At 38.9% G+C, this 144,179-nt stretch overlaps 2 protein-coding genes across 5 annotated transcripts; both read right to left on the bottom strand.

Moving 5' to 3' along the window:
* Positions 1-62,566: 62,566 nt before the first annotated feature.
* klhl4 (kelch-like family member 4) lies at positions 62,567-101,561 on the bottom strand. Of its 2 annotated transcripts, none has more exons than XM_072662889.1 (11): positions 101,346-101,561; positions 77,793-77,960; positions 77,112-77,248; positions 74,559-74,755; positions 72,647-72,859; positions 72,197-72,383; positions 71,668-71,892; positions 69,004-69,166; positions 66,647-66,859; positions 65,656-65,827; positions 62,567-63,856 (listed from the first exon to the last, which is right to left on the bottom strand). In XM_072662889.1, exons 2-11 carry the CDS (start codon positions 77,933-77,935, stop codon positions 63,797-63,799), a joined length of 1,710 nt encoding a protein of 569 aa, XP_072518990.1. In that variant the 5' UTR covers positions 77,936-77,960; positions 101,346-101,561; the 3' UTR covers positions 62,567-63,796. The 2 variants fall into 2 exon arrangements, with proteins under 2 accessions (XP_072518990.1, XP_072518989.1); XM_072662888.1 differs by lacking the exon at positions 101,346-101,561 and adding an exon at positions 95,351-95,939.
* A 220-nt stretch (positions 101,562-101,781) lies between these two features.
* On the bottom strand, positions 101,782-136,774 carry ahnak (AHNAK nucleoprotein). Of its 3 annotated transcripts, none has more exons than XM_072662887.1 (7): positions 136,460-136,774; positions 128,017-128,067; positions 123,724-123,787; positions 123,193-123,349; positions 122,859-123,064; positions 110,269-122,620; positions 101,782-109,554 (listed from the first exon to the last, which is right to left on the bottom strand). In XM_072662887.1, the coding sequence occupies exons 4-7, from the start codon at positions 123,347-123,349 to the stop codon at positions 102,857-102,859; spliced, it is 19,413 nt and encodes a 6,470-aa protein (XP_072518988.1). In that variant the 5' UTR covers positions 123,724-123,787; positions 128,017-128,067; positions 136,460-136,774; the 3' UTR covers positions 101,782-102,856. The 3 variants fall into 3 exon arrangements, with proteins under 3 accessions (XP_072518988.1, XP_072518987.1, XP_072518986.1); XM_072662886.1 differs by having other exon boundaries at positions 101,782-116,857; positions 116,900-122,620; XM_072662885.1 differs by having other exon boundaries at positions 101,782-122,620.
* Between the last annotated feature and the right edge of the window lie 7,405 nt (positions 136,775-144,179).

Raw genomic sequence — 144,179 nt, 5'->3', positions numbered from 1 at the left:
GGCAATGGTATCTATTTAGGAGAAAGAAAAGAAATGTCTTAAATTTCAATAGATATATGTATGTCAAAATGTAAAAAAAATATAATAAATAAATATACATACATACTTTTTTAAAGCCACTCGTCATGAAATTCACATACAATGTAATAAACAACTGGCAGATTCACATTATGTCAAAAAGTAACAGCAATGAACATTTAAGGGTTTTTTTGCATGACAGTAGCCACATCAAAGACTTCTAAAAGTAAAGGTTTCTAAATGATTCTTAGACACACTGTGTCCAAAACGTAATTAGTAAAGAACCATTACATCTTGTAGACCATCTTTAAACTTTATAAAGGTTCACAAATCTCTGTTACAACATGCATTCTCTAGAGAACCATCGATTGAAAGATTCAGGAAGGAACCACAAGCGGTTCTTTGATAGCTTTGCTTCGAAGAGTGCATAGAAAGGTTGTAAGTATAGACCAAATTATGAACACCTGATTCTTTTGTAATATGGGCCACTCTAAATGCTGCACTGTGCTGGTTACCATTTGTATACAAATAAAATCATAAGAACCTTAAAACTGTTCGGAACTAGCTGTGAAAATGTAGGCCTAAAAAGCATTTGATTGCCCATCATTCAATATGCCTATTTGGAGCTCCCTCTACGTGAAAGAGTGCTTTAATGCTAATGCACAAGAGCTCTCTCCAAAATCACTGCAAGAGCTGACATGCATTGCTAGTTCAACTCCCTTACCGGGACCTGTCACTACTCCTGCCTCTGCAGACAGGAGAGGAGCTCTGCAAGATATTGGAAAGCTTGGTGTTTTAGACAATCATGCATGTCTCTGTCCGCTTCTCTAAGGGAGTAACAGTGGCCGTCCATATGGGAATGGAGCGTTTTGGTTCTCTGTAAAGTAAAGAACATTTATTATGTGTGGGCTTTTGTTGCACTATAGGAGAGCAATAAGAGCAATAAATGGAGACCCTGCAAAACACAAAAGCTATTAATCTTGAGGAGAGGATGCTAAAATTATGGGCTAACTTCATAGCCATATGGTATATAAATTATGTATATATTCTGAAATTCAGAAATGTGTCTCTGTAAAAGAAAAAATCTAGAGGGCTAAATGAGCACATGTAGTGAGCCAAAGGCAAAATGCCTTTGAAAAGCTTTTATGAACTACGTACCCTACATTTACTGTTTCTTAAGACGAATATTCAGAGGTTAGGCTATTTAAATGAAGTACATATACCACAAACTTACCTCAGATGTTTATTCTGAGAACATAGCAATGTCACTATGACTTTATGATTTAGAAAAGCCAAAGATTAAGTTAAGAAAATTTGCATAGACTCCGGTGCACCACACCAATGCTGTAGTTATTTACTGGATTGCAGACTGCCCATATGCCTGTTCATTTTCCGATGTTGCTACATTGCCACCTAGTGATAACCACATGCTCATCTCTCAGCTCTGTCCTCCAGCAAACGTGTGAAGAAAATGTCCTATCTGTGAAACATGGCTTAAAGGATTTGCCATCTTGCATTACTAGCATTTCCATGGAAAGTGTAAGACGTAGAAAGGTAAAGGAGATCTATGCAGGCAGTTTATTTCAGAATTTCAGAAAATAGGAGGCTGTGAAAGGCATTACTTGTAGTAATTAAAATTAAAATACTCAATACCCAGTTCTGTTGAATTTTACATTAGGCTCACTCCTGTAATAAACAGCTCTGATATTTTTTTTTCAGTGCACAGCACATCTAACAGAGAGTCTATAGTTGGATTGTGATAAATATTTAATCTGCAGATAGTATATTGCTTGACAAAGAGGATTATTACTTGACAAAGTGTATTAATCTTGAAAAATGATTATTGATACAACAATAACAGAAGACTGTTATTAATAATGCATTAAATACGGGGCTCTGCGTGAGAGATGAAATTGTTCATGGCACTCTCTTTTTTCTCACAACCTCCTCGAGAGACTGAGGAAAACTTGGATAGAGCTCATTTGAATCTGATTTTCTGTTATTTCAGAAAAGCTGTCATATTTATTTCACCAGTTAACTGGCGAAATATCAAATGAGCCTCATGGAGTTGTGAGATTCAGTTGAGAAAGAATTTTCTTCAACTGTAGGTACATTGCACAAGTTATTCTTTATTATACAGAAGAAATAAAAAATAAACACATTGTTGTTTACTTGTCAGTTATAGCCATTGCTTTGAGTGGGCATGCCTTCCCATTATTTATTTATTTATTTATTTTCAAATTCAACCTATAATATAATAAAACAAAAAAATAATAATAGTATAAGATTTATAGTATGCTACATAGTTTAACTATACATTTTCCAAATCAAGATCCATCCAAATTTTCCATTGCATGTTGCCATATCTGCCATTGCATGTTACCATTACATCTTGTAGACCATCTTTAAACTTTATAAAGGTTCACAAATCTCTGTTACAACATGCATTCTCTAGAGAACCATCGATTGAAAGATTCAGGAAGGAACCACAAGCGGTTCTTTGATAGCTTTGCTTCGAAGAGTGCATAGAAAGGTTGTAAGTATAGACCAAATTATGAACACCTGATTCTTTTGTAATATGGGCCACTCTAAATGCTGCACTGTGCTGGTTACCATTTGTATACAAATAAAATCATAAGAACCTTAAAACTGTTCGGAACTAGCTGTGAAAATGTAGGCCTAAAAAGCATTTGATTGCCCATCATTCAATATGCCTATTTGGAGCTCCCTCTACGTGAAAGAGTGCTTTAATGCTAATGCACAAGAGCTCTCTCCAAAATCACTGCAAGAGCTGACATGCATTGCTAGTTCAACTCCCTTACCGGGACCTGTCACTACTCCTGCCTCTGCAGACAGGAGAGGAGCTCTGCAAGATATTGGAAAGCTTGGTGTTTTAGACAATCATGCATGTCTCTGTCCGCTTCTCTAAGGGAGTAACAGTGGCCGTCCATATGGGAATGGAGCGTTTTGGTTCTCTGTAAAGTAAAGAACATTTATTATGTGTGGGCTTTTGTTGCACTATAGGAGAGCAATAAGAGCAATAAATGGAGACCCTGCAAAACACAAAAGCTATTAATCTTGAGGAGAGGATGCTAAAATTATGGGCTAACTTCATAGCCATATGGTATATAAATTATGTATATATTCTGAAATTCAGAAATGTGTCTCTGTAAAAGAAAAAATCTAGAGGGCTAAATGAGCACATGTAGTGAGCCAAAGGCAAAATGCCTTTGAAAAGCTTTTATGAACTACGTACCCTACATTTACTGTTTCTTAAGACGAATATTCAGAGGTTAGGCTATTTAAATGAAGTACATATACCACAAACTTACCTCAGATGTTTATTCTGAGAACATAGCAATGTCACTATGACTTTATGATTTAGAAAAGCCAAAGATTAAGTTAAGAAAATTTGCATAGACTCCGGTGCACCACACCAATGCTGTAGTTATTTACTGGATTGCAGACTGCCCATATGCCTGTTCATTTTCCGATGTTGCTACATTGCCACCTAGTGATAACCACATGCTCATCTCTCAGCTCTGTCCTCCAGCAAACGTGTGAAGAAAATGTCCTATCTGTGAAACATGGCTTAAAGGATTTGCCATCTTGCATTACTAGCATTTCCATGGAAAGTGTAAGACGTAGAAAGGTAAAGGAGATCTATGCAGGCAGTTTATTTCAGAATTTCAGAAAATAGGAGGCTGTGAAAGGCATTACTTGTAGTAATTAAAATTAAAATACTCAATACCCAGTTCTGTTGAATTTTACATTAGGCTCACTCCTGTAATAAACAGCTCTGATATTTTTTTTTCAGTGCACAGCACATCTAACAGAGAGTCTATAGTTGGATTGTGATAAATATTTAATCTGCAGATAGTATATTGCTTGACAAAGAGGATTATTACTTGACAAAGTGTATTAATCTTGAAAAATGATTATTGATACAACAATAACAGAAGACTGTTATTAATAATGCATTAAATACGGGGCTCTGCGTGAGAGATGAAATTGTTCATGGCACTCTCTTTTTTCTCACAACCTCCTCGAGAGACTGAGGAAAACTTGGATAGAGCTCATTTGAATCTGATTTTCTGTTATTTCAGAAAAGCTGTCATATTTATTTCACCAGTTAACTGGCGAAATATCAAATGAGCCTCATGGAGTTGTGAGATTCAGTTGAGAAAGAATTTTCTTCAACTGTAGGTACATTGCACAAGTTATTCTTTATTATACAGAAGAAATAAAAAATAAACACATTGTTGTTTACTTGTCAGTTATAGCCATTGCTTTGAGTGGGCATGCCTTCCCATTATTTATTTATTTATTTATTTTCAAATTCAACCTATAATATAATAAAACAAAAAAATAATAATAGTATAAGATTTATAGTATGCTACATAGTTTAACTATACATTTTCCAAATCAAGATCCATCCAAATTTTCCATTGCATGTTGCCATATCTTGCCAAGAAATTCATGCATTTCACAGTTTTTCAGTGTTACTCTAAGCAACACTAGTGATTACTAGCAGGACCATTTAAATGAGTGAGCATGTGGCATACTGCTGTTATTGATGTTTGTCATGACTTTTTTCACCCCTTGGTGGAGAATCTTAAGGTTGCCTTTCCTGGCATGCTTTAAGAATGATTTCACTAATGGAAAATTCTAAATAGGTATATTTTTAAAGCAAAAATGAAAATAATTTCACTCTCCAATTTAAATTAGACTTTCAGCTTCAAAAGACTCCACTTGAATTTCAAGAAACATTTGAAGGTAAGAAAATTACTTTTGAATAGAACTAGATGACTGCTGACTTCTGAACACTACTGTTGTCTAAATCTAAGAATCTAAGAATAATCTTATATATCGTAATCTAAAAAAACTGCAGCCTTTTACATTGTCCTGCTAGAATACCCAGCATATACCAGCAAACCTGCACCAGACCAGCATAAACAAGTTTAGATCATTTTTATATAAACATTGAATTCATGCTGGTCTAAGCTGTTTGTTTCAACTGGATGTTTTCAGATGAATACACCAATATAAATAACCCAAACTACTTTAAAATTATTAAACTTTTTACAGTAACTTTGAATTAGTTTCCATTCCCCGACAACTTCCCATTTTGGAGATAAGGTTTTGTTTAAGCAGCAATGGTATGTATAATGTCGTAGACAGGGTATTTGCTTCAGGAGGACACAAGATTGTTTGATGTGCACATGAGACTGTTTAGTATTTGAATACACACAGAACAGTTTCATATATGTATTTTAGTCTTTAATTAAATATATGGTAATCCAAAAGTAATGGTAAAATAATCAAATTGCACTACTTTATGCAGAAATCCACTGGATCCTGTTACATTTTTTAACAACTAACCAGTAATCTGTAATGGAATATATTTTTTTTAAATGTCCCTTCCAATCCTGTTGAGATATACAAGGTATGCCTTACAATGAAGAACCAATGGGTTTCTCTTGGCACTTTGTCAAAAGCTCAGTGGAATATGTAGACCAAAAGGGTCTATTAAAGTGATGTAGTTAGGGCAAACTTTCTCTGAAAAAGAAATAGCATGAAGATTCTATATAAGTCCATATTGCTAAGCAGAGTGCAGTAGGCACACATTAAGTTTTGTCTGGATATCTATGAGGAAAAATCTGAAACATCTAAACAATCCGAGGCTCCACTAGGTACATATTTTTATAAAAATAAATGAATACATAAATAAATCATACTATAACTCAGCATATTGGATTTGACACAAAACAGTGACTGAGGCTGACCTGCAAAATTTTGGCTTTAATTAAAACGTATTTACATCTAGTTTGTCTGAAACACAGGAACACAGGACATTTTTATACAGTTTAAGTTTGGCTTGTGAATTTATCAAGAATGATCTGATTCCTGCATGAATGGCTCGTAAGTCATGATTCGATCTTCATCTAAGACAATAACAACGTGTTTCAACCCACAATACATGAGGTGACTCATTGTATATCAGCTTTAAGATGTAAAATGATGTCTTTAGTTTTTGAGGTATCGTACATTTGATGAAGGCCTAACACACGTTTAACTGTGTTGTATAGATTTATTGTTATAGCTTTCTCTAAACTGATCTCAACACTAAACACATACAAAATTGCTATCCCTATCAAGGCCATCTGTCAAGTGGTGAAAATATTAAATGGTTTTGGTGAAAAAGAATGCGCACCCTTATATTTAGATATTAGTGTAACCTCTTGCATTGGTAATAACATCTGCTAAAGTCTTTCTGCAGCTACTGGCCAATCCTGCCGTAGTTAGGATGTGTTTTATTCCATTCCTCCATATAAAACTCTTTCAATTCCTGTACATACCAGAGATGTTTTGCTTGAATGGCTCACCTCGTATCACAGCTTTGCATTTTAATGGGATTGAGGTCAAGACTTGATGGGCGATTCTACAGTACAGTATTTTTCCTGTTAGAGCCACTATGGCTTTCTGGCCAACCTCTTCTGACTTTTGAATCACAGAGAGACACCCTGACATTCTGCTGTAAAATGCTTTGATACAATCTGAAAGTCATTGATCACTGAGATGGAAAGCAGCACCACATCATCATAGCTGGCATTCTGGTGATGTGTGCAATGTTTTGTTCTCTCCTGAAAAGTTATGGACATTTACCAAACCCAAAACTTTGTTCTCAGATGCCAACAAAATATTTTTCCGGTAGTCCTGAGGAATATTCAGATCTTTATTAAACTTGAGAGGGACAGTAAAGTTGTTTAATTCATTTTCTTTTGGGAGAGCAGTGGTTTCCAGTGTGGTGACCTCTCTTAAGTTGTATGCTTGTTGTGTGTTTTTCTTATGGTAGATTTGTAAACACAGATGTTATTAAGAGTCGATGCCTGAAGGTTTTTTGGTCACCCTAGGGTTATTTAACATGTGTTTGGAGGGTTGCATGATATGCTCTTGAACTGATCTTCATAGGCCGCCCACTCTTAGGCAGAGTAGCAATGGTGCCAAATTTCTCCCATGTTCTTCTATTTCCACCAGCTTTCTGACTATTTACTGATGATGGTTCATGTCATTACAAATCCCTTTGTAACCTTTTGTCTTGAGAGCTTCTCTTCAATTTTTCTTCAAAGAACTGTAAACTATCTACTACAACTGATAGTGTCATGTTTAGTCCTTTAAAATAACCTGCAGTTCCTCCTGGTACACTCACAAAAAGGAAAGGTTTCTACATTTTTAATTTTTTTTGAGAACCTAAAAAAGTTCTTTGCACTTGAACCTCTCATGTCCACAAATGGTTATTAGTCAGTTCTGTTCTGTTTGGCAGCTGTCTGAGAACTCAACAAAGTACAGAATGATTCCTTAACTCAATTTTAAGAAACACAGTTTTAAGAAATAAAAGTATTTTTGTTCAGTTTTATTTGTAAAGTATGTGGACATATATGGTCTCAAATTACAGCTGACAGCTCACATGTTAACTTCATGTTAACATCATTACTATTCCATTTAAAATTTCACATCCTAGAATACAGAGCATGGACTGGAATTTGATATTCCCTGGGAAAAAACATTACACTATTCCAAGGCTAGTTAGATAACACTAATAATACTGTATTTTCCTACCTCTGTAACACAGTTAAATGGTAAGCTACTCAAAATAAGAGTGTTTGCCAAAATGGCACAACATTTACTGCTCTTTTATCTTGCACTATACAAACTGAATTATCCTTTTAATCATTTATTTTCTCTATTGTGTATTCCCCACTGTTTCTACACTGAAATTGTTATTGCTTACTTTCCAGCATAGGAAAATAAGCAACCATTGATGATGTAACATGCCAGTTGTGAAACATGAGTTGTCTTAAGTGCTTGGACCCCTTGAACACTACACTCTTAAATTAAAAGTTGTAGTTTAGAATTTTAACCTTGTACACAGTAGGGGCATGGTAAATGACATGCATGCTACAGGCTACAAGCATACAATGTATAATTCCACAGTGTAACAATTGGTTTCCTAGAAGTGGCTTCAAGAATGTATTTATACCCTGATATATTCACCTTTAAAGGCTTTTCAGTGAATATGCTTCAGTGTACTGCTTTACAGCCTAGGGAATGTGTCTGTGCAGTCAATAATCCAATCACCGATCCTACTAAATTCAACCACATTGTGCTTGCTCAGTGGTGTACATGCACTTGAGACCCTCAACTCAGGCAGCAACTATATGCTGCACTTCTCTGTAGGAAATGGAAACACAGCCATCACGCCGCTCTTAAAGCAATTGTTATGTATACAGAAGTCCCTTTTTCATATGGAAGCCAAAAAATGGTGGTGGATACTGAAAGGGGCTATTGTTAGGCCTTAACCTTAAGGCAGAAAAATTGAAATTACTCACTATGGCTTTTAGAAGAGGAAAGAAGCAGTGTGAGTCGGACTCCCTGTGTGTTCGACAGAGAATAATAACACAGTTGTCAATGAAGAGCACCAAAGCACCAAGTCAGAGGCAGGAATGGGAGGAAAGAAGGGAGGGAGGGAGGGAGGGAAAGAGAGAGAAAGAGAGTGAGTAGAGTGTCCTACAGAAATAGAATGCTTCCAAGATCTGTGCTGCATGCAAATGAATCAATAATGAATCTTTAGCGCCACAGTGAAGCAGCCCATCTTATCTAGTCAAAAAAGGCAGTTTTTATTAATAACCACAGGACAGTTGGCAGACTATAGTAGTGCTGCTTTCCCTGGAGAGATGTCTATATTGCATAATGTGAGTATACAGGTAGAGCAGTGGGATGGCTCCAAATATGATTACTGAGTATCATGTTAAAGGTGAGTATTGAATACAATATGTTTTTAAGATCTTATTAGTCAGACACACATAAATGCAGTCATACCATGGAGTCATATGTCGAAGTTGGTTGGCTCTGCTTCTAACAGTGAAATGTACAAATGTTGAACAGCAATCGCTGCATAAAGTAAAACATCCATTACGTGGGGGAGGTGCAAATGGCCTTATGATGAATGATATATAAACTCTGACAGGCCAGAGCGAGATACTGTGCATTTTACCTGTGCTGAAATAATGCATGATATAGTGAATCCCATGTATAATGAATATCCTAACATAACTGGATCAATTCCCTGAAGTCCAGCAAAAAGTCTAGCAGGTACCTACCTACAAGCAAGTCCTTGAAATCTCTTTGAAGTTCCAGTTTAAAATGTCCTATAAACAATTACCTGACAAGAAAGGCTCAGCTACAGAAATTAATGGTAGTGGGGCTCCCAGAGGATTGCAACAGTCTAAGTATTGGCCCTATCATTGAGAGATTGCGGGTTTGATGGCACAGGCCAGGGGTCTTGCATAATTGACTTCTCTCTCTGTGGGTGAATAAGATGACCCTCCCTGTCCCCCATCACTCAACATGTCGTAACAGAATTGGCAGAATTGGTTAACATTCTTGTCCAAACGTGCTGAGCTGGCCAATGGTGCTATGTTAGCTGCAATTTGGAAAAATAAGTTGGTTGGCTAGCTTTACGTGTCTTGGTGGCACTGTGTGATCAGAAGAGTCCAAACTGGTGGGAGGGAATTGGCAATAATAATAAAAAAGTGTGAGAAGAAACTAGAAGAATGAAAAAAAAGGTTTAGCAGACAAGACAAGGATATAAATCAAATCACAATTAGACATATTAAAAAGAGGATTAAAAGAACTACCAAAATGGTGTCAATGTTGAAGTTTTCACCTTATTGTCACATCTCAATGATGTGCATCCAAGAGACTTTGTAGTATATTTTCAAAAGTATCCAGACCTTCTACCCCTTCTAATTAATAAATTTAGCTGCTTTAAGGTGAACACAATGCTGACAATGGCATTCAATTGTGCACACACAGCTTGTTTAATCTCCACAGAAAAGCCTTTGCCTATAGAATGGGATTCTCTGGGGGTATAAAGCCCCCCAGCATTGGGCTCCGGAGCAGAGAAATTGCATTCTCTGGAGTAAAGAAGCACCACTGAAAACCTTTGGAATGAGTTGGAGTGGATGCAGGAGTGGACCTCAGGAATGCTGAATGGCTTGAATCTGGATATCTGGTGGGTTAGGGTTAGATTTTGGGTTAGGAGTAGTATTAGGATTAGAGTTATGATTAAGTTTGTATAACAGTAAATCTTTAAGATACTTTAGATACTTCTAGTGCATTAAGATGCTTCACTGCTGATTCTTTACTTTGTTTCATGTTGTTGAAATATTACTGAAACCCTGTTAAAAATGTATTAATCATCTACTCAAAATAAAGTGTTACTGCATCTAAGAAACCTCAGCTTCTATGCTGTTAGATGCCGGATGTACTAAGAAATTCTCTTAAAGTTCCAGAACGTTCTCAGTCTTGAAGGACTACTTTTGAGCCTCTACTTCTGTACTGCTGTTCAACTTTTACTTTTACAATATGTGAAGATTGTTCTAGTTTGCTATATAGCCCACCGCTAGTCAGAATTTTATGAATCATCAAATGGAGTAGGTCATGACCTATAAGAAACATACTGAGCATACTGAGTCACATCAACACCTACAGAGGTGTGTTTATTGGTCAGGGTTCACACTAATTTGGCTTTTTAATGCATCATTATAAATTGAACAGCAGGTGCTAAATGAGGAAGGGAAATCTTACCCTTAATTATTAGCTTCCTGCAGTGGCTCAAATGTCTTAGGACAGACCATAAGGATGCTGTCACTCTAATAAATAGGACACAATTCAAATTGGATGGACTGCCCTTGTATGATGCTAGCTTCACAAATAGAACAAATAGTGATGTCACATTCACAAAAAGTGAATCAAATAGGCAACATAACTGTTGATAATAGACACTGAGGAGAACATGAAGCTGGGGTAGCTGACACTGTAATTTATGTGCTAACATGGCTTTAGCTGCCTTAAGTTGATTGCACATTGTGGAACCAAACAGTCCTATGAATGTACACATACACTGGTCTATGTATGCTATCTATTGTGCTACGCTGTCCATGTAAAGTGATTTAACGAACATCTGGCTTTCAAAGTATGCCTAATGATTCCACATTCATCTTACTCTAAATGGCTTAAGTGCATGTAATTACATTTTTAATTAACTGTGAATCTGTTTCTGACAATTTCGGCAATTTGTCATTCCGCCACGCAGCATAAAGTGCCATTCCAGACAGGATACATTCATTCAAATTAGATATCATGTCTATTTCCTTTGGCATTAATGTTGGGTTAAAATATTCTTTTTTTTATCCATGACAGTGAAATATGTAATTTCTCATCTGTCTAAGGTGCTTCAACTTTTCAGGTTGGCAAATTTGTGGCAATTTGATTACTACAAAGTAATTCGCCCCTATTCTTTGCAATCATATTCAAAATGCAAAACCAACTGGAATACATTAGGCGAAATATGGAGATCCACTTAATTCACATGACCTTTTTCATCCCATCTTTTATTCTATTGTGGTACGCTATCTTTTACTTAAATGACTGCCATGTGACACTTATCTGTCTCAGAGTCAGCAGCTCTCTTCACTGCACTACTTCTTTCTTTTTTTTAACCACATGGATCTCTAATTCCTCATTAAGAATGATGAGCTTCTTCATCACCTTGCCTTTGAAAAGGTTAGTCCTCGGCCCTAAGGAGCTGCTCAGAGTCCTCTGCCTGGACCTGACAGATTTCTCCCAGGTCTGCTTATATTGATTAGGGACTTCAGGTTGCCTTTCCTCCATTTGAACCCAATGCGGAGACTGCAGTGCGGCATACTAAAGTGATGTATAATCAATGATTCATAGCACAATCCCGGCTTGTACAAGCAATCAAAATTACTCGGCACTGCAACTGAATTTTTGACTTTTTTTGCTATAAAAATTCCTTTCCACCTCAGAATATTGTCTAAAATGTGTTTCAAACTGTTAACTTTAAGGATTACATTCAGGAATATTACATACTGTAAAAGGCTTGAGTTTTATACCTCCAACTATAAAGAAAAATGATGTCACACTGTTAAGCAGAAAGCATTTTAAGTGAAATGTACCATTTTCAACCAGTCTCAGATTGAGTCTTTCAATAATTTAATACCAGGGTTGGGTAACACTGTTCAGCTGAAACACGCAGAAAATGCTTTTCTTTGTAGACGCCTTTTCTTTACATCCTTCAGTTTACAGTTCAGCTTGTGCAACATATGAAGACTTTATCAGTTCCTCTGAAGGAAGCTGAGACAACCTATCCACTGTGTTAAATTGATTTAGAGTCAACCATGCCCAGATAAACTAGGTTTATTACAGAAAGTTTGGGCTCAGAAGAGATACAAATATCATATTAAAAATAGGAATGTCCTTGAAAGTGAAAAACAAAGCTACCTGAGTGTAATAGCTGCAATTTGTAATTTGGGGTGGGTTGAACTAGTTGTATATATATAAAGAATGAGAGAGAAAGAAAGCATTTAGTCTTTTTAATTGAATCAGGTTAAAGATACCATTACAGTCACATCACACAAAGCAGTGCAGTAGCTCAATGATAAAGAGAAGACTGGTGTAAAGGAGTGCACCAGCAAAAAAAAAAAAAATAGGTATGTTGAACGCGATTCCAAACATGAGAGGAAATAGCACGCTACAAATAGATATAATTCCTCCCTTACCTCTTTAATCATTTCGCCTCATTTTCGCAAGAAAAAATCCATTAATAATGTCATGAGTATTTAGTGTGTGCTTTGATAAATGAGATCCTGCCCCCTCTGTCTGCTGGGATTCCCCCCTCTTCCACACCAACCCTGAATTAATAGAATATTTGAGGCCGCTCAGAAAATGACTTCACATCCTCTAGTATTAATTACAAATGGGAGAAGACTTTGTTCATCAATCAAACAATTTCTCTAGACTTGTCAGAAGCAATGCAGTCGCACAATGCATGAAGCCCCCTCTCCTTTGTTAAAAGCCTTATTGTTATGACAGACAGAGAATGGAAAGCAGCTGCTGTGTTTTTGCTCCGTCATCACGAAGCCCTGCGCAGCCACCCTGCCGAGGCAAGGTCCGCAAAAAAAAGAACGAAAAAAACTCCCACAAATTATCATGTCAAGGTAGATTAATAGCATGTATTACAGAGAGATCATTAGTACTTTAAACACATAAGACATCAGGGACAAATGCCTGCACAGATCATGCCACTGCTGCATTGAAACAGGGAAAGTCTTGGTGTGAAGACATTAAAAAAGGAATGACTATTAATGAAGATGAAAATTATGATCCTCATCAAAAGTATTATACTTTGTAGTAAGATCAGACAGCATGCCACTGCATGAGCTCTGATGGTATAGGAGCAGATTTTACACATCCGGACTATGGTGAAATATTAATTGTGATGTGTGCCTGCTGCTCCACATACGTTTTTTTAATGAGAAGGGTAAATGAGAGTAGTTAAGGCAGTTGTACTTTCATCCTTAGAGTACGAATGAATATTTTGTCCATCATACATCTGGAGGAGTTTGCCAAGCCCATCCCAACACTTCCTATCCAGAGATTAGCTTGGGGTTGGCCTCTTCACCTGAGCTTCATTTGTGGGTATTAGTGAAACTTGAACATTGTAAACCTTTTTGTGGCAAAACTGCTGGCAGAGGTGTTCTGCTTGCTCCCATCAATTGAATTCTCTCAATTAACATGAAACATTATTGGCTAGTAGCTCATCTGTGTGCTACAGAACAATAGAAGAACCACTGTTGGTTCCATAAAGAACCTTTCAATGGATGGTGAAGGTTCTGTACTACAGGCCTTTTTTAAATCTATGTTTCAAAGTCAAGAATCATATAGGAACATTTATTGTCAAGAGAGGATGCAGTATGTTACATTAAAACCTCATGAGAAAACTTAGAATGAAAAAAAAAGAAAAACAGACAAAGGTCTTATTCAGACAGGACTAGTTTTGCACTGGTAGATGAGGTGTCTAAAATATTAATGGCTGATTCATACAGGATAGGAATTCTCAGTATGAATGACTGAGAATGAAATGGCTCCTCGATTTACGCATCACTGTCACACCAAAAAAAATCCATTTGACAGTTTGGTACCTTTTTTCTCAGTATCTAAACTCAGTGACTAAACTCTCACAACAGCTGTCAGAAGTGATGCTTTCTCAGAAGTCCTTTGGAAAATCTTCAATTCAATTTAAATGCTGTGCGATACAATATCCAAGGTATAAAAAAGGTTACAGGTTTCAATAACTTTCACTTTGTCACACATACATAACACAACTAAACACCTGCTTGAGCTCATCGATACTGAAGAAAACAAGCGTAATACTCCTTTTCCATAGGTTGTGATGGAATATTTAACAGCAAAGCCAGTTCATATGGGATTAATATAACCTGGGATTTTTACTGCTTTTTATAGAAGGCACTGGAATCATTGCTGACAAAAGACAGACGTGGTAGATTCAGATGGTAATAATAGTTACATTACACTGCCTCCTCACGTTAAATGAATCCCCCCCAGAACAATTCTAAAGAAAGGTAGGAAAAAGGAAGGAAGGAAAGAAAGAAATTAAGTGGAACGAAAGAAAGTATCAAACGACAAACAAAACAGTACCGGGCAAAACAGTAAAAATAGATAATACATTCAAGTAAGAAATAAAGAATAAAACCAACAAACAGAGAAAGAGAGTACAAACTACACAAAAGAATAAAAAACAGAAAGAAAGAAAAATCTAACTAAAAAAAATAAAAAGGAAGAAAGGAAGAAACAAACTAACAAAAAAATTCAACAAAGAAAGAACTACATAAAAGAAGAAAAAAGAAAAAAAGAATCAAACAAGACAGAAAGAAAAAAAGAAAGGAAGAAAGAAAGAAAGAAGACAGAAAGAATCAAAGAAGACAGAAAGAAAAAAAAAGTAAAAAGTAAGAAAAAAAGAGAAAGTAAGAAAAAAGAAAGAAAGAAAGAAAGGACAAATCAAAGAAAACAAAGAAAAAAGAAAGAAATAAAGGAATAAATCAAGAATCAAACAAGAAAGAAAGAAAGAAAGAAAGAAACAAGAAAGATAGAAAACAATAATCAAACAAAAAAAAGAAAGAAAGAAAGAAAGAAAGAAAGCAATACTACAAGAAAGAAAGAAATAACAATACATGAACAAAGGTAGGAGAGAAAGGCAATGAGCCTGCACTGGCTGGAAAAGGCAGAGTAAGACACACTCCTGTGGATTTGATCAAATTGACACAGATTATTGATTTCGCCTGCCTGAAAATGTACAGTGTTGAGTCTCAAATGTCAGTTTGGGAGGAAAAGAGATTCACTATGAACTCATGGATTACAGAGTCTTGTTCTCTCAGGAAGAGCAGAGCCTGCACACCTTTTCAGAATGCAACCACTGTTTCCTTACTTTTGCCGGGAGCAAAGACTGATATTGGCGCATTTGCATACACATGCATTTGTAAAGATCCAATCAGACATCAAGGCACAAACACAATTCCAGAATTCAAAGGATGGAGACAGCACGGTGAAACAAATGCATACAGCCTGGGGAGGGAGCAGATAAAGCAGCTGACTGTATCTAGATGATAGGGCTGAGTGAATATTACCCTCTTTTTAGGAAAGGAGACGGGAAAGATTTTAGGTAAACACTGGCCACATCTTCCTCACTGCGCCATGCCCCTTATCACTTGTTTCCATCTATCCTTTCACAGAACATGTGGCATCACAGAGATTAGCAGATTGATTTGGACTTCTAATGATGGACGTTTGCTGAGTTATTTGTTGGTAGATCTTCATATCTCACCATCCTGGAATCTCAGCCTCTGTAGAGCTACAATTCTGTTTATACAGCATTGCAACATCATTTTGTCATACTTGCTTGCTGTAGAGCTGTGAAGTCAGCTTTGTTCTCCCTACACAAGCGTGACAAAAATTGAATTGCTTTCTCAAGATTTATTCCAACACTGTGAAAAAGAAAAAAGCCACCGATGTAGAAACTTTCAAGGTTGAAGTAAAGCGTGATGTTTCCAAAGGCTTCTTTGAATGTAAGCCTTAGGTGTAATTACCTCAAGCAAACCTGTTTTAGAATAGCAGCGGCTTATAAAGTTAGCTTGAATCTTTAGGTTCCATTAAATCCAATGAAAGTCTGCTTTCTGGAGACCCCGCTGATAGACCCCTCCTTGTTACTGTACAATTAAAGTAGAAACCTTTAGGAGAACAAGTTCTAATATCCAGTCCTGCATGCATACACCCCTCGTGTAAGCTTCAGAAGGGATTTTGTGTTCGAATCCCTCTCTGTAGTTATGCTTTGCCATGATAAGAGAGGAGAAGAAGAAAGACAAGAACCTTGGAATATATTAAACTCAGTAATTGAAGATAGAGAAATATTCATCATCCTAAGACTTCAGAATGCATTATGAGGGAACAATTTCAACAAGCTCTTAGTACCTCTCATTAGACAGTGTATCAAACCAGAACAAAACTCTCTTCTCCTAACTATGTGGAGGAAGTGGCTTGGAAAATTAAATGGAAGAGACAGCACAGCCTTTGCCATGGTTGTGTCACCAGGCCTTGCTCACACTAACAAGTCCGCTCGGCTTAGAGTGCCGATAATTCACATGCTCTTTAATTTCACATCATTGGCTGCCGTTTAATGCCTCGAATGTACCAGAAAACACATAAAGATAATCTCTTTAAGACCAAATGTCTGAAGTTCCCATTAAGATGGCCAAGCAGTTCAAGTGCGGCATATTTTCATTATGAATTTCAAGCATTTAAATCAAATTCCTTTTTCTATGACCTGGTAAGAACTGCTGTCTAATGTTAATTATTTATTTATCTTTTTGAATTCATAAATGCATATATAGAAGATGCCATCTTGACATGCATGTATAGATCATGATAAACGTGTTGCATTTTTATTTTTTTATTTATATATTTATTTCAGCATGTTGCTCATTTGCAATTTTCACCAATCATTACAAACATTAGCACTTCCCACCCAAGTAAGTAGGTCACAACAGATCTGACTATTCGAGGCAAGGGCTCCACAAGACCTCTGAAGGTGTCCTGTGGGATCTGGCACCAAGACTAATGTTAGCAGCAGATGCTATAAGTTCTGTAAGTTGTGAGGTGGGGCCTCCATGGATTTCATCAACAAGCCTCAGGTGTCCATTACCCTGTCGTCCTTTCTCAGGTTGCACCACTTTTGGTAGGTACTGACCACAGCATACCAGAAGAAAAACTCCACAAGACCTGCCTGCTGTTTTGGAGATGCTCTGACCCAGTCCTCAGGACACTACAATTTGGTCCTTGTCATTGTGGCTCAGATCCTTATGCTTGCCCATTTTACCTCATCTTCAAGAACTGATTGTTCACTTTCTGCCTAATATATCCCACCCTTTGACAGATGCCACTGTAGATGAGGAGAGTGAACATTTTCACTTCACCTGTCAGTGGCGATAATGTTATGGCTGATCAGTACTGTTTTAAATTTCAACAGCCCCAACTTAAAACCTTAATACCTTCCCAACACCCCTGGAAAATAATGGCTCTTAATATTAGGTGTGCATGAAAAAGGAGACAATATTCCCTTTCTCATGTAATACATGTCAAGCTTTTCCCTCTACTGCGGTGACTAACGCTCTGGTTCGTGGTGAATACCTCTTGAGAAATGTTTAGTTGGACTGGCATCCAGCTGCACCCGCTGCCCCTCCTCCATGCTTTCTTATGCACTGCTGGCAATTCTCAAATGAGTCTGGTCTCTCCTCTCCGTCTGCTACAGGGAAGCATATAAAAGCCTCTTCAGAGGGACCTGTTCCTTTCCATAAGCACTACAGCCAAATCAAACAGCCACTTCTTTCGCTGTCTCCTTACACAATCTGACAAGGTTGCACACTGGTTCTGTTCCACTGGGGCAATGGTGGCATGATTCACATCAAGGGAACTTCAACATTTTCAAGAGCCAGGAGAAATGTTCTGCATGCAAATTCCCCAACATGGTGTTTATTTCTGTAGTATAATCTGCATGCATTACATTTCACATTGTATAACGATGTCATGGCCTACACAGTCCAATATGACTATTCACATGCTACGGGTTTACCAGCACTAGTGGAAACATTATTGGAAATTCAGTTGCTGAACAAAACCTTCTCCATTTTAATTTATTTTTATTGTTTAAACATTTTTTTTTCACTTGGAATTGTTGTATATTTGCCTACAGTAAATGTTTATCTTTCTAATATATATGTATATTTCCTTATAATACTATTTTGTAAAAGGTTTATATATAGTACAGTTTTCATTTTTTGTTAGATTTTTGTGACCTGTGACAATATTAACATCTCACAATGTGTGCTTTCCAAGAACATGAAGGAAGTTTTGCTCTGACACTGTTGAGGCATATTAATTATATAATACAAACATTGTAATGAAATCCAGACCCCTGATTTCAAGTTAAAAATAAACAATAGAAAGGGAAATAAAAAACTTTAATATTACTTTATAATTTTATGTGTACTTGCTGCTTCTACTTGTGCATTTATAAACCTGTTGTCACACATATCTTCACCTTGTGTTTGTCTATTTGTTAATGTACAAAAATAACTTTCTTTTAGAAAGTAATTGCAATTTTGTTTTAGCAATATTTAGAAGGTCCCCCTTGTGATTCTTGGCTCCTCCCAAGGTTTCTTCCTCCAGCTTTAGGACAATGTACTCAAACCAAGAGCCTTTTATTAACATTTAAGTGAGTGTATCTAGTGTACATGATGTGCTTATAGTGAGAGCTTGCCTTTATTTAAGCACCAGCAAATCCTGATAGGCCTATAATCAAACAATGCTGGAGTTCCACTCTGACCCCTCTGAGGCATATTAATTATATGATATGGAGGTTGTGATTAACTTCAAGCAGCTGCTGTTTGCTTCAAAATTAAAAATAACCAGAAAAAAAGAAAAATAATTAACTTTCATTTATTGTCTTAGTTTGGTTTTGTTTGTTTATTTAATGATGTTACACAAAAATAAATGTATTTTAGAAAGTAATTGAAACATTGTTTTTTGTAGGAAATCCCTTCCATTTGTACTATAATCATGAACTCAAGAAGAGATTTTGAGATGGCTATATGACAAAATATCTCTAAAGAGTAGTATATTAATGCCAGCAATGAATGCATGCTCCTAACCAACACAAGTTTACAAAAAGGATTATTTGGAGCAATGCCTTCAGAATCACATTTGGTTCCCTAAAGGTTTCAAAAGGTTCTTTAAAAACATGTTGCTGTAACGTAAATATGTGAGGGCGAGGGTCTGTTTTATAAAGTCTCTATATAAACAGAAACTAAACACTCAACCACAAGCCCAATGGTTAGCATCACTGTGATATTGTAAAAATGTATAATCCATTCAATTTTGATAGTTTAAATGTATTACATATGCATTTCTCATTTCTAAGGTTTTACATGGGCTTGCTCCCCTCCATTGGATCAATTCATAATACAGACGGATAGTTGTAGTAGTAGTAGGTAGGTAGTAGAGCAACTAGCAGAAAGGATTGTGTAATAAGTTTTCTCAGGCAGATCCACCTATTACTGGAATAACTGATTTGAATTGAATTGAAATCCATCTTTTTATTCGCTTCTTCCTGGTCAGGAATCTACCTGGAATAATTGGGCAGGAATACCCCCTGGACAGGGCGCTTGTCCATCACAGGGTAGCACCATTCATAACCATTCACTCACACACTCGCACCTAGGAGCAATTTAGCATAGCCAGTTCACCTACCATATGTTTTTGAGAGGTGAGAAGAAACCAGAGCACATGAAGAAAATCCATGTGGACTCACCAAACTCCACACAGACAAGGACTGGAGAAAGGTTTGAACTCGTAATCCCAAGCTACTGAAGCTGTGAGGCACACTGCTCCTCTGTGCCACCCTGAAAAGAAATGTGTGGAATTAATTGAATTAAGTTCCTGGAACATGTTTTGAGTGATCTCCACGTTTTGTCCTACGACCATATGAGTACCTTACAATTTAGGTTCCAATTACATTAGTGTATCAACTTAGTACTTACGTGTTTAAAAATATACCACTTATCATGATAAATATATATATTTAAATGTTGGTAGTTTTAAGTGATTACAAACCCATGTGTGTATACTGCATATATGTTCCTATGTATACAAAGCGACCCTAACTGTATTCTGAATTTTCCACTAAACACTTTTAAGACCAAAAACAGACCTGTGGAATAGTAAATGACTGTAAATAGATAGAAAAGCAATATGAACATGTGGTATACATGTTAACTTGCAAGTGTCCCTTTGAAAGGTATTACTTACTCAACATGCAGATTTAATTGTTTAATTTGCTTTTTATATTTAAATAGTTTCAAAAAATAAAAGTACAAAAAAATAAACTCACTGTGTTCATATGAGGTGATCTTTTTTTACAAATTACTGCCTGATCAAGGATGTTGTTCATTTGACATAGTTAGCAGGTGCTACTCATTCCAAACAGCAGGCAGAAATTAAGAATGCATCAAGCAATGAGGCAGGGATCTCAGGAGGGTATGGTAAAGACTGCATGCTAATTAAAGGTTCTTCCAAACCAGGAACCATTTCTGTAAATGAGACTTTTAGGTTCGGTAAATGAGATTTTTAAGTCCTGTAAATGAGATTTTTTTAAGTTCAGTAAACACTTGGGACTTTTTCTTTTAATGGAGAGAACCTTCACATAATGTAAGAGTTCAACACTTCCAGGCCAAGAAGCTTTTTGGAAACCTTTATTTTGAAAAGCATGCCTAGTGTATTTTATCTGTTTTTAGAGAGAGCCTGTCGTTATTCAACCATCAAAAAACTCAGGTATAGGCGAAGATTGTTGCAGTGTTCTGTTGAAGACTAAGAGTTGGAAAACTTTATTCTGTGACAATCTGTTGTAAATAAGACAGCTACAACAGTGAAGAGAAGAAATAACCATCCAATTCCCTCAACAGTCTTTGCAATCACATATTGAAATGGAAATTACACCCTCTCGGAAGTGCGTAGCTGTTTCATGAATTACTTTTGCATTGATTGTGTACTTTGCATGTGCTCTAACAACTTTTCACTCTTTGCAATTGCTTTTAACAGTTAGAGTATTGTAATTTAAAGCCAATTGTGTGTTTCTTGTGCTTGAAAGAGACACAAATTATTTTTGATCCTTTTTGCCAGATTTATTTTACTACTGCAAACCAGTGTGCCTATTTCGCACCAAGAGGTTGAAAATGCATTAGAAATTATAGGACTGCAGTGCTGCAAGAGCATTATGCTGAAGAACAAATCAGACCTCCTTTTCAAGAAAGCTTCCTGACATGTTTAAAAACATTGTCACTGTAGTCTCCCATGGAGTAGCATTACATGGTATGTGTTTTCCTTTTTTCATTTCATGCCATTTGTTTTTAGCTCTGCCATTTATTTATTTATAGATGGTGTTTGGACTTGTAAATGTGGACTAGATTTATATTGCAATATTGTTACCACAGAAAATAAAGCAGGAGCTGTTGTACATGTTAAGTATGTCCTTTTCTTCTCTTATACAATCCATTAGATGAAAATAGCTGTAGCTTTTCCAGCCATTTAACTAGCCCGTCAGCAAGCCCAGATTTTAAAGTAGGCACCTTTCATTTGACCTCATTTCTGTTCCAATATTGGTCCTCTTATGTACACTGGGTGACATGGCTGTTTCTAGCAGATAGTGCATCTCGCCCCAAGTCATTGTGATTTTTAGATATTGTGTTTGGCTTTGCCAGCTGATCAATATTCTATGAATTTTTGAAGCTCATTAAGTCTCAGAAAGAGATCATTCAAACATGTGTTGGGGCACCTTCGAACCTTGCACAGGGGGGGAAAAATGTTAATAGTGAAAAATTGTTCAACCCCACTGGTCTTTAGTTTTAATGCATGGTCCTTCATATCTGCTCACATTACATCCATTCCTGTCGATATTATGAACACCTTGGTGAACTGACAGAAAAGTTAACAGTGGCTTTTATTTTTATTCATTCACCAACACTGCTGTTCAGTATGCAAGACATTATGGTTATTTTTACTGTAAACTTATGTAGTGTTTTCATCATTTCCATTTACAGCTAGCTTCTTTTTCTTCTTTCTCCTGGATGATTGGGAAACCATTGCATAATTTGTTGCTCTATAAATTTTCTTCTGTTTATTTTGCAGCTTGTAGATAAATATTGAACGATACACAATTAGAGATGTGGATTCTTGAGTGCACCAACAATGAAGTGGCTTTAATGTGTTATCTTTTTGATAGGCTGAAAGGCAACACCGGTAGTTTGCAGAATGAGAAGGGTTGGTGTCTGTATTTTATTATAAGCATGATTTTAGCTTCAAAACTGCAGGGGCAAAACTTAACAAGTTAAAATCTAAAATCTGCTTTGTAACTTTCTCTGTTCAAATTATTAAATTTCTGTATGTCTGGGTTGCGTCAGTAATTCGTGCATATGTAAGTGACTCAATCTATATTTAGTACACATTGTACAAATCCTGAAATGGTCTTTTAGTCATATATTGTCGCTGTCCAATGAAAAACATGTATTTCCAAAATGGTGACTTGGTGGAGAAGGCAAAAATGTCCAGAAAGTAATCTAGAGCATTTCTATTGGTCTATTCATCCAAAATTATTTACAGTAGCTACTGGATTCAAACAACAAAGGAAACAGAAAACAGCCAAAAATGGATATACATGTTTTTCATCAACAGCAGCGATATGTACATTTTAAGCACATGAGCACATGGACATGACAATGCACTGCAACATTCTTTTAATAGATGTATATCTTCCATAACCAAAAAATAATAATAATAATATTGACTTGCTTGTTTGCTGCGGAGACAAAAATCAAAGGCCCAGTGTCCTGAATCTGTTTTAGTTTTATTCAGTGTAATGCTTGCTCTACCATTTAAGAATATTTTTGTAAAGATGGTTTTAACCCAGACTGATCTCTTCTTGTTGTGTATATTATACACATTTTCCATTAAGCCATATTTCATTTAACGTGCATAATCCAAATAAACCACTGGCCCTTATGGCTACTGTGCAAAAGGACTAACCTGGAATAATTAAGGTTGGTCGATTTGCACCAAATTGCAAACCTAGTTTAAATAAAATCACAAATAAACCAAGGTAAAAACAAAGTAAATAATTTTTATCTGGGGCAACATGTAATAGTATGTGATTAGAATTTTTAAAAATGTAGAACTGGTAAGCATTTAATTTGCCTGATTAAATGACTATTTTCAGTAATTTAATTATTTTCAGTCTATCAATTCTTAATAGCTGTGCCACTATGACTGATAACAACAGTTGCATGTACTTTTGGTAAAAAGGAAGAAAAAAAGAAAGAAGTAGGGGATATGTAAGTGGTTTAAGCTTTATAGAAGTAATTCACCTATTATGAAAGCTAATTAGTTTGATCACAAGTAGCACTAAATTAGTTCTAAACTATGCTTAATTTGATGGGTTTAAGACCATGGCTGCAATGGAATTCATAAGCTCTTGCACATCCTTTCATCAGAATGAATTTTAGTACACCGGTTTGTGGTCTTGTGTATCATCTGAAATGCTTGTCAGAATCACAGGTTGCACATGCTAAGCGTAAATTGGGCCGTCATTAAAATGTATCTTGCTTGCACACGTTTTCGCACTGTCCTGCACCGCATGATTATGGCAGTACTGCTCTGAAAGGGGGTGAGTTCGCATTTTGATAGGATCTCTGTGTACTGTATTCTGTTCCAGGGATACAGTCTGGACACAGTGTCCATATCCAGCGGAGACATCATCCATCAAAAGCAATTTACTCATTTAAATATTCCGCTAGGGGAAAGACATTTGAATGCAGAGGCACTGGCTGGGTTGAAATGGACTGATGAACTGTGTTTTGAGCAGCGAGTGAATCAGTCACTGTGACTGGCATACATTGCTCATACATTAATGTCTGAGCACATGGACATGGTGTAGACTGAGACTTAGCAGCTCATGCTTCAGCTATTCTGCTGATGTTATATGGACCTATTAGTATTTTTTAGCAGTTAAAATTTTAAGGGACAACAGTAGTTCTTGACTTGGATGTACTAGGAAAAACTGCAAATTTGGGAAAAAAAAGCCTTTATATTTAAATGGTTCGGTCTAAAGATTCTTTTTACTCATTTGGATTTCTTCATTACAACATTTCTTTACAATGTCAATAAGTGCTTTACTTTACACCTAAGAAGTCTAGTATTTATTAAATCTACTGATTCCTCACAGAATGTTTATATTATGTGTAAATTCATATATGTATATACACAGTGTAAAAAGTGTACAGTAAAATGACAATAAAACACTGGCAGCAGGGTTTCCACTTGTTTACTGTTATTTGACAGAGGCTATACTGTATTCTCATTTACAGCAACATACATATTTTACAACATCAAATTAACTGTCAAGTTAACTGTATTCTAGTGTTGTTAAAACATCATTAAATACTGTGTTATAAATACAGAATTGCTGCAAATTAGTGCTGAAGTAAAGAAATCACTGCTACAACATCCTGGCTGTTAGAGCTAAACCTATCCTCCATGTAGCCTGGGGTCATTACTCCCACCACATGTCTTATTAATAGTGATTGTGGGGAAAAAAAAGTTTGTAAACTCTGTGCCCAGTGGCACCTACAGATATGAAAAAATACAGCACACTTTACAGCAACTTACAGCATACAGTAACTTGCGTAATACAGGATTCCTTTGCTGTTGTTGACCTTTTAAACATGCCCATCCAGGACTACACAACATGTGAAGGGTGGAGCTAATCACATAACACTCTGGAATTGGATCAGGATTTTTGCATTTGCATGTTTTCTAACCTCTACATTTACACTTAATAATGCAATGCAGTACTTTAGTATGGTCGTATTTCTTCATTCACAGATAAAGAACACAATGGAGGAATGTTCCAAACAGAGCACTTTCAGTAAAGAACTGAAGAAGTCAATAACTCCTACAACAACCTGACTCTTAGAGTTAAGGCCAGCCTATATGTAGCCTGAGTTCATTACTCACACCACGTCTCTTATAAATGGTGATTGTGGAGAAAAAAAGTATCAATACACTCTGTGCCCAGTGGCACCTACAGATATCAAAACACAACCCATTACAGCAACGTACAACTTATAATAACTAACATAACACAGGATTTACAGTAGAGTCCTTTGTTGCTGCACACCACACCCCCATTTCACAGTAAAGATCTGTATAATAAGGGAACAATACTTTTTAAACTGTCTATTAATTTACAGCCAAAGTGAATTTTAAAATAGCAAGCTGCTTTTGAACACTGCTATTAAAATGGTTGCTATTTTACAGCATTTGTACAGTGTAAAAGTACAGTGTAAGTGGTACAGTGGTAGAGTGATTCTTTGCTTGCAATGGTTCTTAGGAAATCATTTATTTAAACTTTACAATATGTTAAGGTTATTTACACTCTCACATCCTGTTTAGTTATTTAAAGAACTGTCCACTAAAATTCACAAATTCACACAAAATTCTGGAAGAACCAAATGTAATTCTTTAATTGCGTCACTCTTAAGAAAGCTTTTTGTCACCTTTCTAAGTGTGTTGGTTTGACGTGTGTTTTTTGTGTTCTGTTTAACATGCTTACCCCCACTTTCTGTTTTTTGATTTGTGGATCATTAGAGTAATGGCTTTGGAGAGTAAAACTGTCAAATATGCTCAGCTAATCAATAAATCTAAAACATAATATCTCACTAGGAGGTTGATTTGTACCTTATCTGAGACCACAACGATTGTGCTGTCAAGAGATAATTTGTGCCATAGTCCAAAACACTGTCCCTGGAGGAAACTCACAGCACCTGATTTATCACTTTTTCTGATATGCCTTCCCAGGTACTGCAGTGCTTAACATGACCTAACTACTGATCACCAGCTTCTCTATTGAACTTTGCTGTCCATGTTCTGAGCCATGGAGCAAGCATTTGCATGTCTGTTTTGGTTTTGACTTCAGATTGACTTTGACTGCTCAGTCCAGCACTTCCTCTGCTTGGGTTTTTGACTTTGGACCAAGTGTTTCAATAAATTGTTTATGACTGAACATCATCCAGAAAGATTGTGCCACAAATAGATGCAGCAGACGCCTCAGGATAATTAGGAGGGGCTTGTCTTACAGATGACACTGCAACTGCAAGGGAGACCCCTGGGTGATCACTACTGAAAGCTTGGGGAGCTCAGCAATGGCATGGCAGACGTGGGTTGTATTCTCTACCAGCTGACTGGTGGCCCGCCTCTCAAGAGCGCTCTCCTGACTGCTCCGCCTCCAGCAGCTCCTCCACTCCCACTGGTGATGGGAGACTTCCACTGAAAAGTTTGATGGTATGGCATCTAAATGCTAAGGTTTTCTCCTGCAATGCCTCTTGAATTCCACCCACCATCTTTCAGCGCCTGTTGCAGATTTCACCCACATAGCTACAATCATCTCCCTTCTCACAGACTGTGCTCTAGAATAGGCCATGGCCATTTGGGAGCACCAAGACAAAGACATTTCATCATATGAGAGCTTTATTGCCCTATTCAAAGCCTTCTTTGATCACCCTAACAACAGCAAAGTGGGAGGTGAAAAGCCTTTAATGATCAAACAGGGCTCCAGAACTGCCTCTAGAATTTTAGAGTGTGGCTGCTGAGAACAGGTGGAATGAACCTGCTCTTCACACCTTATTATGCAAGGTCTTAAGAGAAGAAATCCAGACTGAATAACCTGCTGCAACAACAAGTTTGGACTGGATGTCTGCCTTGACAACTTGCTGTCCCAACAACATAAATCCCCCATCTGTCTGTCATTTGTGTCGTGAAACCCTGACAAAGGCCATGCAATTTTTCCTAATCACAAAAAGAATGCTTTGCTATCAGACGGGTCTCTACATGTACTGCAGCAGCAAATACATGTCTTGCTAAACTGTAAAAGGTTGAAAATAAAGCACCGCAGGAACAATCGGTAGCTAAAACCAAGGTAAGTCTACCTCTTTCCTCCCTGTCCTCCAAACCCTTCATTGTCCCTGTTACTCTCCACTGCCCAGAGTCTCTCGTTTTCACAGTCCTTATTGACTTGGGAGCCTTGGGAATCTTTAGAGGCAAGGAATTTGTCAACTCTTTGAAAGATCCTATCGTCATTCACGCTGTGGACAGGCAAGTGGTGTGCAAGGGTGCTATTACCCATGTTCCCACCCCTGTCACTCTTACTGTAGGTGCTGCCCACCAAAAAAAATCCACCTGTTCGTTACTAACCCTCCTGTTCACAAGATCATTTTAGGACTGGTAAGAAAAACAACCCCTTAAAATCATGACCCCCTCATGTTATCACAGCCTGGTCCCTTAAGTATTTTTTATGCATTAGGTTGACATATTCCTTCACCTGCATAGAAAGTCTCCCAGTTTCTGCCCCAGCCATAATACCCCCTGCATATCAAGAATTCACTGAAGTCTCTGACAATGCCAAGGCTACAACTCTGTCTCCTCATCAACCAATGAATGTGCCATCGACCTCCTGGCTGGAGCCATGCCCCCCAGAGCCAAAATCTATCCCCTTTCAGCAGCAGAAACTAAGGCCATGGAGGAATATATTGACGAGGCACTCAAGCTGGGCTTAATCAGACCATCCATGTCCCCCATATCCTCTAGTATTTCTTTGATACAAAAAAAGATGGCAGTGGTTTAAGTCCGTAACTTAAACAACTTGACTTGACACTCTCATGCCACAGACAAGTGTAAAATGGCATTTAGTACCACAACGTCAAATATTTGGTTATTTCGGATTGAGGTCAAGACTTGATGGGCGATTCTACAGTACAGTATTTTTCCTATTAGAGCCACTGTGGCTTACTGGCCCAACCTCTTCTGACTTTTGAATCACAGAAAGACACCCTGACATTCTGCTGTAAAATGCTTTGATACAATCTGAAAGTCATTGATCACTGAGATGGAAAGCAGCACCACATCATCATAGCTGGCATTCTGATGATGGTGTGCAATGTTTTGTTCTCTCCTGAAAAGTTATGGACATTTACCAAACCCAAAACTTTGTTCTCAGCTGCCAGCAAAATATTTTTCCTCTAGTCCTGAGAAATATTCAGATCTTTATTAAACTTGAGATTTTCTTGAAAATCCATGTTATCCATGTGAAGGTGCTTGAGAAGCTGTTAGTAGACTGGCCATACTTCATCAGGTATCAGTATCAGTCTGATTCCTGGTGATCAGTCTGGAGGGGGTTCATATAGATGCTGCCAAGGTAAAGACAGTCCAATCCTGACCCATGCCTCATTCCATTAAAGGCCAACAGAGATTCCTTGGCTTTGCTAACTTCTATCACAGGTTCTTCTGCAACATCAGCACCACCTCACCTCAATCCTAAAGGGACAAGCCAGTAAACAACAATGAAAAAAAAGTGTTTCAGTTAGTAAAGAACTGTGTCCCACTCCTGAAACACACTTAAGGCCAATTTAGCCTACATCATCGTCTTCACCGTAGCCTGATGGACACCAGAAATGTAACTATGTGTTGCATTGATGCAGACTACAACAACTGTGATTGGTCTGATTGGTAGCATTGACTCTTTTAAATTCAGTTGAACAAACAGGGATCAGCGATTGTGAGTATGCTGATGTAGGAAAAGTGGTCGCACATGATGAACCAGGCATCTTCTTTAACTTTTGTTGCTGAAAGTTTTGTAAAAGTAAACAACAGCTATTTTGCTCCAGCTTCAATTGATGTAGATGCATCTACACACAAGTGTAAATGCTCACAATGGCATAGGCCACTTGCAAAGGCTACGTCGTAGATTTTGTAACCCACCAAAAGTTTGTAGGGGAGACAAATGTATCTGGCATTGAAGTAGCAGTTGTGCTCTCCCAGAGACATGGAGAACCCCCTATTGTATTTCCATGTACATACTGTACCTACTACAAAGAACTGAGGGCTACTACGATAATCTACAATAAGCTAACCATTATTGTCAGTTAACCTTGAGAAGTGGAGGCATGGATTGGAGGGTGCCCATAAGCCAATTCGGTTTCCTCAATAACTGTAAAGATCTTGAAAACAATAGCAGAGCCTCCCCACATTGCATGACATTATCAGATGTTTGGTCACCTGTCCAAGCAATGAATTAAATATGTCTGGAGATAAACTTAATGATTAGATATGCACCCTGCTCCAAAAAAAAAAGAACAATAATCACATCATCTAGTGTCATTAGCAGTCTTTCTCCCAGAGGGGCGAAGCTTGTGACACCGCGTGGAACTGAAATTAATTCCCAGACCTAATCACAACTGCTATCCAAGATTTGGGTTTGATTTTCTATTGCCCTGCAACAGAAGTTATCAGAGAACCCCTCTTCAATTTGGACTCCGTAATTATGACTACAGCCAAGCAATTAGGCTACAGCCAGTAGACATTCTGCACTGTGCTGAAAAATACAAATTCATTCTGTGACTAAATACAGTAAGTACAGTTCTAATCAAGCATTCTGATTTATGGTAATGCTGTTCCTATCACATTCCTGCAAGTACAAGTAATTACACACTTCGAAAGGTTCATTATGGATAATCATGATTAGATCTTATGGAAATATGTAGGCAGAGTATTTTTTAACATTGCAGACTAGAACTCACTTTCTGTAAAGAGAAGAAAATTTGGTAAAATAAATATTGATTCATATAAATAAATATTTGTATTCTTCAAATGATCTTCATGTAACTGGAACAAACTTTCCCTGGGTGTCCGAATGGCAGAGTCACACGCTGTCTTCAAACGCAGACTGAAGACCCACCTCTTTCAAGAGTGCTTGGGCAAAGTGTAGTGCTGAGTATTGTGGTTTCCATACTGACTTTTGTTTTTAGTAGTATCTAAGCTTAGAGGTATCTTTTGGATCCTAGTCTATACAAGCTAGCTAAGGATATTTTCTGAGTAAACAGCGAAGCGAAGTCTCTCTGGATGAGAGTAATTAGATGTAAATGTAAATCTTCAAAATTATATATTATAAAATTATAAAATATATATAATTATTATATATTTAAATTGTGTGGATTTGTATGTCTTATTACTCAATTGCTTGTTAAAGTAAGTGACTGAGTACCCAACTATTCTTCAACAATGAATCAAGTAATCTCTGTGTGCCCATCAATCGGTATAGCTCTGGAGCAATGCCTCTTTAACACTGCACTTATGCTAATGCTGCTAACAAGTAGTGAAAGCTAATTTCCAGCAATTAACATGATGCATATCACATGCTGAATATGCAGTTATGTCAACTGATGCAGCATGGCTGTTCCTGGCACCCAATGAAACTGTGAATGCATGCCAAAAATACAAGTGCATATAACTTCCAAATCACTGAACACATTTCGCTCCTCAAATTTAGCAAAGTAATTTTAATACAGTCAGCTGGGTGATGGCAGTTTCTTGTGTAGGTGATCAATCCAAATCCTAACCCTCACCCTCTACTCTAAAATTAAAAGTAAAATTGAAACCTGACTTTCTGCTGCCTCATATATAAGGACGTTTTAATGTCATTTGGACATGATTTCAGACTTGGTATGAATATATATCTTTGATATTTTGTAGTTTAAAGAAGAATACACTAATCAGCCATAGTATTAAAACCACCCAATATCGTGTCGTTTTCAACAATTTTAGCTCCTGTAGTTTTTCACAACAGTGAGCCTTGAGCGTTCAGGACCCTGTCACTGGTTTACCCGCCGTCTTTTCTTGAAGCACTTTTGGTAGGTAGTGACCGCTGCATCCTGGAAACACTCCACAATTCCTGTCATTTTCACAATTCCTCTGACTCAGTCGTCTAGCCACCACAATTTGGCCATTGTCACACTGTCAGATTCTCATGCCCACCCATTTTTCCTGCTTTCAACACAGCAACTTCAGGAACTGACTGTTTATTTGCTGCCCAAAATATATCCAACTCTTTGAGAGGTGGCATTTTAACAGGATCATTATAGTTATTAACTGAACATCGGTGGTTGTAATGTTATGGCTGATCAGTGTATATATGTATATGTATGTGCAAAGGTCTTATGCCATCTAAGGAAAAAATACAACTTTTTGACAGGGCGGTAAGCATTTATTTGACCTGTATAATATTAATCTAATCAATCTTAGATAAATCAGGTGAGCTGCTGGTGAAAACGAACAAACCCATACAGTAACTGGAGTTCACAATAAAGGCTACAACCAAACCTGTGCTCTTCTCAATGACCAGTATATCATACACATCAATACATGAACAAAAAAAACATTTTATGTGTTATGTAATGCATTACTCCTTTCAGTGAAAAAAATAATAACCTTTAGAAGATAACAAAAATCATAAAAGAAGCAATACCACAAGACTCCACTAGCACACATGATTCTAACCCAAGAGGCAAACTTCATTCTCCTGATTGGTTCATATCGTAATTTGGCCACAAGGCAGCAGCTGTCACATACATGAACTTACTTGCTTGAATGCCACTTTAGAAGTGACAGGACACTGTGAAATATGCTTTTAGACATGACCCTATGTGGATTCCAGAGCCTTAGTTTTGCCACCACGTGTCACAATTCATTTGAATCATGTCTTGTGAAGAATGTGCTTTTGTGGCAGTTTTTGCGAACGGTTTTGGAGATGTGGAGTATCTTTGTAACACAGTTATGCGTTTTTTTGTGACAGCCTTTCATGATCTGTAGAATTTACTGGACAGCCTTTATGTCCAAGATATATTTCGCTATCTTGAAAGCAAACAACTGAAATGCTGGTTACCTGATTACAGTTGCAATCTAAATTCTACACACATCACATGCTCCAGTTGTCATGAATTATTCTTTTGGATTTATCTATTTTTTGCTCTGTTTCAGTAGTGTAGCCGATGTGGGGGATAAGTGTAACTAAAAAGCTCATTGGAATGCCTCGAGTAACTTCATGTGGGAGCTGAACTGAAGCACACAATAATTAATTGAGGAGTAATGACCACATCCTGACACGCAAGTCTCAATTTTACATCAACTGGAGTGTTTCGAAACAGGACTGTAGTCTTACTGAGAGTGCAAGGTACACAGTCTGGCTGTTAAACACACCAAGTTGTAAGTTATTTATTATTTGTTTTCCTTCTCCAGAAGCACTTATGAGAAGTGGATGTAATGAAGTTTCTTATAATACAGTGTAGGCATTTTCCTACAGGTAATTTATTGCAAGTTATTTATAACTGCAGAGTTTTTTTTTGTTCTGTTGTTTCTCAAGCAACTGTACTGTACAACTGTAACCATAGTTTTCAGAGCATCTAAACAGGCATCTACTGTGTATATAAACTGTCCTTAATGGTTCTTGCCTTGAACTTTATTTAGTAAATAACATTTAATTGGTATAGAACCTCTACATTATTTGCAGGTTGTTTTAAGTGTGTTTGTCAAACTGGATTTACCTTGGAAGAGTTAAATAATGATACGCTGAACTGACAAATCATGAACCTCAAACACTATTGTTCTCTTTACAGGCCAATTCCCAAAATGCCAAAACTGTTTTGTGACAATCCCCAAGTGACCCCAAAATTGACATGAACCCAGTCCACTAGCGAAAGCTCTGGTCAAAGCTGGCTCACCTTTGGGAGAATATGTTTTTTTTATACTGGTGAGCAGCACATCACCACCAGACTTTGCTAGTTGTGGGAATACTGGTTGCTATTTGAATTTCTGTGGCTTTTCCTGTGCCCGTGTCTTTAGAAGGGAAGCTCAAACTCAGCACACAATGAAGTGAAATCCAGGGAAGCAAACAGGGATCCACAGTAGGCTAAAAGCCAGCACCAGCCGACACTAGATTGTATCATCCCTTCTCTATCTGCTCCATCAGGAATACCTCAGCTGGTTACCAAACTGGAGCTAAATACACATAAGAAGTGATAGACTTGAGAAAGCTTAACCCAGGAAAGCGAGAGTTGGGCACTGCTGAAAGCTGAACGGCTACAATCTCTTCAGCTTGCTAACAACCCATTACGCAGAGAAGACACAACAAGAAGACAGCAACACTATCCAGTAGGACTTGAGAATAATTATAGTGTTTTTGTTACTACCCTAGTGCCAAAAACCAGCCAATAAAAGCAGAGCTTATCATTTTTCTCTCACAAGCCCTCCCCCCAAAAAAAGCAGAACTGCATGATTCATTTTGAGACATTTGAGACTTTTTTATCTCAACTAAAGTCGCATACTCTATGACATATCTATGCATATCTTAAAAGTCTCAACGCATGCATTCTTTGGCACCCATAATTTGATACATTTCAAGGCCATCATGTAGCTGTAACATTCATATGGGGTGTCTTTAAAAAGTATTTAAGTCAGCGCAACGGCAGTGACGTAAAACTGCTTTCGGGGACTTTCCGCATAATCTAAAGTAGATTTGGCACCTGTGTCGCCTTGAACCTGAGCGGATGTATTATCGACCACACAGGGATGAGGATGTCTCTGTTAGTTTTAAGCAGGATTTAAGTAAACTCTGAAACAGTGCTTATTTCTCAGTTATCCACTTTTGCTGTAATGAAAAGCATGCCCTGAATCTGTCATGGGAGATTAGATGAATGTGATTACTGTTGTCCTTTTGCCAAAGGAGATTTTTATCCAGCAGGATTTCAGTCAAACCGCTTGGATTTGTTTTGTTTTGTTTTTTTCTGCCAGTGAACATTAAAAAGGTTGGATGGGTGAAAAAGAGTTGTAATAAACAGGTGTTGTGAAATAACACTCGAGAAGGGGGGAAAAAGAAATCCAGCGAAAGAAGTCAATGATGCTTATCATAGTCACCACGCTGTTTAGGGCTATTTGCAGTGATTTAATCACTGAGTTCATTTGCTTGATATGCTTCAGTAGAACTGCAATCTTGTAACTTGTTGTGTGTTTAGAAATGGCAGCCAATGCAGGACTGTAGTGACCATTACTGTTTTTCCATCAGCTATACTAAACACGTTTGCTGTATCTACACCACAACTGTATCTACACCTCTAAAAAGGGGTTCTTCAGGGGTGCTTTCAAGGCATGGATTCTATATAGCAGTACGGCAACCACAAAACCATTGGTTAAATAGTTCCATAATAGAAAACCTCATTTGTCTGCTGTATATGCTTCTCCAATGGACATTTAAAAAATACAGCATATGGCCAAAGGTATTGGGACGCCTGTTCATTCACAGTTTCTTCTGAAATCAAGTGTAGAGTTTATCCTGCTTTTGGTGCTTTTGGTGGAGTAACTGTCTCCAGAGAAGACACAGAAGGCTTTCTACATTTCTGTGAAAATGGAGCACCATCAGTCTATAAAACACAGGCTCCATGTTTATCTGCTAGAGGGTCTATAGAGGGTCTAGGCAAGCTGTAGGTGTGCATTTGCACACCTGTCAGCAATGGGCTTCAACTAAAAGTAGCTAGATACATTCAAAAGGGGTGTCCACAAACATTTAGACATATCAAATACACATCTGTGGAAAATAAATCACCTAAATGGGCTTAAATGGTTCTTGGCTTGGACATCTGGTTCTAGGAAAGCCTCTACTTGTTTTTGAACATTTTATAGAGGTTCTCTAAACTTCATGCTATATAACCTTTTTACAAAATGGTTCTTAAAGAGGAACCATCTATATGAAGATTATTTTAGTAAATCAAAAAATCCTGTTTCCTGTTACCTGCTGTGTGTTTAGCATGCCAGCCCAAGCAGGAAGGCAGTGACCATCACCTGAGCCCTTATGAGACAAGTAGACCCTCCCTGTTCTGTTTACTTTCTGTCCTAGAGATGACCACACAAGCCCGTCATATATTTTATGTAACACCATGCCTCTGTGGCAGCTATAAAAAAAAAATGCTTTATTTGATACCAGGGGAAAGTGCAAATGTGCTGTCTTGACATACTTGAATTTTAGTGTTAAATGAAATGACTCTAAAGATACATGAATGCTAAAGGCTGTTTGGATTAGTTTACATACTCCTTCACAATGACAAGGACTACTTGACTCTAAGTGGTTCTTAGCTTGGGCATACAATTTGACACTATTGGATCTGTATTACTGAAGATTTTAAAAATGTAAAATGAAGTATTCTTCCAAAGAATTATTTTGTGTGCTAGTCAACTCATTGGTCAACTGGAGTATTTGACGATGACAATAGAATTAATAACAAATAAATGGATAACGATGTTAAAATGTGCAAAGACAACAAATTATATGACTGTTTGATGATGCATTTCTTAAAACTGCTTCCTACCTGTACATTGGATCACAAGGCCCTTTTATTTAGAAATTTTGATTTTCTCTTCTGTCTTATAAAACTTATTTTTAATTGATTTCCTTCTGAGTGTAGGTTTATTTAGCATCATACTATACCTGCTGAATCCTTGTAGACCCATACTGTAGTTTAGAATTAGAATACATGGACATTGTGGGATCATTTGGGTTTCAGAGATTTCAATGTGAGGTTTTGTTTTTTTATTTTGGATTCTTCTGACCATCTAACATGGCTCCCTTCCATCTGATTTGTTTTTGCTTCATTTTATAAATCAAATTGGGATTTTCTTTGGATTTAATGATGCAAACAGTATGTCTGAAATCTGTAACAGGTGATAGTGAGCCTGAGGCATCGAGACATGGAATGAGATGAAATCTCATTTTCATTCACTTTTAATAAACATTTTTTCACATTTAAAATCAAATTACACAAATTACATTTTCACTGTAAGTGTTTTGTTGTAATGGTAAAAGCCAATAGCATTAACAAAGATCTTTTCTGTCTCATCTGTTATCAACACTACGTAAGCAACAGTAAAAAAAAATTTTAGACTGTTCTCTGAAGGTGTCCACTGAGATGAATGACTCAGTTTAAGAACTGAAGCCAGTTCGATGTGCTTGATGAATAGCCTGATGAAATTTTAATGCAACATCCTCATTAGAGCCATATCTGGTGCATAAAGAGGCTGAGGTAGTGTCAAAATGTTCGTTTCTTTCACCATTTCAAGACAACGGCAGTTGAAAACTCATCGTGGGAGTGGCCTCAGCATCAGCCATGTTTGGTGATTGAAAGGGGGAAAGAGAGGCAGCTTAATTAGCTTCATTTGAGGAATTATTAAGCGCTAATATAATGGCGTGATTCATCTCTCCCACCATCTGGTCCAGGAGAAGTGCTTCTCCGGTGCTGATTGCTTTGCCTGGTGCAGTGTGGAGGTAATAGGCTGTTCAAAGGCTGTTCTGCCATGGACAGCTGAACAGAGGTGGGGCTGGAGCAGCTGGGGCTCAGGCTCACACCAGCTGCCTGTCATGCTAGCACCCTCACTAGCAAGCCCATCTTGGATTATGTGCTTATGTTGAGGGGGATCTAATTATTAAGTCTTTAAAGATCTGTCAAGTGGAAAGCTTGAATGAATGTTGACAATGTTTTTTGTTTTATTTAACACATTGTTTAACATACTGTTCTGCAAATGTTACTTTTCCGATATTGTTTCTTAATAATGTTACTTACATATGTGCTCGATTTAAATGCTTACCATTTGCAGAGACTTCTATCCAGACTGACTTAAAGACAGAATAGCAAGTGGCAGAAAGTCCTGCTCAACCTAAAGACAAGAGTAATAAAATGCAAGATGTATAAGAGCAGTACCTCTAAACAAATGCAAACACATAAACAATGAAAGCAGACCCCTCTTAAAATGTGCTTAGTGCTACAAAAAAAGAAAACCTTTAGCTCCCCAAAAATCTTAATGGATGGTTCTATAAAGCAGGTGTTCTCAAATATCCTGCAGCCAGGAACCTATTCATGTGTAAAGGAAAAAAAAAAAAAAACACATACTGTTGTTAAATACTTCAACTTTTCAAATCTGTACATATTATTTGACAGGAGCACAAGTTCTGCTGCTTTACAGGTTTATAATTAAGACTTAGTGATGATATACAAGTAGGCTTCAAACCAAAACTGCTCTACTGTTCACCTGTAGCGGCGTATATCATTTATAATCCCATTATGTATTCCCTCATTACCCAGCCCTTGAAAAATGTGTATGCCTCAGGCATAGAGAATCACAAGCACACAGATACACCAAGTGAAACTTGTATGAAACAGATCAACGTTTTGTCCACTTTTGACAGGACTGCATTATTCATCAAATCACTGCCCATGCCCTCGCCCCCCAAAGCCCTCAGTGTGTGACATGGGAATCTGGAGGGGTCTAATTCGTTGCAGTGAGTAATTACAGACACTGGATGTCATTGCACAGATGATGCGTGGCTGAGGCCAGTTCTCCTTTTTTGATATTAGCTGGCTCCCCTCACAATTAAATGGCTGGTGGCGCACGAGGGAGGCCTCTTTTCACACAAACAAATTATCTAGAACTATTCTTGCTCCTTAGACTCGTGATGCATGAAGCGCATTACCTATGGTTTCAATCCAAAGGCCCAATTAAAACTGCACAGAGCTTGCACTTCATTACCTGGGCTCTAGGCGATTTTTGGGCCATTAAGCTCCTACTTGTATCACTGGAAATGTTTTAGAGGTGAACATCTGGAGGTTATGAGACAGAGCATGAAATGAAATGTCTCTGCCTTATCTCGCTGCCTCTTGTCCTGAGAGGCCAAGGATAATGAAATGTAATGCCATAAACAGAGTGCCACGCGATAAAGATCTTGGCAGCACCTCCTGAAATCTAACCTTTGCCATGTATTTGTGTACGACAGTACATGACTGTGCCATGACATAGAAACTCTGAAAAGAGCAGGTTGCTCAGTGCTTTGTACTTTCCAGACTGTGGATAGTCGGGTTTAGCATTAGAAGGTTATGGTTTAGCTAATGAAGACTATGTTTTAATTATTTAAGTCATTAAAGTCAAGTGTTTTGTTAAACATCATTCATTCTATTTTAAAGCATTCAGTTTCTTCATATCAGACCTTGAGAAAACATGCCATGTTACCTTTTTCAACTGAACCAACCTTTTGTTCTAAAAATATTGAGTCCGATTGCACCTAAACAGACACTGCAGTCTTTGTACGTTATATATGGTAACCGCATAGCACAATGCAGTGTGCTGATGAGGCACCACACGATTCCTTTAGACCTCTAGGGCAGGAACATTTTTCATTGCTTCACTCACTGTCTTCTTTATCTGTGGACTTACTGCCGAGTCGATGGCAGTGCGTCTGACACATCATACAGGGAGTGAAACACCTGAATAACCTCTCTGACTCATTCTCTCACAGCCCCAAAAGTTATGTGCTGGTAAGACAGGTCTTCACTACAAAAAACGGAGGAAGAACCCTTAGCTGATGGCCTCTCTCTATATTCCATCAAAATAACATGCCGTTGTCTCTTCACATTCTCTTCTTCAGGCTGCTGATCATTGCTCCAAGACTGTATAAATGCATTTCTTTAATTCATGTTTGCTTTAATAATTTAGCTGTTCATCTATGTTAAATGTCCCTTTCCTCAAGTAGATTCACACCCTGTTAAAGTTAGCCTTGGGCTGATTTCGAGAAGTCCTGTTTAATCAATATTTTTTAAAGCAGAAATCCAAACTAAATCTTTCATCAACCATTAACTCAGCACTTTTGAAAAATAAAAAAGAGGCAGGTTGTGAAATGTATATAAATGAATGTCCTCACATTTGATTTGACTGTGGAAAACATGTCAATAAGACAAGCATTTCATGTTCCAGGATTTTCAAATGAATCCTCTGCAAAGCACCCACTTAAATGCACACTTTGGCCTTCAAATTATATTTTTCTTTCTTTTTCCAAAATATAAAAAGCAAAAAGAAGAAGAAGAACCTGCTCTTTTTAAAAATGTAACTCAAGGCCAAAATTAAAGACTAAACTACCAATACATCGGTCTCTAAAGCTGCACTGGTATTATTATGCTAGACATCACAGCAAATCTATGCTGGCTCAGCTGAATAAGATGCTGACGCTATGACCTGAGGATCACAAGTTTGATTCCGGGGTCATGCTGCTTCGTCATCAGCAGCTGGAGCACTATTGGCCATGCTCTCTCTTGGTGGGTAGATGGTGCTCTCTCGCCTCATTACTCCCATTGTAATGCTGTCCAGTACAGCCGTCTGTTGGCTGATGCTTCAGAGCCGTATACCATGTGCTTTCCTCCGAGATTGTTGGCTGCCTAGTGATGTTCCAAAAGAGTAACATTAAAAAACACACATAACAGCAAATCAGATATTCCATGTTTTTCGATGACCCTGCAAAGTGTAAAACCCAACTTTGATGGTCTGTTGATCATTCTGTCAAGAATTGTTCACAGTGGTGGTGAGAGGCGTCAAAGATTGGAATGTCTTGCAGAGTGTATTATGTGAAATTGTGACAAATACATGTCCTAATACCTGAGACCATCATCAACCATCAACATTGCATTAAACATTTTGAGTTATAGACATCATGACCTCTTGTTTCTACCAAAACTACCGTGTACTTTTCGTTTAAAATCCATGTGTTCTACTGTTGAAAAACTTTTTAGAATAAAAGGTTGGTTAGCACAATTGTCCTGCACGCCAAAGCTATTCCAGTTTTTATAATATGGCTATTGTCATGGAAACGTTTAAGTAGGTTCAAGCTGCTATCGGTCATGTACTGCTCTAAGGCAGAGACAATGTTTGGTTTTTTTTTCAGCTGTGGCATGTATATACATCCTAACTGTGCTGACACTCTCTCTAGAGCAAGATTTCTAGGTTTGAAAAATGGGAAAATCAGCTTCTGATGATGTCTCTCAAAGATGGCAGTAAATTTTGGAGAAATATAAGCGCTTTGGGCCAGACACTTGGCAGGGAAGTTTTTGTGCTGTATCACTAGCTAATATCATTATATACTGACTACCTAAAGCTGTGGCCACACTGGAGTTTTGCTGTGCTATTTTCTTTCTGTGGGAGCAGAGTCCGTATAATAGACTGTGTTCCTTTAAATGATTTTGTTGTATAGACAGGGTGGTGTCTATACAAAGTTGTTGTTTTTTTCCCAGACAGAAGCAAACGTAAGAAAACAGAAAAAAACAACAGAAGGTTACTGACATAAAATGCAAGCTAAGGTTTGGATCCTAGCTTCTGGATCTGGCTGGTCTGAATAGCGGCATGACATATTTGCCAAGTGTGTGCTGAGTATGCTGGGCCAAGTATATGCAATGAGGGAACGCTGATGGGTGAAAACATGACAAGGATACATAATTGTAAATTCTGTAAAAACTATGAGACAAAGTGAGATGTGAGATAAAATGCTGGGCTACAGAAAATGATAAATAACACATTAGATGCTAGGTTTATGACAGAACTCATTAGAGCTGAGATCAGATCCCGCAACATAGCCCATATTTTTAAGAAAAAAAGTAATGGAAATGAAGAGAAAGTTGCAATCCTTCAGATCTAGACTGAATTATTCAAATTAGCAGTAGAGATGATTCAGATCAACCTAGTTAATTTCAAGAAATATGAAATCCACAATAATGTAATAGCTAACAAATGCAAGTAGTGTGTGAAAGATAGAAGAATGGGCATTAGTAATGGCTGGTAATGAAAACTAACCAAAATGTTATCCAAATATGTATAGCAGTATATATATATATATATATATATATATATATGTGTGTGTGTGTGTGTCTGTGTGTGTGTGTGTGTGTGTGTGTGTATGTGACATCACAGTTGGCAAGAGTCACTGTGGCCACGTCCACTGAGTGGCAAAAAAGACAGAGTGGCAGTGTTAGCGTTCAGTGTGAATGCCGCTAAAACACAAAAATGGGAAAGAGCTGTTGTGCGATTGACTGTACGAACATTCAGAGCATTCAGAGTTCTCCTTTTACAGACTGTCAAAAGCTCAAAAAAAGAGAAACAAATAGATTGCTGCAATTTGCAGAAATGACTGGAATAGCTGTGGGACGTGTGGGAGCTCACTGATTGCTGATGTCACATTCTAAAACAGGTGGGGAAAAAACAAGCCTATCATAGTTGGGTTTAGTGACATGCTAAGCTCAATTAAAAGGCAGAACGTGCCTTGGATCAAGCAGTCTACTAAATGTACCTGAAAACTTTGTGCTCCTGACTTTGTGCTCTCAAATGTGAGGCTTTAACCTCCAAACATGTGTATTTTGAGCCTCACTTAGTTTAAAGTTCTTGGCTACACTGTCCATGGACCATTGGTTCTTTAGTAATTTGGATGAATCAATGTCAAGTCCAACTGCCTTTCACTTGAGTAGATAATCACATTTCCGGTTTGTCTGTTTTCTCTAATAAACACAGCCAAGTTGCAAAATGTTAGTCCGACTACAGGGGGCGTGTTCTAGCGGTCTCATTTACATCTACTTTTAAGGCATTTAACAGACGCTCTTATCCAGAGCAAGTTACAGAAGTGCTTTACTATTTACTCAGTAAAAACCCTTAGCTAGTTTGTATAAGCTAGGATGCAAAAGATACCTCTAAATTTATAATAAATATAAAAGTCAGTATGGATACCACAATATATACGCTACACTTTGCCTAATGTGACATCAATGCATACCCTCTATTGGCCTAGACACCATGTTCAGCATATGGTCAAGTGTCTTAGTGAATGTTTTCATTGATAGACCTCATGTTTGAGTCATTTGATTGGAGTGTTACATTTGTATCTGTGGGTAGTCTAATAGGCTTTCCAGTCTAAATGAATAAGCATACTAATAATCTCACTAATGCTTCATTCATTACATCCTAAAAATCTGTTTAAAGCTTTTTGAACTTGGCTACCGAGAACACAAACATAATCTCCCTCTTGATCTTTGCTGAATGCTGCGTAATTATGTTCTTTCACAGACTTGCATCTAGTCCATCTTTTACATATTTTGAATTTGCTAAGATATTTTCACCACCTTCATATTTCTTTCCAAATATCTGGAGTCTTAAAATATCATAAGTTCAAAGGATGCTGTGAAGGTGTTAACAATGAAGAGTTCATTCACAGAGACCATATTCATTTGTTTAAAAAAGATTTTTGCTTCTATTTGCTGCGGTGACAGTGTGTGACACTCCCAATAGGAGAATGTTAAAAGATTTCTACTGAAATAACGTTGCGTTATGTGTTGTTACATCATAATTCAAAGTGGTCTTCTATCTCAGCAGGGGTTGTAATCCCACTAAGGACATGGAGATGATTCTTTTGTCAACTAGAAGTCTAGATCAAATCTTCTTCTTTTTTTCTTTTTTGAGTTCCTTATCAGAAGTATGAACTGATGACGGCTTAATCAAAATTTTGTCAGTTCATCTCAGTGGAATTACTGTCCTAAATTGTTAATTTTGAGAATTACATTAATTGTTATAAGACCTGTGTAGTTGTTAATAATGCTGCTATAGTGTAGTATAGCACTGTCCTCCATGTGTCAGGCTCCCATCCCAGGCTTTGTCCTACTACAGCAATAAGCATACTTGGTCAAGACCACCTCTGTAACACAGTTTGACTGTAGTTTACTCTGGAGAAGTGCATCTGTCAAATATAACATATTTATATAAGCATAGTTTGGAGAATATTTTAAGGCCGGGATCTTTCTGTATAACAACAGCCAACCTTCACAACCCAAACAGCACTGAATATGATTTTACATCTATGTATATCCGAATACCCAGATTCACATTATTTGTATAATGGCAAAAATGTAGATACAAGACTGTATGAGTGTGTATGTACAGTTGCAATCAAAATTATTCAACCCTAATTGCAAATTATGTATATTTTATTTATTTAAACTAAAATAAACTAAAATAAATTTTGTTTATTTACAAAATTTACAAACCATTTTTATCTGTCAAACCACTTTAAATAACTACTGCAGTCTCAACCCCTTTATGAGTTTAGTTTCTTTAGTGTGTAGTAGAGCCCCTTTTGCTGTTATGACCTGCTGCAAACATGATGCATAGCCAGACACCAGCTAGAGGACAGCAATCTTGAGGTATCTCAGCTCATTCTTTTTGGGCAGTGGCTTCTGGGCCACTTATATGTTTTTTTTTATTTGCATGCTGCAAATGCCTTTTTCAAATCCCACCAAAGATTTTTATGGGGTTCAAGTCAAGCTACTGTGACGCCCACTCCAGAATCTTCCAAGACTTCCACTGAAACCAAGCATTTGTGGGTATTGCTTGAGATCATACTATTGTCCTATTGGAAACTCCAATGATGCCCAAGCTTCAGTGTCCTTACAGAAGGCATGACATCCTGATATTTGTTTGAATCCGTCTTTACCTCCACATGCTGCAGGTTTCTAGTGCCAGAAGCAAGCCAACACGTTAAAAGCAGCAATAAGTCTTAAGGCTGAAGTCTTTTTTGTTCAAAGATGCTGAGTGCATCAAATGATCTCAGAAGATCTGGAAGAGAATTCCAGAGCTTAGGGCTATAGTAACTAAAAACAGTCTCCCCACACTTTAGCTCAGTTTTTGGGAACAACCAGCAAGTTTAAACTTAATGAGCTTAGTGATCCAGCTGGAGCGTATATGACAGTCAAATTGCTGGAGTAAGGAGGGGCAAGGCCATGGACACATAAAATCTAAAATAAAAAAAAATCCAGTTCTAAAAGACACAAGCAACCAGTGAAGTGCTTTAAGAACGAGCAGTAAATGTTACGTGTCAGAACTCTGGCAGTTGCATTCTGAGCTTCGCTGCGAGTTAATAATCGATAACATAAATGCATGTAATTATCTTACATAATTACTTCTGAATGGACTGCAGAAGAAAAACACTTCTGAGGTCATCTCCACTTCTGTGTTTTGTGTGTAAAGTCTAAACAATTTATTTTGCTTGTGTAACTTGATGACAGTCTCTTTCATTGTGAAAACGCCATGTCTGTATCTCTACTACAAAAGAGGCTTGACAGAAGAGGTGTCAGGAACCTGACAGAGCCATGGTGGAATCACAGAGGAGAGACAAATGTACAACTAATGGACAGTACTCTCCCATGTAAGTGTAGAGATGACCATGTGCCCAGATCTTATCAATTTGGCTTTTTGCCTTCCTCATCCCAGTAACGGGGAAATTAATATTAATGCCTAGCCATGTGAAACCTTCCACTGTGGAAGGAGACAGGAGTGTGCAAAGGTAAAGTCATTGAGATACAGCAGGACACTGTTTAAAACTGTGAAAGGAGAAAGGATGTAGAAAATACCTTCAACCATTGAATACGCTAAAATGCCGCATTTGCTTTTCCATGGTTTTTGAAACATTATATATGCTGTGCTCTGTCTTATCCTTACAACATTGTAATGTAAAGAGCGAGCAACATTTTGCTGCTTGTCTTATGATTCTGTTCCTGTTGTTTCTTGAGAAGATTACAGTGCTGAAGCTCAAATTAGCTGCATGGTGAAGAACAATGCTAACTGCATACCCCTTATTCCCTCACAGCATGTGCAGTTTTTGTCCTCTAGCTGTACTGGGAAGAAAACTATTGTCACAACAGGTACAGGATCAGAATATGAATCAATGTTGCCATCTTGTGGAATGCTAATAACTGGCGACATGGTCAGCGCTCCAAAGGGTGATGTTGTCTACGAAGATCTATAGTATGGAATTATACCTTATAAAAGCAACATAATCCATAGTGTTGCTTTGATCTACAGAATACTAATATACTTTCTAAAGTAGTCTGTTTTACATAGGCGTGAACTGTGAACAACCTTTACATGATCTTCTTTACCTCTTCACACTTACACACCTCTTTCATGAAAATAGCACCTTTATGTTTAAGAATGTAACTCAAGCTTATGCTCCAAACTCTTTTTTTTATTCTAAAAGTTCTTTAGTAAAGACCACCTTTAAAGTTAAAACCATGGCACATCATTTATATGGGTCTTTTAACTGTTTTTTCTTTATGATGGAGAAACTGATATATATGGTTTCTTGAATTTGCTTACATTTTTTCCAAACTGTATAAAAGCCTTTGGCTTGTGTCTGCATATTTCACAACAATACACACTTTCTCATGCTCTGTTGCTTTAATATGTATATATATATATATATATTAAAGCAACAGAGCATATATATATATATATATATATATATATATATATATATATATATATATCATGTCCTTTTCCATCACTGTAATTACAAATAAAATCCTTAAAATGAGCATTTAGCATCAGCATGTTGCGAGCTCTTAAACACAGAACACTAAATTAATGCTTGTGATTCACTCTGCTGAGTTTTAGGGAAACTTAAGCATCATTACTATATTTAGCAGAATGTACTGTGGAAATGTTTCTGCGTGGTTCTTACTTTCTCTCAGAAAGTTGTTCTTATTAGGAGAGCCAGTGTACTCATGGGAATCCCATGCACAAGGACAGATGTTCATAATATAGAAGTTATTTCTTTAGCCATGAAGTAACACTGTTAAAAACTGTTACACTGCTGTAGTAGTTCCAAGTTATGATAGCCATGCCATCTTCAGTTTCAAGAACTTTCAGAGCATCAGATGCTTGTGCTGCTTCTATGTGAGGCTGCTCTGAAATTCTCTGATCACTTTCAGAGCTATTGTATGTTGGCTGTACAGAGAGGCTGTAAACCGTCTGTTATCATAGTCAAACAGTATTTAGAATCTCGCTGGAGATTTGGGTGGTGCGCGTTGTATTCTGGATGATACACAGTAATCAGCTCCTTTGAGTCCCTCCTTCTAAGCTGCTGCACAACTTGCTGTGTCTTTATGTTACATCATTCTCCACATGGCACATTATTAAGCTTCTGGGAGCAGGCTGGAAGAAAGCCTCGCCTTCAGATTTGTCTTTGCACTGAGCTAATATTGTTACAAGAGCAGATAAATCACTCACTGACCAGCACAGCGTATGCTAAGAGAAGCTAATTTATGCCTAGTTTTGGAGCACAGAGCACGCTCCTAACATTGAGCCCTGACAGGACGCTGTGATGCTCTCCCCTTTTGTGTGGGATATTAACGACACTGGCTTGTTTTGTATGAGGCCAGGGTTTCCAAATAGAACAAAAGCAGAAGGATGGCTTCTCACACCAATTCTCCACCGTCTCAGCGCCAGTGTGGCCGTCTGAAATTCCAAACAGGTGCGGTGTCATGGCGATACTTAGTTATGCGCTGGTATTTAGTGCAGCGCACTGCGGCAGATCACTGTTGCTTAACGTGCCACGCCGCTGTACACGGATGGTTTTCATAGTCCACCACTGCACTAGCTGAGTACGGTCAGGATATCACTCCTGTAAATGGTGTGAAGGACATGTTTAGGGAGGCTTCGAGCTTGAAACACAATGAAAGTGGCTTTTGAGCCACAGAGGCTGCTAGTTGTTATTGCTCCACTCTCTGTGACAGGACTGTGACTTCAAAGCTCTGGCAGAAGGCATTGGTGAAAAAAAAAAAAAACACCTCCCACTGGCAGTCACAGCATGCCTTTGTCCCGCTCCACAGCATCACATGCAATAGATCTGATTGAGACTAATTGTGCCTTCTAATACAACCTTGTTTAAAGCATTTGTATTCTTTGGAAACATCATATTCAATACCAGTGGATGCCTGTCTATACAGTCAAGACCACTGGTGTTTCTATGATTGTATAAATGTGGTTTAGGTAGTCCAATACAATTTGAAGGTGTCCAAAGTCAATAACCCCCAAAATGTGTAATTATCAAAAGTCACCCAAAAAGAGGCCGGGGTTATTCAATAGATATTGAGAGTATCTGCCTCTCTCGATCTCTCCACTTAATGACCATACTACATGCACTGAAACACTAAAAAACCCACAAAAAATAGAGGGGCTGAATGGAAGCAAAAGGTTTTTTTGGAGAGATGCCATAGAAAAACATGTTTTGGTTCCTTAAAACACCCTTAATACATGTTTCTTAAAAGAATTAATTAAGTTAACACGTGAATGATCTATCCAAACTTTGTTTCCATAAAACAACATGTCCTCAGACAAGAATCATTTAGAAATTACCGGGCATCATGCAGCAATATCTTCTTAGGAACTTTCTTACATGGTCCTAACAAGTCCTAACAGAACGCTTACGTCAGATTCATGAATCATGTTTTTAAACATCAGAATTGTTGACAGATGTGCTCTTACATGATGGATCACATTTTCCTTATAAATTAAACAAATCGCACATTGTTGAACATAAAATCCTGTGAATGTGAAAACTGTGCAAGTGGATTTTAAGAAGAAATTCCTTCTTTAGAATGGTTGGTGAATGAGGCCCATTTTTCTAAAGAGGGTACTTCTATTTTCCACTGCAATCTAAGTCTTTGTAATAGATATTACAGTACACTAGAAATCCTAAATCATACCTTAAATTCAGTTTTTCTCTGCAGTTTTTTCCCCACAATATTAGGAGTAGACTAATTTTGTACGTGTGAGCTATATTAATATTACTCGGAAGTGTAGCCTAATTATGATTTTAGAGAGTTCATGTTTGCTGTCCTTGAACAATTCACCACATACTTTGTCATGTTCGGAATGTCTGTTTCAATTTATAGGCCTTGAGAAAGTTGTGTTGGGCAAAAGATTAATGTGTACACATGTTTGTTCTTTGCCAAGGGCGATGTGCAGGTTAAGGTCATGGAGACTCAAGCAGTGAGATGTCTACTGAAGGTTACGTGGCAACTAGGGTGCAGGGGTGGTTTACGTTCCAGGGCTTTTTTTTTAAAGGGCCGGGCAAGTATGTTTTCTGTTAAAGGGCTGGACAAGTCTGAGACAACATGCAGGTAGTTTACAATAAACAGTGAAATAAAGCGTAAGTGTCTTGTTGTTGAAGCAGAGGATTTTCGTCCTCTTAGCCCTGAGATTTCAATGGCTGGGGATGGATTTATTTTTCTTAATAATCTTTGATTTTCAGTGTTACTTTGAGTGTAACACTCAATCCTACTTTAAGGTCAAACTCATGTATGACTCATTGTGGTGTTTTAGGTGCTTTACCGAATCCATGAGTGCATTGTTTCCTGAGAGTCCAATTGTGTGCACTGTTAAGAGTGAAAGTAAGTAAATGACGCACATTCTTTAATTACAGAATAGCAGCAGCCTTGTAGAAATTGTAGAAAGTATGAGCTGTCTGAGCTTAAAGCCTATCTTCTAAAACCGCGAAATGTCCTTTCTTCTCAAATGGCGCGAAGCTTGTTAAAGACGAAAGAGCGGTTTTGGAGGGAAGCTCTAAACTCTGAGCTGAAGGCTACCGTGTGCCAACTTAGACCAAGCTCTGTGGCTCAGCTGTTAAATGCATGGTGCGATCAAATTAATCTTCTGACATTGTTAACAGGGATAGGCGCAAATCCATACTCGGAAGACCGCTATCAGGATCGGGGCTGCTCAGAGTGGGATGCTTGGGGCAGGCCTCCTGGCAGTGTGCAGGGGTTACAGGCTTCTGCTCTGTAAAGCTGTTCCGCATGGTGAAACCACCTACAAAGTGCTCCAAAAGTGATTAAATTAATGCGGGACGCTGCTGTACAGATGCCCCCTCGCTGGCAGCTATAGAACATAACCTTGGATTCAAGCATCATCACCTCTGCCCTGGTTTCAGTGTTTACTTTCTGAATATTCGAGGAAACGGTCAGGCAGAAATAACTCCAATCTTCACGCTTGCTTTTCAAGCACATAGAGCTTATGTGTTCTTTAATGTTTTACACTATTAGAAAATATCAGCTTAGTTTTTTTCCATGGTGTGTGGAATTTATAAAAGATGGAGTAGTAGAAATGGTCAGAATTGACTTGGAATAAAATCTTATTACATCAACTTTAGAGGTGTAACAGTGCACTCAGACCAGGGTTTCACAGTTTGATATTTGTTTAAGCAAAATTTGAATGCAGAAAAATGATGACTGTATCCATGTTGTTGCATAATCTACTAATTAAAGTAGGACTGTGCAAAAGTGGATATCATAATATATAGTAATATTCAATATATTTTCCAAAATAATTATTGTTTATAGACATTTGGTTCTTAAAAAACAGCTTTACTTGGTCTATAAACTATGTTTTATTGTGTGAAGGTTTATATAGCTTTTAAAAAAAGTTTTTTTCACACTCACACAAAACCTTTACAAAACCTGTTCCATAAAGCAGTGGTTCTCTTACTGGTCATCCGGGCACCTCCCAGGTATATACAGGCTCTGGAGACAAGTTTAAAAAACACTGCTTTAACGAACCATCTTCAAAGAACTGAAAGGTTCTTGAGATGATGTTTGACTTTCACCATGTTCTGAACCACTGATTTGTGTGATCGTATAAAATTGCCTTTTGGAGTTTCAAGATTTTTTACGGCTTTATGAAAATATTTGCAGGTATTATGCGACATTCCGAAGCACAATTTTTAAATGCTGCAGATGGCTTTTGAGCAGTAAACATGTAGGCTTTAAATGCTGCATCTTCAGTGTAATTGCTGTTCCACAGACAGCCCTTTCTTTTTTAAGGCTTGTTGTTGGAAGAGCTTACACTTGAAAAGAACCCCAATTTCACGAGGAATTGGACAAATGCAGCCAGAGCTTTTTTTAAGGCAGTTAGGCATTAAGGGTAACCTCTATTCAGGCAGAGTAATGGTCTGGAACTTTAATTGTCATGGGTAGTTCATCTTCACTAACAAAAGCAGCTAACAATAAGGTCTCGGAAGAAAGCCCACCTTTTCGACAACACTAGTGATTAAGCTTTCTTGACTTTTTCCTGCAGAATGTTGTACGGGGCAGAGCAATTCCCCAGAGAACTGTACGCATTAGTCCATCAACTGCTACAATTGTCCCTGTCTCTATTTAATCTGTGTATCATCTTGCCTCCATTTAACTTTGAGTGCCTTTGATCACTAACTAATTTTGTTGGTTTATTAAACAACAGCTTATTCACTCTTAAAACCAAGGTGTTTATAAATAAAGTAAAAGTAGAACTTTAGGAAAGGTTGCCCGAAGTCTGATGTTCTTTTGTATCACTTGCGCAAAAAACCTGTTTGGCTCTTTTTTAAGCTTTTCTATTTTTAGTCATCTAAAGACTTGAGAGGCATTATCTTTTAGATGCATGTCACTGTTCCTTAGACCAGACATCAGAAACAGTTAAAGGAAGATGGTTATTCAATTAATCAAAGCTCCCTTTTTACTGCACTGTCTGCAACCTGCAGGAAAATTTTGATGTAATTGTATTATTTACCGGCATGAAACGCAAAGCTGTCAGGTCTGTGAAGCTGAGGTGTACAATTTTGAATCCTGTAAGACGGGCTCGAGTTATCTTTAGAGATTCAGATGACAAATTTATCAAGTGTGAATCTTTCTTTTCTGGATTCTGTATTTAAACGTACTTCCGAATGTTTTTTTGGCTCTTTTGTTATGTCCTCTGATAGGACAGGGGATATTTTACCTGACAGACAAATATTTTTAGTAAAACATAAAAAAATATAATTAGCTTTGGTCCACTTGCTCACTTGTCGTCTTGTATATAAAGTACAGGTTTGATTTTGTTAAGATCAGGCTGATAACGGTTTTTGCTCTTCAAGTGATTAACATGCACTGTTCCGCCAGCTAGAAAACTAATGTAGACTGTGATCACCATTTGTTCCTTTACTCTGCCTGTATAATTTTCTGACATATATTTGGTGAGATAGCATAAGCAAGGTGGGTGAAAATGTATCACTGGTAAAGCCTAACAGAGATTATAGAGGCTCTAGAATGTGAAACTATATTTTCCCTGGCTTAGTTGAATAGTGAAAGTTTGGTACATTGAACTGACATATCATTAACCTCAAAAACTGTTGCATCCTCCCTCAAAAGAAAATCTGGCCTAACCAAAACAGGCCTAAAAACAGTTTTGACTCGTTATGTATATCATAATGACAGCCTCAAAATGTACATACACCCAGCCCACTAGCGAAAGCCCTGGTCAAAGCTAACGTGGTGGCAACGTGAGAGATGGGGTTGTTGATACCGCAGAGCAGCTCATCACGTCCAGTCTGCTGGTTAAGAGAATACAGGTCTGTCACATGAACCAGGCCTTGTCACAGTGGTTATTCCTGCGCCAGTGTCTACAGAAGGGGAGCTCAAACTTGGCGAGTGATAAAGCAAAAGCCAGGGGGAGCAAACAGAGATCCACGCTAGGCTAAAAGCCCACACCCTAGAAAACAAAGAGGACTACCTCAGCTGACTACTAAACTGGAGCTAAACACAATTCAATGTGGGTTTAAAGTAACAGGGTTGTAAATTGGCTTGTTAAATTACCTCTGAGCATTGTATGTGCATACTGACTATTTACCTAAAACACTTAATAAATGCATGTTTTGGTATCTTTTAAGCAGGTTTATACTTATGAAATGACCACACATTAATTATCCACTCTGAACATATGTCATGATTTGTAGATTGCTGTATGATTCCTATTTCTTGGTGTTTCTTGGTGTCATTATTCTTCTTTCTGTAGGCCTGCAAGTGTCACAACATGATCAATTCAAATGAATCCGAGACTAATTTGATTAATTCACAGACTGTCAGCACATAAGACTATTATCAATGATGTGATGGTGGAGCCATGGATTCTTTTTTTGAAGCAGTAACTCAGAACATGTAGTCTCCACATTATAAAATGTTTCCCATGGAATTTGAGGCCCATTAAAATGATAGATTGCATTGTGTCATAGTTTACGCCGAGGAACAGTTTACACCCACAAAGCAGTCTAATTGCATTCATTCTGGTGAAGAGTCCACAAACAAGTCCACAAACGGGTGACTTGGCAGCAGCCTGTGTGACAAGAGAGGACAGCCTTTGAGGAAGAAGAACGCGAATGTAAATCTTGACAAACAAAAAATAGCAGTGTCCAAATCATCTGTCGCCTGGTGACAGGCCTACTATGCATATTTTCAAAGGCAAGTACCAGCAATCAATGGCTGGGCTCATTTTCATCTTAGAAGCTTGTTGATCTGTGCATCCCTCGCGTCGTATCTTGTTATAAAGTGTGGTAATCAGGGGATAATTTCAGTCTCAGAGACTCAGTTGTTAGCCGTGTCGTGGGTTTGGAACATCTAAAGATGCTGGCTTGTAGTCTTCTCTCAAACTGCATGTCTTGCATGGGTATTGCAAAAAATATCTGACTGAGCTGCAGTAAAGGATCCTTCAAGTGGTGTTGATAGGGCGTTGGTGTGTTTCTCTGATTATTGCTTTGCTTCTTTCTTCTCACTCCTTTTATGTTTTCAATTTATGTCAAAGTCATTATTTTTGTGCTGTAAATGCCATGGTATTGGGCAGCGCTGTGCCTTGTTGCTTTGTGCCTATTGTATGGGAAGGCTTGTAATAAGGAGAGCTTAAAATAGACAGGAACCATATACAGAGCTAAAGATCCCAAATAAAGGTATGATGAACTCACAGTTTTAATGCATTACTGTTTCCTGTATGGATTTGCATATGTTGTGAAAAGTTCTCCCTAATGTTTTATTCATATTGTATTTGGCTGTATTTGATTTAAAGTGTGTATTCACAACTTTTTTTAGCATATCCACCTCAATGCATAAAAGTTTACAGTAAGTTGACATATATTTTCTAGATTGTATATAATCTATGGAGGCCAGGATCAGTATTTATAAAGCATTCATTGTGTGTTAATGCAGATCCAGGGTCTGTTTGTGATTAAGGATGTGCTTATACTTCTAGTCTGGACTAAACAGAAAATGATATAATGCTGCATTTTAGTTCTGCTTCATTTAGTGTTCACACTGTCATATTTGACATTGAACCAAACGATGGTACCAAAAGAACAAAAATTCATAGCTGATTAGGCAGATTTAATGATGTATATTTGAACATAAAAAGTAATAACTTTCTGAGCTTTGGGTTTGTTTAGTCTTTTTCGGTGTTGTGATATTTTAAAGCAGTAAGCCACATAAGACCTTGTGCGTTACCATGGTTTTCCCACAGCAGCAAGCGAGGTGGAATCATTGACAACACGTCCTCGAGTAGATTACTGCTTTTATTAAAGAGCAAAAAACAATAAACAGCAAAATTGACATGGTGGTGATATTTTAAAACTGAAAACATGAGTTCTTTTAATTATTAATTAAAAGCTCAAGAACACATGATGACGTCCATGTGTCAAAACAGCATACGCAGATACACCGAGAGGTTATGACAGTTGATCTTAGCTCCAGTACTGTTTAGATGTCATTGGGCCATATTGTGTTCTTACTTCACCTTGCACTGTTTTTTAAGCATTTTCACTTAATTTATTAAACTAGGCTATCCATATTTAGTTTTCAAGAAAGAGGACACTGGGGACAGAAGGGCGTCTGCCCTGGTTAGGATGTTGTGGCTGCGGGGCTTCAAGTAGACCTATGTTGAAAGGCCGTGGCAATGTATCAGTGTGAGGGTGGGTGACTGGGAATTAAAGCAAGGATATTCTTTGTTTAGAATTGTCTTCAGCTGGAGTTAATAGAGGGTATGCACCAATGTCACGTTTCCGCTGGAACACGCCCTCTTTATCCGGACTAAATGGTGAAACATTCTGCGACATTCTGCTGCGTTTATTAGAGAAAACGGTCAAACCGGGAACCAAACTAACGATTATCTACTCAAGTTGGACGTGGAAAAAAGACCCTCCAAATTACTAAAGAACCAATGGTCCATGGACATTAATGTGTAGCCAAGAACGTCCAGCTAACTGAGGCTCAAATCACACCCGTATATAGGATAAAACCTCATGTCTGAGAGCACAGTCAACTAGTCAACAAATGGTCTTAGGAGTGTTTTCAACTGTTTTCAGGTGTATTTAGTAGACTGGTTCGTCTATGTTTGCTTTCACTTTTAATCGAACGTAGCATGTTGCTAAATCCGCAACTATGGAGGGCTATTTTCCCACCTGATTTCAGAGTGTGCTATCAACAATAAGTGGGCTCTCACACGTTTTAGTGCCTGGATTCCAGTGGGGTTTTTATTTTTTTGTGAATTGCAGCAATCTATTTGTTTCTCATTCACACTGAACGTTAATGCTGCAATTCAGTCTGTCTTTTTGCGACTCAGTGGGCATGGCCGCAGTGACTCCCGTTGTGATGGCACATGCATACCCTCTATTGAGTAAATACAGCTACAGTGAGTGGAATTGAAGATGTTTCTTTTAACCTGAGGATTTCTCCGTACATGCAAACACATATATATGGGTCTGTGTGTGGTGGTTGGGAGGCGGGTAGTATAATACTGTTTGTTGATTGTCATTTTGTATATTTTATTAAAAAAAGCAGCATTATGTGAGAATTGGTATTTCCTGCTCCTCTACACTCTCTATAGTCAGGAAGTGGAGTTTTTCTTTTGAGACACCCCCTAGAAGGACATGTTTGCGTACAAGATACAGAACCGTCGTAGAAAGTGAAAGAAGCATGTGGACTGAGGTAGTAGAGTAATATTACAGGATTTTATGCAGTTATGCAGCATTAAGTGTTGTCCTGCCCACTTCTCCAAAGTTACATAAGGCAGTAGCAGGTGTGCTGAGCCCAGAGTAGCAACAATAGAACACTGTTCTTCCTTTTACAAGTCTGTGGTTCTGCTATTTAAAGGTAAAACTGCTGTGCAAACCATGCAACTGTTAATGAATATTCATTAATTAACATTTGCTCATTTACCAACACTAAGGCTGTAAAAAATAGGCCTTGTATGACCAAATAATCTTTAAATTAAATAAAAATCACTATTTCACCCTATACTTTTCAGTCCTCCTGGAGTGTCCAACAGGCTAACAAAGGAGGAGGTATGGTCAACCTAATTTGATTTTAGTTTATTAAAACCAAACATGTCGAGTCTGAACACACCCTAACACGTGAAAACTGTAAGGCATCTGATTTAGGCAGCATTTGCGGTTTTTATGGTAGACTGAGTTAGCAGTGGCATCAGCACCAGATAACCTTCAGTCAGTCAAGGTAGGTGTTTCCTTTACTGTTCTCAGTGCTTGAATCCTCTCACTCTTCTCTTAGGCTTAAAGGAACGGGAGAAGAAAGCAGCAGAAACCTATTTTCTCTTTTGAGACATGGTGCTTGCGACTTTTGTGGGTACAGTGGGAGCATCTAATCTTTGACACTGAGTGTTTTGGGACTATCGCTCTGGTGAAGTACTCTTAGCTAGATTCTGATCCTCCCACTCTCCCTGATATTGTAAGATCAATTCCTTTGCTCTTCAATTTCTCAGGCACTTACTCAGTTCACCTGCTCAGCAGACCAAGGTGAGTCTAATCCATGTATAGTTCTAGCACTGCAGTGCACACAATGCCAAAAAGAGTGCCCCTAGTGGCACATTGAGCAAAAGCAAGATTAGCTGTTCAAATGTGAGATTCAGGTTCAGATCCCTGCTGTAGAAAGCTCTGACCATGGTCAAGAGTCCTTGGAAAGCGAACCACGCTCTCATCTCAGATGGACTCGTTTGTATTATTGCTCTGCTCTGAGCACACTGAGATGTTTGATGGTGCTACATGACCCTGAATGTATTAATCTGTTGCATTTTATCAACATGCTGTGCCAAGAGAACAATAGGCAGCAGTGTACTGATAGATATAGCTCCTATAGTTTAATCATGGAAACAGAGTCTCAAATTCGTAGTCTCTTTTTATTCTACATCAGTCTTCTCAGATACATTTATTCTTCTCAGAGACAGTGAGTTGCATGCAGGTTATTCCCATAAGCAGTACAAATATAAATAGTGTGGTCTTTGTTCTGACCCTCTACCATGTTTACTCAGTTCAGTCTAAAAATCAAACAATTTAATAGAATTTATTCTAATATATACCTTTAATCAAGCAATGAAAATAAAATAAATAGGTACAGTATGTAAGATACAGTGTGTAGATTAATGTGTAATTTTGCTTTTTTATTTTACAATAGGTATAAGGATAATCTCAGCATTAGATTGGAGCAGATGGGCATCAACATTCATGCAGTAAAGAGCAACACAGTTTTCTCATTCTGAAGAAGAAAGTTGTTGATATTTCAAACCAGGTGGTGGATGATGAAATGCCTTATTAACAGTAAATAACAGTGATGTCGTTTTTCTATGTATGTTATTTGTATTTATTATAATATTACTGTTTTATTGAGTAAATAAACACTTACTGCCCAGATAAGGAGCTTTTTACTTAAAGCATTTGCAAAACCATTTTTGGCATAATTTGAATCTGGCAGTTGGTTTTCACATTGTGTCAGCATTTCATGATTAATGCCCTAGCAAAAAAAGAGTGGACTCTTGCTAAGTATGCTAAATGTTATAATGCTACAGTGCACCAAAGTACACAAATGATCAATGCACTTAAAGAGTGCAAAATGGAGCTGTATATATATATGTGTGTGTGTGTGTGTGTGTGTGTGTGTGTGCGCGCGCTTAAACATCATTATAATTGTGTTAAATATACTTAATTGAGCTTAATTGAACTATTCCAGGTATACTTAGGTAGCTACTGCATATGTATTCACATCCATAAAACACATTTATTAAGTATTATAACTGCATTACAGTTATACACTGAGTGCATAAGGAATATACTAATATATACATGAAACATATTTACATTAAAACAGTAAATCCAGTTTCCAGTCCTGGAATTTGTTCTCATTGGAAGTTAAGAGTTAACAGTTAGTGCAAATGAATGCATGTGCTAAGCATGGGGGCAGGGTTGTGAGGTAGGGAGTTATGACGACCAAACATTTCATTTTGACATTTTAAAAGAATGGATTTTTACCATCCTGTGGCCTCCATAAAAAAACAACACATTTCATTGTCGACATGATTTGCTAATTGCCACTGGGAGTATTTCAGTATTTTAGTATAAAAGAGAAGCCTTTACTATGTTGATTTAATTTCCACAAGGTAGAGATACATCTAGATGTAACGTTTTCATCCCAGGACATTTGGTGATATCAAAGTCAAGGTATCAGTACTGGTAATACAAATTGTGAACGAGACCAAGCCATGGTTGCTGTGTGGAGCAAAGTGCGGAGCTGGCTTGCGGTCTTTAGATTGCTGCCTTGCTGTCTTTGCTCTGCAGCACTCACCTCGTTTTGACCTTTCTTTCCTCTCGCAGTAATGATAGCTAGCACAAAATAGTTGTTTATATGAACAGGGCACCAATGTTTGCGTGGTCATGAACTGGAGAGTGAAGACAGATAAAATACTAGACCTGGAAGAAACAGAATCCACAGAAATGACATTTTATCACACTAGTTAGCATGGGAAATATGGCACATACCCATTTATCCAGCTATCACATGCTGTCTGGCTTCAGAACCTTTTCTTTCCAAAGCTATTCAAGTTCACCCAAAAAGACATTTCTGCTTGTGCTACAAGGACAGGCTGAAATATGGTTTAACGAGAATAAGAGTAAAGAATTTTCTTAGGGGAAAAATACATTATTTAAGCTTATCTGAAAGCTTGCTTTCAGGCAGTCAGGCATTTTAGAAGATGGGTATTAAACGCTTTTCAGAACCCTCAAAATGGCAGATTTGTCTGGTTAACAGTATAAAGCATTCTATCAACACTGTGGCTGTTACAATATTGCCCTTATATGACCAAGATAAGTTGCGTCAGGATCAGACTGAGATCAGTGATACTGTAGCTTAGTACGTACCTCTGGTAAAATGCCAGGAAGGGAGATTCTTTCCATATTATTTCTTCAAATTTCGTCATCCTGGCCTGGTAATTATGCAGAATTATTAGCTCAATTATTTGTCCTTGACCCAGTTGATACTGGTTGACATTTATTGTTCAGAGCAAGAAAAGCTGCCCTTTGATTTGTCTTGTGTTTGTGCCGGGTACAGCTAAGGCTGCTGCAGTACAACAGCGCCATCTGCTGCACAGCCTCTGGACTTAAAAAATATTTGCCATCACAAGATCAGACATTCTAAAAAATATCTACACTAAAATACCTAGAAAACCAAGCCCTGCATATTGACAGTCCTTTGAAATTTTGCCAATGAATTGCAATGTTAGGAAACTAACTGTTAAATGAGTTGATGAGTATTTTATTTAAGACAGCTTTATGTTATGGATTAGTAAAAGCGATACTTATGTGGAGGCATAGATGTGAAATAGTCTCTGAAAAAAACTTTTTGAAATAGTTTTTTCTGTGAATCTTAATATATAGTTATTTTATATTTAATCAACCTAAATATCAAAATACAATAAATACAATTTTATTGCAGCATGAAAATTTACATTTATATTTACATTTATGGTGTTTAGCTGACGCTCTTATCCAGAGCGACTTACAAGGTTACTGGTATCACAGAGGTGGGTCAATGTAGTATTAGGAGTCTTGCCCAAGGACTGATGTAGCACAGGATAGTCACCCAAAGCAAGAAAAAAAAATCCTGCTATGTCAGTACTTAGTATTTTTTTATTGATAAAAAAGAGTTTTATAGATACCACACATTGTAAATGTTTTTCTTACTTTATTCCTTTTTGAAATTTTGCATTTCCTTACCTACAGATTTCAGTGATGTCTAAGTCAGGGGACTGGGAGGGCCATTGCAAAAGCATAATCTTGCATTTTCTGAAGTAGTTCACGAATATTGAGATTTGTTTTGAATCCTTATCTTTATGACTTTAGTTTCTTCAGTATTAAATCTGATGACGTTTAGTAGAATCCATTCTTCCCTCAACCTACGCAATGGCTCCTGTGTCTTTCTGGCTGTCACACAACCCAAATCACAATAGCTCCACCCTCATGTTGTCCTCATTATTCCTCTGACTGATATAGATATTGTTTTGCATACTTCAAGTGTTGACTTTTGCTATGAGGTTGCACATAAGATTTTTTTTCTGATGACTGTTTGATGCCGATCATGTGAAGCAATGCTGCATGGTAGAACACTGCACCACCATGTCTGCTTCAGCCAAACCTTCCTGCAAGTCCTTGTTTCTCATTTGAGGGGGCTGCTTTGCTTTTCTGGCCAGCAAACAAGTCATTCTATCTAAGAGTGTTCTTGGTCTTCCAAATCTTGTCTTCCCAAACTGCCCTTTCTAAATTTCAGACAGTGGAAATTGTGAGCCGGAAGCCTTTTGATATCTTTATCAAGCCTTTCTGGTCTTTGTATTTATGAGCTTTTCAGATTCTCAAATCCTTTTGCAGATCCTGACCTGTCTAAGTTGATTTAATCTAAGTGTATAATGACAATTCTTGACCTGTCAAAGTTAATGAGGTTCTCAGACTTTACAACTAGAATAATGTGCAATTCGGTTCATTTCCATACTCAGTCAGCTGCTTAGAGGACTGTTTATTAGGTTAATCAAATATAACAGTACCCCGCATGAGTATTATTTCTGCCTTGCATTGTTTCTGGAACAGTAACCCACAGCAACTGTAAAAGTGGATCTCGAGGAACAAAACAATACACAAGGAGACATGCTTGTTTTAGGTAGAGACACCTCTGAAGAAGACCTACAAAGACAGTGCAGGCGTTCACCAAAGACTCCACTGCACTTTAGAAGGTCTTACAGACCAAGTGCAATGTGGACTTCAAAACGTCAGATGGTTGCTGTCTGCTTTCCTTGAATAATTGGCTACACTTCTCAGACAGACTTGTGGTTCTACTAGCACTGAAAAACAAAGCTCACACAAAACAAGCAATGCTTCTCTATAACAGTACTTTCTTTTAGGGACAGCAGAAGAGCTTTGTGTATTAGGTTTAAATATTTTCACTTTCTTTCAAATAACTTATATATTTAAATTAGGATGTTTTAACAACAATGTTTAGGTATTCAGACAGTCTGGCTAAAAAAATTACAACTTACCCCAGATGTAGTTGATCAGCTAAGAGACGAAGTATCCAATGTTTACTCCTTTAGTGTTGCACTGGACCTTAGAAGCAAAATGAACACTGTAATTGGGATGAGTAAAAGTTTATGCCGCTTACACTTATTTTGGGAAGCACTATATATATATTTAGTACTCATTTGTAATGCTGTTTTTATAGTACACACTTGGTGAAGGCTAACAAGTACAGGATTACAGAGCCAATAAGGCCCCAATTTAATGATCATCTTGATCATTTTAATGTGTATTGTTATAAATGGAGACAGTCTGGTTAGCATTTTCACATTTTCCTTTGCACTTCAGTGCAATTTCCTTTTATTTTTCCCAACAGATTGGGTAATCCCACGCTTTGTATCTCTCCCCATGTGATTGTCCCAGCAGTTCATTTGACAGGAATTATATGAGCCTCGCTTTAGAGAGTTTTTATTATCTAAAACCTTACTTTTAAGGACCTGGTGTTGCTTCTCTGTCTCCACATGGTTAAAGCAGAGATACACTATATGTGTGCACATTGAATGCATTCAGCTACTTTATGTTGCACCCATTGCTGACTTAGATGTGCAAATGCACACACACAAACAGCTTGTCTAGTCTCTGTAGAAAAGTATTCCTGATAGATTAGGTCTCTCTGGAGCCGATAATCATGAACCTACTGGCACCATGCCTAATGCCAGGCGAGGAACTGTGTTTTCTGGGATAGCAGTGCTCTATTCAGTACTTTTGGGGTGAGTTTATGATGAGGTGAGGTGACTATCCAACATCCTGCTGAATGCAATCAGTTCCTCGCTGCAATGCTCCACACCCTAGTAGAAAGCCTTACCCGGACAGTAGAGACAGTGAGTCCAACAAAAGCAGGATGAACTCTTTTTGTAATCCCCTTGATTACAGAAGAATTAATGAATGAGCAGGTGTCCCTGTTGCACACATTGCACCTTGTAGACAATAGATCAAATAATTATTAATATTAATATTGTTCTATAATAGATATATAGACAATATTGCTTTGCTGCAGGGATACAGGGGTCTTTTTCTAATCCCAATGAAGATGAGTTTAATATAAGTATATAAATACAAATTAATAGAAATTAATATAATGAATAAATAAACTTGATGTTTACAGTATATTGTTTACAATTAGTAATAATTTATCATGTTTATAATATAACAATGTTTTGACTTTTTGTTTCTAGAACCAATTCTTAGTCAATTGTTTGATGTGTGTACAATTAGATGGTGTGTATAAATGGTATTGGTAAATAATTTGCTGTATCTGAGCTGTATTTGAGAGGACCCCAGAATTCTATATACATGGGTAACATATATCCCTGACTGGTGAGTTCTAGTTTGGGTACCTGCAATTGGATGCAACCCTTATACTAATCTCAGGACTCCTGATTACATTGTATAGATAGGTATCAAATGAAAAGTAGGTATATATATATATATATATATATACAGCCAGTGTCAAACCCGCCAGGAAGTGGTTTTATATCTACTTTTTATTTTATACCTGTCTATACAATGTATTTAGGAGTCCTGAAAGTAGTATAAGGGTTGCATCCAATTTGTAATATACTATATATTACATTACATATAATATTGGTTTTTATTCATCCCTCTGTGTTCATACAAACAAGATCAACTTGTTTATTGTTCATTCATCGTCTGACACATTGGAACACACACAGTTTGTTGTCTTGTACTGACAGTGATCTGTAAGCTTTATTAAATGTGAGTGTACTTTTATCTACAGTACAGGTCTGTTCATGTTTCATCTGCCGTCTTAGCGAGGATTTTCTGCTCCAGGTGTGGAACAGACTGACTAGATGAAGCTCTCCATGAGGTCATGAATTGGAGGGCAGGTATCTTCAGAGGCCCTTTCAAACACAAGCGTCTAAAGCATCTCCAGGATCCAAAACAACACCTGCACTCTTCCGGCCCTCTTTTGATGTGGTGCAACCATCATTCTTCATTTATAATCAATTTTAATCCCTTTGAAACATCCAATCACTCCTTTCCCCTTGTTATCTTAGAGAACAAAGGCAACAACCACAACACAGCCATCCTATCGCACACGATCTTGCATGCTTTGGTCATCTTTCCAGCTCTTTCTGTGGGTCAGCCATAACACTTTCATCTCCTGACATTTTAGAAAATCAACAAATAAATCATTAATTTTTTTAAGGTTAAGGTACAATAGCTTTGTTCTTTATTCTTCTCCACTACCTTTTCCCCAAGTGCAATAAAGTCCAGCCTAACAGAAGTACTTTGTGATTATTTGAGCAGTCAAATGGTCGATACCTTGAATGTATCATCAATAATCTTGCGCTGCACTACACAGCACACAAGTTAAATTAGTAGTGCTGCCTGTTTGCATGACCTTATTGATCAAAAACTCAAAATGAAGATATTTTAGGATATAAGTCAGGATGGTATCAACTTTGGATATAATCATAAGTGCCATTGCCATTTGTGCCGTTTGTCAATACTGTGAAATCTTGTGGAATCAGATAAATGTATAAATATTACCTTGCTCCTATCGTAAGTGATATGGCGTCTACATTGAGGCCTTGATTAGGCTCTCATGCCCTTACTAATCAAACCTGATATACCTTACACATCCTTTGGAGGGCAGTAATCAGTACTGAACAGCTACTCACTTTGTTATGTCTTCAATAAGCAGACAAATCAGCTTAGTAATTATCTGTAGGCTAAATCTATTGAGCAAGGAAGCAAAACAGCACCCATATAAGGTGAAATTCTCTGAGAAATGAACAAACAGATACAAACAGAGGAAAAAAAGTTTATTTATGTTTGCATGCTATACAAAATAATGAAAATCGAAGTATATTGAATTTATGAATCTTACTTACTACAAAACCTCACTTTGCAAAATTTATTTTATAGATACGTATTAGACTCCCTAAAGTTAAACTCTAATTCAGAAATTTCAGGTCAGTGTTACTTTGTGAAATGCTTATCTACATGGCCAAGGGCAAAAAAAAAAAAAGCAAAAATGATCATATGAAAAATGTCGAAATTCAAATGAAACCTTAGTGCTGACTTCTGTAAAACATTGTAAGTTTGACAGCATAAGAAAGCATTACAGAACGGCATTCAAATATACTGCAGTAGCATGCCGAAAACTATATGATCATAAATTACATGTAACACAGACTCAGGAAATATATACATGGCTTAAATACAAAAAAATATACAGTCATGTGAAATATCAATATGATATATTTGTATATTCACTATTTTGTAAACGTTGAAAGTCATGACTACTATCACGTGGTAATTACTTTGGTGTTTTTGTGGCTACTTCCAAAAGACAGCTTCTTAAAAAAATGTCCATTGAGTAGTTTCGTGCTATATCTAGTCTGACGTTAAAAGTGTTTTCAAATGACGTTTGTGCAAGAATGATCTCCAGAAGGGTGTCAGATAAAATAACTTGGTGCTTAGTTGGCAAGCTTACAACTGGATGTAGTCACAGTGGTCTTAAGAAATGTATTATCCAAGAGTCAAATTACATTTTTTGTTTTGTTTCGGTTTTTTTTTTTCACAAAACACACAAATAAAAAGTCTGCAGCTATCGTATTCTTTAAAATACATTTCATTTTGATGTCACTGAAAGTTAGTAACACATTAAAATACAGACCTCAAACTGTATGATGAGGTAAACATGATCTAAATGGTGAGGTAAACAGGATATGAAAAGTAATAACTGTGGCAGAAGTGACTTCTGAGAAACACTTTCCTTGAACTGACTGGTGTAGGTATTTGTATGCGAATGTAAACGGTGGTATGCACTGAATCAATAAATCACATTTTTTCTCTGTCTACTGCTGCAACGCTTAGCTATTAGGCCCCTCACATTCTTGTCATCCAAGCGAGAGAGGAATGAACACGAAAGAACATTCCAAGTGTTGACATCAAGAGTTTTTCTTTTCTTTTTTTTTTTTGTTCTCTACTGCTGGTGTGTCTGCTGTAAGAGCATGGCTCCGAAAGCCTCAGCGCTCAAGGCAATTTCACCACGACCACACAGGCCCCAGCTCTGCCGATATTTAGAGGGACCTCCTAGAGGCGAGAGCGAGAGAAAGATAGAGAAAGACAGAGGTTAATGGCCAGTGTCCATAAGCCTGACCCCTCAAATGCACTCTTCTGCCCCACTCCCACTCAGCATGCAGACGAACACTTCTTGGACAGATTATCCTGCTCTACCTCAGGTCTTTCTTAAAGAGAGAGAGGGAGAGAGAAAACAAGAGACAGAGAGTCTGTGCAAGTGTGTGTGTGGAGGGGTTGGGATTCAGATACAGGGAAATCTCCCTGTACACAAGAAAGCCTACATTTTGATTTGATTTTATTAATAATATTATTACACCAGCTGACCGATTTAATAACACATGATGAAACAGAATATCCATATTTACGTCAAATTAAGTCAACTTGAGTCAACTTAAAATCAAAAGGGACTTTTTAAGGAACATTTACAGTTGGGATCATTATTATAATGTTCCTTTTGCTCACAATTGATTTGGATAGCTCCATATTCTCTCAGTAAAAGCTGCTAAACTGTGTGTTTTTGTGTACAAGCACTATCAGTCGGTTGGTACCCCCAGGGTATGCCTTCAGTATCTTTAGTCAGGGAACATTTTATGTGCCTGCCATAATTCCAAATTCCTCATTACTGACATTTATGTTGTTGAGCCCTGCCTTGAAAAACTTCAAGGGCCACAGCCTTTTTGTTTCTCTTTTCTATTAAACATGGTTAAAATAAAAAATGTAATGTATTTATAATTTATTTAACGCTCAAGATCTTGGGTTCTAGATCGAAGTCCTTTGACTAAGTGCGCATTGTTGCACCTTTAAAGGGGGACCTTGTTTGTACCTTGGGGGCAAGGGCACTGCCAGGGATTTTGGGCCCCATGAAAAGATATTACACTGGGCCCCACAACTCTAACAAGTCTGCCAAAATACTCAATTAATACATTTATTAGGGCCACTGTCAGTAACAGGCCCTTAGAATTGTCCTTACGCCCCCTCATATGGTGCCCCTGCTTGGGGGATTACATTTTATTATTTGCATTGTAACATATTATGACTTTTGCCCACCTCAGCAGCAGATGGGGGGTAATAACATTTGTCAATAATATTATGCTTCCCCATTTAACTGCCCTGTCTACTACTAATATAATGCTGGAAGTAATGAAAGTATTGGTCTTTGTTAAATGAGTAAATGTATATGTGTTAATGTACAGTAACATAATGGAGTTGCAGTAGGTTTGAGAGATATTTCCACAATTACACACACACATTTCCACAGTCCTACATCTTAGGCCGACTTAAAACCCCTAGCCACGATATCCTAACTACTACAACAATCTGCATTTTATCTGCTGTTTTTTAAAAGGAAAACAAAATTGCTCAGATAAATAGTTTTAAACAGTAGTCTTAGGTGCCTAAGACTTTTGTACACTGCATAACATTAACAGACATTAAGAAAAGGACACTCTTTCCTTCTCTCATGAGCTGTTCTTTTAGAAATACGAAGTTCCCTTACAATAGCGAGGACATGCTTTCTGGATGAATGAGTGGTTAACACATGCTCACGAAATGACTAAGGAGTTAACTTGGGAATTGTGTGCTTGCTATTGTGGCAAAGTGGAAATAGAGAGATGAATAGCAGGAAAGGCTTTTACTTCCTTTCCGTGACTGCTAGGAATATTTGTAAAATGTTTTGCTTTACAGCTTTTCACACTGCAAGACCCAAATACAAAGAAAGGGCACTTTTAATTAAATACTAGGAGGGCTTCATAAAATAAACATAAACAAATAACATTGAACAATGCGGTGAGTAGGTGTGCAGTGACAATTACCTCTGTCCACTCGTTATTCTGTGCGTCGTAGGACTCCACGCTGTTTAGGTAGGACTGGCCATCGTAGCCACCGACTGCATACAGCCTGTCCCCAAGCAAACACACTCCCACTGCATCACGAGGCACACTGAGGGACGACACCGTGGTCCACGTGTCTGTTTTTGGGTCATACCTGCAATGACAGGACAGAGAGACGGAGGCTGAAACCCAGCTCCAATCAATATTAAACAATAGCAGAAGCCCTAGAACTGGAGTTGATTTTTACAAGGAGACAAAATGATAGTTGATATCCAAAGGTGAACACTAGTGCTTATTACATTTGTTGGCTGTGTTGCTATGTTAGAACTGCAAAGCCTCTCCAGATAGAAGTGGACCAAAGAGGGCAATTGTGGGCCCATTAAACCAATCAAGAATGTAAGTCCATTATAATAAGCTTGACTGATTGCACATTTAAGTTTGAAGTACATCGCTGAATGGCAGAACCCACTGAGAGGTACCACAGGAGTTTTCTCTTGAGCCTTTTTTATTACTGTCTTGGACGACCATCTGCTCGATGTAAATTTGATCCATTTACTGCAGAATTTTACAGGTACTTTAAAGAAACATCAAGCAACAGAACCGAAAACAGTGGCACTGTGCTGGCTCATTGTTATTCATTCTTTTTATCATATTTTATTTAGAGAGGTTTAATTCATCCAGCATTCTGTCATGCTGTTTAATTTGAGTCTACTGCTGAGATCAAGATGCTGCAGGTGATGGCTGCTGTTCCCTGCAGCATCAGCAGGGGGTGTATGAGGCCAGATTATCAGTGTGCTGGAAAACACATTCCTGAGCAGTAAGGTAACTGCGGGTGCACTGAGAAAGGTGTGCCTGGTGGCGCAGACAGAAAAACCTTTCATGAACTGCAGTCCTCGCGGTGCCTGAGCCATCAGTACGTCGGTGGCACAGTAATGAGCTGTTTTGAAGACAGCATTTGACCGCTAATTCTTACCTCTCCACGCAGTCGGACAGGCGAGAGCAGTGGTTTGAAGCTGGTGCGTCATGGCCGCCGACTGCATAGAGGAAACTGTTGTATGTGGCCACACCCACCCCTCCTCTCCTCTTCGCCATTGGTGCGCACATGCTCCATTTGTTTGTATGGGGATCAAAACATTCCATCGACCGCAGGCAGGAGCTCCCATCACGACCACCCACAGCAAACAATCTGAAACAAAGCATTGCAGATAGCGCATTGAAACACACACAGAACAGACATAATCAGACATATTCTCCTCAAAAAGACTCCATACCCAATTCATGAACGTACTGTTATCACATCAGTGTCCTGTACAAATACACACAGTCCTGTAAAATCCACATACATGCATTAATCTTTATTCTTCATCCTATTTCAACATCTGGAAGACCACTCAATTAATCCCTTTACAAAAGTAGGCCACAAGACTTGGAAGGTAGTTTGAAGGTTGTGTATTTGACCTGATTACAGAAATGCTCCAGGGTGTGTCAGTCAATGTTCTCAGTGAGACGTACTGCTGGCCTCTGTTTTCCTCAGTAAGGACAAACACCAGCCTGACCTCTGTCAGTTTTTCAAACAACACCGAAGTGACTGTAATGTAAAAGGCATTGGAGACTTGCTGGTCTCAGAGCCCATTACTTCTCTGGCCAGACTTTCCAGGGCAACACTGCTGCAGACCGAAGGCAGTACCTATAGCTGACTTTGCCATTATGAGAAGGCTTAGGGGACATCAATAAACCAAGAAGTGCACAACACATGAACTCATCAGTGTGGGTTATTCTTCCTATCCTCTTATAGCTACATGATTAGTTGTGTATTTAATGAAATCGAATATTGACTATATGAGTGACCTGGTTAATCTCTTTGGACAGTGTGCTGTCACTACATGAATCAGCACTAAAAAACAGTCCATTATAATGTCATTTAATGCTTACATAAATAGCTTTTAACACACTAATAAGCTATTAATATAAGCTATTAAATGTAAATGTAAATGTAGGTGTCTGTGTGCGCCACCTTTATTTTTATATGTAAAAAACACAATCGATTTGAATTATACTTTTGTCACAAATGACCTTTTCCAACAAGCAATCTTTTTAAATAGGCCCCCTAAAACATTGTTGTTCTCTAATAATTAATGACAGTTCCTTGTCTATTTTAACCAACTCTGTTATTATCTTTTTGCTTCTTATGCAAGGAAAACACATCACTGACACTTCCACATTCCAGGATGACAACTACAGGGTGCATAGGTCCATATTTTTGTGTTTATGGCTGGTTCAGACATGGTGGAGGGGTTCCCAAATGACAAAACCATCTAAGTGTTGGCCTATTAATGGGAGATTGCAGGTTTGATCCCTGGTGATGCCACAGACATCCTTGGCTGGGAATCCCAGAGAACTGGCCTATCATCCTGGGTGGGTAGGATGGTCCTTCTTCTTCACCATCCCTCAGGGCAATGCTTGTGCGGGAAACTGGCGGTATCACTTTACGCAGATGGTTCATTGTTGATGCCTCATAGATGATCATCTCACATTCAACTAACATTTAACTGAATCTCTATTAAATGCAACAATAATTGTCTATTGACCCCTAATCCTAACAGTAACCCTAACCATACCCTTTTATATTTAGATTTAAGGTTTAGGTTAGGATTACAGTTAGGATTTAGCGTTGATTCAAGTGTACGGTTACGGTAAGGGTGGAGGGTTAGTTCAGTCATATATATATATATATATATATATATATATATATATATATATATATATATGTATATATGGCTTAAAAAATTTTTATTATGCATGTAACTAGTTTTGTCAAGTAAGCCTAAAGTACTTTACATCCCAGCTGCCTTTTGTTGAAACAAATCAGTTTAAAACACATTAAACCTAAAAACAATACACGCAACAATAAAGGTAACACTTTGCTTTTTACATAGTAACACTGACTGCATAGAGAACATGGTAGCACACAAAAAGCTCACATTTCACCAGTAGATACATTTAATCCCGGCCAGTGTGGACACAGATTTTAATGGGTTAAAGGGGACAAAGGGGACAAAGTTGTTAATAACAACAGCACTGGAGCACAACACAATCTCAATTTTTCACAAATGCACATCACCTTTCTAGTGATTCTGACAAAACTGTTGCATAAAACCTACATTTTAGATTTGATCTTAGTCAAACAAATGCTTTAAATCCACTCAGGTCTCTAGACTATATCACACAATATGAATATCTCCATGCTGCGAGACAAAAATGTGTGTGAAATAATGTGGGAGGAAAATGTATTGTGCAACTGCAGAAAAAGGAAAAGAGAAAATCCCTTACTTTCCATTAAGAGCAGTGACTCCCACAGTGCTGCGAGGAGTGGACATACTAGCCACATAATTCCACTGTCTGGCCTGGGGGTCCCACCTCTCCACTGTGTTCAGATAGCTCCATCCATCATGACCTCCCACGGCATACATAGGCCCTTCCAGAACGGCAATCCCTTATCAAATGAAAGAAAGATAGAAAAAAAAGACCATGAGCTTTTGTCCATGGTAATGATATGTATGTGCAAAGGCTTAGAACTATCTCTCAGAAGATGCCTTTTGTTGTAGACAGAGCTGCAGAAAAATGACCAAATTTAAATAACACTGCCATATGAATTAATTGAGATGAAAATCAAAAAGGCTTTCCCTTAAACAAAGCACCAGGAGCCGAATAAATTTCCCAGTGGCCAGACCCTGAGGACAGAAGCACTGAGACACTGGAGCATGCATTATGTATTCATGCTGCATCTTGCTGCCACCTCTGCAGAAAAGGTCCCTGATGCTTATGTTGTAAATCTCACACTGTTGCGTTTTGGCTCTCGACATATAAATTGGCCCTTGACCGACATTTTGAAGCGACTCAGATATTGCAATGTTGTGCAGCCCTCACAGTGCAGCGTTGGTTTTATGAAGGCACTGTAAATTGTGCCAAAGAACACTGCAGTCAATTTTCCTCATCCTGTGTGTAAAATTGCTGCCATGTGGCTTTTTGCAGGCTGTTCGCTGCTGTATTTGATAAACTGTGTGTTGTATTTTAGATGTGGTACTTGGTTTGATTTACTTCAGTTGAGTGATTGCACAAGTCATCAGTCACAAGATTATGGAATGGTCTGAAGTGTGCTCCTTTTGCTCCAAGTGCAATTACTGCAATAGAGGTAGGGTATTGATAAGTTTCATTTCTTGTTATTTTGCACACAGTGCACACAGTTAGCTTCCGATTCATCATCTTGTGTTCTCCTGTCAGGATAAGTCAATTTTGTCTTTGGGGAACTAGGGATGAGTATGTTTCTATTTGTACATGGGCTACGTTTGTACTGATATTGCACTTGTAACGCCCACTACAAGCACATTCTCTGCTCCTACAGCAGCGATATCTTAATACATTGATTTAGAATATTCTAAAACATGACAGAAACGTCTTATGCAGAGCTATATTCCTATGGCTGTTGCTGTGGGTGTTTGTACTCTTAATTGAATGCTTTATTGTGTATGTAGTCATATGATATTACATGTGACTTCTTGATTTTCTAAGTGTAATAAAGCACAAAGCCTCTACAGAGAGCATACTTCTGCACACTAAAATTTAATGTTAAAATAGCAAATTGCCAGAAATTGTGCTTTAATTGTGCTTCTTCTCTCATGGATAGCTTTTGTTGGAAAATAAATAGTTTCTAATATGTTAAATTATATTAATGACCAAATGAACTCTAACTTGCAGACAATGACATGTTTAAGTTCCTGTAGTTTTGTTAACTTATTTTTACTTAGAAAATCAACAAAACAAGCCAAATAAACAGATTTGCTCAAGCTTTTGCAAACGATTGTACATTCAGATTTATTTGCAAATTTGAAATTGCCTTGAGAAAAGCATTTCTGTGAACTACGCCTTCTCTCCTCTTGGACGTGTCAGTTATTTTTATTTTTTATTCATGTCTTATACACTTCTCATCTTCTGGACCAGCTCTTGTTTTCATCAACAAACCGTGGTGCTAGCTAAGGTCAGGACTGTTGAATCACATTTTGAATGACTCATCTATGTTTTATGGACTAGCTCGAATGGGGTAACAGGAAGGCACTTTAAGGGTGATTCCTGGTGTTGCAGCGATAAGGGAAAATACAGTATGTTTCCTGCCAACAAAGACATTCAATATTCCCTTTTTAACTGCATATTTTTTCCTTGTGAGTCAGCATCATTATCTTCTTCGTCTTCTTCTTTATGCCCCCAAGAGAAGGAAATCATGCTGTAAAATGGTATTGAGTGCAGTGAGTAGGAGAGTAAGACTCCCATTACACAGATGATGTGGGCAAAGTGTTTGCCAAGTTCCAATATAATTCTACACAGAAATACCAGTGGTGGCCAGTCAGTACACTAGTACATTTTTACTCCACCAAAAGTACAATGTTCTAGTGTTTACTGCAATATTTTCTTAGCAAGAATGTTGTTACTTGTTTCTCTAAATTGGAAGGAAAAGTTTTTTCTCTAAAATGGTATGATGCTCTTTCAAAATTAAAGAAATGAACAGATCTCTGACGTCATGCATCATCATCTATAAAGTAAAAAATTAGTACTATTTTTATTATTATTTTTATTATTTTTTCATTAAGGAAATAATGTTTACGAGTAGGCTCACTATATGAGGTATATGAGTACTATTAGGCTGCTGTACATAGCCTTTAAAATCTAAATAGGAATTGTTTATCTAAATAATACCAATATCAATGTGCTGTTTGTTTCCTTTTCATACTTCAGCACATTTAAAAGGAAGTGCTTTTGTACTTTACCTTAAGTAGAAATATAAACAGAGGTGTTTATACTTGCATAATATCTGAATTGCTTAAAGGGCATTACTACTTTCCTCAAGTACATGATTTGTGTAGGCCAATTTTGTCCACCACTAATACCAATGAAATGATGAAATAATGAAATACTAATGGAAGATAACAGAGAAGAACATACCTAGCCCATGTCTGTGAGTTGACATAGGTGGCATGGTGCACCAGACTTTAGTGATTGGGTCGTAGCACTCCACCATGTTGGACGTCTTGAGGCCATCCCTTCCCCCTACCACATAGAGCTTGTTATCGATAACTGCCACACCAAACTGTAGCCTCCGGCCGTTCATGATGCCAACCTGGATCCATGTGTTAGTGCGAAGGTCATATTTCTCTATTGTTGTAGAACCTGAAAGCATAGACGCAGTTAGTTTCATCTGCTAGAAGCTGGATCAGCTAACTGTTTTCCGAATTAAACTTTTAAAAGTGTTAAAGTTATAATCAGAGACTGGTAACTTGGTCCCCTGTTGATCTTTTTGGTGCTCTAATAATGACTTACAATTACAGTAAGAATGGAGAACTACTGAAATGTGATAGGTCTGAAGTGGCCCTAAAAAAAACCAGTTCATTAAAGCCAACTCTGTTTGATGTATAACAGTACGACCTGATGTTTTGCAGAATGTCACTGTAACTGGGAACCAATGATGACCCACCTTTGGAGGCATCCATTCCTCCTACAGCGTAAAGTGCACCAACAGTGGATTTGCGTGGTTTGGTCCTTGGGCTCTGCAGCATTGGCCGGCGCTCTGGCAACAAATGATACTTCATGGCCTCCATCAGCAGCTTTTGGCATTCCAGATCTTCAGAAAACATCTTATTGTTTTCCAAGTCAGCGAGAAGCTACAGCATAATGAGCATGATCATCACCTGCTTAATGAACTGCATGATCAATAATGATCAATTAAATTATAATCCTTTTTTTCATTATTTTAGCATTTCAGAATATCCCAAGAAAAAAGAAGCTGCAATATCAGAAGCCATCTGTTAGTAACACAAGAGGTTTGAGCTTTTAAGGCTTCAAAATTGCAGTTTTGCTCTCAGGTATTGAGTGATTGCATTAAATTGCATCAAGTGCTGCTTTGAATGGTGTGTCTTCAGCAAACCTGAGGTGGCAGAAGGGGTAGGCGGATGTATGCAAGCAGAACTCCCAGGTCTCGTTGTCGATGTTGCACATCATGACGCACCCACATCATCAGTGCCTGGAAAATAGTCTCTTCATCAGGAACGTTGATGTCGTCACTGGCCAGTAGCTTAACTATTTCCATTGTAGGAAGTAGAAGAAACTCCTGATTCTGAATGACTTCTAGAAAGTGTTCCTGGAAGATCAATGAGGTATAATGATATTCAATCACTAAAGTCCAACATAAGCCTGTATATCCAGTTTATAGCACATGCCTCATAAATATATATTTAGAATTTAATCTCAATGAGTCACAAATTATCCTTAACTAATTTCTATTGTGGACACTGTCTTTCTAATAAAAAGTCACATTGACAGATCAAGAATCAATTTTAAAAAACTTGTCCTTTAATAAAACCGATGTCCTTTAGATTCAGTCAATGGGCTTTTCACGTTTGTCTTTTCTTTGGCTCTCATACCCTTCAACATAATGGCTTGCTTAGTTGTCATTTCAAGGGCATCTGAGATTGTCCTCTAATAACACTGCTTTGCAATGTCCTGTGCGAAAGATTTAAAGATAAGCCTGTTCATCAGTAACAGGGCTTCAAGTGTTTCCTTCTTGTGTCCATTAGGATTCTTTTTGATTCGATTGTGTAATGAATAAGAGCTGCAAACATCATATTGATCATTAGTCAAATTCAAGTGTATCATCTAAAGCTTTCTTCAGGCTTTGAGAGCTTAGTCCTAAAATGAAATTAGCTACATAAATTGATTTTTTCCAGCCACTCCTTAATATGGATTTTAGTTGTACGCCCCTTACTGTGCAGCACTGATGCTGATTCATTATTAGCAATTATTAGCACAGGCACTTTTGTAATTAATTAGCACCGAGCTTAATACTGTTTAACCACAAACATTGGTTTAAAAGCCACTTACAGACAGATACTTTAAGCAAGTACCATAATGTACTAGTAAGTGGGTGTTAGCAAGGACAGGCTGTTGAGACTGCACAAGTGAATAGCGTGGTGGGTTGATCAAGTAAAAACAAACCATTAAGAGGTACTGATTTGTTTTGTGCTATTCGACCTTGCCTATTACCAATAGCAACTCATTTTTCTCTATTCTCTATTCCAAGGTATCCCCACTTTAAAAAGCAACATAATGCCAATGAGATCTCTAACTCAGACATGGAGCAGAAGAGTTTGGACCACTGGCACACTGTGACTCTCTCACAAAGAGACAGGATGTCAGGATTTCACAGAGAAAGGAGGAAAAACAGCCTTATCAAAATAGAACTTTTTAATCTGGACACAACGGATGGTAGACCAGGAAGCTCTGTTCACCCCATGTCCATTACTGAAGTGATTGAAAAGGAAGTTTCCCTGCTTGTGCTCTCTGATTAGATTAACCTTGCTGATCTGGGAAGCCCTATGTAAACAGCCTGTGCAGATGTCCTTCAGGAGATAACGGCCATCTTCCTCAGTTGTTTCCGCACTTTGGCAGAGGCATGTCATCTCGCAAATGTGTGCGGTGAATCCTAAAACCCCTGAGAATACTTAATGTATTAGTCCTTTTTGGCCAAAGTTGCTTTTTCAAATTTCTCACACATCAAGGGCTCTGTTCAGACATCCCTAAATCAATCACTAAATGGCAAAAAGAAAGGTCACATGTTTACTATCCTTTTACTAGTTATTTTTTAAAAACATTAGATATATTAATATGAACGTATAATGCTTATAAGCTAATGTATTTTCATGTATTATTCTTTTATATATACATTCATTTTTAAGCATGAGTGCAGAGGGCTGTCATTTCAGCTTTGTTTTTAAAAACATGAGTTCACCATATAATTCTTCTAGTTTTTATGGTAATTACAAGCACAGCTGCAGTCCTACCATGGTGTAGCTGTGGGCCACGTTCAACAGATCCATGCACCCTTGAGCATCGGCAAATGAGCGGATCCCCAGGCAGTTGGACGGGTGTAGCTGTTTCATTAGAAAGTTGCAGCAGACCTCAATAACTTGTGAGAGCTGGAGAAGACACGCTGCAGCTAATAGGCTCTCGATCGTCTCTTCCTTCAGCTCAAGGACACCTGTGAAGTTAGAGGGGAAAAAACTGGTACATCTCAAAAACACCCTGTGCCGAAGAGGATTTGTTGACTGAAATAATTCTAGCAGCTGTGTTGAAGATACTACATCCAGCAGTGTGCGAGCACAGACAAAATAGAAATGAGTCTTGAAATTTTCTTTTTCAAGTCATTAGTAACACAGAAGCTCAACTGACCCAAAGACCCTTATGTAAACATCTATCTCTAAAATGGTACAGTTATTAGCAACCTTCAATATTCATATATTAAGAAGGATTACAGAGTATACTATTCAAAAGCACCAAAGTATATTTACTTAATGACTGCTTATAATAGCAGAATATTTGTTGGTTATATGTAGAAGAAGGTTTATAACAATTACACATATAATAGACATAATTATTTTATTAGACTGGAACACATAAAAAAGCAACATTTTCTGCAGATAACCATTTAGTCATTCAGACTGTTTAGGTTACAACCGTTGCATATGCACAGGGTGTCTGTGGGTTCTTTTTAAAATACAAATACAACTACATACAAAATATATATATATATATATATATATAAAATATAGATCTAAATAAGTAATAAACTGCCAACAAATGAAAAGCCTTAGTGTAGAGTTGGAATGTCCCAATCCATTTTTTTCCCTGTAATGCTGAGTACTGACCGATTCTGAGCCAATCTCTGTGTTTTCATATAAACAGGCATAATTGACTGGCACAAATAAAAAACACCAAGCATTCAAACTCTTTAAATTTGCATAACTGCAAAGTTATGCACAGGGTGTCTGTGGGTTCCTGAAACTACATTTTACAAAATAATGGTCTAAATAAGTATTGAACTGCCAACAAATTAAAAGTCTTAGTGTAGAGATGTGCCAATCTGGATTTTCTTTTCTTTGCAGCCAGAGGACTGTAATGCTGAGGATTGATCGATCCAAGCTAATAGATAACTCAGTCTCACAATTTAGATGCTAAAGTAAAATTGCTTAGTTTTAGTGCATCGTTCATATAATGTGACATTCTGAACTATATAATGTTCATATAATGTGTTTTCATATAAAATGTTCATATAATGTGACATTCTGATATATTTGGCTAGTTTTTCTCTTTTTTGGTATATATGTGTCATACATTGTGTTCAAAATCTTATTTTATTACATAAAACTTCCCTAGGGTACAGACAGGTCATTTTATTTGTAAAAACATTCATCATCATTTACACTCAATAATACATCATACATTGCTGACACAGCAAACTGGGGTGCAGTTAAGGAACATCGCCTGCTGTTGAGCTGCAACGACTAATCGACTAATGTGGATAACGTCGATTAAAATAAAATAAATTTTAAAAAAATATTAGCGCCAAGCTCATTTACATTGCATGACTGAAAGAATAAAAATGCAGACTGAACGCATGGTTATCCACCACCCAGTCAGTAATAAAAGGTGGAAACACTACTTTGTAAAGGCGAGCGCGGCGCGGCAGCACGGCTGTCCCGCTCGAGCGTCCAGAGACACGGTCAACACGGTGAGGAGCTAGCTAGCTACTGGACTTTTAAACTGTAGAAAAGAGTTAAATAACGCGTCGTCTACTTCTTTTCAGTATAGTTTTAGTTTAAAAACATAGTAAATACAGTTTTCTGCAATTTTCATCATCAGTTTCTCTACATTTTCATCAAAACTACGCAGCTAAACGCTGCTAGCTAGTAACTAGCTAGCTAACTGCTAACTAGCTAACGGTTACCAGGGCTGCTAGCTAGCTGACAGACAAGAGAGCTTACGTAGATACACTAGCTAACGTTATATGGACAAAAGTATTGGGACACCAACAATTTATTAAAAGAAGGAACTGTTTATGTCTCTAAATCTTATTTTCTACTTTGATACTATGGGAGCTCTGTAGATACATGTAATTACTGTAGCTAGCTAGCTAAATCACAGAGAGCTGTACTTTAGGGCTGGTGATTTTTCTCATGTGTTTCATATAGATAAAGCTGTGTCTGATTTTTGTGTGATGAGCTGCTTAACACAGCAATGCAGATCTGTTACCCTGCCCTTAATGATTTTTTTTTAGATTTAGAAGATGTTTTTTATGTAAAATTACAGTATATAAAGATACTGTAATAAATCCTCTTCTTTTAATTAGAAACATTTAGATAATAATAATAATATCCCTATTTTTCTTTCAAAATCATATTTGAAATAAGCCCCTCAATATCACAACAGTATCGCCACTCACTGCAACAGTGTCAGCAAGGTCTTTCTATGTATTACACTGAGCTTCTTTTCCTCCAGACATCCTGTATATGACCACTGCATTACTGAAGAACCCCTGAAGAGCTGAAGGTACTGACCAGTGTATGCAAAATGAACTAATGATCTCAGGGCCTCCGGGTCAACACCTTCCATTTTGATCTCCTCTTGTTTTGCCTCTCGCACGTCGTTGGTGAACATGGCAGCGAAATAGTCGGAAACTGCGCTTAAGACAAGCCTGCCGTGGAAACAAGAAAAGAAAGACAAGCTCAGTCCATACATGTATCCTAATAGCTGTCTTCAGGAGAAAGGCTGTTGGTCCAGGTTGTGCTCTGTGTTTAAGGGGAGGCATTCATCACACCTTAGTGTGTGGTGCAGCAGTTATTTTCGCCAGGCAAACTCATGCAGAGCTGGAGAGGCCTTGATTGAGTTCAGTACCACATTGAGGTGCTCTGCGAAACCTGACTACTGAGAGCATTTTCCTGCTAAGTAACATCAGAACACGGGAGCTAATTGTATACAAGGGAAAACATTTATAAGCAGGATTGGAGCTGTTGCCAAGGATGGCTGAGGGAGGCACTGTCTGCAGATCATTACTTTTTCATTGCGTAAGCTCGAGTAGCGAAGTGCAGAAGTAAAGAACTGCTGCATATATGCATAAGGCGTTTGAAAAATTAAACGATGCACAGGGTAAATATACCCCCTTTCAGTCACACATCTGTTTTTACTTGCAGTTGGAAGATCTGGGAGTGAAACATTGATTTGGCTGGGAGAATACCAACCTGTGTGCAGGGATTTTATGATCTCCGGCTATCAAGAGCACGTCACACAGCTGCTTGTGCTGCAGGTAAGTCTCCATCTTGCGGAAGGTCTGTTCCGCATGGTTTGTGGCCTGGAAAAACTCGTCTGAGCAGTTGGAGCTCATCCTAGAGTAACTGTTCAAAATCAGCCTGTGAAGAGCCAGAAGACAGCGGTGCATTAGAGGTCACTGAATGAAGGCAGTAATAGGAACACCTGTCTGCTGTAGCCTTGCTATCTGACGTGTAATAAATGTCGTGAGGACTGAGCTTAACACTCAATAAATGTTCAATAAATCTGTCAATGCCTTTACAGTTATACGCCTTAAGTGGCACATTATTTGTGAACAAATCTGATCTTTTTTCCACATAGAAATCAACTGGACAAAATTATTGACACCTTATCGAAATTGTAAGAAAAAACTGTATTTTAGGATTTTGTACTTCTTTAATTTGTTTTTGTGACAAGTAACAGTGCTGATAATATAGAAATCACACATTCACCCAGTTTAAATGGAGAAAAGTTGGTTCAGTCTTTGGGTCTGTGTACCACACTGAGCATGGAGAAAAAAAAAGATAAGCAAAGAATTGACAGAGGATGTGAGAACCAAAATTGTGAAACAGTATGGACAATCCCAAGTCCACAAGTCCCATCTCCAGATCTCTAAATAACATGTGAAAACATCTGCCAGTATTTTTGGCCATGACTTCATAGCATGAGGCCTACATGGCTGAGGAAATATCCCGCTTAATTCCCTGCAGTAAGTACATTGGTGTTTACCTCACCTTTCAAATGGTTCCCTACTTTAGGCACACCAACATTTAGTCATGCTGTTTGATGAAAGGTTGTGGAAAGTGTGCAGTCAATGCCATGCAGAGAAAAGATGCAATAACATGTTTGTTTGACACACCCCAGTTGGAAATGTGCGATACTCCATATCTTCTTCCTTCACACTTGTCAGGGCTCAAATTAAAACCATTAGAGCTAAACTCCGTAAATAAGTGGATTGAGAACCAGAGTATTCCAAAGGGGGCAGCTTACCATTTTCTTTTCCTTTTTTTTTTCGATAGACATGGACTTTCCGAAGGATCTGACTTCTTCCCAGCACTGTGATAATGTTAATTCTGAGCTACTCTCCCTGCAGACCGGTAGATTACATGCTATTGTGGAGCATTGCAGTAATCCCTCAGACCCGTGGCAAACAATCCAAAACTGTTATTTTGGTGCCCTTCACGGCGCAAATCCAACACTGACATTTAACTAGTTACAAGTCTGGTCCCCCTTCCACAAAGTCCTGTTGTCTGGGAAAAGTTCTACTAAAGCATTCTCATAACTTTAGAGCTCTGAAGTGAATAATACATTGAATTTAAGTGACTACAGTGATGCATTGAATGTAATTAATCACAGCCTTGCAAAGCATGATAATTTGGGCATTTTGACAAGTGAAATCACACATGTAAAAATATTGTAGTACTAATATTAGTAGTAATAGTATTTTGGTATTTGTTAATTACAAACACATGATTTACCTCTTTACAGGTCAAAAATAGATATATAATAATTGTATAATATTCTTGTATTAATCTATTGTATTATGTGAATACAGCAGTTTGCTAATAAAACAGTGCATTCTAAGAGAAACAGGTAAAGTCTCTGGATTACCTCTTTGTTTAATTGGCCTTTAGATTTTTTAGATTTTGATGTTGTTGTTGTTGTTGTTGTTACATCAACATTGTTAGCCTCACCCTAAATATCTGTTTTAATGCATTTCATATGTGTTGTCATTCTAACCATGATGGTGTTGCGGTTCACCAGTTAATCTTGTGTTGGCACACTGAAACATGCATTGGGTTACTGCCAGTTTCACAGTCTAAAATACGGGCATAAGTGCATGCTACAGTTATAATGTGATGTTCCGTTGACAGTGTGATTGATAAACCTTGCAGTGCTGTTGAGGAAAATAGTATGTTTTCTCTCCAAACTGTTGAACATTATGAATGAACTTGCAAGCATTTGGTGCTGGAAGCTAGTTAGCTAGATTTGTTATGTATGACAATATCTTTACATGCTCCTTTACATAATGTGACAAAACTGAAGACCCTCAGGCAACTGGAGGTGCATCTTAGCACACATTTGTCATTATATGAATCAATGGGGAATCTGTTAAAACACAGGAAATAGCATTACAAGTCCATGATACAATAAGGTTGCAGCACATATTCAGTGATTTCACCTAGTAATATTTAAGTAGGTCTTAGACATGCACTCTTAAAAATAAAGGTTCTATCAAATGCTCTTCGAGCGATGTTGAACCATTTTTGCAATCGTAATGTGTGAAGTTTGAAAAACCTTTACATCAAGAGACGATTCTCTAACGATGTTTTTAATAATAATTTATTGAAAAATTTACCCCATTGTGAACCCAGTTTGGAAGACCAATTACCCAGTCCGTGCTTGTATGAATTCCCCCATCACTTGCAATGTCCCCAACACTAGGAGGGTAAAGACTAGGACATGTCTCCTCTGACATATGTAAAGCCAATCACTACCTCTTTTCGTACTGTTGCTGATGCAGCATTGCTAGGTAGCCAGCTCGCTCTTAGGAACAGATATCTGTGCTGAATTGTGCTCTCATGAACTTCAAGTGACAAGAAGCATATATTACTTTTGCCTTCGAAACATTATTAACACTCATTTCTTTATCACAAAAAGGTCCTGCAGGGAACCAAAAGTTGTTTTATGGATTGATTCCCAACCCTGGTCCTGTAGGACCCCTTTTAGTGTTTTCCCTGCTCCCAACACACCTGATCCCACTAACCGGCTAATTAATAAGTCCTGAGTTATTAATTACTAAGTTAGTAGCTGTTTTCCAAAGTGTAGGCTGCAGCCAAGGTAGAGCTGGTGGGACTGTCCTATAAAGACTGCCTTTTAGTAGCCTATTGGTCGCACAGCTGGAACAGTCTAACAAGGCAGCGTGGTGATGAAAGGTCACGCCACCTGCTATTGTTTGTTTTTCACCATTTTTGTGGTGGGCTGTGAAAATGGCAAGATCTGTGAAGGATAAATCAGTCCTTGAAATTGCGCCGAACGTGGGGCGCATTTCTAGGCTGTATATGAAGGGTCCTTTATTTTGGAACAGCCTTCTGTGACACAGTGGCTGAGAAATGCAGTGAACCTTCCCCTGCAGCCTAGGCATGGGAACGCAGCTATTGTGTTAGAGCAGGAAATCACTAAAATGTGCAGGACAGAGGGTCCTCCAGGACCAAGGGTTGGGGCATCATTAAAAAAAACATTGTAGCACTTCTTTTTTTTTTTAAGTGTATAAGAAATATCAGTGCTTTATTATGATTAAATAAATTATTTATTGAGAAATAAAAATTGAAAGCACTGATTTTCAGTGCATATATTTTTTATTTTTATTTTTGTTTTGTCTGCAAACATGTATCTTAAACTTATAGTTAGTCTATAAACTGTATTGTTTGTTGTTAAACTCAATATTATGCAGGCACTTTAACTATCACATCTAGTGTGTTATTCACGGCTACAGCTGCTACCATTAAAAAAGAAATAGGAATCACCTTCATTGAACATAGGCGCATTGTCTCTAGACTGCACTCTGGCACTAAAGATGTAATTACTTAGTAAATCTCAATGAAGGCTGTGTTAGTGTTATCAGTGGCCTTAAGAACTGTGAGTCCATCCAGAAAAATAGCATGTGAAGCAGAATCCTAGCCTTGTGCCTTAGTCTCGAAGGGCAGACGTGTATCGCCACCATAAGTCAGGTCTGAGCATACGGCAGTTTGGAATTAGATTAATTAAAGAGTTCACACCCTTGCTATTTTTAACCGAGGAGAATTATTCCCTGTGATCTGCTGTGTTTACGGTATGGGGAGATGAAACTATGCTATTTGAGTTGGGCGAGGTGATTCTCATACAGAATATGTTATCGTATCTCTCTGGGCAGCTGTCAAGGGCGGCTGATCGCACTGATATTTACAAGCCGCAAGGATCACATCCAGACATATGAAAGAGGTCCTGAGGTGGCTCTGATGTGATGCCATTGACACGGCTAGCTATAATCACGGCTGGACTGTGGATCACACTGTGAAACTAAATCTTCAGCTACATGATATTTACATATGTTCTCTGCCAAAAAACTCCTTTATGGCATGGCCTTCATTTCCTTTCTTCTTAATTAAATGTAACCTATAACATCAGGTCCTTCCGCTCTGAGAGAGTGGGGGCAAAAGGGTCCAATGGGGCTTTAAGGAACATATCAGTGCTGCTTCGACTGAATGTTTAATTTCTGCTGCTCTGCTCACTTGAGACCCCTTACATGATCTGCATATGTGATTTACTACATGCACTAGGGTCCTCAAGTCATTAATATTTTAAGGATAATAGTTGCTGATGATACAGAGGCTGTTCACAGCCTTAAAATGCAATTAGTAATTACACTTGTGTTGAATTTTATTTAAATGTATTACATTTTTTTATTAACACAACCCATAGTAGCCTAATGATTTAGCCAGCACCAAAACCTGCTTGTTCGGCTTAGAGCTCATGCCCTTCTTGGACCTGATGTTGTCTTTTCTCGGCTGTTTTTCTTTACATTAAATAACTGGGAAATTTATCGCTCTGCCACTATAACTGTTCTCAGGCACAGGGCTGGGTGTGCTGAATAAGAAATAAGGTGCTGTAAGAGGGGTTATAAAGAGGAGATTCATTACGTCTGTATCGGCTTCAAGAAATGGCAAAAGGACTTTTTTATGTGTGCCAGTATCTGAGGACCTAATTGCTTTTGTATTACTCTCTCAAAGGCCATAACTTTACTGACAATATTTACTGAGTATTAAATATAGTTAAAGTATAACTCCCTATAACTCCAACCTAAAATGCACCAGAGCTCAGTCAACACACTTGTTTACATGTATATTTTGGAGTTGCATTAAGGTGCCATATTGTCATTGTACATTCATTTCTTCCTTTATCCCAACTTGCAAAGCCAAGGTCAGCCTTGCTATAGTGCACCAGGCCCTGCTCAAGGGTCCAACCAAGTTTTAACCCTACATTTATATATAACAAATACTATAAAAATATTAATATTAAATAATCATAGAAATGCAGTACAGACTAATGGCATCTAAAGGGACCAAGCACAGGATAAACCAACCATTTCTTATCATCATTGCTCATCTGCTTCTATTGTATTGTTATTATTGCCACATAAATGCCACATTATGTATTATTTCTGTATTGGTATGTATTTGGACCAAGGGAACTGACCTAGAAGTATAAATGCACCCTGATTTACAAAACAAGTTGCTTGCATTAGTTAATAGTTCTATAGGGAACCAAAAGTCATTCTCTTGTATCTTTGTGCCAAAGTAACCTTTTGGCACCTCTTTGGAGTGATTCTTTCACCATGTTTCAAAGCCAGGAACCATTTTGTCACCATTTTTAAATGGATATTTAACCATAGCATAAACCATTATTTTAAATAATGAACAACAAAAAAAAAACATGCCAAGATCTATTTAAATGTTGCAGATTGAATTCTGCTCAGTGGAATACTGAACAGGATCCTCCCACACATGGTAAGTGCAGTAGCCTGCACTCCTCTCCATGCTAGCTTTGATACTTTCTCCAGAGACAATTCCTATAAATACTTCATAGTGATACAGATATTCAGTGCAGATGCTTGCTGAGCTTTAATATTGTATTTTTACGGCCCATAGGTGGTCTAATTGACACATACTTTAATTAATGCGCAAGGCAAATCTTAAATGTATAAATGGAATTGTCTCACTGCATGGACAAAGCAAACAGAGTCATTAGTCGTGTTACAGAATGATTGATGCAGGTCATTATATCTCCATATCACAGAGATGTCTGTGCAGTTATTGGATTTGCATGGTTTAAGTTGATCAATACCTAGTGGGTGGTTGTTGCAGTTGCCTGAAAGTAATAAATCTGAAGAGCTATGCATGATGGTGTGGCTGATCTTGGTGAGTGTACAAAACAATTGTTGTTAGAATTTCACTTTGTTCTATGTTGGATGGTATAAGGTTAGGCAAAGAGCCTGCACTTGCGAGGCAATGTCGGTTATATTAAGATAATAAAGAGATGTTAATGTGAAGAACCTTACATTAAGCATTGTTTAGACCTTAATCACAAAGTGATTTAGACACATCAAAAGTGGTTCTTCTGTGGCATCGCTCAAACAACCATTTGAAGTACCTTTATTTTTAAGAGTGTACAGTGAGTATGAAGAAAAAGTCTATTATAAAACAAACCATTCCCGTTTGTAAAACTGATAGTCTAAACCGCATTGAGAGTTGTTGTATTTGACATACTCAGTGTGCACACATCAGTTATTAAAAGCCTTCATAGCCCAGGAAGGAGAATTGTTTATTGGTTTATTATAACTATTATTGTTAGTATTGTTGTTTGTTTCGTATGTTATGCCACTTCATATTTTGCTTCGCAACAATCCTCAATATATAATTGCTTCAGAAGGTGTATAAAAGCATTGTAGGTGTCCTGGAGGCAAATCAGATCAGAGTTCCTGGCTTAGAACAGGTCCCACTGTTTCTCGCGCAGTTCAGTAATGTCTGCCACAAAGAGACAAATTAAGAAGGCCATTGACTTGTTCGAAAATGAACTGGACAGACTGAGACTGTTGTTTATATGCACATATTTTGAGGGTAGTTATCATCTCAGTGTTTCTCTCAGGAATTGTCAGCTACACATATTTGCAGAGCAGTAGTTGGTAAAAGCTAGCCTGCAGACAGGACTCTACTATGTAATTCAAGGTTCTCGTATCAGAATTTGTGTCAGCGTCACTGCACACATCTTCTGCACTGAGCTTGGATATGCTTGACCTTTCAAGAAATAGCCAGTGGCAAGTTCCAATCACACACTGATGTAGCCCAGAGCTATTTTATTTGGCAGGTTTTTATTCCTTGTAGTATCAACAGCCTGCCTCTGCCTCGTTTTTTGAAGCATGCTCTACTTTCCAAAATGCATATCGAACTTGTCAGTGTTTTTTTTGTCAGAACAGAGTGTGCCTTTAGAAATCGTATTGCTCTTACAACAAAAATGTTAAAACACTCCAAACCTGCATATATTGTGGCCAATATTTTAATATTCTGTTTTCAAACACCAGGCCAACTGAATCTTCAGTGAAGTGTACCATCTTAAACGCCTCCAAGCAGTGGCCTTTGAGCAATGCCATAGAAGAACCAATCATGTAAGAATCATGTTTGTGATAGAAATGTGTGAGGAGAAGAACATTTACAATTGGTAAAGAACCTTTTAAGCAAGTGCATGTTCTTTATGTTCCTAATGTAACTGTGTTTAAGAATTTACAGCTTAAACATGGACCGTTTTGGGGCCCTGAGGACCTGTTCAAGCAACACTGCATTAAACCCTGAGCTTAATATATCAAATTCCTTTTGGCGTAGACAATGTAATTCAATATAATAATAATAAACACACAAATATCTGACACTGCTTTAAGTACAGAATATGCTACAGAACAGGCAGCTGCACAACTGTCTTCACAAGTAGCCAAGGTTAAGTTATGTCAAGATTAAACACTAGACCCCTAATGATCTGTCTAGTTCGCCCAAAAGACGAATCCAAATCCCTCCCGAAAAAAGGAAAAAAAAAAGGTAAGGTAAAAAAAGAATGTGAAAGAAGATGAATGAACTCTACTTTTAAAGAGGATTACAGCTACCCGCGGTCCCCCATGGCAATGTGTTGCAGAAAATCTTTATCACCCAGACAGCTTGACTGGGTACATATTCCTCCAGATCATTTTCCAGCTGTCCTTTAAAGTCAGATGTACTGGGTACAGAGGGGCTCAAGCTACTTTTTAGACTGCATCTGTATTCATGTAATCCCTGGGATTTGTGCTCAAAGAATTATTTTCATTCAGTGCAGTCACTCTGTTCCAACAATCAAACAAAACAGCTAGTCTGTTGTGGAGATAAATTTCAAGTCATCAGCATTCAGAGAAAGCCCTGTGTTCCTGGAGGCATTTATCATTTTCTCTGTCCGTCACCATGGGTCGAAATAAACAGATTTAGTGTTCTTTGATGAAAGCGTATTAAATGCTGCCATAAAAATACCATTTCGACCACATTATAAGATTTTAGTGTAGACACAGTAGAAATAGAACAAACCAAGAACCTACCCTTAGTTTTACTGTATAAGAGACTGGAATGGAATTACACGTAATACATAATCAAATCTGAATAATTATGTATTGCACAATGTTGATGTAAGTGTACCTACTCCTCTTCTAACTGATTTTGTGTGCCACTTAAAACCATTAGCTATTAGCCGTAACTACTCTTCCTACACTCTCTGATGAGTGAACTTCGCCATGGGAGCCAGTATGGCCCTTTTGTGTCCAAGAGCAAATGAAAATTGCTGCTGCTATAGTAATGAAAATAAGGTATTGCCTCAACATGCCTTAGAAGCTATTTATGAATCCCACTTCTCATAATGGAAAAAGTTATATAATTGTAAATTCTGTCTTGGCTGAATTGAGATTCAAAGGTATCGCTTGCCTCAAATTGATTCATTCCCCAATGTTAAAGCCTATATCAGAAGACAAAATAGCCGTTTGTTCATATCTAAAACCAGGGTGTACTGTAACCTGCTGAGACATAGCAGTTGGATTTTAAATCGAGTCAGGCTTCATATCACATTTTGATGAGAGGTGAAGATAGGGTCTGTATAAGGAGATTAAACTGGCATTTTGTGCAGTAAGAGGATTCGCAAGGTCTGCAGCTTCTGCTTTGGTATTCTCTACTCTGCTGTGCTGCTGTATGTTGCTCCACAGGAATCAAGAATCTGCAATACCTATAACTACATTGCGCTTCTAACACCAGGAATGCTATGTCACTTTGCTGAAGCTGCAGTTAGCTTTTTCTAAAGACGTATAGGATTGTTGCTTTTATGAACCTGGTTCTTTGTGGTATAGAAGACCTATCACGATAACAAAATTTATCAGGATTTTTTTCAAATATCTTCATATTGCCCTCCCCTAGTGGTCATTTTTTTATCCTTACGACAACACAATTGGCAAAGATTGTAGTGTTTAATGTGCATCATTGGATATTCTCTTTTATACTCTTTTATTATATAATGCAAAAGCATTTCAGATGCCCATTTACAGTCTAACCAGAAATAGCACTGACATGATTCCACTCATTCTTTATCCGATACCAGCATCAAAACCAGCATTATTAGTACTGTACAAACATTTTATACATTGAGCTAATTGTATTTAATAACTTCATATCAATGTTATGCTGTGGGCTCCCCATACAGCTGCGGAGCACAATAAACTTTTACAACACTGCTGTAAATACATACCCTCATGCTCAATCTCTGTCCCAACAAAATTATTTTGAAGCCTTTTTTTCTGGGTATCTAGAAGTCAGCTACTCAGACACTAATACCTAGTAGGAAGGAAGGAGTACACAGAGATGCCACACTAATGACATCACATCACACAGTAAGTAATGTGTTCTATTTCAGGGTAGATTTGATACAGGATTAAATCAGATTCATTTTTTTGCTTCCGTTTTTTTTCTTGATCCAGCATTTGCTGCTGATATTTACCTAATACTGATACCTATCAGTACTGCTATGTCATATCTAAACCTAATCTGACACAAACATACAAAGTATACTAAGTACAAAGTACCAAAGCTAAGATTGTTATAAAACTAAGATTGTTCTGCAAAGAAACAGTATCAAATGCTGGTTGATTAATAAATCCGATAGCAAATACTGATTCAGTGTATCAGATCACTACTAAATCACTATCAAAATAACAAAAATGTCCTATGAGCAACCCAACCAACTTCACCGTCTCATTTTACTTACAATACACAATACCAGTGACACTATGGTTAGACAACACTATGGTTACATTTTAACTAAGATCTACAAGACAGTCTAATCTAAACTGCTCATCTTCTATAGACGTCATACTTGATTTGAGAAGAGAAAAGATATTTTATGCTGCTAGACTGCGCTGCACACATTTTGAGAACCCCAAAGAATCTCACCAGCCAGAAGCTCATGCCAAACGGGTACAGAGATGAAAGGCTTTTTCACGGTATCTAGCTATCGAGCCCTGCCTGTCACTCTTGTTCTCGCTGCTTTATTCAGCTGGGAATAAGCAGTACTATTGTGTTTTCTTAGAGCACTTAGACCTATTGTGTATTGTCTCTTTTCATTATTGACACAGTTCACGTGTCCATATCTTCATGGATGAATCAATGAATAAACGCATTAATTCATTAATGAATTAGTGACTATGAAAAAACAGAGATAAAATAAACTATGCAAAATCTGTTATTTTAACTGTAATGACAATCCAGTATGATTACAGGATTATTAGGATTGCTAATATCAGTCAGATTTTCATCTATATTCTTTAAAGCAAAAGGTAGTCAGATGTTGATGATGTGTGCATGTTATGTTTCCAATATTACAGTCTCAGCAGCTGCCAATTATGGACTGCTACCAATTAGATAGAGGCTAATGGGCATGTGGAAAGGCTGAATCATAATTTGATTGAATGTGGAGCCCATCACAGCGTTAGTAGGATTTATTGCTTGGCTTTACTATATTGAATCCAAATGACAAGGAATCCTGACGCATCAATACTTCCGGTAACAGCTGCGTGTCAAGAGACAACTGTTTACTTCAGCAGCAGATTAAGATTTGCGCATTTTCAAAATGGATACGCATATGCATGTGTGCTTTTTTTTATTTTGTATATGTTGACATCATAGACACTTCTGTTGTTACCATAACTGCATAAATACCTACAATACCCATTCAAATTGATGTCAAGATTCAGATCATTTGTCTGATTGTACAGAGACCACACCTTACTATAGTAAGCCCATGTCCATTATGCATAACCTGCCGTTGGATAAAACAGTGCATAAAAGCAGGTATGGAAACAAGTCCACAATAATCAGATCTAAACACACTTGTTTAACCCAGACGAAATGATTGCTGAAACAAAATTTGCAAAGCCTTTCTCCTGCCAGTATAATTTGTTGTTGTTTCTTGTGCCTTTTAGGCAGGGTTACCATTTGGCATTTTTATTGAATGCATTCAGATTTTGCCCCTATTCCTGATTAGTCATCAAGTCATCAAAAAGCCACAGACGTGAAGCATACTTGGCATGAATCATGATGAAAAATGCTCTCATTTTTTTCCTTCTGTTGGAAACTTGAAATGTTTCATTATAATAATTTATGAGTTTGAGTTTTCTGTATTTGTTGAAATTTCCATCAGTAGCAAGGCTGTCCTGGCACATTACACGTGTGGAGTGCTCTTCTTATCACAAAAGCAGGAATCACTTCTCATTTCCACTTGCCTAAAGCCCTCTCTTAAATATAGCTGAGTATGTTTTGCTTGCCATTCAGTGTTAGGAAAAATAAAATACATCACAGCCCGTGCTAATGTTCCCTACATATATCACATATGATGATCACATAAGACTCTGAATAGGAAATTGGACATTTACACCATCTTTTAGAGTATTTTATTTCACTGAACCTGAACAGTGACATCCAAGGCGACGTTTTATGACGATACCATGAATCTCTGCTTGAAATGAAGCTCGGAGATCACATATGACTTACTGCTCCCACTAGGATAAGATGGTGTCATTATTTTCCAAGGCAATTCACAGTGAATTGAGATATCATTCACAGTAACAGCTGCTGACTCAAACCTCCACTGTTCCCCTTATTAAAGGGTCAGGGCCGAAATTCCTCTCACACAAGGTGCTTCATCAATAAGGGAGAAAGGGGTTTTGTCGGTAAGGGCGGCTCAGCAGAGGACTTTAGCTTAAAAAAGGGTCTGACTTTCAGCACTGGTGTAATAGTAACAGACAAATTATTTTATTACTCCGTTAATGGTTCAGTCAGCCAGTGACATCTATCGTATAATAATTAACGACAGTATGACTTTGTGCAACAACAAATTAAATGAATGTGATCTGGATAAATAGATCATCCAGCGGCATTGTAGGTTACATCTGTTTAGTATTTTTCAGAGGTTAAATGTTTCCCAAAATAAGCCAATATTGTTTGGTGATTGTCCTGTACATGTCTTCTGATTGTGCGGTATTCCCTTTTGTACTTTCTCATTTCTTCCACTCAGTTTTCTGCTCCAGGGAGTGTGTCTCACTGTGATTCCATTTCATCACACAGTTTGTCCTTTGATCCGCACAACCACAGCGCATTCAAATATCACTGTTCAGTTTCAAGCAGAGAACAAAAGAGCCCTTGTGGCGGGCACATTCTTTGTACTGCAAAATTGCAGATTACTTAAGGAATGAATTGAATTTAATTGATGAATACTGATTAGCGACAACTAATATGATAAAAAAACTGTCAAACAAAAGCTTTTAAATGCTTTTTTTACTTGTGCAAATTGTATTCATTTCCGCTAATGCCGTTTAGGTCTAACAGTTAGCCCTATATTTCTTTTTGAAGCATTGGGCACTTCAGGAAGGGTGGTACTTGCACTGCTATCCTGTTTGATTGCTCTGTGATTTCATAAGCAAGCTCAAGATGGAATTGTGTTTGCACAGTGCCAGATGTTGTAGTTGCTGTAGACCTTGTGACACTGTTGCAAGCCAACTTGCTGTCAGCTCGACAGTCCAGTAAAACAAATGATCTCACACAGACAAAGTGGAACCCCATGCATTTTTAGGCAAGCAAAAAGTGGAGAGCATATCGCCTTCTCCCCGTGGTCGTGTTCTTTAATGTGTGCTGAAATACACATTTCACTAGAGTAAGCACTTAATGTCACAACTGAAGATGTGCTGAGATGTCAGACTATGAAAGGCAGGTCTCTTGGGCACTTGTGCAATTTGAAATTCCAGATGTTATCATATCACTTGTGTATTTGGGCTTTCCACTATTGTACATCAGAGTTGTACAACAGCAACACCAGTGAAAAAGATGAAGACTCTCAAAAATATCCGTGGGTCCACAGGGGTGTTTTCTTGTATAGCAGTGGGAAACAATAAAACGTGACATCCTTTCTTCTTTTTTTTAGGATTTTAGGTACAGACGACACAGCTGGAACAATATCCTCAAACTCAGAGACAGAGTTCACCGTGCTTTTGAGGGTTACACCCTCAGGGGTACTGTGCGGTCATTTTGGGTGAGAACAAATCTCATCAGCATGAACAGAAAGGAACATTTATCATGTCTCCTACTGAGACTGGTCTTCTGGAATATGACAAATTACACATCTCCACTTTATGATGTGAAATTTAATGGGAAAACCCAGCTGGCACAGCAAATTGGTGTGAATCTCTTTGTCAGGACCACATCTGCTCAGCAACCATAGAACATGTAGCTAAAGATTCTTCATAAGCTATTGCCCTGAACTCCATCCAAATAGAGTCATTTAGAATAACTAAAAGGCTGATTGTGCATCCCATGAACCTCTCTTTAACAGATGCCCCATGACTGGCTTACTGCAGTATTCTCAGCCTCATGAACAAAAAGATAAAGTATTTCTCAATGATAAATTCCACCAATCTGTAAAAATAAAAAAGGCACTTCACATTACATTAGTTAGACAATTCGTAATGGGTCAATAACCATGCCATCAGTTCCACTGTATGTATTATGTGACTCAAGAGTTGACCAGTCACTGACCAGTCACACTCCTCTGTCCTCTGCCGTATAAGCATACAATGCTTTCACCCTCTTTTTCTGCCTCTAACAAAGAAAAATAACTTTAAAAACATTAAACAAATCATGCTGAATAATTCAGGAATTGCAGAAATATTGTTAGAGATCGACAGAAACATTTAAATATAGTACTCAGCATATTTAAATTGCCAGGGTGATACTGTTTTTAAGTGGAATCCAAACTGAAGTGTCACTCACTGTAGGTAAATCACACTGATCTAAAGTGTTGAGCTGGTGGACTGTGTTCCATTATCATCAGAGGACAATCTGTCGATTACACTGACACTGGACTGTTCAAATTTATATTACTACGAATGTAGCACATTTTCCAGCACACTGAAATTTCAGGCAAAACGATATTGCTTGGATGAGTACTATGAACTCAGTCCTTTTTCATGAGGGATGTTCTTCATTAAATGTCCTCAGGAAGTGACTGAAGAATTAAACAAGCACTCATGTGTGTTTAGTAAATGACTCTCTAGTGCACAACTAAAACTGCTTTGTCATAACCACAATTAGTGCTTGGTGATTTTCACGATTAATTGATTCAAATGGAAGAATAAGCTCTCACCAAGAAAGGTGGAAGGTACAGTTTTGAAAAATCAGATGTTGAACAAATTAATGCTTAATTAATTTAAGCTGTGTTCAGTTGTCACAAAAAGCAGCTGCCCTTTGACATCCATTTGCTGCATCCTTTGTAGTATTGTCCCATATGGTAAAAAGAGAACCCCTATTGGAAAGAAATCACTAATGTGAAGGCCTGAGAGATCAACACTTGTCAACACATGAAGTAAATCTAGAAATGAGCATCCATAAATAAATGCTTTATATATTGTTTTACTGAATTGAGTGATTCTGGGTCTCTGAACAGGTGATGTTAGAGTTTAGTAAAAATTCTGTTTCCCAATCTGAAGAAGGCAGCAGCCCTATTTACTTTCAGCTGAGAAATTTCTCAATACACTAAAGCCTCCTTCTCAATTAACTTTTACATCAAACCAACTAATTGCATTGGTGCACAATAAAGTACATGCCCCTGCCTGCTTATTTCAGCAAAACCTGAGTGGATTGTTGTTTTTCTTGGTGCAGTGAGAGACCTGATAGTCAGGCACTCGTTAATAAATGTCTGGAAATACATTAAATTAACCCTTTGGCCTCATTTCAGTTACGCTGTAACAAACAAATAAAAATCTATTGACTATATGCAACACAAGTTATCTTTATTTAACAAAATATATAAATGTGTATATTTTACATTATATATTAATATTACATTAATATAATACATATTTTATTTATGTATTGTAAGATAATGCTTTTTTATCATACAATAATTATAAATAAAATAAATGTTTGTTTTAACATTTGTAAAAGTGTTCATGTTGTTTATTGTGTTAAGTAATGAAGCTTTTAAGGGTGCCTTTTAATAACAGTGATGTAATGGTGTTTGCTGTGGTGAGCTTCATAAGGCAACATCAATCAACATTGAGTAAGACCATTAACACCATGTAGGCTTTTAGGCCATTGTAGTAATCACCATGAGGTTTTAAAGGGTCAAGCCATGGTAGTGCATAAGACCATTTCTGTTAAATAAATATAACTGAGCAGAGTATCCCTCGGTGTTTATTTAATCTTGAGAATCTGTCTGTTTTAATTGATTGAATCTGGCCTGAAGTGCATTGTTGCCTATTAATGATCCACTGTAAGAAAAGGTTAAAATGTCAAGCTCTTTAACTACAGAACTGTACATTAGAATTATTGATTTTCCCCACTTGAGTCCCAAGCCCTCTCACTATAGTTTCAGATATGCAGTTTTCAGGGGTCCATTGTCAAGTAGCCATGTCAATGGATAAAATCATCAAAAGTCTGAGTTTTCAACAATCACAATTATAATAATTCAAAAAACCTTGCTAATGTTAGCCTGTCTGTTCATATAGGTAGTCTGTTGTTGACCAAATGATCACAGCCAAAGCTACAGTACTGTGGACTGAAGCTTTCATGACTGCAGAAGAAGTGTGCCGCAGCTAAGTGAGTATGCAACTGTTGGTCAATGCAAGTATTGTGCAGTGTGCAAGTATTGTAACCTTTGATTTAACAAGCGAGAATGTCCAGTTATCATTGATTACTGTGCTACAGCTGCTGTGTTTGCCACTGGGCCCTGAGCCCAAGTAGTTACACCACTAAACCTCTGCAGTTAAGTTCAGTTCATTACTCTTAATAAGAAAGGTGTTTCAAATGCTTCTTAGAGCGATGCCATAGAAGAACCACTTTTGGTTCCGTAGAAAATCCTGTAATCATGTAATAGAGACGTTTGAGTGTGACCTTTCAAAGGTCTAAAGATCCTTCACAACACTTCACTTCTTCACACTCACATTTCTATTACATGCTTCTGTATGGAAACATATGTGGTTCTTCTATGTCATCACTCCAAAACCCATTTAAACCACCTTTACCATTTTTAGGAGGAACAAATTGTAGTATCTAGCTACAGGTTTTTAGTTTTTCAAGCATGACAATTCTATTTTTAAAGTTTAAGGCCTAATGCATATTGTGTTTGTTTTTTGTTTTTCTATGGTTTTAATGTATTATGATGATTTTCAGAACTTCCTGTCTTAGGCATTTTTATTAAGATTTCATAAAATGGTTAAGTGAAGCCAAATTTGTCTTTGGTGACATCACCTTATATTGCAGGTCAGCCATGTCTTATCCCTCATGTTTACTTCCTCCCAAAGCATGCAGTGACATTACTCCGGACAGAGCGCACTAGAGTGGCTCAAAGCAGAAAGACAAGCAGGTATTTTCTCCTGAAGACAAGGCACTTAGGGGATGAATATAAGCAGCAGTGGAAGTCTGACTTTATAATCTCATAAATTTCGATCGATCCAGGTGAGCAAATTTAATGCTGTCTTTCTCTGAACTGCACCAATACGTAAATATCACTCTGTGGATAATTCACGCTTTTGCCCTTCACAGTTTTATAGCTTAGCTCGTGCACCAGCGGTCCCCCCAGTGTAATAGTGCTCTCTCTGCAACATTTGATGAAAACTCTGGAGCATGAATGCATTAACATGCACTGAAACCTTCCAGCAGCAGGTTATGAAAATGCAGACATGCAACGAGGAGGGCAAAACTCCCCCCACGAATGATGCTGAATTTTACAGTATGTGGTAGCTGTATGATAAAAGCAAAAGCCTGGGCTGCCTCAGCGGTTGCCAGCGAGATGTCTGCCTAATGAATAATTTATCCTGGGATATTTCAGAGAGCTGTGTTTCTACGCTGCGTGTGCCATGTGAATGAACTATCCCCAGGTGAGCAGTGGTGGCAGCTGCGCGGTGGAGTTGATTGGAAAATGATATCCTCAGAGGACAAAGCCAACATGTTAGATGGTCTGCTGAGTAGTAAACACAGTAAATGAGAATAAAACAAACCCTGTGATTAGTGAGCGTGTGTGACTGGCGTAATCAGCTTGAGGAAAGTGGCGGTTAAATACTGTAGTCTCTACATAATGCTGGTAAAACCAGTCAGGGCTGACACTCCATGAGGCTTACTGTAAATCCACACAGTGCCGTAATAACAGCTCTGCCGCTCAACTTCCTCAGCACAGTCAGATATTCATTACAGCAAGGGAGATATACTGGAAATTTTGGGGGGAGAAAACTGCACCTGTGCTTCATTCCTACAGGCATAACTTAACAGGTTCCACTGTGACGTTAGCTGACAGCTGCAGGCACATCTTCACACGTATGCTTCTCGGTTTCTATTTTTAGCTTGAAGCTTTATTTTACCTGTCTGTAGTTTCCTCCTCGGAAGGCTCCTCTGGGTTGCTCTTCACATGTTCCTGGCTGCTCTTGCCGTCCTCTTTCCTGCTGCTGGCGGGCGAGCTGTTTTTCGGCGAGTCCTCGCTGGCTTGGAAGTGCTGGATGATGTTCTGATGGTGCCATGATTGATTGCCCGGCCTGACATAAACAGGTGTGGGACCAGGGGTGGGAGCCAGGATGCTGTGCACGGGGCTGTTGCTCTTGCGAAGCCCCCCTCTGTCCCGAGAGTGACTCTTGAGCCGGCTCTGGACCGGTGTACCTCGATGGTCAAAGCCCTCTTGCTGAATGTAGCCCCCGCTGCCTGACGATGTCTGCGAGGAATGACTGAACCAACGCCAGCGAAGCCTGAGGATCTGCTTCACGTCAAACTCCTTCTTCCCCGACACCGACATCCTATTTGCCCTCTGCGTGATGCCCGTGGTTCATGGAATCCTGGCAGTAATGAGGCAAAGAGCCTGAGCCCCAGCTTCAGTAGCTTTCCCTCTTTTGTCTTTGTTGCTGGTTGTGGTCGGTGGAGGAATAGTCTGCAGCTTTTGTCTGAGCTTACTCTCTCTCTCTCTCTCTCTCTCTCTCTCTCACACTCTACCCCCCCCCCCACCCCTTTCCAACTCTGTCTACTGCTCCTGGTGCTCAGTTATAGCACATGCATGATACACTCTGTATCTATTGCCCTCCTTCCCTCCCCTCTGTCGCTCCGTGACTCTCTGAGCACACGCGCGGAAAATAAGCCAAAATGCACTTCCACTAACCCTGCCCAGTTTCCAGCTGCTGATGATGTCGAGCAGGGACGGTGCCGAAAATGACACAAAGCAGAGGTCAGATCTTAGTGGAGTAAATCATGTAACAGAGGAAGGAAAAGCAGCACTAGCACTGTCTTCCTCCAGAAGCAGCATCCTCTTTGCTCTAGCTTACACTCTGCCTGTCTCTTTTAGGCTTGCACACATGCACACCCACTCTCTCTCTCTCTCTCTCTCTCTTTCTCTCTCTCACTCACTCTCTTGCACACACTCTCACACAGATGCTCACAGACATACATATGCACTGCACATTCTTCTCATGTCCCATGGGCGACAGCTCTCAAAGCAGCAAAGCATGCACAAAAAGTGAGCCTAGGTGACAACTAAATATTAAGTTCAAAACCCAAAAGAGACCCTTAAAAAGGTTTATATATAATCAATACACATGCAATTTGTTTGTTTGTTTGTTTTGGTTTTTTTGGGTTTTTATTTTTACAAATGAATCAATTAATTTGTCATATTGTTCAATGAATCTTGGCTTTTTGTTAAGTGTACCTTTTATAAATCTTTGTGTCTATCTTATGCAAAGGTTTAAGCACCCCTGACACAGTGTAGAACAAAGAACAAGAGCCTTGTTGCTGTATTTATTTAGCTTTTTGACTTAGTTTGAATCAATTAGTTTTTTTACATTTTGTGAACATTTCATGGTAAATTGATAAATAGAGATGTTAGACACTCAACACATTTTTTAAAATAAATAATATAATATTATTAAGTATATATATAAAATATATTTATATATATAAAATAATAAGTAATTAAAAAAATAAAAATAAACATATGATCCACACATCCTAATGCACAAAAGAATAGAAATCAGCAATGTGTCCTGTGCAAATGTTTGAGCACCTTGCTTGCAAAGGTTTAGATTTTTTTAAAGCTCTCAATGAAAGGGCCATTCTGATAGCTTGGATCATTATCCTGTTGTAGAAGTGATACTCTCTTTAGCTTCAGCCTGTTAACAGATAGTTCTACATTTGCATCCAGGATTAAAAAGAAAGACAAAAGCCCTATTCGGCTGTAAATTCTTCTTCTTCTCACCAATCGTATAACCCCCTTAAAGTAATAATACAATTTTAGTAGCTACATGTTCATAATACATATGTAAGATATATGCCACACTACACAATGTCTTGCCTAAAGCTGACAGATGCGTCCTTTGACTGGTCTTGTGGATTTGACTGAGGTTTGCCACACAATTGAACAAACTGAGATATCTGTGCCATGTACAACGAAACTAAATGCCTCCTCGAGTGCCTCAAAACAAAAATGTGAAAAACCCTTTTTCAGTAGGATATGACATAATATGTATTTACCTATACCAATATTTATGTCAGTTCACACTGGACTAATATAACCCGAGGTTATTTTTATGGCTTGTTTTACAGAAGGTAAATATCCCCAGAATCTTTACTGATGCAGGAGTGAACAGTAAAAATGACTGACATGATGCATTTGATGGTACTAAAATCATGGTAATAATTACATTACTCCACCTCCCCATGTAAAAATAATTCTGTCTAAATAGGGCTTAAGACAACCACATTCATCACTTGTGTTGCACACAGATGGAATTTGGCCTTCACTTTGAACCCATCCATGCAGTGATACAGTGAGTACACAAGCACAAAGTGGTGGACAGTCTTCACTGTGGTACCCAGGGAACAGAGAGGGTTAAGGGCCTTGCTGAAGGGCTCAACAGTACCAGATTAGCAAACCCAGGTATCGAACCCACAACACTGTCATCAATAACCCTGAGCCCAAACCACTGGAGTTTCTGGTATTTTGTGGAATCTATTCTTTTCTCTACCTGTGCAATATTGCTAATGCCACTGATGACCCCCATGCTTCACAGTTTGTGTTCTTTTAATGAAACACAGTTAATTTTTTTCTCTAAACATTCCTTTTTGGTGAGTTTATTTTGGAAATTGGGGATGAGATGCAACATCCTGACCTCACTAACGCTCTTTTCACAATCAATCAAATCCTCACTGCATTGGTCCAAAATCTAGTAGAAAGCTATCCCTGGACACAGTAGAGACAGTTACCCTAACACAAGCTAGATTAACTCTTTCTAATACCCTTGAGTTCAGAAGAAATCCCCACAGCCTCCATGAACTAAGGCAAAGTTGTAAAGATGTAAAGAAGCCGAAATGTGAGATGTGAGAGTCTGATACATACAGAAAACAAATACTTCCAAGTTATTGCTGCTAAAGGTAGTTTTACAATCAGCTGATTTGTGGGTTTTCCATTTGGGCTAAATGGATACATTTACATTTGATTTTCACTCAATATAAATATATTGATGAATGAAGCAATATAAATGATTTAAAATGCCTTGGAATATGATCTTTTTATATTGCCTTACATTTACTGTTAACAAAAACTATGATGACAAATATTCGTTACAACAAAAATGAGATGAGAGCTAAACAAAAAGTAATGTTTGAAAATGGTGACAATGATATGTGGCGCATTGTGACACAAATAGGATTTGAATAGTGTTTGGATGAAATTAAGCGCCCAGAGATTGAAAGCCTAGGTTGATCATCACATCTCCACTTCCTGTATCTGTCGTTTTAGATTAAAAGAGTTTTAAAATTGCATAACATTATGAAACAGCAGCACCAATAATTTTACAGTGGCAAAATATATGTTGCAGAAACACTGGGCTACACATGAACAGAGTTTATCTTTGCAAATTGTATCTACCCACTGCACTGTATCTGTTAAATCAAATCTCATTTTAGTGAAATTGTCAGCATTTTAAACTTAAATGAATTTAGGCATTTTCCTTCCACAATTTTGGGTATTATTAAATTGAATATAATCAGGGAAGCAAGCAATACATGTGACTTCTAAAATAGTAAAATCTTAAAAAATAAATATAAATATTTTAATTTAAATATTTTAATATTTTAATTAACCCAAACTTGCCCAAAATGTCAACTAAAATTAACAATAACTAAATGTACTAAAATGTGATTTAAACTAATAGAAAAAAGAAACGTACAAACTAAATTACACTGCTTGAAAACTACAGGTTTTCTTCTTCTCCTGTAGACGTTTGTGTGGAAGTAAAATATATACATATAAAAAAAACTCCTTTATTATAAGCAGGCTCTGGTAAAAGCACAGTGAAGAGCTTGGCAAGTCTTTAGTGAAATAAAGCTTTGTCTTCCCATTCAAATGTCAGCACAATCCAATTCCATAACACATATGAAGTGAATTTAATATTAAATGTGCGTGAACCAGTACTATTAAGAAAATTAACGTGTTGCTTCTGTTTGCAATATAATGAAAATGTATTGATTTTGTTTCAATGTTTTTTTAACCTAATAAAAAAAGTAGAGAAACTCATTAGATTTAATTGAGATTACTATTTAAAATAAAGCAAATTAGTAGTAACTAAGAAACTTAATAATCATATGTTTGTTTTGAAAGAGGTACTCTTATAGTACTTTAAAAACTAAAATGTCTTTGACAGTTTAGGTTATTCTAAAATATTTATTTTTGAAGCATTTTGCACAAATATAGTGCAAATAATTTATAATGAAAACATCTGGTATTCTTATTATTTTCTCCTGGCTGTGTGAAAAGGTTTAATTACAGAGACCCAGTATATATTTGACATCTCAGTAGCATAATGCATTATTTAAGGAAGTTTATGCTACAAACAGCAGGGAGTAGAGGGCACATGTCTGGGATGGATGGATTTCTTTTTATTTGGATCCAATCGATAAAGACTGCTTATAAGGACAGTCTTAGCCTGCTCAGTTACTGCTAATACTGCTATTTCTTCCAGAGATATTGTTCTAACATTGAGGCTCATACTATGTATTGTCAACAGTTTTGCTTAACTTTAAAGCCTTAAATTATTAGTTCTAAACTATGTTAAACTAAAAAATATTGTATGTCCTGCGATTGAAGAGAAACTGATTATAATGCAGTATTCTAATTTTGTCACGTCTGCCAATTTCACTGAACAGCTTTAACGAATAAGTGTCTCTTTTAGGATAATACATATTATATAGCTGTTCACCAAGCTTCAAAAAAGGTGAACGATACTACTTTTTGCTGTTTACTTTTCTTTATTTATTTCATGAGACCATAGATGAATGAAAGAGAATTAGAACACAATTTAAATGATGAGTGTATGTTAATTCATTAAATTAAATCAAATGTGCCCCCAAAAAATTCTATTTAGATTCATAGATATGGGTTTCCATCTCCACTATATTTTTTACTTCATTTTTGCTGCTCTTGGCTTTTTGACATAAGTTGAATAGTAGTGTCTAATGTTCATGATGACTGGACAGTAGAAATGCTCCAAAATAGCACTCCTTCAAGAGACTTGAAATTTAAGAGGTCCTTCTATTGTTGTAGTGGAAAGAAATAAGCTTAAAACTTGCTAGGTCAACACTTTAATTTTAAATAATAAACTGACATTATCCATATTAGAATGTTTTTAAATTCCAGAAGTTAAATTCCAGACACAGTGATGACTTTTGATATAAGATGTCAGCTTAGAATGCTGACATACTACCAGAAAACATCTGCCTTACTAGAGTACATAAACATTATTCTTCGAGTTAATCCATGTCTTACCGTATATACTTAACAGTAGACAATGACTGCATCTATGCCAACCTACAGCAGTAGAACAACTGTCTGATGTGGAACATCAGTCCACTTGAATATCAAGTGCCACAGCATGTTCTTTTTTCTAATGCAAACTTTAAATATTTTTTTTATGAATTGTATACATGTTTTAAAATCACCTTTAAGGAACATTTCACACAAAAAGTTAACTAGAATTTCGTTGTCACTGTCTTGTCAGTTTAATTCACATTACAGGACTTGATTATCTTTTTTGTAGATATCATCAGATACCTTTATTCAACAAAATATTTATCATTATTTAGACTTTAGTGTAATACGTTAATAATTTAATTTACCAGCCACATTGTAATGTTGAATATTTAACTATTATTCTTTAACTGAATTACACAACTTGTCATACCATTGTGCTGGTAAATGATAGTGATTTATTCAAATACTTTTCCTCACTCTTCATTCATAACACCACTGCAACAATTTCTGGACTTTGATCTCAAACAGATACGACATTAAAAGATGCATTAAGATATAAAAACAAGACTTACCTTTAAAATATATTTTTTTAAATCTTGTTTTATCAGAATTCCTTACAGCAGATAGCCCAGAATGTGTCTATATGATTCTTTTCCTTGGTTTTAAATGAATCTAAGCAGGTTTCTTCTTTGTCCTGCTCTACTGACTAACACACTAAAACAATTACATGTTCCTCTCAGAGAGGAAATTCGTTCCTTCCTCAGCACTGGCCTCAGTGGTTGGGTTTGAACAACCAGGAAACCAGGCATCATTTCCTGTTTTCTTGGCTCATAGCTCCTATGACATTTTAATAAACCTACTTGTAGCACTGACGATGTCTGTCATTAACATGCAAGTACTTTCCTTAGCCATGTAATGTTGGATTACAAGTGAGCCTTTTTAGTATAGTTTTTTTAAAAAGTATTTACTTAAAAGCCCCAACCTCTGTAAATATCAAACACATACACATTGTAATTGAACACTTTATTTGGTTTGTTTTGCAGCTGACACAGAAAACAACATAAGTAACAGTTGAGAAAACCTGAAGCATAAATGTCCCACATGGGCATTGCCCTGTTCCATTCGACTGTAGTCATTTCTCTACATTCTGTACAGCACAGCCTTTCACTAAGTGAAAATCAGTTGAGTAAGAAGAGAGAGAGATTCAACTGAAAATAAAATGTTGGAGAAATATGAAAGTGTTGTTATTGAAATAGGTAATACACAATTATAAAAGTTTTGTTTTGTTTTCAGTATTATAGTCAAATTGGATATAAATATAAATTGGGAAATGATCTTTGGATAGACTACATCATGATGTGATAAACAATTATTGTGTTCAATTTACTTGGAACTAAAAGTCATACCCTCAGTGTATTTTGTTATATCAGCAGTTTATTTACATTTTTTACAGTCCTAATGTATAAAGTGACAGATGGGTGCACTATCACTTTAAAATTCTCTAATTAATTTTAAGCGCTATACAGCACTGATTACTGATTTGAAGCTAAAAATTATAAAATAATATATAACTCATATATAACATTTAGTTATTTTCCTGAAACTGTATATGTGAACCAGTATTTTTATAAGTAGCAGTTGAGCCACTGTTTATGTCAGATGATTGCTAAACCATTTCCCCATAAAGGTTAAAAAAATATAAAAATATATATTATCACAAAAACGTTCAAACCAGATGTAGATATTTCCATCCAACTAGCCATTTGCCGTGATATTGAATTTAAAACGTGATAGGCTCAATTCCTTTCTATTTACAAAAGACATTTAAAATTACAATACAGATTTATCTTATTTACAGTTACATTGAGATTTCAAAATACATGACCTGTACCCCAGCAAAATGAAAAGAAAATAATTCAGGGGGTAAAGAGAGTTGGAACAAACATAATGTGTCTGTTTATGACAGTGCACTGTAGTTAAGTGAGGCTTAAAAAGTAGCTGTCTACTTTGAAACATGTATATGTCCACAAAGAGTACAGAAAATGGCTAGAATGTTAGTGCCTTTTAATAGTAACACAATGCATTATTTTTTTGGCGAAACTGCTATTTCAACTTTTGGGAAGCGAAAACCACCCTTTGAACCACTATCACTGCTAGATGATGATGAAACTCTGGATTTCTTTGAAGGGAGAACAACTCCACCAGCTCCTTCAACCCTGGGTTCGTTATCATCTCCAAGTGTCACTTCATAGGACCCCTTGGATTTTGAGCCAAACCCACCAAATGTGCCAAACTTCAACTTTCCTTTTTTGCCTTTCACCTTAGCCTCTCCAACATCCACTGAAATGTTACCACTTTCTGTATGTAAATGCCCTTCAATAGAGGTGGGGGAAGCTAGTTCTCCTTCATCACTCAGTGAGGAGGATCGATGCCTTGATTTCTTGTAGAGATCAAGTGAGGCAGATTTACTCTTTGGTGAAATTTTCAATCCTGAACCACCCGCTACCATCTTTCCACCTATCAGTTCCCCAGAACTCATACTTAACTCTTTGGATACCTTTGCACCTCCCTCACTTGTAAATTCAATTTCAGGTCCATGAAGAGTAAGATCAGCTGCACTGCCACCCTTGGTTTTTGACTTGCCAAAGAATCGTGGCTTTTTAACTTTGACTTTTCCACCACTGCTTTTCAGTTCTGGACTCTGCATTTCTAGACTCTGAGAACTAACATTAGCTCCAGCAGTTAATTCTCCTGAACCTACATCGATACCCATCTCTTTTCCCTCAACTTGCGGCAAAGCAATTCCAAACTTTGGCACTTTCATCTTTGGAAAGGTTACACTACTCTGATGATATTCCATCGTTCCAGACACTCCTACATTTGTACTTGCTCCTATTTTTCCTTTTTGCTCATCCAAAGCAACCTCTTGGGGTACTTTGACCTTTACACCTGGCATCTTCAACTCTACATTCTTGGCTCCTCCTTCTATTTTAACACCTTCAGCATCAATTGTGTAATCTTTAACTCCACCTTCAATTATTCCTTTTGAAGTTCCAGATATTGATTTTGAAGCTCCAGACACTGAGCCACCACCTTTAACCTTTGGAGATTTTTTGATGTCAAATTCCACATCAGGAAAATGTAGTTTTCCAAATAGCGTCTTTTTTACCTTGGGCCCTTTAAGATGCACATCAGGAGAGTCTACATCCAACTCAGCTTTATCTGTGTCAATATCAGTTCTGATCTTTCCTTTAACCTTTGGCACCTTGATTTTATCTTTCTTCCCTTTCAAATTAATGTCTGCACCAAGGCCTTCTAGACTGCTATCAATTTTCGGCCCTTTGCCACTAATTTTAGGGGCTTTGGCATCAATGCCTGGTCCTTTTATGTCAAATTTAGCTTGGGAAAGATCCACATCCATGTCAGGACCTTCCACTTTAGGAAGCTTCAGTCCGAATGATGGCACTTTGCTTTGGGGCATCTTGAAACCTCCTTCTGGACCCTTAACACTAACATCTGGTCCCTCAATATCTACTTTTGGTGTCTTTATACCTCCTTCAATCTTTGAAGCAGACAAATCCATGTCCGCCTTCAGTTTTGATCCGGGTACTTTAATGTCAATATCGCCTTGTGGAAGATTTACATCAACATTGGGGCCTTCAACGGTTGGCCCTTTAAATCCAAATGATGGCATTTTGATTTTGGGCATCTTGAAACCTCCTTCTGGTCCCTCCACATCAATTTCTGGGCCTTCAATGTCCACTTTGGGTGCTTTAATGTCACCTTCAATCTTCGGAACAGACACATCCACATCTCCTTTTAGTTTGGGGCCTTTAACATTGAAGTCTACATTGGGCATGGAGATCTTTGGACCCGACATGGAGGGCATTTTGAATTTGGGACCCTTGATTTTCCCTTCTGGTCCTTCAATGTCAATGTCTGGGCTTTTAACATCAATCTTGGGTCCTTTGATGTCAAAATCACCCTTTGGTAGATTTACATCAACATCAGGGCCCTCCAGTTTTGGACCTTTAAATCCAAATGATGGCATTTTGATTTTGGGCATCTTGAAGCCTCCCTCTGGTCCCTCCACATCGATTTCTGGACCTTCAATGTCCACTTTGGGTGCTTTAATGTCACCTTCAATCTTTGGAACAGACACATCCACACCTCCCTTGACTTTTGGACCTTTAAGGTTGAAGTCTACATCAGGCATGGAAATGTTTGGACCTGATATGGTGGGCATTTTGAATTTGGGACCCTTGATTTTCCCTTCTGGTCCTTCAATGTCAATTTCTGGGCTTTTAACATCAATCTTGGGTCCTTTGATGTCAAAATCACCCTTTGGTAGATTTACATCAACATCAGGGCCCTCCAGTTTTGGACCTTTAAATCCAAATGATGGCATTTTGATTTTGGGCATCTTGAAGCCTCCCTCTGGTCCCTCCACATCGATTTCTGGACCTTCAATATCCACTTTGGGTGCTTTAATGTCACCTTCAATCTTTGGAACAGACACATCCACACCTCCCTTGACCTTTGGACCTTTAACATTGAAGTCTACATCAGGCATGGAGATCTTTGGACCTGACATGGTGGGCATTTTGAATTTGGGACCCTTGATTTTCCCTTCTGGTCCTTCAATGTCAATTTCTGGGCTTTTAACATCAATCTTGGGTCCTTTGATGTCAAAATCACCCTTTGGTAGATTTACATCAAAATCAGGGCCCTCCAGTTTTGGACCTTTAAATCCAAATGATGGCATTTTGATTTTGGGCATCTTGAAGCCTCCCTCTGGTCCCTCCACATCAATTTCTGGACCTTCAATGTCCACTTTGGGTGCTTTAATGTCACCTTCAATCTTTGGAACAGAAACATCCACATCTCCTTTTAGTTTGGGGCCTTTAACATTGAAGTCTACATTGGGCATGGAGATCTTTGGACCCGACATGGAGGGCATTTTGAATTTGGGACCCTTGATTTTCCCTTCTGGTCCTTCAATATCAATTTCTGGGCTTTTAACATCAATCTGGGGTCCTTTGATGTCAAAATCACCCTTTGGTAGATTCACATCAACATCAGGGCCCTCCACTTTTGGACCTTTAAATCCAAATGATGGCATTTTGATTTTGGGCATCTTGAAGCCTCCCTCTGGTCCCTCCACATCAATGTCTGGACCTTCAATGTCCACTTTGGGAGCTTTAATGTCACCTTCAATCTTTGGAACAGACACATCCACACCTCCCTTGACCTTTGGACCTTTAATATTGAAGTCTACATCAGGCATGGAGATCTTTGGACCTGACATGGTGGGCATTTTGAATTTGGGACCCTTGATTTTTCCTTCTGGTCCTTCAATGTCAATTTCTGGGCTTTTAACATCAATCTTGGGTCCTTTGATGTCAAAATCACCCTTTGGTAGATTTACATCAAAATCAGGGCCCTCCAGTTTTGGACCTTTAAATCCAAATGATGGCATTTTGATTTTGGGCATCTTGAAGCCTCCCTCTGGTCCCTCCACATCAATTTCTGGACCTTCAATGTCCACTTTGGGTGCTTTAATGTCACCTTCAATCTTTGGAACAGAAACATCCACATCTCCTTTTAGTTTGGGGCCTTTAACATTGAAGTCTACATTGGGCATGGAGATCTTTGGACCCGACATGGAGGGCATTTTGAATTTGGGACCCTTGATTTTCCCTTCTGGTCCTTCAATATCAATTTCTGGGCTTTTAACATCAATCTGGGGTCCTTTGATGTCAAAATCACCCTTTGGTAGATTCACATCAACATCAGGGCCCTCCACTTTTGGACCTTTAAATCCAAATGATGGCATTTTGATTTTGGGCATCTTGAAGCCTCCCTCTGGTCCCTCCACATCAATGTCTGGACCTTCAATGTCCACTTTGGGAGCTTTAATGTCACCTTCAATCTTTGGAACAGACACATCCACACCTCCCTTGACCTTTGGACCTTTAACATTGAAGTCTACATCAGGCATGGAGATCTTTGGACCTGACATGGTGGGCATTTTGAATTTGGGACCCTTGATTTTTCCTTCTGGTCCTTCAATGTCAATTTCTGGGCTTTTAACATCAATCTTGGGTCCTTTGATGTCAAAATCACCCTTTGGTAGATTTACATCAAAATCAGGGCCCTCCAGTTTTGGACCTTTAAATCCAAATGATGGCATTTTGATTTTGGGCATCTTGAAGCCTCCCTCTGGTACCTCCACATCAATTTCTGGACCTTCAATGTCCATTTTGGGTGCTTTAATGTCACCTTCAATCTTTGGAACAGAAACATCCACATCTCCTTTTAGTTTGGGGCCTTTAACATTGAAGTCTACATTGGGCATGGAGATCTTTGGACCCGACATGGAGGGCATTTTGAATTTGGGACCCTTGATTTTCCCTTCTGGTCCTTCAATATCAATTTCTGGGCTTTTAACATCAATCTTGGGTCCTTTTATGTCAAAATCACCCTTTGGTAGATTCACATCAACATCAGGGCCCTCCACTTTTGGACCTTTAAATCCAAATGATGGCATTTTGATTTTGGGCATCTTGAAGCCTCCCTCTGGTCCCTCCACATCAATGTCTGGACCTTCAATGTCCACTTTGGGAGCTTTAATGTCACCTTCAATCTTTGGTACCGAGACATCCATACCTCCCTTGACTTTTGGACCTTTAAGGTTGAAGTCTACATCAGGCATGGAGATCTTTGGACCTGATATGGAGGGCATTTTGAATTTGGGACCCTTGATTTTCCCTTCTGGTCCTTCAATGTCAATGTCTGGGCTTTTAACATCAATCTTGGGTCCTTTAATGTCAAAATCACCCTTTGGTAGATTCACATCAACATCAGGGCCCTCTACTTTTGGACCTTTCAATCCAAATGATGGCATTTTGATTTTGGGCATCTTGAAGCCTCCCTCTGGTCCCTCCACATCAATGTCTGGACCTTCAATGTCCACTTTGGGAGCTTTAATGTCACCTTCAATTTTTGGTACTGAGACATCCATACCTCCTTTGACTTTTGGACCTTTAAGGTTGAAGTCTACATCAGGCATGGAGATCTTTGGACCTGATATGGTGGGCATTTTGAATTTGGGACCCTTGATTTTCCCTTCTGGTCCTTCAATGTCAATGTCTGGGCTTTTAACATCAATCTTGGGTCCTTTAATGTCAAAATCACCCTTTGGTAGATTCACATCAACATCAGGGCCCTCTACTTTGGGACCTTTCAATCCAAATGATGGCATTTTGATTTTGGGCATCTTAAAGCCTCCCTCTGGTCCCTCCACATCAATGTCTGGACCTTCAATGTCCACTTTGGGAGCTTTAATGTCACCTTCAATTTTTGGTACTGAGACATCCATACCTCCTTTGACTTTTGGACCTTTAAGGTTGAAGTCTACATCAGGCATGGAGATCTTTGGACCTGATATGGTGGGCATTTTGAATTTGGGACCCTTGATTTTCCCTTCTGGTCCTTCAATATCAATTTCTGGGCTTTTAACATCAATCTTGGGTCCTTTGATGTCAAAATCACCCTTTGGTAGATTTACATCAACATCAGGGCCCTCCACTTTTGGACCTTTCAATCCGAATGATGGCATTTTGATTTTGGGCATCTTGAAGCCTCCCTCTGGTCCCTCCACATCGATTTCTGGACCTTCAATGTCCACTTTGGGTGCTTTAATGTCACCTTCAATCTTTGGAACAGACACATCCACACCTCCCTTGACTTTTGGACCTTTGAGATTGAAGTCTACATCAGGCATGGAGATCTTTGGACCTGATATGGTGGGCATTTTGAATTTGGGACCCTTGATTTTCCCTTCTGGTCCTTCAATGTCAATTTCTGGGCTTTTAACATCAATCTTGGGTCCTTTGATGTCAAAATCACCCTTTGGTAGATTTACATCAACATCAGGGCCCTCCACTTTTGGACCTTTCAATCCGAATGTTGGCATTTTGATCTTGGGCATCTTGAAACCTCCCTCTGGTCCCTCCACATCGATTTCTGGACCTTCAATGTCCACTTTGGGTGCTTTAATGTCACCTTCAATTTTTGGAACAGACACATCCACACCTCCCTTGACTTTTGGACCTTTGAGATTGAAGTCTACATCAGGCATGGAGATCTTTGGACCTGATATGGAGGGCATTTTGAATTTGGGACCCTTGATTTTCCCTTCTGGTCCTTCAATGTCAATGTCTGGGCTTTTAACATCAATCTTGGGTCCTTTGATGTCAAAATCACCCTTTGGTAGATTTACATCAACATCAGGGCCCTCCACTTTTGGACCTTTCAATCCGAATGTTGGCATTTTGATCTTGGGCATCTTGAAGCCTCCCTCTGGTCCCTCCACATCGATTTCTGGACCTTCAATGTCCACTTTGGGTGCTTTAATGTCACCTTCAATCTTTGGAACAGACACATCCACACCGCCCTTGACTTTTGGACCTTTAAGATTGAAGTCTACATCAGGCATGGAGATCTTTGGACCTGATATGGTGGGCATTTTGAATTTGGGACCCTTGATTTTCCCTTCTGGTCCTTCAATGTCAATGTCTGGGCTTTTAACATCAATCTTGGGTCCTTTGATGTCAAAATCACCCTTTGGTAGATTTACATCAACATCAGGGCCCTCCACTTTTGGACCTTTCACTCCAAATGTTGGCATTTTCATCTTGGGCATCTTGAAGCCTCCCTCTGGTCCCTCCACATCGATTTCTGGACCTTCAATGTCCACTTTGGGTGCTTTAATGTCACCTTCAATCTTCGGAACCGAGACATCCACACCTCCCTTGACTTTTGGACCTTTAAGGTTGAAGTCTACATCAGGCATGGAGATCTTTGGACCTGATATGGTGGGCATTTTGAATTTGGGACCCTTGATTTTCCCTTCTGGTCCTTCAATGTCAATGTCTGGGCTTTTAACATCAATCTTAGGTCCTTTGATGTCAAAATCACCTTTTGGTAGATTCAAATCAACATCAGGGCCCTCCACTTTTGGACCTTTCAATCCAAATGATGGCATTTTGATTTTGGGCATCTTGAAACCTCCTTCTGGTCCCTCCACATCAATTTCTGGACCTTCAATGTCCACTCTGGGTGCTTTAATGTCACCTTCAATCTTTGGAACTGAGACATCCACACCTCCCTTGACCTTTGGACCTTTAAGATTTAGGTCTACATCAGGCATGGAGATCTTTGGACCTGATATGGTGGGCATTTTGAATTTGGGACCCTTGATTTTCCCTTCTGGTCCTTCAATGTCAATTTCTGGGCTTTTAACATCAATCTTGGGTCCTTTGATGTCAAGATCACCCTTTGGTAGATTCACATCAACATCAGGGCCCTCCACTTTCGGTCCTTTCAATCCAAATGATGGCATTTTGATTTTGGGCATCTTGAAGCCTCCATCTGGTCCTTCCACATCAATTTCTGGACCTTCAATGTCCACTTTAGGTGCTTTAATGTCACCTTCAATCTTTGGAACAGACACATCCACACCTCCCTTAACTTTTGGACCTTTGAGATTGAAGTCTACGTCAGGCATGGAGATCTTTGGACCTGACATGGTGGGCATTTTGAATTTGGGACCCTTGATTTTTCCTTCTGGTCCTTCGATGTCAATTTCCGGGCTTTTAACATCAATTCCGGATCCTTTGATGTCAATGTCAGCTTTTGGGAGATTCACATCAATGTCAGGGCCTTCAACTTTTGGTCCTTTAAATCCAAATGATGGCATTTTGATTTTCGGCATCTTGAAACCTCCCTCTGGTCCCTCCACGTCAACTTCTGGACCTTCAATGTCTACTTTTGGTGCTTTTACTTCACCTTCAATCGTTGGAACAGACAGATCCACATCTCCCTCAATTTTTGGTCCTTTAAGTTTGAGGTCTACATCAGGCAAAGATATTTTTGGACCAGAGATTGATGGCATTTTAATTTTGGGACCTTTAATCTTTCCTTCTGGTACCTCTAGGTCAACTGAGGGACTCTTGATGTTAACGTTACGTCCCTTAATTTCAACATCTGCTTCAGGTACACTAACATCAACACTTGGCATATCTGTCTTAGGTGATTTAAATCCAAACTTTGGCATTTTGAATTTTGGTAACTTAAATCCCCCTTCTGGACTTTTACTATCCACATTAATGTCAGCTTTTGGAGGCTTAAAATCCACATCTGGACCTTCAATCTTGGGTCCTTTCAGTCCAAATTTTGGCATTTTGAACTTTGATTTCTTCAGGCTAGCTTCAGGAACATCTAGGTCAACCTTAGGGCCTTCAATTTCTACTTTAGGAACAGTAATATCTCCCTCAATTGATGGCACAGACATATCAGTGTAACTTTTCATTTTTGGACCCTTCAGGTTGAAATCCACATCAGGCATAGAGATTTTAGGACCAGAGATGGATGGCATCTTGAATTTTGGCCCCTTAACTTTTCCATCTGGTCCCTCAATGTCAATTTCTGGTGCATTGACATCTAAAGCTGGTCCCTTTAAATCAAATTCAGCTTGGGGAAGGTTTAAGTCCAAATCGGGGCCCTCGACTTTAGGACCTTTAAAACCAAATGATGGCATTTTGATTTTTGGCATTTTTAATCCTCCTTCAGGGCCTTCTATGTCCACCTCTGGACCTTTTATGTCAACTTTTGGTGCTTTTATATCCCCTTCGATCTTAGGAACTGACAAATCGACACCACCTTTTACTTTGGGCCCTTTCAAGTTAAAATCCATGTCAGGCATAGAGATCTTAGGGCCGGAGATGGATGGCATTTTGAATTTTGACCCTTTCACTTTTCCATCAGGTCCTTCAATATCAATATCTGGAGACTTGATGTCTATACCTGGTCCTTTAATGTCAAGTTCAGCTTTGGGAAGATTGATGTCCACATCTGGACCTTCGACCTTAGGACCTTTCAGGCCAAATGATGGCATTTTGATTTTTGGCATTTTGAATCCTCCTTCAGGACCTTCTATGTCCACCTCTGGGCCTTCTATATCGACTTTTGGTGCCTTTATGTCCCCTTCAATCTTAGGAACCGACACATCAACATCTCCTTTTACTTTAGGCCCTTTTAAGTTAAAATCCATGTCAGGCATAGAGATTTTAGGACCAGACATGGATGGCATCTTGAACTTTGGCCCTTTCACTTTTCCATCAGGCCCCTCAATGTCAACTTCTGGAGCCTTGATATCTATAGCAGGTCCTTTTATGTCAACTTCAGCTTTGTGAAGACTCACATTAGGGCCCTCCACCTTAGGACCTTTAAATCCAAATGATGGCATTTTGATTTTTGGCATCTTAAGTCCTCCTTCAGGACCTTCTATGTCCACCTCTGGGCCTTCTATGTCGACTTTTGGTGCTTTAATATCCCCTTCGATCTTAGGAACCGACACATCAACACCTCCTTTTACTTTAGGCCCTTTCAGGTTGAAATCTACATCAGGCATAGAGATTTTAGGGCCAGAGACGGATGGCATCTTGAACTTTGGCCCTTTGATTTTTCCATCAGGTCCCTCAATGTCAACTTCTGGAGCCTTGATATCTACAGCAGGTCCTTTTATGTCAACTTCAGCTTTAGGAAGGCTCACATCAGGGCCCTCAACCTTAGGACCTTTAAGTCCAAATGATGGCATTTTGATTTTTGGCATCTTAAATCCTCCTTCGGGGCCTTCTATGTCAACCTCTGGACCTTCTAAGTCAACTTTTGGGCCTTCTATGTCAACTTTTGGTGCTTTAATATCCCCTTCGATCTTAGGAACTGACACATCAACACCCCCTTTGACTTTTGGGCCTTTCAGGTTAAAATCCACGTCAGGCATAGAGATCTTAGGGCCGGAGATGGATGGCATTTTGAATTTGGGGCCCTTCACTTTTCCATCAGGGCCTTCAATGTCAACATCTGGAGACTTGATGTCTATAGCTGGTCCTTTAATGTCAACTTCTGCTTTGGGAATGTTCACATCCACATCTGGACCTTCGACCTTAGGACCCTTAAGGCCAAATGATGGCATTTTGATTTTTGGCATTTTGAATCCTCCTTCAGGGCCTTCTATGTCTACCTCTGGGCCTTCTATGTCAACTTTTGGTGCCTTTATGTCCCCTTCAATCTTAGGAACCGACACATCAACACCTCCTTTTACTTTAGGCCCTTTCAGGTTGAAATCTACATCAGGCATAGAGATTTTAGGACCGGAGATGGATGGCATCTTGAACTTTGGCCCCTTCACTTTTCCATCAGGCCCCTCAATGTCAACTTCTGGAGCCTTGATATCTATAGCAGGTCCTTTTATGTCAACTTCAGCTTTGGGAAGGCTCACATCAGGGCCCTCAACCTTAGGACCTTTAAGTCCAAATGATGGCATTTTGAATTTTGGCATCTTAAATCCTCCTTCAGGGCCTTCTATGTCAACCTCTGGACCTTCTAAGTCAACTTTTGGGGCTTCTATTTCAACTTTTGGTGCTTTAATATCCCCTTCGATCTTAGGAACTGACACATCAACACCCCCTTTGACTTTTGGGCCTTTCAGGTTAAAATCCACGTCAGGCATAGAGATCTTAGGGCCGGAGATGGATGGCATTTTGAATTTGGGGCCCTTCACTTTTCCATCAGGTCCTTCAATGTCAACATCTGGAGACTTGATGTCTATAGCTGGTCCTTTAATGTCAACTTCTGCTTTGGGAATGTTCACATCAACATCTGGACCTTCAACCTTAGGACCCTTAAGGCCAAATGATGGCATTTTGATTTTTGGCATTTTGAATCCTCCTTCAGGGCCTTCTATGTCCACCTCTGGGCCTTCTATGTCGACTTTTGGTGCCTTTATGTCCCCTCCAACCTTAGGAACCGACACATCAACACCTCCTTTTACTTTAGGCCCTTTCAGGTTGAAATCTACATCAGGCATAGAGATTTTAGGACCAGAGATGGATGGCATCTTGAACTTTGGCCCCTTCACTTTTCCATCAGGCCCCTCAATGTCAACTTCTGGAGCCTTGATATCTACTGCAGGTCCTTTTATGTCAACTTCAGCTTTGGGAAGGCTCACATCTGGGCCCTCAACCTTAGGACCTTTAAGTCCAAATGATGGCATTTTGAATTTTGGCATCTTAAATCCTCCTTCGGGGCCTTCTATGTCAACCTCTGGACCTTCTAAGTCAATTTTTGGGCCTTCTATGTCAACTTTTGGTGCTTTAATATCCCCTTCGATCTTAGGAACTGACACATCAACACCCCCTTTGACTTTTGGGCCTTTCAGGTTAAAATCCACGTCAGGCATAGAGATCTTAGGGCCGGAGATGGATGGCATTTTGAATTTGGGGCCCTTCACTTTTCCATCAGGTCCTTCAATGTCAACATCTGGAGACTTGATGTCTATAGCTGGTCCTTTAATGTCAACTTCTGCTTTGGGAATGTTCACGTCCACATCTGGACCTTCAGCCTTAGGACCCTTAAGGCCAAATGATGGCATTTTGATTTTTGGCATTTTGAATCCTCCTTCAGGGCCTTCTATGTCCACCTCTGGGCCTTCTATGTCGACTTTTGGTGCCTTTATATCCCCTTCAATCTTAGGAACCGACACATCAACACCTCCTTTTACTTTAGGCCCTTTCAGGTTGAAATCTACGTCAGGCATAGAGATTTTAGGGCCAGAGATGGATGGCATCTTGAACTTTGGCCCCTTCACTTTTCCATCAGGCCCCTCAATGTCAACTTCTGGACCCTTGATATCTACTGCAGGTCCTTTTATGTCAACTTCAGCTTTGGGAAGGCTCACATCAGGGCCCTCAACCTTAGGACCTTTAATTCCAAATGATGGCATTTTGAATTTTGGCATCTTAAATCCTCCTTCAGGGCCTTCTATGTCAACCTCTGGACCTTCTAAGTCAACTTTTGGGCCTTCTATTTCAACTTTTGGTGCTTTAATATCCCCTTCGATTTTAGGAACTGACACATCAACACCCCCTTTGACTTTTGGGCCTTTCAAGTTAAAATCCACGTCAGGCATAGAGATCTTAGGGCCGGAGATGGATGGCATTTTGAATTTGGGGCCCTTCACTTTTCCATCAGGGCCTTCAATATCAACATCTGGAGACTTGATGTCTATAGCTGGTCCTTTAATGTCAACTTCTGCTTTGGGAATGTTCACGTCCACATCTGGACCTTCTGCCTTAGGACCCTTAAGGCCAAATGATGGCATTTTGATTTTTGGCATTTTGAATCCTCCTTCAGGGCCTTCTATGTCCACCTCTGGTCCTTCTATGTTGACTTTTGGTGCCTTTATGTCCCCTTCAATCTTAGGAACCGACACATCAACACCTCCTTTTACTTTAGGCCCTTTCAGGTTGAAATCTACATCAGGCATAGAGATTTTAGGACCGGAGATGGATGGCATCTTGAACTTTGGCCCCTTCACTTTTCCATCAGGCCCCTCAATGTCAACTTCTGGAGCCTTGATATCTACCGCAGGTCCTTTTATGTCAACTTCAGCTTTGGGAAGGCTCACATCAGGGCCCTCAACCTTAGGACCTTTAAGTCCAAATGATGGCATTTTGAATTTTGGCATCTTAAATCCTCCTTCAGGGCCTTCTATGTCAACCTCTGGACCTTCTAAGTCAACTTTTGGGCCTTCTATTTCAACTTTTGGTGCTTTAATATCCCCTTCGATCTTAGGAGCTGACACATCAACACCCCCTTTGACTTTTGGGCCTTTCAGGTTAAAATCCACGTCAGGCATAGAGATCTTAGGGCCGGAGATGGATGGCATTTTGAATTTGGGGCCCTTCACTTTTCCATCAGGTCCTTCAATGTCAACATCTGGAGACTTGATGTCTATAGCTGGTCCTTTAATGTCAACTTCTGCTTTGGGAATGTTCACGTCCACATCTGGACCTTCGACCTTAGGACCCTTAAAGCCAAATGATGGCATTTTGATTTTTGGCATTTTGAATCCTCCTTCAGGGCCTTCTATGTCTACCTCTGGGCCTTCTATGTCGACTTTTGGTGCCTTTATGTCCCCTTCAATCTTAGGAACCGACACATCAACACCTCCTTTTACTTTAGGCCCTTTCAGGTTGAAATCTACATCAGGCATAGAGATTTTAGGACCAGAGATGGATGGCATCTTGAACTTTGGCCCCTTCACTTTTCCATCAGGCCCCTCAATGTCAACTTCTGGAGCCTTGATATCTACTGCAGGTCCTTTTATGTCAACTTCAGCTTTGGGAAGGCTCACATCAGGGCCCTCAACCTTAGGACCTTTAAGTCCAAATGATGGCATTTTGAATTTTGGCATCTTAAATCCTCCTTCAGGGCCTTCTATGTCAACCTCTGGACCTTCTAAGTCAACTTTTGGGCCTTCTATTTCAACTTTTGGTGCTTTAATATCCCCTTCGATCTTAGGAACTGACACATCAACACCCCCTTTGACTTTTGGGCCTTTCAGGTTAAAATCCACGTCAGGCATAGAGATTTTAGGGCCGGAGATGGATGGCATTTTGAATTTGGGGCCCTTCACGTTTCCATCAGGTCCTTCAATGTCAACATCTGGAGACTTGATGTCTATAGCTGGACCTTTAATGTCAACTTCTGCTTTGGGAATGTTCACGTCCACATCTGGACCTTCGACCTTAGGACCCTTAAAGCCAAATGATGGCATTTTGATTTTTGGCATTTTGAATCCTCCTTCAGGGCCTTCTATGTCCACCTCTGGGCCTTCTATGTCGACTTTTGGTGCCTTTATGTCCCCTTCAATCTTAGGAACCGACACATCAACACCTCCTTTTACTTTAGGCCCTTTCAGGTTGAAATCTACATCAGGCATAGAGATTTTAGGACCAGAGATGGATGGCATCTTGAACTTTGGCCCCTTCACTTTTCCATCAGGCCCCTCAATGTCAACTTCTGGAGCCTTGATATCTACTGCAGGTCCTTTTATGTCAACTTCAGCTTTAGGAAGGCTCACATAAGGGCCCTCAACCTTAGGACCTTTAAGTCCAAATGATGGCATTTTGAATTTTGGCATCTTAAATCCTCCTTCGGGGCCTTCTATGTCAACCTCTGGACCTTCTAAGTCAACTTTTGGGCCTTCTATTTCGACTTTTGGTGCTTTAATATCCCCTTCGATCTTAGGAACTGACACATCAACACCCCCTTTGACTTTTGGGCCTTTCAGGTTAAAATCCACGTCAGGCATAGAGATTTTAGGGCCGGAGATGGATGGCATTTTGAATTTGGGGCCCTTCACTTTTCCATCAGGTCCTTCAATGTCAACATCTGGAGACTTGATGTCTATAGCTGGTCCTTTAATGTCAACTTCTGCTTTGGGAATGTTCACGCCCACATCTGGACCTTCGACCTTAGGACCTTTAACGCCAAATGATGGCATTTTGATTTTTGGCATTTTGAATCCTCCTTCAGGGCCTTCTATGTCCACCTCTGGGCCTTCTATGTCGACTTTTGGTGCCTTTATGTCCCCTTCAATCTTAGGAACCGACACATCAACACCTCCTTTTACTTTAGGCCCTTTCAGGTTGAAATCTACATCAGGCATAGAGATTTTAGGACCAGAGATGGATGGCATCTTGAACTTTGGCCCCTTCACTTTTCCATCAGGCCCCTCAATGTCAACTTCTGGAGCCTTGATATCTACTGCAGGTCCTTTTATGTCAACTTCAGCTTTGGGAAGGCTCACATCAGGGCCCTCAACCTTAGGACCTTTAAGTCCAAATGATGGCATTTTGAATTTTGGCATCTTAAATCCTCCTTCGGGGCCTTCTATGTCAACCTCTGGACCTTCTAAGTCAACTTTTGGGCCTTCCATGTCAACTTTTGGTGCTTTAATATCCCCTTCGATCTTAGGAACTGACACATCAACACCCCCTTTGACTTTTGGGCCTTTCAGGTTAAAATCCACGTCAGGCATAGAGATCTTAGGGCCGGAGATGGATGGCATTTTGAATTTGGGGCCCTTCACTTTTCCATCAGGTCCTTCAATGTCAACATCTGGAGACTTGATGTCTATAGCTGGTCCTTTAATGTCAACTTCTGCTTTGGGAATGTTCACGCCCACATCTGGACCTTCGACCTTAGGACCTTTAACGCCAAATGATGGCATTTTGATTTTTGGCATTTTGAATCCTCCTTCAGGGCCTTCTATGTCCACCTCTGAGCCTTTTATGTTGACTTTTGGTGCCTTTATGTCCCCTTCAATCTTAGGAACCGACACATCAACACCTCCTTTTACTTTAGGCCCTTTCAGGTTGAAATCTACATCAGGCATAGAGATTTTAGGACCAGACATGGATGGCATCTTGAACTTTGGCCCCTTCACTTTTCCATCAGGCCCCTCAATGTCAACTTCTGGAACCTTGATATCTACTGCAGGTCCTTTTATGTCAACTTCAGCTTTGGGAAGGCTCACATCAGGGCCCTCAACCTTAGGACCTTTAAGTCCAAATGATGGCATTTTGAATTTTGGCATCTTAAATCCTCCTTCGGGGCCTTCTATGTCAACCTCTGGACCTTCTAAGTCAACTTTTGGGCCTTCTATGTCAACTTTTGGTGCTTTAATATCCCCTTCGATCTTAGGAACTGACACATCAACACCCCCTTTGACTTTTGGGCCTTTCAGGTTAAAATCCACATCAGGCATAGAGATCTTAGGGCCGGAGATGGATGGCATTTTGAATTTGGGGCCCTTCACTTTTCCATCAGGGCCTTCAATGTCAACATCTGGAGACTTGATGTCTATAGCTGGTCCTTTAATGTCAACTTCTGCTTTGGGAATGTTCATGTCCACATCTGGACCTTCGACCTTAGGACCCTTAAAGCCAAATGATGGCATTTTGATTTTTGGCATTTTGAATCCTCCTTCAGGGCCTTCTATGTCCACCTCTGGGCCTTCTATGTCGACTTTTGGTGCCTTTATGTCCCCTTCAATCTTAGGAACCGACACATCAACACCTCCTTTTACTTTAGGACCTTTCAAGTTGAAATCTACATCAGGCATAGAGATTTTAGGACCAGAGATGGATGGCATCTTGAACTTTGGCCCCTTCACTTTTCCATCAGGCCCCTCAATGTCAACTTCTGGAGCCTTGATATCTACTGCAGGTCCTTTTATGTCAACTTCAGCTTTAGGAAGGCTCACATCAGGGCCCTCAACCTTAGGACCTTTAAGTCCAAATGATGGCATTTTGAATTTTGGCATCTTAAATCCTCCTTCGGGGCCTTCAATGTCAACCTCTGGACCTTCTAAGTCAACTTTTGGGCCTTCTATGTCAACTTTTGGTGCTTTAATATCCCCTTCGATCTTAGGAACTGACACATCAACACCCCCTTTGACTTTTGGTCCTTTCAGGTTAAAATCCACATCAGGCATAGAGATTTTAGGGCCGGAGATGGATGGCATTTTGAATTTGGGGCCCTTCACTTTTCCATCAGGTCCTTCAATGTCAACATCTGGAGACTTGATGTCTATAGCTGGTCCTTTAATGTCAACTTCTGCTTTGGAAATGTTCACATCAACATCTGGACCTTCAACCTTAGGACCCTTAAGGCCAAATGATGGCATTTTGATTTTTGGCATTTTGAATCCTCCTTCAGGGCCTTCTATGTCCACCTCTGGGCCTTCTATATCGACTTTTGGTGCCTTTATGTCCCCTTCAATCTTAGGAACCGACACATCAACATCTCCTTTTACTTTAGGCCCTTTCAGGTTGAAATCTACATCAGGCATAGAGATTTTAGGACCAGAGATGGATGGCATTTTGAACTTTGCCCCTTTCACTTTTCCATCAGGTCCCACTATGTCAACTTCTGGAGCCTTGATATCTACAGCAGGTCCTTTAATGTCAACTTCTGCTTTGGGAATGTTTACGTCCACATCTGGTCCCTCGATCTTAGGACCCTTAAGGCCAAATGATGGCATTTTGATTTTTGGCATTTTGAATCCTCCTTCAGGGCCTTCTATGTCCACCTCTGGGCCTTCTATGTCGACTTTGGGTGCTTTTATATCACCTTCGATCTTAGGAACTGACAGATCAACACCCCCTTTGACTTTAGGGCCTTTCAGGTTAAAATCCACGTCAGGCATAGAGACCTTTGGACCAGAGATGGAGGGCATTTTCAACTTTGGGCCCTTCACTTTTCCATCAAGTCCCTCAACGTCAAAGTTTGGAGCTTTCATATCGATAGCCGATCCCTTTATATCAATTTCTGCTTCGGGGAGGCTAACATCCACATCTGGACCCTCAACTTTGGAACCTTTAAGTCCAAATGAAGGGATTTTGATTTTTGGCATCTTAAATCCTCCTTTGGTTCCTTCCATGTCCAACTCTGGCCCTTCGATGTCTACTTTTGGTGCTTTTATATCCCCTTCAATCTTAGGAACTGACACGTCCGCACCCCCTTTGACTTTCGGGCCTTTCAGGTTGAAATCTACATCAGGCATAGAGATTTTAGGACCAGAGATAGATGACATTTTGAATTTTGGATCTTTCACTTTTCCATCGGGTCCCTCAATTTCAACATCTGGTGCTTTAATATCTATTGCAGGTGCCTTTATGTCAACTTCAGCTTTAGGAAGGTTTACATCCACATCAGGACCTTCAACTTTCTGACCTTTAATGCCAAATGATGGCATTTTGATTTTTGGCATTTTGAATCCTCCTTCAGGGCCTTCTATGTCCACCTCTGGGCCTTTTATGTCGACTTTTGGCGCCTTTATGTCCCCTTCAATCTTAGGAACCGACACATCAACACCTCCTTTTACTTTAGGTCCTTTCAAGTTGAAATCTACATCAGGCATAGAGATTTTAGGACCAGAGATGGATGGCATCTTGACTTTCGGTCCCTTTACTTTTCCATCAGGCCCCTCAATGTCAACTTCTGGAGCCTTTATATCGATAGCAGATCCCTTTATGTCAACGTCTGCTTTGGGAAGGCTTACATCCACATCAGGACCCTCCACCTTGGAACCTTTAATTCCAAATGATGGCATTTTGATTTTTGGCATCTTAAATCCTCCTTCAGGTCCTTCAATGTCTACTTTTGGTGCTTTTATGTCCCCTTCAATCTTTGGAACCGACACATCAACACCCCCTTTGACTTTAGGTCCTGTTAGGTTGATATCCACATCAGGCGTAGAGATCTTAGGACCAGAGATGGATGGCATCTTGACTTTTGGCCCCTTCACTTTTCCATCAGGTCCCTCAATGTTAACTTCTGGAGCCTTTATATCGATAGCAGATCCCTTTATGTCAACTTCTGCTTTGGGAAGGCTTACATCCACATCAGGACCCTCAACCTTGGAACCTTTAATTCCAAATGATGGCATTTTGATTTTTGGCATCCTAAATCCTCCTTCAGGTCCTTCAATGTCTACTCTTGGTGCTTTTATGTCCCCTTCAATCTTAGGAACTGACACATCAACACCCCCTTTGACTTTAGGTCCTGTTAGGTTGACATCCACATCAGGCATAGAGATCTTAGGACCAGAGATGGATGGCATCTTGACTTTTGGCCCCTTCACTTTTCCATCCGGTCCCTCAATGTCAACTTCTGGAGCCTTAATATCAAAAGCAGGTCCTTTTATGGCAACTTCAGAACCTTCAACACTAGGACCTTTAAGTCCAAATGATGGCATTTTGATATTGAATCTACCCTCTGGGCCTTCTATGTCTACCTTTGGTGCTTTAATATCTCCTTCGATCTTAGGATGTGACACTTTAGTATCTCCTTCTATATTAGGGCCTTTCAAGTTAATAGAAATACCCTTTACCTTTCCGTCAAGTCCCATAATTTCACCATCAGCAGCCTTGATGCCTACTGATGGCCTTTTTATGTCAGCTTCAGTTTTGTAAAGGTTTACATCTACTTCAGTGTCTTGAACTTTTTGACCTTTTAGTCCAATAGATGGCATTTGGATTTTTGATGTCTTAAGGACTAGTTCTGGTTCGTCAATATTAACTTTTGGACCTTTAATGTCCATTTTAGTTGCAACTGAGACGTCTACATTTCCTTTCATTTTTGGACCCTTTATATCCACATCAGTCATGGAAACATTTGGACCTGAGATTGTTGGCTTGGAAACAACAATTCTGTGTTCTGTTAGATGTGGAGTAATGTCACCTCCTGTGTTCACACTAATGCTGAATTCTTTTCCACTTTCTTTCAGGTGCTTATCACTGATGCTTGTAGGACCTACATCTTTGTCTAATTCCATGCCCGCTTTACCTGAGAGACTGACTTTACTTGTACCTGTATCTGCAGTGATTGAACCTTTGCTTATTCCACTCATCTCATGTTGAATCCACCCAGAGTGCCCCGGTTCCCCTTGTGCTTTTGCCCCTGACAGTCCAGTGTCAGACAAATTAAACTTCAAATCTTTCCCTTCCCCTTCTATCCCTCTTGCTGAAATTGATGTTTTGACATGTGCTGTTCTCCAGTGCTTCTCAGAAGAACCAGTATCTTCTGGATCTCTGAGTCTCACTTCACCAACATCTACGCCCTCTTTACCTATAAGGCTGCCATGTGGCAATCTGATCTGAGTAGAGCTCCCATCTAATTGCTCATGTGGTGAGACATGAATTTTAAACTCAGGGCTTGCAATATCAATCTGTTGCTGGCCAGATGCCCCTGGTATGTCCACAGTGTAGGTAGTGATACGACGAGTAATTGTAGTAATAGTGCTGCCGTCACTGCTGGTGCTGCTGTGACGTTCTGTACGTACATCAACTCCCTCTGCAAGGTCCTCAGACTTCAGTCTGGGCTTAATTTTTTTAGTGTAGATTCTCTTGTAGTCCTCATCATCACCACTCTGCAAAGAGTTAAATTAGTCACATTAGAAAGCAGTATGCATAGTGAATAAAACACCATCTCATCAGTCTCACACATTCTAGTGACAAAAATAACCAGATGAAAACAGTATCAGTATATAACTGTCTTATGTCTTAGCTTTCTTCTTTTGCACTTGCAGGTCATATGTATCCTTTTATCATCATGTACAACATGGAATCTATTTTTTGAAGAGCATAAGTAACAAAATATTATCTCACTAGGATGATGTCGGGACTAGAGCCTCCAAATCCGCCTCGTCCTTCCCATGACAGTGTGCCCATGGGAGAGCGACAAGGTGACTTATCTCCTGTCTTGTGCTGTAGTTTTAGTCCAACCTTGTGTCGGTTAAGAGTTTTCAATAACTCAGCTGTTTCTTCTGAGCTCATGTTTTCAAAGTAAATGGTGGCACCCACAATTTGATCACCTGTGAGAGTAGAAGAATTACAGTACATGAATTATACAGCAGTCACATGTTGTCTTACATATCATGGAGGGACAGCATTATATATCAATTTGTATTATGATTATTTTTAAGGTGGTCCCAATGTCTACCTTCAAATACTCTCCCAGTGTGAGCAGCAGGGGACTCATCTTTTACTTCTTTGATGAATATCTCTCCTTGACCTTTTTCTTCTATTGTAAGACCATGTTTATCAGCACCCATCCACTGTGGGAAGAGCACTTCCCTTGTGTCCTCTTCTTCAGCCATCTTAGAAAAAGAGAAAGAATCTAAATTAATGTTTTTCCACATGACAACAAGCATATACTTAGTCTTGTTATTCTGGGATAAATTCAGTTTTTACTGACAACTGGCACTGTACTTTTCCATGTGACTGTCTGAATAGAAATTAGATATAGAATACCACCACCCATCTTTAGTGTAAAGATGCACTTTCAGGTAATTTGCACATTCATGTGTTGCACATAAACCATGTTTATACCATTGTCTGTTAATAATCAAATAATAAAACAATAAATTTGCTACTATTTATTTAATATTTAATTGTTTAAGCTAGTGCATTGCTCTCTGTACTCAGGTAAACAGTACCAGTATGTTTAATGCTCCTCAGCAAATATACCTACTTCAGATCTTGTTTCTCTTTGACCTGTCCCCTCAAGTGGACTGTATCAGCCCTGGTTTCACCCCCTGAAACCAGACAAAGCAGAAGAAAACATCCTGATGAAAAGAAATACTTAGTAATCACAAGCTATAAGTGCATGATCAAACCTGCAAAGGAACAAGACTTTGATGAAGAGGAAGTTCGAGCAGAATACCACAAGATGGCAATAAAATGCCTGTTTTCAAAATGGACAAGTTTAACACCAACATGAATCCGCCTCTGACTAGAATCTGGAAGGACAGTTGCAAAGAGACCACACCCAAGCCTCAGGAAACTTTGGTCATAGATGAGATCCAACGTCAGTACAGAGAACAATGCTGTTTACAGCTGCCACACTTAATACACATAAAAATACATTTGCTGAAGGCACATGCTCTAAGAATAATAGTATTTTTATCTGAGACGTTTCCGTAGACATATTCATTTGGGGTTTATTTTTATGTTATTTTACACTTCAACATTAAATATTAGTGTTTTCTGCAAACCAAAGTACGATAAAATAAAATGTTTAAAGAAGTTACGCAACCTGTGCTTAGTTCCATCCACTTAGTTGCATTTCATTTAATGAATGACGGCATTATTTATGGTACGGTAATTATGCTTGGAGAAATTAAGGGCTCTAGTACAAAGCAACCAATATTTCTGTTGAGTTGTCCAGCAAATATGTGGGTCTGTCATTCCAGCTTCAAACACAGACATCTCATTGTTGCATTAATACCACCCCCTCAACCATCCACTCAGCTATTACATAAGACCTTTTGGCTATGAATACACCTACGTGCATATTTTATACAACACTGTGATCAACACTCCTCTGGCTTATGCTGACTGATTACTAGAAAACACCAGATCTTGTAACAGACATGTATATTTGTTAGGCAAGATGTCCTCATTTTACTACAGCTTTGAACGTTTAGGAAAAACAAGCAACACATTTGCCCATATACTGACACATACGCTGGTTCATACTGGAGGAATATTTTAGCCATTCATTGGAATGTCACACTGTTATGCTTTATCTATTTATAATAGTGATGTGCCATATGGTACTGTTTGTGATAATACCAGTGTAATTACAAAAAAATCCATATCTTGATAATAGCAGTATTTTTAACAGTTTCTCTCTAGTTGTGGTGTCTCAAAAGATGGGAAACATTGCGTGGCAAGAGACAGTGGGGCAAATCAGCATTCAAACTGAATAACTGGACCAGACTGTCATGCTTTGGCCATCTTCTCCAGAAGTTTCCTTTATTAATATCTAGTAAATATTAGTTAGTTGTTAAGGTAGCACATATCCCTGTTGCTTTGAAGTTTAACATGACCATTTAAAGTTATTTGGAAAGCCTATACAACATTATACTAGTTAGATGAACAAATCTATAATTACACTGTCCTCACATTGATTCTTCCTCGCCTCACTGCATTGCTGTGTACACAAGAGGTAAATAGTCGAACTGCAGAATATGGTTGGTTGGTTAGCCTGGTTTACTGACTGATTGGATTTCTGTTTACCAATTCTTACTTGAGCCAACAGAATGGGGGGAAAAGCCATGCCAGTGATTCTGAGTGTGCGCTGATTGTTGGTGCCAGACGGGCTGGTTTAAGAGTTTCTGTAACTGCTGATCTCCTGATTTTCAGCACGAAAGTCTCTAGATTTCAGTGAGTGGCAGTTCTGCAGACAGAAACGTCTTGTTGATGAGAGGTGTCAAATGAGAATTGACAGACCGGTTTGAGCTGACAGAAAGCCTACAGAAACTGGTGAGCAGAATCAGGTTGCGTCACACTAGCTTGTCAACACTGGGGAGGTCCTGTCTAGTATTAGTATAGTGTTCCTAATAAAGTGGTCAATGAGTGTATACGCATTTCATATTATGTAAATAACAAGTTAAGCATCTGTCATTTCACAAGACTTTACCACCAATGCCTGTTCTGCAGTCTTCCTGATTCTTACCCAATAATCAATAATCCATCTTAAAATAACAATATCCAATATTTGATCTAATAATCAGGAAGATCTTAAAATAACAACCAAAAGTATTGAGGAACACAGAGCCAACGCACTAGCTGACAACTTGTAGGATCCCTTCAAAGTAAGCAGACGAGCCTGAATGCAAACAAAATACCATTCTGCCCCTGACAGTCTACAACACAGAATAACAGCAAGCCCCGTTATAACTTACAATCATACTAAGACTAAACATTTAACCGGTTCACAGGATTTGTTGAATACACACAATCTTTCAGCAATCTACTTCCCCTTTTAATCCAAAAGTGGATTTTCAAAAGGAAATTGCTCAAAAATGCAAACACATAATAAATGTCATGATATGGCACCAAATATGAGCAGCTTATTATGGAAAGCTGCATTTTCCTCCCACACACTAGAAGCAAAGAACAAGTTAACAGAAGGAAAGAGGCTGAATGGGTAATTTTAGGACCCTTTCAAAAAAAAAAAAAGATTTATAATTCTTAAAGACGTTAAAAATACGTCAAATTGGGAAACTCTGACACAGTTCTGCAATTTACTTTCACTAAATTCTATTCTGCTCATGTAGCAACCTAAACTTTTCCCCACAGCGCAAAACAGTTTAATACTGTACTATTAATGCCACTAATTAAAGCAGAAGCACGACCTGCTATTACTCTGGCGCATTACCTTATTCTGCTCAAGCATGAAAACTGCTACTCAGTGTCAGTTCAGAGTATAAACTCATTGTCTATTCTATTCTATTCTATGAAACACGTTGAGACTTTGATGTCAGAAACCTGCTCATGGACACATGATTGGGTATTCTGAAACGAGGCTCATTATTTTTGTTGGCTGACACAGGCCTTTCCAAAAGCAGGAGGAGGGCAAAACTAACAGTGTCGAATTCTCAGCAACTCCCAGTGAGTGGAGGAACGACTTGTTATTCCTCTCCCTGGCTCAAGCATGTTTTAAAGTTTAGCCTAATGCCACGCCCTTCCTACTCTGCTTCTGTGATGGGGTCAGCACACTCCCGTCCCCTCCCTTCACATCAAGCAACTCAACATACATATTTTCTGGCTTCTTTATCCCTCTTTAGATTTATGATCAGGGGAACTGTGTCGGGAGAGCTTGTTCTCATAAGTTCAAGAGATTCCTAGCAGCAAATTGAACCTCAGGCAATGGTGTGTGAGAGTGTGGTTACATTTAAACACACTCTCTATATCTGATAAATCAGTGTTGCTATGTATAGAAAAAATATGTTATTTTTTTAATTATTATAATTATTATATCTTTTTTTTATGTGTTTTTAATATAACGTTTCTCTGTGACAGGATAAATAGAAAAGGCCTAGAATGACTTTGAACTATATCTTGTTTCATTGACTTCCATCAAAACTTCAGGATTTCTTTTTTTTCTCCTCATGTAAATTTAGGAACCAAGCCATATTGAGTCTCAGTCATGAAAATCTTTCCGCAGCTGCTTTTGACCAGCTGCTGGCGCAAACCGTGCAGGCCGGGTAATGGCATGGGGAAATGGACGTCATGAACAGGTGGTCAGGCAGTACTATGGGAGGGCAAACACAGTGGGCACGAAGTGTCAAATTTCTCAGTGCAGGCCCTTCACAGCAGACACGGTTGTATGACCTTCCTGAGTCAAGCATGGATTTCATGACAAACATGCCATAAGTGCTTTCTAGTCTCACGTTGGTTTATAGGGACTGGTTTAATCATTTACTTTGTGATGTTTAAGAGCGCTGGATGTTATAACACGTCTAGTGGTATCATATTTTAATTGTCTGTATTTTAGTGTTCAAGCACCAGCTTTTTAACATACACTTCACATAAATACACTCTTAGAAAAACAGCAGTGATTCCCTCAAGGGTACGTCTTCTTCAGTACCTATAATTAGAGACCATAATTGTACCATATTCATTTTCGTAAAGTTGTATTCATGTCATTTGTGTTGACTCCAAGTATTTATTTATTTGTTTTACTTTTTTAAAAATTCTGTTTGTGGAAAGATACAAATATCCTAGTTTGGTGAGTGGTGTACTTTAAAGCTATACACAGTGTACCTTAGAGGGTACATTTACACTTTGGTGTTACACTACTATGACATTTTGATGTGTGTATGTTTATCTTACACTTGCAACATTTTCTGGGGCTTAACAAGAAATGGCTCTAAATAGGTAAAACATGTTCACTGCTGTGTCATGTTTCCATTTTTGTTCCTACGACACTGTCATCTGCTCTTTTAAACATAAAAAGAAACAAGGAGGAACTTACCTTGTGGTCACGGACAACACGCTCTGTGCCACCCCTGTGTTACTTCGTTTTCTGGAAAAAGAAAAGAGACAAAAGCAAAACGTTAGACACATTTAAGGCTTTGCAAGGTTTGCAAGACTTTCATTAAAAATCATGTCTTATTCACAGCTAATAACTTTGTTAGTTAAAAGCAAGGTACCTTTTAATACATCTCATACTTGCAGTGCACGAGAAAATCAGTATACAGTGGCTTTCCCTGGTAGCGTATGTACTAACTCTATGAACAGGCATAATCTTTTTGTTTTTTCCTTTTCTTCCTTTTCCTTCAGAATACAACCCCACCCATTGCTCTCTACTTTCTCTACATTGCCCTCAGAGGGCGACAGTGACTGAAACGGATACTGCATAAACACATAATACAGACAGCATTCCTTTACACTAACCTAAGCCCTGAGTTTATTTGATCCTGCTCACACCCAGAGGTATTCTTTCAGTAGTTCTATTTTTTTGCAAAATGTCTGTTAAACTGTATAATGATCTGCTAAATCCCACATTACAGTATCATAAGATAACTGGATTGATTACAATGTAGATTACAAGCACAATTAAACTATTATCCTGTGCAGCACTCCCTAAAAATAAATGTATCCACCTACTGCTTTGGATTACATCCAGTTATTTTGTCAAGCCTATTAAAGAGCAATAAAACAAATATAAGACCACATCAGATGAAGAGGGGGAGTGCCAAATACATGTGTACGTGTGCTACAGCGCGTTCAAAGAAAATAATAATAAGAAAACATCAATTTTCCCTTGAAATCAGACTTTAAAAAAAACTGCCATCCCAAAATCTGTTCCTTCACCATAATTCCTGCGTGTGTTTGAAGACTTGTCCTACTGTCACCTTGCAAAACAGAGGCCCTATAGGGTTCCCCACGGGGAAGCAGACATCCACTCATGTGCATATAGACAATCTTCTCGCCTAACTCTATATCACCTCTTTATAATGCATAACGTGCCTCGTCTAACTTATCCGTTTATTCAAATAACTATGAAATCCTGAGTCCACAGCAGTGCACAGTGTTTGCTCTGATATTCTACCTCTCACACTGACTCTAACCAGTGTCAGCCCCTAGTCAAAGCAAACCTTATCAGCTTCACAGGCTCTTTGAGAAAACGTGTCACCGGCTATATGAATGCATGGCTTATCACCACACACTAAACACACAATTACCTGAACAAGCAGTTGCTGAAGTGTAGCAGTAGCATAACTGATAGATATACCTATTTACTCTTACTGTGCAAAAAAATGATCTGTGCAATTAAACAAATCATTAGTGATACACTATGGATTCTGATTCTGTACTGATTCCCCAAATGTAAAATGAATTTGATTTTATATGATTCAGTGGTGTTCTGATTCAGTACATTTGTAATTAGTTAATAACCACTACCAGAAAGTGTGCCTTACATTAACATGCTTCCAAATTCAGGTTTTTATGGAGCATTCAACATCACAAAGGAGCAATATTTGGAACAAATTAAATTCTTTATAGTGTCCCAATCTAACGCTATACACTCCAGCTATGTATGTAACATGCTAGTCGCTATACAATGATACAGTTCCAGACTCTGATAATAGGCCAAAACCTCTAAATTAGTGTTAGATGCCATGTTAGAGCACAGTTTGCAATTGTGCATTAACGTGTGTCTCTATTTATTTTTTTATTTAAAAATATAAATACATTTGGCACAGCCTGAATAGCCCATCTTCAGTTTAGCACAAGATGTCTGAACAAAGGGAAGTCTGTTTTACGTGTGTTGTCCTGTGTGAGAAGAAAATGTGAAGAATGTGTTAGTTCCTTTGATGTGCCTCTCAGGGCAATAAAGCAAATGATGGACGACAGGATATGATGCAAGCTAATTGACATGCACACTAATGTGATAAAGATCACTTCAGAGAATCCAGTTCTGCTTTTGGGGACTTTTTGTGGTGTTTTAGATTTTTCATTACTGATCGTATCGTGTCTGATATAGTAGTACTAAGTCATAAACCAATGCCATTCAGGTTGCAAACTGCAAAACTGTCTTTGCACTATACCCTGCACATCTACAAACTACACTTTTTGGGCAAAAAGTGCTGGGTCTAAGAAGGGCCGACACTGAGAAAAAATGGGCCTCTAAAGCATTTCCAAAATGATAGCTGAAAAAAATCTTTTAGGAAATCTTGATATGTCTTTTCCAAGACCGGTGCCTTTTTTAAGACAAATGCCTGGGGCAGCTGAAGGAGGGGAAAAACTTCACTGACACTGAAAAGAAATGGTGGAGTCAGATCAGACAGGTATCTGCCAGTAGAGACCTGCCCTAGAAAGTGTTGCAGAACAACTGTAATTATGTCTCTTCAGTGTGGTTTAACTTTAACTCTTAATTACCATTTAGGACTCATAGAAAATAGCAATTTGCAGGAACACTGTGCATAAAGTGATACCCTGTCTTATAGACCTGTACAATCAACTTAATATACAATCATTGGAAATGCTGATTACAATATTTTAACAAGTGATCCTTCTTGTTTAAAGGTTACTTTATTTTCAGAATCTCAATAATCCTGAAATAATTGCAGCTAAAGATCTGTAATCACAGATGAAGGTATGTATATATTTTTTCTGTATTTTTTTCCCCAATTCATATTCTTAGAGTTAAATCTGACATGCTATGCTGTAGCTCAAGGGGGGTTGAGGGGGTTGAAGCCTTCACAAGTCAGTGTTGGTGGTATCAATAGTCCTGAGCTGTTCATAAACAATATAGATGAATATTCTTCTCAGCGTCTCAAAGCTTTTTATCATTTAAGATTATAAAAACACTGCTAGAAGCTCACACTATCCTGCTGTTTCATAATACAGTTAGTTATTTCGGAGCCGGGACTGAAATAGACATGGACCTGTGGCAATAAAGGACAGGCTGGATGGGCTTGTCACAGTGTTTGCACAGAACAATGCGTGGCAGAGCAGCTGTGTACACTCCAAAGACTGCATCTATGAGACTTCTACTGATTTCTAGCTAAAGGCAGACTTCTTTTTGCAAGATCTTACAGGGATTTTAATGGACCTGGTCAGGATCAATGGCAAACAAATGATGCATGTAACAGAATGGTAAATGTTACAGTCTAAAAGTCTAAAAGAATGCTCTGGGTGGTAGGTCGGCACAAATCTAAAGATTTGTAGCGTCTACAGTACATCCTAGTCATCGCATACTGCATCTAAAGTACGGGACACACCCTACGTTGAATAAGAGAGCAACCATGGGCACACCATCTCCCATGCTCGCAGAGCATAAAGGGCCCCACCCTGGCCTCCAGTCACACACATTCCTTGATAGAGCCGTCAGGCCAGCTGGAAGAGCGCCCAGCCTCTCCTGCAGTGACTAACTCCAATGCAATGTCCTACACTCTGCCCAATCACTCCGTTCACCCACTGTGTCTGTACCACAAAAACAGGATACTCATTTTATTAGGTTTTACCGATTATAATCCAACAGAGGCAAAATGACTGGAACGATAATTTCCTGTGTTTAAAAATTGTCTCACCAACTTTAAGTAAAGCAGATTTTAATCACAGACTCAATGAGACTCAGATTCGGAAGTGCAAATAACCTGCAAAGCTGCTGAGGAATGAAAATGTACTGTGTGTATGAAGTAAGAGACAGCAGCTTTTCAGCAGTGAGGTTTCCCACAGACATCTATCATAATAACGAACGAGTGCCCCATCCTCCTCCCACCAACAAACAAAGACAAAAGGCTGGTTTATAGCGTAAGCTGTGTCTTTATGGCCTGTTGTTTTAATTAAAATGTTGTAATGTTTAATTGGAGGAGTATGCACGTGGTGAGCTAGCATTTGGACCGCACGAAAGTCAATAAATCCACTAGTTGTGGCCTTTGACAGGCACAAATATTTTTCACTAGTACCTCATTAATCACTGGGGAATATGGGGGTTATATGCTGCAGCAGATCAAACTGCCTCAAAACGAGTGCTGACTCACTTCTGGAAAATCGAGAATAACTACCAAGCGGTAAAATGTTCCATCTTCCCATCCAGATGGACTCAATTGAAAACCCACATTCAGCCAAAAAACTTCGCCCGAATTATTCTGCACTCTGCAGAGATACAGAAAGACGACCTAACTAAAAGCATGCGTTGCGTGCACTGAAGCAATCATCTTAACCAGAGATGCCTTTAAAAAAGACTATTGTTCTAATGGAGTAGAATTAAGGACAAAAAAAGCAGTACTGAACAATATGTTGAAGAAATGAAAGTGATCCAGCCTACAGAGGGACGTTGTCACTTGACAGTTAGGGTGTAGATATGCAACCTAAGGGGAAGAAAAAAGGTAAAGACTGGCTAGACTGGTTTGCTTGTGTATTAACACAAGTCCTACCTTAATGATCGAAGGAATTATACTATGATGACTGAAGTAATCACCATAATTAAAGTTGGAAAGTGTCAACTGCAATAAAACAATCGATTCAGGATATTGCTGCTCCACAAGGCTTATCCACATAATGTGACTTAGTCATAGATTGACATAATCATTGAGTCACCATCAATGGTTCAGGGTTTTGTGCCTCACTTTTGCAAGGATTTACGCCTTGCTCCGTTACAACTCTGTCAAACATTTCAAAGTAGTGTAAGGGGTGTGGTCCAGAGCATTGAGATGACTCATGTTCCTAATTAGCTAAAAAAAAAACTGCCAGCATCTCTGAGAAGTGACACAAAAAACGCCCAAATATGCCTCTATTGATCATTTTAGGCACCACATTTTGGAGATTGATCATAAGTCGTTTAAACGTTTAAAAGTATAATGTTTAGACTCAGACTAAACTAAAGGCTAGGACTGGATCTCTCCAGGCTTGCCCCATGGCACACTGCGTTAACGCAAAACACTGTTTTGCTGCCGCAATGGGTGTGCAGAATAAAGCAATGTGTATACATGTCAGGTCATGCCTAGTTTGACTTGCCAAGTGATTAGTTACAGATAAGGACTACACTGATTCTGTACATTCCTGAGGTTTTGTGTATGGAAAGTTTAAAGATAAATGTCCATGAAAACACAATAAACATGTGCTTCCCATCAAACTGCAGAGGTACCATGACCACCTACAGCAAATATAACACAAACCTTGCAAAAAATGTCTACAGATATCTGCCAAAAATTCAGTCACATCCAGCACTCTCTATTTCACAATCTGTAAACACCTAGAATCCAGCAGACTGTACTGGGTGGAACGATGAACACCAGGAGAGAGATTGGACAGACTGTCACTGCAATCAAGAACATGTCACAGCACCAGGCAGCGGTTAGCCTGTTGCAACGACTTAGTCCATTTATCAGGCAGGTATCAGCAAAATGATGTTGAGAAAGAACGAGGATCATGTATAACACTTACATATAACATCTTGACCGAACATGACGTGCTCATTGCTATTCGGATCGAGTCAAGTTCTGTCTTGCAAGACATACAGATTTTATACTGTTCTTACCGCTGCCACACCCCCTAATGCATAGCAGCTAAAGGAAACTGTGAGGGCTAAGCGGACTTGGATTTTCATACACGTACACCTACAAGTTCTGAAAGTTCTGGAAGCTCTGAAATCTTCACCCTCCCCCTGTTCATTGGTGCTATGGTTCGCTACATAAATTGAATCTGGCAGTTGTTCTTAACACCGCGTCAAAGTTTCACAATAAATGGGCAATAGAAATGCCCCAAAATCGTTTTACAGTTATTTCCACTAAACGTTAAGAAGGTACCTTGTCTTCTCCTGTTAAGTTACCATTTTGAAAAAAATACTAGGTTTTTGAGTGACAGCGAATGCATATTACTAATAACAGTAAAGCTGAAACTTTCATGGTCAGAAGTGTTAAGAGAATTAAAGGCGTCTACAAAGACCATATTCCCTACTGCATGTCCCAGACTGCTGCTTACAATAGAATCCAGTCACATGGAAAATGATGAAAAATCAACGTGTGGCTCTGAGTCACTGGGATTTTGGCAGGGGTTTGGCCTTTTGCTCAATTGTTCCTAACTTCCACAGTCAGTATTTCTCAACTAAGGCTTAGTTTGGACAAGCTGAAACACAGCGCAATAACGCAACAAAGCAAGAGGTTTGGGGAAAAAAGGGAAGCGTCAAAAGAACATCACTGAGGATTTACTAAGCAGTCACAAATGCCTCATTGAACTCATTCAGGTTTTTTGGTCAACATCTCTACATCTGTGGTCCATTCATATCAGCAGAGGATCATCTAAACAAACAGTTTCACAGATAAGAGCATATGAATGCTCTCATTTAGTTCTTTATCAGGGCTGCTCTTGAGTCAGAAACAATGCAAGGGTGAGAAAACAAACAGACAATAAATACTACACTTAGTTGTGAAGAGGGCTGTTCCTCCATACTGTGCTCCGTTTGGCATAGACGGCAGACCCTCTAAAAGCCTGTAAGGAAATGACAGAGGAAGTGTGCGCGCGTCCAGAGTCTTTCCGTTTCACACTGGCATAGCAAACTTCTCAGAGGCACCCCTCCTATCTACCCTATCAACATTTTGCAGGAGAAAGTGGTGCCTAGTTCCTTTGAGCGCTGATGCTCAACCAAGCCTCAACGTACTGTGTGTGGTCTATCCATCAAGAGCGAATCTCGAAGAACTGCGGCTAAACTTTCGCCCTGTCCTACTTAGAAACAAACACACAACCACCTCGAGATTTTCAAGGTTGAACTACAAGACACTGCTGGACCTTGATGGAACTGGCATTCCTCAACATCTCAGCAGCCTGTGTACAAATCTCCTGGAACAGAATGTCCAAAGGTTTTAAAAGGCTATTCTTTATCTTCTATGGGCTCTATCAGCACATTTGGTCATGTAGTGATCCTTTCCACTACAAAAAAGAAGGGGGCGAGAAGGGTGTGGCAGGAGAGGGAGGGGGATGGGATCTAAATGCGCAGTTCCTCAGTCTATCCATGTATATAGCTGTTCCCTCAAGCTTTTCAGAACATGTTAAAGACCATTTTGAATAAACTGTACATTTTCCAAAACGGAGGTGAACTCCACCTCTCTTCTTTTTCTGTTTTCCCTGTTTTCTTAAAGTTCTCGTAGAAAGTTTGGGCAACTTTTCTGCAGCAAAACCTCAACTCCAGAGTTGAATAAGAGCAGAGCGTGAATCAAACCCTTCATTCTTTCCTCTTTCAAGCAAAGCTGTACTTTTCCCTCTTGTGCTTCAGACCTGGTTTCAATTAGTAAGTCTTTCCAAACCACTACATTCCATCACCCCCCCCTCCCAACCCTCCTCCCCCCCACCACCACCACCATCCCCCTTTTTTCGCACTCCCCACACCCTGGCCAGAATCCCAGGTTAAGGAAATCGAGAAAAAACTGAGAATGACCAGACTCCACCCATTTCAGTACATTTAAGCTTCACTTCAGAGGGAGTTTTCAGTAAAACACCACACCTCACCTAAAGTTTGCAACCAGTACCATCTCAGCGTGCACAAGCAACAGAAAACCTATAAAACTGTTCATTTAGCCCTGTTTTTAAAGTCATCTGCTGAATATCTGCTGACGTTGCTCAAATCTCTGAGCTGTGACCACATTTGGTAGGGTATGAAACCACGCACGAGATTATGAGGAGAAAGAATCGACGTGGAATGAAGGCAGGCATGGAGGCAGCGTTAAAAAGAAGCGCACTCTTATTCAGCAGCATGTCCACAACAGAAAGCACACACATATACACTTAAGCACACCAGTATCTGAGCGTGGAGAAAAACTTCTCCTACACAGAAAGAAAAGTTTTCGTGCGTATCTCCACTCCAGCTGTGCGCGAGCGCGCGCGTCAAGCATTTATCCACGTTGCAGTGCCAAACTCGACCCAGCACTGCTGCTGGGGCTTTTTCTGCCGACTACAAAGGGTGTGGGGATATTCTTTGCATGGCATGCAAACACAGCAGAGCATTTCCTTGCAATTACTCGGCTCGGCTCTTGTTAGTACACACGTTTGCCTCTCAGCAACTTCTGTCTAACCAAACTCATGCGATTCAGGCTTCTATTAAAGTTCAGTATCACTTCATTCCCACGATACTGAAAGCGACCAAAAGCCAACGTTGTTTTCCCTTCAAATCTGTCTACTAAAGTCTCGGGACGATAATGCGTAACGGAGATGCCAATTGTGCAACCAGTTACACACCCACCTCTCCGCATGATCCATGTTACGCTTCATTGTCTTTAGGCAGAGGGGGCTTCCTCCACGAACAGAAATGTACCCTCATAGGACCCCCTAACTTTGCTAAACACGCTCTAAACGTCGTAGCTCACTGGTTTATCCACTGCGTAACACCAAGGACAGCAAAGTAGCTAGGAACTGAGCAATGGCTGGGCTGCAGACTGTCCTGAACACTGAAGGATGGAAATACGTGGTCTTACCTGGAGCAGATCCTGCATCCAAAGCTTTTAACACCTCGGCATGAGCATCCTCAGCCGGACACGTCTTTTCTGCCACAGCCCCGAAAAGTTTTCTCCCCCACAGATGCTGTCTGACACTTCTTTCTCTGAGAACTTTCTTTCTCTCACACTCTTGGGTTTTTTTGTTTGTTTTTTTCTCACAAGGCTTAAAAGCCTTTCTTACTTTTCTCTCTCTCTCTCTCTCTCTCTCACTCACTTTATCTCTCTCTCTCTCTCTCTGTTCAGAAGCTGTGCGGTCGTAACTTGGGGCTATGGAGAATGGCTGAGCGCAGGGCAGGGCAGGGATCTTCAGGAGGAAAATGGGGAGGGAGGGGACGGTGTGGCAGGGAGGCGTTGTTTGTTCTTTTTCACCACCCTCTCCTCCCCTCCACTGCCCGCCAGTATGTCGATCACCCACGCCCACTGGCGCCACGATTGGTTACTGGTTCTTACTTCCAAGCGGGCCGCCGCTACGGTGAGTAAGGAAGGACCTACCGGCCTTTTGGGCCCAAGCCTAGCTCGGGGAGGGGAGGGGAGGGGAGGGGGGGGGGGCGGGATTTGACGCAATACGGGTGGGTTAAGAAGAAAAGTTAAGTAAAGCAGCAGGGAGTGGTCGCCTGTTGCTGCCCTTCAGCCCACCCACTGTTGTGGCGATAGAGACGCGAAGGCCTGAAGTTTTCGAGAACAGGAACGTAGTTGTGTTGATAATAACTGAGAGAGAGAGAGAGAGAGAGAGAGAGAGAGAGAGAGTTAATGACAGCGTTAGCACTTGTATTTACACTCTATTTACAGTGTAGTCACAGTTACAGGCGGGCATCCGCAGGCTGAAGAATGGTGCGTCCTTGAAATGGGGGCTCTTATGACTCATCAGGATTGAGACACTTTCAGGAATGTGAAATGCAGTGGTGGGCAGTAACTGTGTGCATTCACTCAGTTCTGAATACTTAAGTAAACTTGCAACACTGTTGTACTTATCTGGGAGCCAAGTTATGCTTTTACTTCCATGCAAGTACCAAGCACTCGTGAGGAAAGGCGTATATATTTCGGCCCTGTTCCATTTGAGTCATTCACTATGAGCTCCTAATTTGGACGGTTTCCCAGCCATGAATGAAGCCTAGTCTTAAACCAAGTTGAAGCAATGATGATTTACCTTTGGAAATTCTTCTTAGTCTAGGCTTAGGCTTAATCTGGGCCTCTCTGAGACTCTCCCTTTGTGGTTAATTTCATTCATGACTGTACCTGGACCTGCTCTTCTACTTTGGAGTTTTAAATATGTTATTGTAGAACAAAATGATCCCAAAAAAAGAAGAAAGGAGCCTCACAAGACTTCAGGAGTGGTGGGGCACAAACCAACACGGTAAAAATGTAACCGATTTTTGAATGTAAACTCTGTTAACACTGTTAACATAAAAAACAACATCTGCAAATTCTGATAGCAGTCAGATACTCCTCTGCATTCATTCTTAAGACTGCTTTTATACCTTAAAGTTTTCTTTAATCGTAAGTGTTTTCCATTACTAATGTACGTTAAATCACAGAATGCACTTCTATATTATTTTAATTTCCTTTTATTGCTTTATTAGCGTCTTGTTGGCTGTAAAATATCAGAAAACTCCAAAATGAGCACCAGCCAGGCTAAGGTACAACCTCCGCATGACAGGGTGCATGATGCAGCATCGCTAGGCAGCCAACGCGCTCTGAGGGAAGTGCACTGCTGACCACTGCTCATCACACTAGGAGTGATGTAGAGAGGAAGTGCCATCAGTACCCCTGAGAGAGCAAGGCCAACTGTGCTCTCTCAGACTCTGGCTGCTGATGGCAAGCGGCATGACCCAGGGTTACTAAAGTTTGGAACTCCTCTTCTCCATTTATTACACACTCCATTAAAATGCTCCTCTTCCCTCACCGTCTCATGACAAAAACTCGCACTCCACCACCGCCCCAGCTCCTCCTTCTCCTCCAGCACATGCTCAGCAAAGGGAGGGTCGGCTTTCAAGTCTCATCAGCTAAAGCCGCCCAGAACTCCAGCCCAAGTTTTTTTGAATTTCCCTTCCTTGTCTCAGCCCACAGTAAGCATGGTCTGCACTTCACAAACCCAGTGTTACAAGTAAGTAAAAAAAATGAAAATGAAAATGAAAATATACTATACATTTAGATAAAGATATCATGTAAATAAGGTAGATTTTAAAACTATAGTTCAGATGTTGGCTCTTCTACTTTGTGGTCAAATATATAATTATTAAATAAATGTTTGATGCCTCTTATTTACTAATCCTTTTTATTTGGTGCAGCTCCTGAGTCCCTTATGAGTAACGTCATCAATGGGATAAGTTGTGCTATGGAGTAGGTTGGGGGTGAATTGTGCATGGATTGATTGCACAATTTTGAATATCACTTTTCTGCACACAGTTTTTTAAGCATGCAGGCCTAAGTCCGTTTGTTGCTTTTCCTTATTCCTTGGATACAAAAACTTAAGCAGAGAGAAACAGCGCTTTTTGGAGTCATGGCATTTCACTGTGCAGGTGAAAAGTCAAAGCAGTCATGTGACAAAATTAACCAATCACACAACTCTACAGACCCTAGAGCGAACAGCTTCTACACCAGCAGCAGACCACACCAGAGTTCAGTAGAAGCGAACCGCAGACCACTGATTCAAGGAGGATCATCAAGGGGTGTTCTGGACCCCTAAAAAAACAGCTTTTACACTTTACAAACAAAGCGAACTTTTAGAGCAAGCAGACCTCTTTAAGTCTGATTAGGAATGTCATATGTAAATGATCTTACTTCTGACTGGCTGTCTTGTATTGTACCTCATTCAAAAACTTAAGGCTGGACTCCTTGCAACATCAGCGTAAACGATTGGAGCTGTTGCAGGCTAAATAGATGCATGTGTTCATGCATTTTTTTTTGTTCCATCCCAAAATCAGTTCATTCAAAAGGGACTGATGTTGTTTATTTCCAGAAAGGAGCTGTAGGCAGTTGGGTTGACATGTTAATCTTATTGTGTTGATATCGGCCCTTTAAGGGATGATTCCACTACACAACAATGACAGCTTATTTCCAAAACATATCATGTCCATTCCTTTATTAAGAACAGATATATCTAGGTCAGGATCCATCCTGCTTTTGAAGAACCTGTTCTTTCAGTTCATCATTTCAGAACTCTTATCTAGTTCAGAGGTGACTTCCCTCCGAGCACTGTAACTGTAACAGAGAGCACTGAAACTACAGTCTGCCATTTTATGAAGAGGTTAGCAGAAACTCACAGGTTAGTTGCTGTGGTTCTGGTTTGGTTTTTGGAGATTTATTGCAGCAAATATGACAAATATAAGAAGCAGCAGTGCTGCTGGATGTTTATAAACTATATAAATCTGTATGTTCTGTTAGACACTCACCAACTTGTAGATGTAGAGTCAGAAGCTTATCTGTTGCTGCACAGTTTCTGTTTGTCATCTTTCATCCCTCAGAGGCTGGATATATCTGGTTGGTGGACTGTTCTCAGTCCAGCAGTGACGCTGGTCAGGTGTTTAAAAACCCCAGCAGCACTGCTGTGTCTGATCACTTAGTGCAACACACACACACACACTACCATGGCAGTGTCATTCATTCAGTGCTGAGAATGACCCACTACCCAAATAATACCTGCTCTGTGGTGGTCCTGTGGGGTCCTGGTCTTGACTACTGAAGAACAAGGTGAAAGAAGGCAAACAACGTATGCAGAGTATGTTGAGCATGTGTGTGTGTGTGATTAACAGCCTACACTTTTATTGAAGATAAGGGAGCATGTTAAGAAACTGCTTTACTCAAAAAGAAAATAAAACCTAACCCGGAGATACGTCTGTGTCCATTACCTGATTTACATTGCCGTTATGCTACCTGATAGACCTGTAATGCTAATCATGTGTTCCAAGCAGCCGCTTCCACTGGAAATCTTTTGCCTTCATCCTGTCTATAATTTTACTGCAAAAAAAAATGTAGAGATTAAAAGTATGCCCTACAGCCACTGCCTGAGTTACCCACCACTATCAAAACAGTCTTTCATTAGGCCTCTCACTGCTTTCCCAAAACCCCTACAGAGTCCTCCATTGTTTCAACCTTCCTTAACAACCCTGCATTTACAAATATTGTCATTACTGACATCTAAAGATCTTAGGTTATGATGTGAAAAACCATATTTAATGATCAGTACAGTGCCATAAATCAGTTTCAAACATGGATAAGAATTTAAGCTAGCCCCAGCCAATCAGTCCATTAAAAGATCATTAATGCAGTGTTGTTTGCATGGACAAGTCTTGTGGTTGCATGGATGATGGTTTGATTATGCAGGTTCAAATATTAGCTCGCACTAAAAGTGCCTTCTTTGATAAATAAGGGTTGTAGACTCTCAAGGCAAAAGCTTCATTCATTTTAAAACTAAAGTAATTATTTTTAACTAACTTAGCAGTTTTTTATTTTATAGATTAATGTTTATGGTTTATGTGCCATTTATGCCATAATAACGAATGTGGCAAAGCAAAAACAAATCATTGAGTACACTCTTGTATGTTCGTTTTTCTTTCACATTGCAGAATTACTGAAGGTAAATTACACGATCAGTTTTATAGACTATTGAAAAGAAGGTCATTCAGTGATTATTTAGTAAAGGCAGTGGCCACTGACAACACTGACAACAATGACAACTCACCAGAACAATCTGAATGCCAAAATGGTTTTCTGTATGGTCACTTTTTCCTGCATATACAAACAATACTTCTTGTAGATGTTTTTTTTTATAGAACCCTAAAAAGTGTTTATTGTCTTTTTGTTTTTTTAATGGTTCTGTGTTGCACCAAAACCATTTCACTATTATGAGGCAAAGTCCCTGTTTATTACAGAACCCATTTTTTGGAGTGTATATTCAAACTGATGTAGTTTACTTTTACATAAATTTTCTCTCTGTGTTGTTTTATAAATGGCAGTCGTCACTGTTTTCCACTTCTCCACACAACAACAACAAAAAAATAACAGTAACTGCTCTAATGACGTTTAGTCATTTAGACATTTTTAGTTCCCCTAACACATTACATCTCCAGACTGGGAGACTTTTGACAATGTAGCACTGTGCCCTTGCTGGAATTTGAAGATCTACTTTCCTTAAACATGATGAGCAGGCAGTTAGACTGCAGTGCCTCTTAAGAGGCATTAAATTACACTACATAAAACACTGTTCTGAGAAAATGTATCTTTCGGTTCTTTCTCAGACACAAAAACGCACAAGGTTTCACAGTTCTAGAGTGGCACAGCTGTCTAAAATGTGTTTTGGAGTTGGCTCAATGTGAAATATATTATTGACCAAACTAAAAAATGTTAACTTTTAACTAAATTAAGTGATTTAGGCCAAAATCAGCTTTTTTTTCTTTGTGTAATTACACAAAAGTTAAGTGTAGCGCACCATAGTGTGCAAATCCTACACCTGTCAGAAAGCAATTCACAACTGGAACTATCGGCCAGACAAATTTTAAAAGTACTTGTAAAGAGTTAAAAGTAAAAGTAAAAACTTGCTGCCCAGCACACTTTCTGGTTAGCATGAGGCCAAACGGCCACAAGTAGTCTTGTGTAACGTGTCGCCGCCTCCTACGAGTGAAGATACCATGTTATTTGCATAACAGTGTTTTTGGAAAACGCGGCACTAGAATCATTTATTGGCTAGATAGCTCTGCTACGTTACTCTGCAGAAGACACAAGCATAAAGTGCAACAATGTCTATGCGAGTGTGTGTTTGTGTGTGTGTATGTGTGCGTGTCAAAAGCTTAACCTTGAAACACTCCTTCAACAAATCCGTGTCACACCCATATTCAGCGCAGAGAAATAGCAAACAGCAGATGAATTCAGTAAACAGAGAAGGAGTTATTATACTGTCTGTCTTCGCAAAAAATTCAGGCAGGGTGTGGCGCGTCACTATGGGTGAAGAAAGTGATTTTAGAGAGGGCCGAAAAAAAAGAAAAGAAAAAGAAAGAACCGCCGATGGCAGTCTTCTCATCATGCTCGAGAAACCTCAGCAGAGAGAGAAAAAGGAGAAGGATCATGTTCTGCAAACACGGGAACAGAAAAGCAGATGTTTTAGCAGTGTGTATGTGCCTAACGTAGTAAAATCCCTGGTTCATTTGGCACTGCTCTCCCAGCGCTCTGCGTAGGAGTTCTGTCTCTGTGCAGCAATAAAGGATCTGGATTACAAACGGACGAAAAAGAAAAAAAGCCAAGAACAAAACATTCCCATTTTTAGGAGTGATTTTCTGAAAGCACAGGGTTGAAGGCCTCCGACAAAGGCCGCTGTAGATAGAAGAAAGAGTGGCACTGTGGTGCGAATGTAATTTGGAGTGATCTGTATGTGTCCCGTGCTTTTAGTTAACGTCAGCTGCAAGTACCCGCTGCACTGTGTCAGGGCCCAGTCATGAAATATGGAATGTCTCAATAGTTCAATACTAGGATATGTGGGAACGGGTGTGTTTCCTGGAGAGCTGTGCTATAGGTGTGTCTGCTTGTGTGCGCTAGTGCAAATAACAAGAGTGAGTGTTGGTGTGTCAGGATGAGTCATGCCGTATGACTACAATGCTCGCCGTGCCACTCATGTAGGGAGCGAAGCAAAGGAAAAGAACAAGGAGGGGCTGCGGGGGCCCGAATCCGTTGGGTGTGGCCCAGGAGGGATCAACTTCAGAGGATAAGCGGAGCAACTTTTTTTTCATAGGTTAAACAAAAACAGTGGGCAGTAAAGCACGGCGAAGAGCTTATACCGAAAGCCTTTTTTCGTTTTTGTGGTCAGATTGTGCTCTGCTATTGCCAATCTAAACAATCGCATTCATTCTCATCCAGCCAAAGACCATCTGTTGAAAAGGCTCCTCTTGGACCGTAATGGTGCTTACTATTAGCTAAACAATGGACCCAAATCAAATTCCTGTCCACTCCAACAATGCATGCAGTGTCTTTGCAAGGGAGGAGCATGCACTGCTGTTTCATATCACAGATCATTTGATAGATCACGCGGTAGCGTCCGTCCCAACAACCCTGCGAGGCCTTTTCTCAGTCCTCTGTACAGTTCCTCAGAACATGGCCTTAAGTCCAGCATTTTTTTTTTTTTAGGTGGAGATACACAGAGAAACACTTGAAATCGATTACGAGGTCAGAGGAGGTCAGGGCCATTCTGAAAAGGGCGTGATCCAGCTTAAGTCAGGGTGTTCTTTTTTTATTAGAACAACTTAAGAGATGTTGACAACTAATGTCTTTAGATCATTTCATGTCATGTGGAAAAAAGCGTGTGGAAAAGTCACTTTTTAAGACCTTCTGCAGTGATGTAAAATTCGTCCTGCCTCGCAGCCTATTATTGTGGGCACATGCGAGTCTCATTAGCTGGTTGTTTTTCTGAGAACAACAGCAGAACTGTGGAAACGAGCCATCACATCGTGCATGAACTAAACAAGCAGCGAGCACATCACAACTGTGAGCACAAAACAGTCCTTTTTGTATGAGCTTGCATAGCTCATATATAGCTTGTATAGCGCTTTTTATAACTGGCGTTGTCACAAAGCAGCTTTACTAGAATCAGTAAGAGGACAAGAGATCAACCCAAAACCTAAGACCCCTGGTGACAACAGTGGCAAGGAAGAAACCTTGGGAGGAACCGAGACCTATAACTAGACCCATCCTCATCTGGTTGGAACTACTACAA

This window comes from Salminus brasiliensis, chromosome 19 (assembly GCF_030463535.1).
Source record: "Salminus brasiliensis chromosome 19, fSalBra1.hap2, whole genome shotgun sequence".
Classification (NCBI taxonomy): Eukaryota; Metazoa; Chordata; class Actinopteri; order Characiformes; family Bryconidae; genus Salminus; species Salminus brasiliensis.
This window is presented reverse-complemented; position numbering and strand designations above follow the sequence as displayed.

Bases quoted from the DNA above. Each gene is read 5' to 3' on its own strand.
- klhl4 (XM_072662888.1), bottom strand. From the start codon at position 95,775: ATGTCGGTGTCGGGGAAGAAGGAGTTTGACGTGAAGCAGATCCTCAGG. The intron at 72,384-72,646 runs GTTTGCTGAAGA...ATTATGCTGTAG, and splicing joins TACCCCTTCTGCCACCTCAG to CTTCTCGCTGACTTGGAAAA. The intron at 66,860-69,003 runs GTAAGGGATTTT...GCTTTGTTTCAG, and splicing joins GTCACTGCTCTTAATGGAAA to ATTGTTTGCTGTGGGTGGTC.
- ahnak (XM_072662885.1), bottom strand. From the start codon at position 123,349: ATGGCTGAAGAAGAGGACACAAGGGAAGTGCTCTTCCCACAGTGGATG. The intron at 123,065-123,192 runs GTAGACATTGGG...CTACTCTCACAG, and splicing joins CACTGGGAGAGTATTTGAAG to GTGATCAAATTGTGGGTGCC. The intron at 122,621-122,858 runs GTGAGATAATAT...AACTCTTTGCAG, and splicing joins CTAGTCCCGACATCATCCTA to AGTGGTGATGATGAGGACTA.